Source organism: Aplidium turbinatum, chromosome 16, assembly GCF_918807975.1.
Source record: "Aplidium turbinatum chromosome 16, kaAplTurb1.1, whole genome shotgun sequence".
Taxonomy (NCBI): Eukaryota; Metazoa; Chordata; class Ascidiacea; order Aplousobranchia; family Polyclinidae; genus Aplidium; species Aplidium turbinatum.
In genome coordinates this window covers 1,546,285-1,671,736 of record NC_137487.1, presented here as the reverse complement: position 1 = coordinate 1,671,736, position 125,452 = coordinate 1,546,285, and the positions used below count along the sequence as shown (strand labels likewise).

Genomic DNA, 125,452 nt, shown 5'->3' with positions numbered 1-125,452 from the left:
TCTTCATGCACAGTCTGTCAGAGTATAACAATGAAAACTATTAATACAAAAAGTGCTCAATGCCAAGGAAAAAGCCAAGCAGAGCGAACTAAATCAAATATAGTTATTACTCTCTAAACCCTTGACAGCCTGTTTTACCCTAAAAGGGGGATCATCAGAAGGTCCTTATTTGAATAAGGTGATTCCCCTAAACACTTGAGGCAAGGTTTCCCATCATCTGAGAGAAAAATGGTTGAAATTTGCAGATTTCTCGTAATTAAAACCCTTGGAATCAATGCGAGAGGCTGAAAGATTCGAAAATAATTAGTTTTAAACAGGTCTAATCTTTAGTAGTCTACATATGTGTGCCACTGGGCTTCAAAGGTTATCGTGTGATGGCTGCAGTAAAACAGATTTGATTCGGGAAAGGACAGCGGACCTCATTTTCGGCATCCCCACTCTCCAAAACCTCTCTAATCCTTGTTCCACCAAAGTTGTGTTGACCAGTGTTAGTGCTATCCATGCGTTGAAAAATCATTTCTGTGTATAAATTAAAAAAAAAAACATAGAGAAAGTTAGTAGGCTACAAATCCTTGGCGTACTCCACGCTTGATATTAATTCTCTCTGATAAGTATGTTTCCATGCGAATAAATGCTTTTGATTCCAGTACAATGGTTCAGTTCAGTTCAGTTGTTTTTATTTTTGACCATCATATCAAAACAATACACGTCAGCATAGCAAAGGTCGAGAAAAAGGTAGAAGCGACAAAACGCGAACGTTAAAACGTGCTTGAGACCGAAGTAAGTTATTGAGTTGAAAGAAATTTGGCACGGTCGCAACACCTTCAGAAAAAATTTAAGATATAAAGGGAAAATAAAAAAAAAAGAAAATGTTACGAAAACAACATATATTTAGGCTATAGCTTTATTAGCCCACATAGCTTTAGCTGATATATTTAAGATTTGTATGGACAGTTGCTATGAAGATCGGCCATGGTGCGTTATCAAGAGTGCTGATGGTCATAAGGGGAACACGTCTTGATGCGTTTAGCTCATAGCAAAGAAGAGCAAGGAAAATTAGTTCAGTTCAGTTCAGTTTTAATGGTTAATAGCTTATATGTGACATTGCGTACTTTAACTAATTTTTTTTCTCAGTAGGCTACATAGCAAGACACAATGATCGCCCGATTGACACACATCCAAACATTTAACTGGCCCACATTCAAACATTCTACCGGCTTACCGGAAAAGTTCCTTAATTCCCTCTGGGCTAATCTGCCCTTGCCTAGAACTACAATTTAATAGTTTAGGTTATGCCTGTATGTTGATGCCTTCCACAGGCTGCACCTAACAGAATGTTTTTGCACTGGATACGTAAGTTTAAGTAAATAGATGATGCTTTGTTTAATTTTTTGATTATGATTCCATTTTTTTTTTCTTTTTTATTATTAACGTAGCAAATTAAATAACAGAGGTGAATCCGGCCACCCTCGGTAACGGGGACATCACCGGATTAAAACTGGACTGCTACTAACTTACTACTACATAACACACATGGAAAACAAACATAGGTATTTTGTATTGATGAGGCCACAAGTGTCGAGATTCTACGAAAGGGGACAACAAGTCATGAAAGGTGGAGAAGCACTGGCCAAGACAAATCGAGCTTGTTTTCTTAACTCAAAAGACTCTCATGAGCATCTCAACCAGCGTACAGACGTGTGCAGCAATAGATTATATAAATGGAGTCTTTCCATATCTTGGTAGATAATGGAAGCGATACTAGCTCTTTGAGGTCTTAACTTGATAACAATGATCAGCAGAAACTTCACTTGGCACATTGATAATGCGCGTTGTACATTACGAAAACTGAGGAAGCTCGAACACAGCTTGAGAAACGCTGTCCTATACTGTAATCTGGAAAGTTCTGCTCGCGCTTCTATTCACAGCGAGCAAGATTACGGTAATTTGCTCGACAGCTTAATTAAGTGAGAAGTTGTGGGTTTTCAGAAAATTTTCTCGGTTTTTGAAGAGGACTTGACCAAACTTGCCTCAAATAAGCACTTCCCTTCTCACTGTGGCTCCCATCTCGTGCCCCATGACGTCGGATGAGCGAACAAAACAAAACACTGGAAATCTCCTAAACAATTTTTCTTCTGTTTAGGAAAAACACAAGTGAGCTTCCCTCTAGATCCGCTACTAGGTTTCTTTACAAGCTTTAGGCCCAGTTCAGCAAGCAGGCCTTACATTTAAGAATCATCATTCGACTTTAGCAAGTCTTTGCAATTTTATTCAAATATTTATCCAATGTGATAGATCTAGGCCACAAGTTGATAAATATTTATAAAATTTCCCGCAGTAAACTGCGACAGTTTATTACACACAACAACAAGTTAACTGTACGGCCAACCTGTCTTGGCAGGATGTACTTGGCTTGGCCAGGCGTCATAAACTAAATGCTGTGTGGGTTGACGCAATTTCGCATATAGGGTTGAGAGTTTGTGTGAAATCGTTTAACTGGAAGGGAAGGTTGCTTGAATTGAAGTCAGCCTTGAATCATGGCCACGTATAACAGCAGCGTCAGTAACAATATTGTTAAATCTTACGAACTACATCATCATTTAGCGAGCTCAGACATGCATCCTCTGGCAAACACATCATCTGCCCAGGAATGACATCACAGTATAAGACCAACAAAGTAGTAGGGAACACGAGAATGGAAATAACTTTGCAGAAAGTCGTGCGAATGGACTAACTTTAACTTGTTGACTAAAGTTGAGCAATAGATTAACATCAAGCTAGCATGATACTTTCGAAGTTAGACCAGTTGAAAACAATGTAGGCTACATTGCATAGGACACAACGGACATACGCCTGTGACATCTCTAGCCTTTCTACAAAAATCAATTGTTGAAAAATATCATCTGATCGAGTTTAAACATTTAACATATGGCAATCCACGCGAACTAAACCACAAGCGCTTACCAGAGCCTATCAAGAATTGTGATGATGTAGTTCGTTTGTTTGTCTCGGGAATTCTTTTTGTTGCGTCACAGACGGTTATTACAGTGTCACAAAGATACGTCTTTTTCTTACTTCTTTGAAGGAAAAACGAAAACAAAATGCGTTGACAAACAAAATTAGATATTTAGCGTTTCAAGACAACAATAATAAACGAAAATATTAAACTAGTTGAAATACAAGTAAGTGGGCCATGTGCTATTCACAGGAGCCAGTGATTGTCCTCATACAAGCTGTTCACGTATAATTCCATTTGCTGAATGTCTTCACAACAAAATGTGACATGAACAGATTTTTAAAAAAATTAAAAAGTATATCAGAATGGAACCACGCCTTTATTCATAATGAAGACATAGTTTATGATATCGTCTTGACTTGCGTGTAAAGAGCTGCAGGTAACTCGACTTCCTCGCATGACGCAACCATCCTGTTACCGGCGTGAAGCTGGGCCCCGGCGGATTCATAGAGCGCATTGTAGACGACTTCGGGAGTGGAAACTGACCTCGCTTCGATGCTTTCCTGTTGATATTGCTTGCTAGAATTCTTCTTTTTTGGATTATTTCTACACCGCCGCCAGCACAGCACCGACACTGCGACAACAGCAAGCGCGACCGCCGCACATGGAACAGCGATGATGATAATTGATGTCTGTGACGAATTAGAAAGACTTTTGATGGTGGTGTTGTCTTCTTCTGGTGAAGCTGTGGAATCTTCGCTCGTTAGCGTGATGGAGTTTGACTGATTCTATTTGAATAAGGTAAATGAGTGCCTAGGAATTCTGTGTTAAAACTACCAATAAATCTTTATTCAACTAGTCTACTATTAATTACGGTACTGCAATGGGAGGTAAAGAAGACTTGAGAGTTATGATGACAGATGTGCTGAACAGCTTGGCTCAAATCAAGGAAGAACAAAAGGTTCTCAAAGGTCAGTGTGGTGACATAAATTCTGAATCTAAAACTGATACTAATCCTGTCCCTTTTGTTTCAGGTCCTAAAAAAATGCTGTTGAACGATTAGATAAACGAATAGGCTAGATGACCTTGCCAAGCAGATTAGTGGCATATCTTCTGCCATACAAAACTTTGAAGAACAGCTGGACAAGCAGGAACAGTATTCTCGGCGTGACTGCTTGATCATTGATGGCTACTCAGACATGCCTGATAGATCAAGCAGCCATGCCTCATTTGTTGATTATGTTTTAAATATATTTAATGGGAGAATGAGTACTGGTACTGAGGTAACTGCTTGGGACATCAGTATTTGCCATCCACTGTCCCAAAGGTCTAAAAAACAACCTATGATTGTAAAATTTACCAGGCGGTCTATTCGTGACATGATATTTAAGTCAAAAACAAAATTGAAAGGTACAGGAATGGCAATCACTGAATCTCTAACTAAAAAAAGGCTTTTATTAGTTAATCAGGCAAAAGAGAAACTCGGAAAAAGTAATGTCTACACCTTCAATGGCAACATTTTCGCCTATGTCAAGGAAAAAAAGCACCAAGTTCACTCAACAAGGGACATTGAAGAGTTAAGTAAATAGATAAACTTGATTTTAGCTACATCCATATAATAACCTACTTTTTATCATTGACATTATCAATTATATGACATATTAATAAATAAACTACTAAAATTAACTTTATATTGGGGTCCATGTATGAATTTGCTACCATCGCTGTAATGGTGTCCACTTCAAAATGTGCAAAGATTTTGCAACTGAAAATAATTTGACAGAAAAAAATTTGGAGCTGTTTAAGTTAACAAATAAAATGTCTAAAGGTCCCTGAAGAACAATAACACAATTATAGTGCTTTCAGCACTAAACCAGTAGGCTACATTTTCTGCATTTAGTTTGGTATGTTTTTTCACAGCTATACAGGTAAGTCCTTATTTGTTATGCTTAAACCTAAATGTAACATATGTAATAAGGTTGTTCGCAGCAACCAAAAATCCACATTTTGCAGCATGTGTGGCTTTTCTTATCACTTTAAATGCACTACCAGTAATATAAGAATACCCACTGGTACATGTAAAAAACTTGATCATTCTTACTTATGCAGAAATTGTCTGCAAAACTCTTTACCCTTTTTAAACTTTGATGATACTAATTTCTCAGAACTGTTCATACACACAGCTCCTCAACCCCTCAGCAATGAACCTTCAGTACTTAACAAGCTTTTTTCATCTAAAAATGCAAATAAAATTGCCAGTAATGATGAACCAGATCTATATTTTGAAGTCAATGATGTGTATATCAGTTCAAGTCAAGCAAGCTCATTATTAGCAAATATGCAAATAAATGAATCCCTGATAACTAGGCTATGCATCTAAACATTAGATCTTTATCCAACCCAAACCATTTCTCTAAACTTCAAGCACTTTTAACCTCCATGAAAATTAAACCACATATTATATCCATCAATGAAACATGGCTAAAAATAAATCAGAGTGGTGAATTTACCTCCCTAGCAGGGTATGTTTTTCTTGCAAACAGCAGATGCAAACAGAAGGGCGGAGGAGTAGCACTGTACATTAAAGATAATCTTATGTTCTCTGTAAGAAATGACTTAACTATTATGAAAGAAAAAAAGTTTGAATCTCTTTTTGTTGATTTATTCGTGAACAAAAAAAAGTTAACTTGTGGTACTATTTATAGATCCCCTCAATCACTTTGTGCTGTCAACTCTGATTTTCTACAGACACTCCTTCTAACTATAAAAACAATATCAAAATCAAATGCACAATGTTTTATTATGGGCGATTTTAATTACAATCTATTAGACCATAACAACTGTCACACTAGTAACTATGTTGATGCAATGTTTGAATACAGCTTCCATCCATTGATAACTAAACCAACTAGAATTACTTCATCCAGTTCCACAGCTATTGATCACATATGGACAAATGTCTATAATGCCAAAACAAATGCTGGTATAATAGTTGACTGCATTGCTGACCATCTGCCTGTAATACAATGCTCTCAATTAGGTTTAATTCAAGAATTTTCCCACTTCAAAGAGAAAAGGTGCTTTAGTAACACAAACATCTGTAATTTTGTTAAAAGACTATCAGAGTTTAACACTAAAAATATAATGGAAGAAACTAACACTGATGCAGCTTACAGTAGATTTTTTAACAATTACTCCGAATTATTTAAAAATAGTTTTCCTGTCAAATCAGTAAAACACACGAAAACCCAATGTTGGTATGATGCTGAACTCTGTGAACTTCATAGAAAAAAACAACTTGCATATAAAAAGTACATTAGAAAATCATCTGAAATAAATAAATCCCGGTACAATGCTCTGAGAAACTTTTATGTTAGATCACTGAAACTCAAAAAGCAAAATCATTTCAAAATTGCTCTGTTAAAACACAAAAATGATCTTAAAAGCACTTGGAGTGTTTTAAATCAGCTATTAGGGAGAAGCAAGTGCAACAAATGGTCCCGTTTGGCTGCTGGAGATAAAATCTTAACTCACAACAAAGATAAAGCTGACTACTTTAATGAATATTTTTCTTCAATTGCCTCAAAGCTAGTTGATAAAATCCCAAACAAAACTTCACAATTTTCAGAATACCTTTCCAATCCTATTAGTAAATCAATTTTTTTACAGCCCACCAGCACTCTTGAAATTAAGCAAATTCTCTCTTCCTTTCAATCCAAACTAAGTTGTGGCATTGATGAAATACCAACAAAAATTATAAAAGCTTCCCCAGACAATATACTTACTGCACTTGCACATATATTTAACCTTTCCTTAACCAATGACAAATTCATATCATCATTCAAAACATCTAAAGTAATACCTGCATTTAAAAAAGGGAAAGCAGAAGACTGCAGTAATTATCGACCTATCAGTTTATTACCATCAATTTCAAAAGTAGCCTACTTGAGAAAATAATGTACAATAGCATATACAATTTTCTAGAAGGCAATAACTTCTTCCATGGTCAGCAGTTTGGTTTCAGACAAAATCACTCAACAAGTCATGCAGCATTACATCTTGTTGATAAAATTTCAAATGCAATTGAAAGAAAAGAAACAACACTAGGTATATTTTTGGACCTGTCCAAAGCATTTGATACTATCGATCACCACATTCTGCTAAACAAACTTTACTATTTTGGTATTAGGGGTATAGCCCATGACTGGTTCAGAAGTTACTTACAAAACAGATTTCAAGTTGTAGAAGTATCTCACTCAATGTCTGCTAAAAGAGAAATATGTTATGGAGTACCACAAGGATCGATCCTTGGACCACTATTATTTTTAATCTATGTTAATGATTTTTCGAGATGTTTAGTACACTCAGAATCTATAATGTTTGCTGACGATACCAATTTATTCTTTTGCAGTAAAAATTATGATAAACTTTTCAAAATGGCGAATGAGGAAATGACAGGAGTAACAAATTGGTTAGCAGCAAATAAGTTATCACTAAATGTAAAAAAAACAAAATACATGTTATTCAATAATACAAATAAACTTTCAAACCTCTCTTACACACTGTCTATATGCAATCAACCCATTGAATGTGTCAACACTATTAGTTTTCTGGGCATTTTGCTGAGCGAAGACTTGTCATGGAAACCCCACATGCTATCCTTACTGCAAAAAATTCGCAAAAACTTTGGAGTTATCTGCAAGGTTAAGCCCTACCTAAACACCAACAATTTGATTTGCCTTTACCATTCCTTAATTGAAAACAATCTCCGGTATTGCATAAGTGTATGGAAGCATGGTCATGTAACTGTTTTAAAAAAGCTTCAAAAGATTTGCGACAAATTTATAAAAATGATTGCAAAACATGAATCAAATCACTCTAAATCCCATAATTTCTTCACAATTGACGAACTATAGCCTACACAATAGAAACTGCAAAATTTATGTTCAAACTCAAACACAATCACTTACCCCAATGCTTTAATTCTCTATTTCAACTTAATAACAATTTGCACTCAATATCAACCAGAAGCAACAATCACTTTTTCCTCCCCTACTTCTCCAAAAGCTTGACTCAACAATCCATTTAGTTTAGTGGAGTTAAAGTGTGGAACCATCTCCCGAAAACCATCACTGAAATTGAAACCTTTTCAATATTTTGCAGTAACCTGAAAAAGCACTTACGTTTTGAAAATTAACCTCTAACAACCTATGCTGTAACTCTTTAATTATCTGACTGTATTATTGATTGATGCACCATATCCTGGTATAGCATGCCTTTCCAAATGTCACTTTTGTAAATTTATCCTACATATCATATATTACTATATTATACATTAACATATCTTACTATACGTATATCTTATATATTACACCCGACCGGATAAGGATGATGATTACTATCTTTACTCTTCCATGAATAAGCTACTATACCATTTTGTATAATTTAATATTTGCCAGGTAAGAATATATCACTAAGTTACTACCAGCTTGCATCTAACTACTCCCTGATTATTATAAGCTATTATGTTCGTTCAGAGGATCGCTTGACTTTTCGTAAGATTATTATTTAGGTTGGTTTGGAAAAGATGCTTGAAACAACTCAGACACTACATCCTTCATCGGCACTACCAAAGAATCTCCACCTCTCATTAGCGATACCAAAACACTCCATCCCTCATTGATGCTATAAAAGATGATTAAACTCTTATTAGAAATAACAAAAACACGCTGCTATATCATCATGCTTCTTATGCTCTTACATGCGCCGGAAATTAATTTAAAAAACAAAGCTTTTTTAACTATTTTATCTTGATAATGAGCTGCCATATTATGTATTTGTTCTGCAATATAGGCCTATAGGCTACTTAATATCGTTGCTGCGAACACTTTAGTCCTTGTATAGTTCTTAAATAGTCCTTGTCCTTAAATAGTCCTTGTCCTTAAATAGTCCTTGTTTTGATAGTCCGTTGCGTAATTTCAATATGTGTGTGTAACTGTGTATATTAGTTTGTTTTTGTGATGTTGGGTTCAGTCGTGTTCTCATTGCTTTAAGAATTGGCGCTCCAGTTGTTCCAGGAACGAGGAGGCGACTGATTCTTAACTAATTCATCAACTTATTTTAAAGTATCAGGTTTGGTGGCCGTGCTTAACTATATTTATTGATGCATATACCGCAATATTAGATCCTTTCACGCACGTCTTAAACCATTAAGGTTTTGCCACCTTTTCCTTTTGTTAGTTTTGTTACTGTATTTCTTTTTCACAATATCATTTCTTTTGCATTATGACAAAGAAAAATAAATTGAATTGAATTGAATTGATCCGTTGTGAACAAAGAACTTGATGAAGTTCGAACTCGTGACGTAGAAGTTGAAATGCCGGTAATCCACAAGCGCCTGGTCGTCATGGCGACGGTGGTGGTGAGTTGTCCTGTGCATTCTAATACAATGACGCAATGAATACAAAGGTTGACAAACTTAAAAGTCATGATTAGTTTGTTTCCATTTGCACCAGTGTCGTTGTCACTGCTTGGAAAAACTTTCAAGCAGACCCGTTTAAAATAGTCAAGATCGCTTGGTTGGCTGGGTTAGTTTTGAATCTTTATCTTTGAACCCGATAGTTTCCCTTACTTACAGGGCCGGATTTACCAGTAGGCAGAGTAGGCAGTTGCCTAGGGCGGAAAATTATTGGGGGCGGCAAAATATACGAATATATTACATTGATAATACTGTACGTGAATATAATAATTCACAACACATAGCCTATATTCAGATATATAGCAATTAATAAATATGTTATCACATCACACACATTTATAAACAGTGCGGCAAGTCATGTATGGCAAGTTATCACCCCTAGAGTACTTCCCGCTTGATTGGTTTTCAACAAATATGTGCTGCTTAGCGCTTCTTTTAGTTATCTGTCTCGCTTAGTATGGAGGACTAGGCTTTGTCTGTGCAATTTTTATTATCTTTGTTCGGTTATTTCACTGTTAGTAAATTTAAAAGAGCCTAGAAAAAATGTTTTTAGTCAATGTTAGGTTGATGGAAAAGTTGCAGGCTATTTTGTGTAGCCCACTTGCCTTGAAGTTTAACGCATGTAAACAAGCCAAAAAGTAAGACTAGTTTACGAAAGAACTTTAGTTTCATGAAGTTTCATAAAAATGGTGCTTTAAGGACAAATAAGAACAAGTGCCTGTGTTGTGTTGAAAAATCGAAAATCACCATCAAAAAATTGTTTTGGGGGGGCGGCACTTTTCTCATCTGCCTAGGGCAGCACTTAGGCTAAATCCGGCCCTGCTTACTTATAGAAGCTTTTGACGCAGGCCCGATTACAGAGATTAACAGAGTGAAGTTTTTCGATTTTAGAAGTTGCCTGGGAATTATTCCATCCGCCAGGTGCTGTTGAATGGAGAGCAGTCCTAAATTGCGTTGTTCAAGCGCACACTCCGAGAGCCGAACCAGTGCCGCGCAATAATCAGTCAGGCTCCTAACCACTGAGCTAATGGGGCGGACTTGCGTTAGCATTGCGAAGAAGATGATGTAAAAAATAATCCAATGAAAGCTCCACGACATCATGACAACCTATGCGCATATCTAACGGCCCGGGAAAAAGATATCATGAACCGTGGGCGGGGTTGTTTTAGGGGTAGCTCCAGGGGTGTCTCTCTCCTGGCGCAGCTACTGGGTATTTGAAATATTCATCGAATGTGATCCTACATTATGAAGCTCCGGTGCTTTTGCTCTCACATAAACGTCGCTTGGTTTGTTGAAACAAGAAACATTTCATTGAAGCCTTCTGTGTTCAGAATCTTTGGCACTTCATGTCACTTTTTCAGTTCATGCAAATTAGTTAAGCGGTTTGAGATAATTGGATTCAGCGTGCAAAACTAGCGTTGAAGTAAAGTCGATCTGAGCGCCTATCATTGCGTGGGTGTGGTATTGACCAAATCGCCAGCATTTGTGAACAATATTGATTACTTTCGCTTTAAAGTGTGACGTCACTGAAACTGCTGACTGCCTCAGTTATTTCCACAAATGAAAAAAGTGACGCGTAGAAATGAGTTTTAAAGTCAAAATTGACAATCGGACCTTGTACAGTGCACAGCAATGCGTGGTGATTACAAGGAAGCGCATGTTGTAGCAAAATCATCTTTGCAACCCTTCTGCTCATGGTTGCAATAAATTGAGTATGGAAAGGTCTCAAATAGTATGAAGCCATATTTACAATTGCGTTAAATTCTTGTATTTCTTTGTCTTACGACCTCGATATACAGTAGCCTAGTGTTGAATTGATTATATCATGATCTCACAAAAATGGAGAAGCAGCATTAAAAAAGTAAAAACCTATCCGGGAGCTGACTGTGGTACCGACCACCAACTGCTAAAAGCAACATTAAAGCTTCGGCTACAAAAGATGACACACTCTTTGCCCCCACTTCAATTCGATTATGACAATATGACAGAAGATTATTCCATTGAAACAAGTAACAAATTTGAGGTGTTATTAGGTATAGACGGAGAATCATCACCTCAGGAGCTTTGGAATAACACAAAGGAAGCAATTTTAAAATCAGCTAAGAGCACATTACCAATGAAAAACAGGAAACGAAACAACTGGATTAAAGAAGAGACATTAATGAAAATAAAACAACGGAAAAAATTGAAAGCAAAAATTTCCCATTCAGAAGAGGCCAGACAAGGGTACGCTCGGCTCAATAGAGAGGTACAAAAGGCTGTGAGAAAAGACAAACGAGACAATATAGAACAACAATGTTGTAAAATCGAAAAACACGCATCAAATAACTCATGTCGTGATTTATACCAAGCGGTAAAAAGCATAACCAATAAGTTCAAACCAAAGCTAGACAACATAAAAAGTAAAGATGGTGAAGTTTTGTGGCAGAAAGAGGAGGTAAAAAAGAGATGGAAAGAATATTGCGAAGAATTATACAAAGAAAAAGATCCTATCAATAATGTACAAACAAATCCAATTACACAATGCAAAGATGAAAATGATACAGAACCACATCCACTGCTGAGTGAAGTAGAAAATGCTTTAAACACTATTAAAAACAAAAAAAGTCCCGGATCTGATGATATACCCATCGAACTATTGAAATATATTGGAGAAAATGCAGTGAGAACAATTCATAAACTTTGTATCAGAATATGGGAAACCAACATTTGGCCAGATGATTGGGTAAAGTCAATATTTGTCCCATTACCAAAAAAAGGCGATATAACGGAATGCAGCAACAACCGAACAATTGCTTTAATTAGTCATGCCAGCAAGGTAATGTTAACAATAATTAAAAAAAGACTAGAAAACAAAATTGAACACGAATTAGCTCCTGAACAGGCTGGCTATAGACCCCGCAAAGGAACAAAAGACGCAATATTCAATCTTAAAATGCTGATAGAGAAACGAAGAGAACGGAACCTTTCAACTCATTTATGTTTTCTAGACTATCGAAAGGCTTTTGATTCAGTGAAGCACCAACAATTGTGGACGATTCTGAAAGGTTATGGCTTTCCTACACATCTGATCAATTTAATCCGAAGCCTGTATACTGCTCAAAAAGCAGCAGTAAGAACTGGAAGTGGCCTCACCGAGTGGTTTTCCATTAGAAAAGGTGTCAGACAGGGATGCATATTGTCACCATATCTTTTCAATCTTTATACTGAACACATAATGAGAAAAGTTTTGGAGAATTTTGATGGCTCTGTGAAAATTGGAGGAAAAGTAGTAACCAACTTTCGATATGCTGACGACATAGTGTTGGTCGGTGGAAGTGCAACGGAACTGCAAGAACTTTTGAATAGGATCAAGTCGAGAAGTGAAGAATATGGTTTGCAATTACATCCCACAAAAACAAAAGTGATGGCCATAAGTAAAACAGATGAAATTTGTCCAAGCTTATACATTGGTGGTAATGTTGTTGAAAGTGTAAGTAATTTCTGCTATCTTGGCAGTGTCATAACTGACACTTATGATGATAGCACGGAAATTAGAAGGCGAATTGCTATGGCAAAAACAGCTGTGACATCACTTACAACGGTGTGGAAACAGAGATCAATTGGTAAAAACACCAAATTAAGATTGCTGCGAACTCTCGTTTTCCCAATTGCCACATATGGATGTGAAATTTGGACATGCAAAAAACGTGACATTAAAAAGTTAAAAAGTTTTGAAATGTGGTGTCACAGAAGGTTATTACGTATCAGCTGGATGGAAAGAAAAACAAATGAATTTGTTTCCCAACAAATAAACGATAAATGCAGTCTGATAAACAACATTAACCTTAGAAAATTGAGATATTTCGGACACATTGCAAGAAGCAACTCGTTGGAAAATTCAATGTTAACTGGGATGGTGCAAGGCAAACGAACAAAAGGACGACAAAAAATGAAATATTTTGACAATATCAAGCAAATTACAGGAATAAAAAGCATGCCGGAAGTACTAATAAAAACAAAAGACAGAACAAAATGGAGGCAGTTCATAAGGGAGATCACAGCTGATCAAACATGATCAATCTGTTGAAGAAGAAAAGTGTATAGGCGGGGAGCCAGGTCGATTTATTTGACTGTCTGGGTCAGTAAGGTTTGACAAGTGTTTCTAGACTGAAATTTTGTGTAGATTTCAAAACTAATCCTCTTACTTGCACTAGCCTGACCGTTTTTGTTATATTAAGCATTTTCCGAGATGATACCTGTCAATATCGCTATATCAGTTAGGGTGCACCATTTGCCCCCGACCTTTAGCAAAAAGCCTGAACTTTTTTTTGCTGATGAGGTTATCTTAGAAAACAACTTTTGCAAAGTTTCATTTTGATTGGACAAAGTTTAACCCCCCACCCGGCCATTTTCTAAGGGGACTAACGACATTTTCTTCACATTATCGCCACTAGATGGAGCTGCTTACAAGATGCAACTGCATATTTACTTTGGAAACATACCCCTCTTCATTCTGCATAATTTAAAATAAAATTATCTGAATTGGTCAATGGGAAGCAGAAATATGGGCAGTTTTGTACTCTTCCCTAGTGCAATACTGCCTTTAGTGGCCAAAACACAACAACAATTATCTCCTTAAATGTTCATTCAATTGAAGCAAAACTGGTGTCTAACCCCCCATTTTCAAGGGTGGTGAGTTCATTTTTGCTGCTAGTTTTAAAGATTCTAGCCACTAGGTGGCAGAAAACCTGCTTTTTATAAGATTAAGCTAACATAACCGCTTGGACTTGACTTCAAATATGCAAAGTTTCAACAAATGCAACTCATTGAGATGTAGGCTATATCATTGAAAACAAACAAAGAAATAACAATGCAACATCTATTGTAATTGTGATAGATATTGTACAGTATTGTTCGAATTAATTGAAACTGTCTAGAAAACAGGCTGAATTTGTGTATATTTGGTTTATTGCGATAATTTAACAGCTGTGTATAGTTTAATGCCTAATGTGGCCTACATCTTCATTCAATATTCCACGAACACGGTTTTGCAGGGATACGATTAGTTTTTTTCAGTTTTTAGCAAATTTTGGGTCCCGCAACCACAACTATGTGAAGCGATAATGTGAAGAAAATGTCGTTAGTCCCCTTAGAAAATGGCCGGGTGGGGGGGTTAAACTTTGACCAATCAAAAATGAAACTTTGCAAAAGTTGTTTTCTAAGATAACCTCATTAGCAATAAAAAGTTCAGGCTTTTTGCTAAAGATCGGGGGCCAAATGGTGCACCCTAACTGATATAGCGATATTGACAGGTATCATCTCGGAAAATGCTTAATATAACAAAAACGGTCAGGCTATTGCAAGTAAGAGGATTAGTTTTGAAATCTACACAAAATTTCAGTCTAGAAACACTTGTCAAACCTTACTGACCCAGACAGTCAAATAAATCGACCTGGCTCCCGCTCTAGTAGTATTTACTGATGTGAATGCATTTTGCTCCATATTGACTTCATACAGTACACAAGGTTATCGTGTTATTGCCGAGAGAGAAATTTCCAAGTAGAAGGCTCTGTTGTCGATGTACGGACAAGAATTAAAGATTTTAACTTTAAAGTGCCTCTGACAGGAAAATAAATTTGCTAAATTTACCTAAGATACCAAAGAGTTGGCACTAACAAACTTCCCTGACCAACAAATCGTAAAAAATATCAACAGGCTACTAAGTTACACGCTTGCAAACTTTCGTTCACTTTCGGCAAATCTGGCACTCATGCAATTGCGAAAATAAAAACGGCAACCTCGCTGTGACGTCACCGTGGGTGGGAAAGATACATTCTTTCTCTGTGGTGAGTTGGTAAGGTATGGTACGACTGCTCCAAAACGTCAATGTGTGGGGCTCTATTGGTCTAAAGCATGTGCAAAATGAGAATTACCGAAATGAAAAAGTCAACTTATTATTACTATCAGGTTTAGATCAAATAGATTGAGTTTATATTTATCAAACGGCATCTCAATTCAATTGAAATTGCAGTTTTTCTAAACTCTTGTAGGGCTACAATTTGGATAATTTTTTATTTGTCCTAATCTGGCTATAGCCGTTTGCAGTGTAACAGCAGTATCTCACAGACAGTATCCTTATTTTATGGTTGAGGTAATGCCTGGAAATTGCTGTTTATGTGACAGAGTCAGTGACAAAGACGTGTGCTATCTTTTCATGCTTTCAAACAAAACAAGGTGCCGAGAAGAAAATAGTCAAAGTTTTCTTCAAGTGTTCGAAAGTGGGATGGACCATACAAAACTAGTCGTATATGTTCTCTTCACTTCACTGGAGATGATTTTGTTAACACCACCAACCCGATTTGGATCTTCTCAGCATTGAGTGGCGTGATGGGAACTGTAGTTGGTGCGTTTGCCACAAGTGCGAGTCTATGTCCCAGCCCAATGAATGTGTATGTTGCCATGAAGTGTCACAGACGAAAGAACTTTTGAAGAAAGACGCATCTAGTTATGTTACCAATTTGACCGACTTTGAGGCACACTTACATCCTGCAGGTATGAGGACTTTTTTATGAGGAGCAGGAAGAACTGGAGAAAAAGCAATAAACCGAAAGGAGAAAACGGAGACCTATCAAAAGAGTAAGGATGCTACATTAGACTAAAATGCTACATTGCACCACGCTAAAGAATGCACACTAAACGAAGTGATTTTATTTCCTTGCAGGCAGTATGGGTAATTAGTCGCTTACAGGCATGTATTGGAGTGGATACTATAAGGTGGTGCTCTCGGAAGCAACAATCGGATTGTGCTGCCGTCATGCATTGTTTGGCGAATCCGAAACAATTTCCAAGTCCAGATGGCCGTTACACCGGATTTCAATGGCCAACTGAAGGCACATTATGAGAGAAAACTTTTATTTATTTATGAATAGTGATGAATGATGATGAAGTAAATATGAATGATGATTCGTACGATTTCTTCATTTTTCACTTCAAGTATATTTTAGGTTTTGTAGGAACATATCCAGTACAGTTTTATTAAACTGCAAAAAACAATAAATCTTCGAAAAAAGCAACCGCTTGTACCTACTACGACCAAACTGTGATCCACCAATTACATCTAGAAAGCATTTGTTTTATCCGTCGCTAGCGACGCCCACCCACGATGACGTAACACCACCAAAGTCGTCCCAGAGCAGTGAAATATGGAGTTTCGTCTGTGGTGGCGCTGCGGAACTGTCGTTTTGTATAAATTTCGCCCTAACCAGTCGAGCTTCGAGTTTAAGATTAAAAAGTTCGCTAAGCATAATTCTGCGCTAGAAAATGCTTAGAAAAGTTACTATACTTGGGTCCAACCTGTCAGGGGCACTTTAAAATGTCAGATCAACATAGTTACTCTGCTGGCTTGTAAATATTTGAAACTACTTGGAATGCTCAGCAATAGACTCACCTTTGAAGGGCGTTGAGTCGTTCCAGCACTCGCTAATGGGCAACCTTTGGCACGACAGGCTTCGTGACACCATCCATGCCATGTCAGGCAATGACGTCATATTGTTGAAGCACCTGCAAGAAACCTTGAAAGTAAAAAGCAAGTTTCCACTTAAGGATTGCTGAAATCATTAATACGTCGCTATAGGAAAGAAAAATTCCTGATGTGTTACGTTTGAAATTGTTTTTACTTTTTATTCGACCTACAACAGTACTTTGAGCACTGGGATAAGTCAATTTAATTGTTAACTAGTTGAGTTAGCATTGTGTTTACTTCAAAATATTGCAGAATTTTTTTAGTTCTTAAGGTCACATGACCAAATCACACGTTTTTTCTCTTTTGTGACTTTAAGTGCCTCTCTGAATTCACTGCTGGTTGGTTAATTTTTAATTTTTATCCTTGGACTGACAAAGCCTTGATACGTTATTCCTGGTAGTTTCGCATACTTGTAGAGGCTCTTGACGCAGGACCGGTTACCGAGATTGACAGAGTGAAGTTTCCGATTGTTGAAGTGTTGTTGCCGGGGAATTATTCCATTCACTAGTTGCCGCTGAATGGAGAGCAGTTTTTAGAATGCGCGTTGCTTAAGAGCTGAACCATGTCTGCGAACCGAGGTGGCTTCTAGAAACTGTAATATTGGAAACGTGCCTTTAAACTTTTAATTTATTTGAGAACTTGCCCTTTAAGTTTGTACCTTGTGTTTCACATTTTGCCTTACGCGTTTTCCATGACCTCTTGATTGGCCGCTGTTAAATACGCTTTCCTGACAGCGATGCGGTATTCCCCAACTCGAGTTCAACTAGTTGTCAAAGTCAATCGTTTTAGTGCCGCAGCTATGTGGGCGTTTACATTGCCAGTTTATGTTTGAGATTCAAATAAAGTTATCTGTTCGTCTTTGAGAGTTCGTCCGAAATAGTCAGACGTAAGGGCTAGCGCGAAACATTACATGGTGTCAGATGGATTCGACGCACGCAACAAGGACAGAAATGAACTTCCAACAAGGAAATGTTGCAGACAATTTTAAAAAATGGAGGCAGATGATCGAGTTGACGTTTAGTGGGCCCCTGTCTGCGAAATCAAATGTCGAAAAATGCAGCTACTTGCTATTGTATATTGGACAGGAGGGCCGTGACATATATAACACATGGACACTGACAGAAGACGAAAAGAAAAATCCTAAATCAATTCTGTATAAATTCGAGCAGTTCTGCGAGCCTAGAAAGAACATTACCGTTGAACGTCACAAGTTATTCACTCGAAGCCAAGGACTGGATGAACCATTCGATTCGTTTGTTACCGATCTCCGTTTGATGGCAGGTCGTTGTGAGCTTGGCAATCTACGTGACAGCCTAATACGTGATAATGTGGTGAGAGGCGTACGGTCTGACGATGTACGCAAAAAATTGTTACAAGAACTGAATCTAACGCTGGAACGTTGCATCGAAATTGTGCAAGGCGAGGAGATTTCCCAACAACAAATCACTCACGTGTTCCCTGAATCCTCACACGTCAATTACGCGAAGTTCTCCAGCCATCGTCGTCACTTCAAGTTAGAAGATCGAAGACAACAAAGAAGTGGACCGAACTGTTCCAAATGCGGGTATAAGCATGGGAGGAAATGTCCAGCAGAAGGAAAAAAATGCCACAACTGTGGACGGCCGAACCACTTTTCTTTCGTTTGCAGAAATCGACCAATTCATCAGCTAACGATCGAAGACAACAATGGTGTGAGTCATCATATTTTATTGGCTGCATAGACAAAAATGACTCCAACCCTGATAAAATGTTTGTAAATATCTTAATGGCTGACTACAATTTCAATGTGAAGTTTAAATTGGACTCTGGAGCTCAAGTTAACGTAATTCCAAAAAACGTGTATGAAAAGTTTTCTCACTTAAGTGAACTATCTCCTACCAACGCTACGCTAACTGCTTATGGAGGAACCATCATTCACCCACTTGGAAAAATATCCTTAAATTGCAAGTATAGAGACATCGTTCAAAACCACACATTTTACGTTGTAGATAGTCATTCACCGCCACTTTTTTGTCTAAAATCAAGTACTTCAATGGGTCTGATGAAAATTGTTTTACAAGTTGAACATCACATGCCGAAAGTCGCTGATAGATATCAGGATTTGCTTAGAGAATATAACGATGTATTTAATGGCATTGGTTGTTTTCCTGAACCTTATAAAATCGTAATTGAGGAAAATGCCACTCCCGTTAGAATTCCACCTCGACGAATACCAATTGCCATACAAGACAAAGTTAAAGCTGAATTAGATTCATTAGTTTCTCAAAAAATTGTTGAACCTGTGAACGAACACTCTGATTGGGTAAATTCTATTGCTATTACATGTAAAAAGAATGGCAAGTTGCGTTTATGTTTGGACCCGAGACCGTTAAACAAAGTTGTTAAGCGTCAGCACCACCAGTTACCTACGTTTGAAGACGTTGCTTGTAACATTTCTGGAGCTAAATATTTTTCAATTCTGGATGCCAGATCAGGCTACTGGCAAATACCTTTAGACGAAGAAAGTTCCAAACTTACAACATTTTCAACAAGCTTTGGAAATTACCGATTTTTACGATTACCGTTTGGTTTAAAGGTTTCACAAGATGTGTTTCAGAAGCGTATGGAAGAATCCCTGCAAGGAATTCCGAAGCAAGGCGTTATTATTGACGACATTTTGCTGTGGGCTGATACCGAAAAAGAAGCAGTCGAGAACTTGAAAACAACACTGATCGATGCAGAAAAGTAGGTATAAAGCTAAACCTGGATAAATGCAAATTTGGTTTGTCCGAAGTATCTTACTATGGACATATTATTGGCGAAAATGGTATTAAACCAGACCCAAACAAAATCAATGCTATTACAAACATGAAGCCACCGCATTCAAAGAAAGAACTCCAAACTTTTTTGGGATTAACTAATTTTTTGAGAAAATTTGCACCACAGTTATCAGAGATTACAGCGCCATTGCGAAATCTCCTGAAGCAAGACACGTGGACGTGGAATTCAGAAAACGACGAGCAGTATCAACACGTAAAAGACTACATCACAAGGCAACCAGGTACAGTTTTACAATATTTTGAACCGAAAAAACCTGTGTGTATTCAAGTTGATGCCTCTAAAGATGGACTTGGTGCAGTGCTACTGCAACACAAAGGACCAATCGCTTATGCATCTCGTGCGCTCACACCTACTGAACAAAACTACTCTCAAATCGAAAAAGAAATGTTAGCCATCGTTTATGGTTGTGTCAAATTCCACCAGTATGTTTATGGCCGACATTTTACCATTCATTCTGATCACAAGCCTCTACAGTCCATTTTTAAGAAACCACTTTCAAGTGCGCCACCAAGGCTACAACGCATGATGATCAAAATTCAGCCGTATGACCTCAAAGTCGAATTTCGACCTGGAAAGTCTATATCGGTTGCAGACACGTTGTCTAGAAAGCACCCTGAAGATGTTGGTGAGCCCCAATTTGATACAGACAGCCAAGTTTTAATTATGGCAGAATCGTTCCCGTTCAGACTGACTGTTTTGAAAAAATTAGAAGTGCAACAAAAGATGACAGAACATCACAAATCTTAACAAAGTATCTATTGAAAAATTGGCCCAAACATAAAAAGAGCCTTGATATCCATGCTTGTCCGTATTGGAAACTCAGATCCGAGTTATCTTTGCATAATGGTTTAATTTTGAGAGGTGAACGTATCGTTGTGCCATTTTCACTTCGTAAAAAAATGCTTGAAATGTTGCATGCTTGTCATTTGGGAATTGTGAAATGTACCCAAAAAGCCCGAGATCTGTTTTATTGGCCTGGTATGTCCTCTGATATTAATAATTTGATCTCTGTTTGTGACATTTGTAAACAATTGCAGTACAACAATCCCAAAGAGCCTTTAATTCCTCACGAACCACCCCGTAACCCATGGGAAATTGTTGGGGCAGATTTGTTTCACTGGAACAATGCTAACTATTTAATTGTCGTCGACTATTACAGTAGATTTTTTGAAACTGCTTTGTTAAATAGGACCACTAGTCAAAACGTAATTCATCACATGAAATCCTTCTTTTGCAGACATGGTATTCCAAAAACCCTCCGATCAGATAATGGCCCTCCATTTCACTCAAAAGAGTTTGCAAATTTTTGTGATAGTTGGAAAATTAATCATAAAACTTCCAGCCCATTATACCCACAGTCAAATGGGCTTGTAGAAAAGTTTGTTCAAACTGCGAAACGTTTATTAGAAAAAGCCTTAAGCACCAACCGTGACCCTTATCTCAGTATTTTAGAATACAGAAACACACCCATTGGACCTGAAGGATCACCTGCTCAGTTGTTGATGGGGAGAAGATTGCGAGAACTAATACCAACGACAGAAGACCAATTAAAGCCCGTCTCAGTTGACCCCGCTTTTGTGAAGAAACAATTTGTAAAACGTCGTACTCGCAACAAAAGGTATTATGATCGCTCAAGTAGACCCATGAGACCTCTTGTTAATGGCCAAAATGTTCGCCACAGAGTTGGTAAAAAATGGGAGCCAGCTGTCGTAACCGGTCGTCACAATTCACCGCGATCCTATAATGTGCGTGATTCTTATGGCAACACCTACCGGAGAAACCGGAGATATTTAATTGATGTGGAGCCGACATTCAAATTTAATCCTTTGGTTCCTGATGCCCATGTATTTGATCAATTTAACGACGAGCCCAATGTGCCATGTCAAAATAATATGCCAGCACCGTATATGACCCGTTCTGGCCGGGTAGTGAAACCGCCTGAGAGATATGGTGTTTGTGCAACCTAACTAGTAGTGCATATAGTGTGATAGTATCGTGGTACGTTCAGAGTTCGGGTTGTGCATCGTTCAGAGGATGTAGACTTGTGCTATTGTTGAAGTTTGCACGAGAGACAACGTGCTATAAGTTGTTCTTGCTGTTCATCTAAGCTTTTTGAAAAGTAAATTGTGTAGTAGATGTGATTTCGTTATTTCATGTGTATTTGGCAGTGTACCACTCTTCATAAGTTCAATTTAATCTGTTTGTGTATTGTGAAATAGTTTTCTTTCTTCAGACAAAGGGAGATGTAATATTGGAAACGTGCCTTTAAACTTTTAATTTATTTGAGAACTTGCCCTTTAAGTTTGTACCTTGTGTTTCACATTTTGCCTTACGCGTTTTCCATGACCTCTTGATTGGCCGCTGTTAAATACGCTTTCCTGACAGCGATGCGGTATTCCCCAACTCGAGTTCAACTAGTTGTCAAAGTCAATCGTTTTAGTGCCGCAGCTATGTGGGCGTTTACATTGCCAGTTTATGTTTGAGATTCAAATAAAGTTATCTGTTCGTCTTTGAGAGTTCGTCCGAAATAGTCAGACGTAAGGGCTAGCGCGAAACATTACAGAAACCACTGGACGATTCGATCAATGATTGGTTACTACCCTGTGGCCTCTTTGTGGAGTGTAGAAAACACTGCTAGTCATTATGAGATGAACCCTCGGCACCAAACGAAAACGACGTTGACATGCCTAATTCTAAGCTGCAGTGATAACACAAATTGTGCAGCTATGAACTGCAAAATGTGCAGTGAAAAAATAAGTACTTTTTGAGCGAATAATAAACTTTTTGTAAAAAAACCTACCAATATAAAATCAATTTTGTTTGAAGTTGTTTGATCTATTAAATATTATTATTATTTATTTGCGTCAGACTATGATGTAATAATGCCCGTCTGGGCTTTTATTAGGTCTACGTAGTGAACATGAATGTTTGCAGTGAGAGAGTGAGACCACTTGCAGACTATCACTAGCACGTCATTGACGCAGTGAACATGAAGCGCATTGTAGGCTACATCAAGATGATACTGCTCCAGGGGCGGAGTTACCCATGGCGCCGGGGCGCCCCCTAAAATTCCAATTTATTTTTTTATGTCTGCATGCAAATTTCCTTTTTATGCTATACTTTAACTTGTGAATTTCCATTTTACTAACGTAAAACAATGCGTGATGTTTAGTCTCAGCAAGTAGACCTACTAACTGCTAATAACCGCTGATAACGGAACAAGAGACAATGGACATTATATAAAATACTAATAACTAATAAAGAAACTTTTTTTAACTCAAGTTTAAATAACATAATGCATGGTAGCAATCCAGATTTTATGGCAGTTTAGCCAGAGAGATAGGATGGAATGCCATACATCGACCTTTTGGACAGTAAAGCTGGATCTGGTCTTGAACACATCTCTGCTAAATTTATTACGTATTTTATTCAAAACATGTTTGTGATCGAATTACTAGTTTGAGGAAATCTAATGTCATTTTTATACGTTGTTACAAATTACAATTACGTATTGAGACGTTTTGAGCAAGCTTGAATCTTTGCTTGAGCAAGAAGGTCAGAATGAAGCTGAAAGCAGCAGCGACGACTTAAAAAAAGTTGCTCAGCAAGACGTGTTTTTCGTTTCTTTGTTTGAGCCACCGAGAAGCCGACGACAAAGTGCATCTAAACTGGTAGATGAATTTCTCAAAATGAGTCCTCAGAGATGCATTACAGATGCATGCTTTAAGCATCCGACGATCGAAAGATTGTTTATTAAAACAAACACTGCAATCACTTCAAGTGCTCCTATTGAAAGAGTTTTTTCCACCGCTAAAGACATTTTGAGGCCGAAACGAGCTGGATTAAGTGACATTCATTTTGGGATGCTACTGTTTTTGAAAGCGAATGCCTAGAACAGGCTTGCCCCAAACTTTTACTAAATGCCCAATTAGTTATAAAGTAATAGGCCTATAACTTGAGTTGAGTCGAATGAGGATTCGTTGTTTTGCGGTTTGCTCCGTATGTGGCATAATTACTGCTTTTCAAATGTTATGAGCCCCTGTTTAATCTTTAGAGATAAATGTTGAACATTCATCTGTAAAAAGGTCTAAAAAGTAGGTGTAAAATGTAGGTGTAAAAAGTAGTCTATTTGAATGGTCAAGTAAAAGAACAGTTACTGAAAGTCAATTCTAATTCTTTACAATTACAAGTAGAAAGTACCAGAGCACATTATCACTCATGTAGAAGTAAAAAAGTACTGATCTTTAAAATTACTCAAGTAGAAGTAGTAAATTTTGCAGTCAAAACAAACTTTTTTGGCAAATTTCATCAAATTTAAAAAAATATTTCAAAATCCCAATATTTTTAATCATAAAATATCTCACTTAATAGTTTAATTTTTAATGAATCATGTAGGTCTTAGGAAGATAAACTTTTCGTTTTAACAATTCTTTTTAACAAAACTTTTCACTTTTAACAACTTCTCTTTAAAATATTTTTTTATCTTAGAAATGAAAACTTTTTAACAGATTTTTATCAAAGTTACAACTTTCTACTTGACAAAATATAAAATTACTCGAGTAACGTTACTTTGGCATAAAACTAAACAAGTGAAAGTAGAAAGTAATGAAAAATAAAACTACTCAAAAGTACTAGTTACTGAACATTGCTACTTAACATAAAAGTAAAAAGGAATTATAGGCCTAGTGTCACTGTCTTTTATTGTTTGCAAGTTGCTTTTATGTTTATGCTAATTGCAAGCCAGTCCATTTTAGATGGATACCAGTTTTTTGGTTTATTGCAACTTAAGTAACACTGTTTTCATTAAAGCTATCATTACATTGATGAGGACTCGGTTTACATTTAATTGAACTACGGCACTGATACATTACTTGTTAAAAAACTCGAGACAATATTGTCGGCACGGTCGAACAATCTTCAGCTGCATCTGCTCGTTGACTAAGCACTTTGGCAGCACCAGGTAGCAGAAATAGGCAAAGGATCGATTTTTGCAGTTGCAGTTGCCATCTAGTATGGTGGAAAAATTAGAGTATAGTTCATCCTCTCTGCCAACAACTTCCATTTTGTAAAAAAGATTGTAGTTGATCGATGTGAGTTGATAGTCGAGCCGAGGAGAGCACAAGTTTGAAACGTTTCCAAAGCTCTGGCATGTCTCCGTTGCGGATGCGTTTGTGGTCAAGATTGGAGAAGTGGACGTCGATACTTGGACGCCGCTGTCTGAGCGACAGCTGTCAGTTCTGTGACAAGTTATGAGTAAATACATCACTAAGCCAATATTAATCAAACTAAACATTTTGTGCAAGTCAAGTCTAATCAATGGTGTTGTCCATCATTTCATATTCTCAACTTAATTGATTTACTTTGATAACCCTAGAAAATCATAATAAACGATATTGAAACCATGTTGACAATGTGCTGCAAACCATCACAAACCAAGTCATGATGCCAATCTGGTAACCGGTGGGCTATCTCGATGTTGGGGGCGCATGGTTTATTATAATATTCAATGGCCAAGCTCCATAGTTTCAATCAAAAGAGTCACAATCTTACATGAGGTCCCTGAACCCCGCGCGGGGCTGTCTAATACTTTGTATACAGCCATAAAATTATGGTTTTGTGGAAGCTGCAAGACTCAGGTAAAGCTTTGTTGTGACCGTGAAGCTCTGTAGACTAGAGCATTGAACGTGATGCAGTACATTTGATACAATAGGATGACGAAAAATGACAAAAGGTTTTCTTTATACAACAGGACGCGAAGCAATCATCTACTAAAAGGACGTCACATATAGGACGATGCTAGACATTAAAAGGCGTCTGGTCTTTCATATTCAGTGGCGAATTCATAGAGAATTTGCTGCTGAATATGATGTTAAAAAAAAAGGAGGCTGTGTATTTACCTCAAGAAGCTACTGTAAAAGTAAAACAAGGGTATTTTTTTAATTTATAAGTTTTTATTTTGAAGCTTGGAATTGCTATTTTTAGTTGTTTTATTTAGACCATACGAACCTTTAACATACCAAGCCTAGCTCACCAACGTCGTTTACCAAGGTGGGGTCCTCCAAGGACCCCATCGTTTCTATTGCTTAAAGTATACAGTATATACAGGGTTCATCAATAATTGACGTTACAACTTCAAACAACTGTATTTAACAAATAGTAGATAATAATTGAGTAATAAACATATAATATTATTGTCAAATAAATAAATATTTAGGAAAAACAAGTTTTACTCAATGTGTCCGCCATTTGCGTCGATAACAAGTCGGGGACGCTTCGAAAAGGAGCTGCAAGAGTCATGAATACCTCTTTGAGGTATTTAGGTCCATTCTTTTTTCAGATTAGCCTTCAGCGCTTCCAAACTCCAGGTAAGACCAGATGCTAAAGTCTAGAGGGTTTAGGTTTGGGGATGAAGGAAGCCATTCTTCCTTGGAAATGAGAAACGGCAAGTTGGCTGAGCCAGTTTTGCGTTCTCTCACAATACACACAATCAGTATACCGGCACACCAAAGCACAAGCCAACTTGTAGTATACTTTATTCATCCTTACTTAGATTACAGTTTATACAGCTAATGTAACAAAGGAAGATTGCTGAAATTGTAGGAAAAGCAGATGCGATTTTTATGACACTGTAACAAACCCCTGCTTTACCCCAAGTGTTATAAATACTAGAATTTTAGTCTTAGCATCACATACAGTATAATATATGTTTCTACAAATTACTTAGACAAAGGATCATATTCATAACACACAGTTCATTCACTGTCATCTTCACATTTTTTTGCACTTGTCACAGTTGTGTGGACTGTTGGTGACTCGGTGCTGTTCGCAAACGAAACGCTTGCATTCGAAGCAAATAATGTTAAGTTTTCTATCATTGTTTGAAGCACATTGAAAACATCTTCCTCTCTTCCGTCTCACTAGCTGCCTTGACGTTAAGAATATATTTGAAGCTTCAGTGTTTCGAGCTACAGAAACTCCCATACCTTTAATAGCTCTAACGATGTGAAGCTGAAAACCAGATGGATTACATGCTCTGCGCAAGACATTATAGGCTAGGTTGCGTCAATTCTTTGCCTAACTCCATCAAAAAATAATGTTTTCGATTAGATTTTCTACTGTTCCAGTCTCTGTATTTAAACACCCAAGTGATATGGGAATTCAAGGCTCCAATGTCAAGCACGTTCGTAAAAAGTCGGAATGGCCATCTTGACATTCGTCTGGCACAAGAATATTCACTCACCAACTTGTCTGCATCATCCACTCCGCCTTTTGTGCGGTTATATTCAAATATCATGTTGGGCTTATTGTGATCTTCATTAGACAGCGAATCATCAAGATACTGAGAAGATAGTAAACGAACCGTCTTGTTTTTTTAGGCACATAGCTTACAACTGACAGTTTATCTAAAAAGATAAAGTTTGACAATGAAACATATCGTCCCTTCGCAACTTCCATAACTGCAGGAATATCTGACGTTTTTGCTCAGTGTTCCGTCTTGGTGATATTTTTCTGGAGCAAAAATTCTGCAGTTGGCACTGATGTAAAACAAATTATCTGTGGTAGCACTTCTTCTAGTTCCAAACAGTGATTTCATCATGTCACACAGTACACACAACCCGACCTCCTTGAGTTTTCTCTGGTGCACTCCCAGAAAGTTTTCCAGTATAGACTTGGAGATTATATAGGTAGCCTAAGTGGTTTTCACGTCTGTAGCTGCCCACACTTTAATTCCATATCTTGCTGGTTTTGATTTCATGTACTGTCTCATTGGACATTTCCCTCCGAAAAGAGACTAATTGTTCATCTACCGTTACTACTTCAAATGGCTTATAGAGTTTTTTTGCAGTTTTCTACAAATCCATCCCAAATCTCGCGAAAAAGCTGCAAGTTTATCATTTTCATTTCTTTGACCACGTGTTGATTTGTCATCAAATTCTCAAACTCTGGCAAAATGTAAAGACATTTTTCGCGTGAAGTTAACTGGATAACATTCAGCATTTGTAACCTAATATACCAAGGGGGGTCCCATCAGGACCCCAGGTAACGTTATGTTGTATTTTGCTCATGTTTCAAATAATTTTTTATTTTATGTTGTACTATACTGAACTTGTTTAAATTTATGACACATACAAAAATCAGGAGAAAAATTGTCGCTATAGGTAAGGCGGGAGATAAAAAAATTCACCTCTGGGGTCCCTACGAGACCCCGCTTGGTATGTTAAGGGTTAACAAATTGCAAAACTTTGCTAGCTATATCAGAGACTTAAAAGCACCGTTGCAACAAAGTAGGTAGGTCTAATATTATGTTTTTGAGGTTACAAAAATTTAATTTTTTATCTTAGAACTTCAACAAAGACGCACAGTTGGTATTTTATTACATTGCTTGATTGAAGGAAAATTTGATTTACTAATAAGTATAACCTAATCTTTTTGGTAAAAAAAAGACTGATCTATTTTGCTCCCACAGGCATTGGATCTTTCGTGACAAATGATGCTTCTGCAACATTTGAAAAAACATTCAGTTTTCCTTCAGTTATCTTGTTCAAGGAAACTGTACCACGGCTGTTTCATGCTAAAAACTTGGATGTTCCTAACCTTTCATAGATTGTTACTTTTCAAGGCTTTTCTAACCAAAGAAACTTGCTATGCGTTGAGCTCACATTAAGTACTGAAAGTAGCGACACCCCCTGCCACGCTGAATTTGTAGCTCAGTCAGTCTGGTTGACCGAGACGCATGTAAGAGAACCTTCTTTGCTAGCGCCAGGTTATCGTTCGGATAAAGCAAACAGTAAAATATAACGCTTGTACCTGAGCTATTGTTAAAACGTAAGGTGGTGTTGACTAACAACAGTTACAAGAGCAACAGTGCAGCTGGCACAAACTAGCAATATACGAAAGTGTGACCAGATGCAGGGAAATAATAATAGCACTACGAAAGATACTATAAATCAGGGGTGTGCAACGTGCGGCCAGCGAAGAAAAATTGTGTGGCCCGCGAAGATGTGCCAATTTTGGATTGTGTGCGGCCCGCGAAACGTGTTTATAATTTAGTTTAGTCAAGTAGTCTACGTGCGAACAATTCATTAGAGTAGATTATTGTACATTTCGCACCTTCTGTTAACAATTTTAGAAATCTCCCACCAGCCACCGCTAATCCGATTGTATTTAATTATTTGGAACGTGAGTAGATCAGAAGCACAGAATTGCACAGGGAATAGCTCAAACTATGAAACCGTATTCTGACGGTAATTTTGTGAAGCAGTGTCTTATCGATGTCGCAGAAGAAATGTGCGCTAAAAGGAAGAGTGAGTTCGAGAAAATAAGTCTGTCTCGGTGGACGATAGCGAGGCGTATGGAATGCATCCTGAGGAGAAAACTGAACTTGCAGACCAATTTGAAAAATTAGTGTATGAATTTTTGGCTCGTTTCAAGGACTTCAAATCTTATTCTCTTCGCCATTCAACACAGACATTGACAAAGCACCAGCTAATATTCAACGAACTGATTGTTCTTCAAGAGAAAACGGATTTGAAAGCAAAGTATCTAAAAATGAATCTTGGCGATTCTTACCGAAAACTTCTCAACCAAGATGACTTTCCACATTTGAAAACATTCATGGCTTCAAATTTGGTTCTTTTTTGCTCAACGTATTTGTGCGAACAATTTTTTTCTAAAATGGAAGAAGTCGTCCGGAAAAGAAGCCAGCTGCAAATTTCTCACTGAACTCATTTAAAGTCAGTGTGACAATAAATTTGAAGAGCAGTTTTCCTCAGAAATTTATGCGTCTTAACTTATTATTTCTGCAAAGAGATAAGGTCCCCTAATAATGCTATAAGAATAACATGAATAACAAAAAAAACTACTTTTTTGTGCCTGCAACTACCAGAAAGCATATGTTAAATAAACGTGCGGCCTGCGGTTTCACCGAGATATTTATATCTGGCCTTCCTGTAACAAAGGTTGCACAGTGCACACCCCTGCTATAAATGATACAGGCCTACTAAACTAGAGCCATCTATTGTTGCCTTTTATTGGCTGTTTAATTTAGCGTTACGGTATGTCTTATTCATTAATCCAGCACGCATAATGTCAATAGACTTTATTCTGCTCACATGTTTAGCTTGTGTTGACTCGTTTTGCACACGAATTAAAAGGCACGCTAGTGACAAACGTAAACTCACATATTTTATTACGTTTCCTTTCAAATTAGAATTCCAAAATTTCCCCTGCCAGGGCTTGAAATGAAACTTACTAGAATTCCAAGCATTCGAAACAAAGTTATGGATGAGATTGGTAAAAACGGCGTCAGGAATGTTAGACCCAGGGCCGTTGACAGGATTTCTCGGGTCCGGTACCAATTTATTTTCGGGCCCCCTTTATCGACACAATGTTATGAATATAAAGATTGTAAACAAACTTTTATTGATGTCGTTTAAGCATGATCATTTAACAAATCTTGCGCAATCTTAAAATTTCTTGAACCGCAAAACTTAATTACTATCTCTATATTATCTAGCGATTACTTTTTTGAACTTTTATTTGTTACATGGTGCTAGAGTATTACTTGCCGATTCCATTGATGTTTCACTGGTCATTCTAGGCTCACCAGAAGAGAATTTACAGCACTGCAGACAGTCAGAAAGTTTTCAATTTGATTTGGGAAAGGTGTTTGGGCCTAGGTCAAACATTTGCTGATTGCTGCAATCTGAAAAGGGTTTTAGTGTAATTTTTAGTGCAGAAATAGGGATAGCAATCTTCTTACCTGTGCCATTTCAGTTTTTGAGTTTGAACAAATATTAGCCTGTTTATTTTGAAATTCGTGTTTCGGGTAATATTCGTAGTTAGGGAAATCACTATACTGGACTAAATTCTTATTTTACTGTTTGGTAGCTGAAGTGGCTATTTTACATCCAGAAATCTGAAGTGGGCCGGTACCCAGACGGGGGCCCGGTACTTTGCCATCTGACGGCTGAAATGGCTGTTTTAATCCTGATGGCAATTCCTTTAGATCTGATTGTATTAAGATCTTGATAATGTTTGAAGTCGCTAAGAATTTTTTAAATCTGGGCCCCTTAAATAATCTGGGCCCGGGTCCAAAAGTACCAGCTAGACCCCCTGTCAACGCCCTTGGTTAGACCTACTTCTGGGTATATTTGGAGTGCTGATTACAAAGATATAATCATTTTTTCCTTATCCAGTTTAATTTTTGAAGTATGGCAGGCCTTTTCCGCTTTTAAAGCTGTGCCTGCTTGTTTTTGAAAAACCATTGTTTGAAACACTCACTTTGCATTTGACCATATCCATCAGTAAATTAAAACTGAATTTTCATAGAAGTTAGAGCCTCAAAGTTTGGTTTAAATTGAAGTAAAATTCTGAATGGAGAGCTGAAGCTGAATGAAGAGCAGTCCTTAACGTGCGTTGCTCAAGCGCACGCCGTGAGAGTCGAACCAGCGCCGCTTGATCTTGAAGCTTCTTCGTTCCAGAAGTGACGTGCAATCCAATTGAGCTATCGGGCGGACTTCATGGCCATAGAAGGATTTCAATACGGTACCGGTAATTTATTTGTGGAGGAAGTTTTGCACAACCTTGTAAAGTTTCTAAAACTCGTCCTAGATGTCACCATCTTTCCTTGTAGCAGGTTTTAACTACAGGGAGCATTTTGCATCAAACATTAACACATGCATAAGTTAATTTAATGCTATTCAGCAACTGGACTGGTTATAACCAGTCGAGTAAGCAACGCGTTTTTCTTTTCAACGGTTTGTTTTACATTATTTTCTCAGTTTCTTTAGAGGCATGAAGAAACGTCTCTCACATTATGCTTAGGTAAAACACGCGTATCATCAGTGAAGTAAATATGCGTTAGTTGAGAGTCGAATTAGCGCCGCTTGATTTCGACGTTTCTTCGTTCTTGAAGTCAGGCGCCCAACCGAACTATAAAGTGCCAATCGTGGAAGCCATGCGGGGACGATTGTACCCAGGGATGGAGGAACCATTTTAAAAGTAGGTGGGCCCAGAGGCGCAGCAGTCAAAGTAAATCCAACTTCTGGGGGGCTTCGCCCCCCAGATCCCCCATAACATTGTTGCATTCCTAATATTTGAAATCGTTTACACCAGGAGTCGGCATCCTACGGCCCGCCAAAAAAAAATCATCCGCCCCGTCGTTTCTTTACCAGTTATAATAATATGTGGCCAGTGGTTTGTTATAGTATAATCGAATGGAAGAACAAGTACTTTTCATTAATCATTTTAGTAGGCCCACGTCTTTGATTTGCAGCGTTTCTGTTTGTATAAACAAAGAACTCAACATAAAGCGCCATTATAATACAAAACCAAAAACATATTATTTTTTCCAAGTTGATGGGTCAAACAAGGAATGGCAAAGTTAATCTACTCAAAAATAGCTTTAAAACAGCAAATTTCTCTGTTACAAAGGAAAGGAAAACCAATGAATCAGAAAATTCTTTTGCTAGCTACAAGATAGCACAATCAATAGCAAAAGACAAGAATCGTATAGTGATGGAGAATTTAGGAAAAGGTGTAAGATGGATGTTACTGAAGACATATGCCCAGAGAAAAAAAACAAACTACTTTTCAGATATAGGCCTAAGTCTTTCAACAAGAACCGTAACTCGACGAAAAGAAGAGATATTGGAGAACGTAACATCTAGCAAAAAGTTATTCTATATCTACAGTTCTTCGCAATGGCAATAGATGAGAGCACAGACACGACAGATAAGCCTACAGCTGAGCTGGCAGTATTAGTGCGTGCAGTAAACAAAGATTTTGATGTTTAAGAATTTGTTCAGCTGATTCCCGTCAAGGATATTACTAGCCGATATTCTGAAGGCATTAGGCTACGTCAACGCCTTGAAATCATGCCTCTGAATCTATCAAAACTGGTATTAGCTAATAGGCTACGGCCCGCCAAGACCATGTAAAGTTTGGCTTTGGCCCGCTGTTAGAAAAAGGTTGCCGAGTGTGCCGACCCCCTGGTTTACACATTCGTTTTCATAATTACCTTTCGTGCCAACAGGCAAAATTTTCCATTTTTGGGCCGAATTTGGTCAAAAAAATTCACAAAATTGTTGAATTGCTTTATAGCGCTGTAAGGTGTGGCGATGTACACACAAATAAAAAGGCAACAATACACACACAGTTATAATACCACCTGGGAGTAATAATATGCAGCATTACACAGTACATGCATATGTAATGATATCACTGTTCTAACCATAGAGAGCATAAGGGAATAATTATATTGATTGATAGATTGCTCCACCAGTCATACGCAACCACACCCACACGTGCTGCACATCAATAATGGACTCAAAAGAAACGTTTGAAGATTGGATTTCTTCATTGAGCTATCAAAGATAATCAAACTACTGTGTATCAAATGAGTGAAGACCTCTTTTTAGAACTCCCTCTCTGATTTGCCGTTTTCGCTACCTTTCGAAGAAATTTGGCTTTCAAAACTGGGTGGGCCAGGCCCACCCAGAAAATAAAGTAGGTGGGCCCAGGCCCACGTGGTTCCTCCATCCCTGATTGTACTCATAGCCGTAGAAGAGTAAAACCTTTGAGGGGGGGGGGCAAACAAAATTTGCCCAAATTTTGTCTTTGCAAAAATGTTTTCAGAAACCCAACATTACTAACAATTGCTAAGGTAGTGTAGTCAGGCATGGGAGTCGATAGTGAAAAAGTAAAGAATATTCCGTTATTCGATAGTGCCAAAAAAAGTAAAGAATTAACCGATTTCGATACTAGAAAAAAAAGTAAAGAATAAAGAATGTAGTAATCGATATTGAAAAAAAAAAAAATTATTCCACCACTCTTTCTGAATGCTCAAGGCAGTAATAAATTGAAAAAAATTCAAAGAAGTGAAAAATACTTCCCACTCAAATGACTAGGAGTAACAAAACATAGTTTTAAATGCAGTCATGCAAAAATAATCCTTCTGAGAAGAGTCACAAACACAGTTTTAAATGCAGTCATGTAATGTGCGTAACTGCTGAAGCAAGCATTACCATTTTCTAACTCGGTTAGGTTAGGCTAATCTAAAACGCTACCAGTAACTCTTAAAACCAAAAAAAACTTGACCTTAGTCTTAGCTGCAACTCTTAACCTCAATCTAATAATAACTAAACAAACACCGTTTTTTCAAGCCTACAGCATCGGCATGCTTTAACAATTACGACCCTTTCTAACAAACTGCATGAACGCCTGGACCTGGCCTAAACCAAAGAACGCAGGGTTCGAGTTGAATGCGATCAACCATGCGATCAACCAGGGTTTCAAATTTGCTCCTTCTTTCAATAGAATTTCAAAGTTTGCCTAATAAAATTGTGGAATTCGGTTAATATTTTACGTTGTTTATTTGTAAACTTTACAGAAAAGTACCGAATATCGAATATCGGATTCAACGCACAAAAAAGTAAAGACTAGCAGCTAATCGATACTTATTCGAAAAAGAAAAGAAAACACGGATGCGATAGTGACAAAGTAAAGAATAACGCTATCGAATATCGATTCGTAATCGATAGTCCCAACGCTGAGTGTAGTCTATAGTCTAATAACTCCACAGGCATCAACTTGGTCGTGTACGAAAACACAGGCAACATAACGTAGGCTACAACAAGGCTGAATTAACTTTAACATAGCCCACATTCATAGACCTGTTTGTGACCCAATTAAATAAACCATCAAATTAAAACTTTCTTGTGGCATAAAAAAATATATATATATTAGGCCTACATGGATTCACCAACAATTTAAACTGAGATTTTCAGCAATAACTAGACAGCAGTGGCTGACTATCCATGTGGCCACTGGCCAGATGAATTAAAAATTTCCAGCCCAATTGCAGTAACAGGCCAGACCAAAAGTAGCTCAATCTCTTCATTATAACGATACGTACTCCAAAGAATCAATATTTGCAAATTTGCATTGAAAAAAACTAAAGTAAAGCCTATTTAATTATCAAACCAGTAAGTTGAAAAGAATTTGACAGTTTATCATACTATGCGCATCAAACTTGCACCACAAAACTACTGTGTGCAGCAGCAAGACTTGGGTGCAAAGAGAGAGTAAACTTGCAATTTTGAGAAGAACTGAAAGGGCAATGGTGAGAGCAATGTGTGGGGTAAAAACTAGGATGGAAAAAAAACTGATGGATATGCTTGAGATGAGGGAAACTATTGAAAAACTTGCCAGGGCAAACGGAGTAAGATGGGAAGATGAAACGGGGGCGTCCAAAAAGAACAGGTGAAGAATGAGGCAGATAAGGTCAGACCAAAGGAAGATGCAATGGTGAATGGGAGTGAAGGCAATCGCTGCTAGAAAAGAATCGACCACTCCCACTAGTGGGGACAAAACCGAATTTGGATGATGATGGCCTTCGCAATAAAACGGTAACGGTGAGTTCTTAAATGGCTAATGAGTCCAATCCTGGCTTTAAAAGTTCAGTTACATTTAAGATCCTTTGGGAGAGCTGATTAATGACGTATTTAACACTAAAACAGGAAATTAGAAGCAAATTCATGGATTCGTCTAAATTGGCACTTTCTCTTCATAAGTGTTGACATAAGTTAGACAAATTCTGTTGTACAACTATCTTACACCTACCTGACATCTGCTACAAAGTTTGGCATGCATTGTTTTCGTTGTAATAGTCAGAAATAGACTAAACTGATGGACAAGTTATTCAGTGGTGCGTTTACACTGTACTTGCACGACAGTCAAGATATTGCTACAATACCCAAAATTAACACAAAGTAGAAGTAGGCTACAGGATCATCAATAATAATTAATTAATATTACAAGAGATCCAATTCAAAAACTGGCAAAGGAGGCGAACGTGGCCTATGGAACCATGTTCGCAGTTCTCAAGGATTTGAAGATAAGCCCATTCAAACACAGGAAGAAACTGGCTAAATGTCAATACCATTGAGAAGCGTCTCCAGAGACAGAATTCTGCTCTCACGCATTGAAGAAGGCACGCTGCCAAACGTGCCGTTCTTCATTTCCAAGGAAGAATGGCCTCCTTTATCCCCAGATTTGAACCCCCTAGACTTTGGCATCTGGTGTTACCTGGAGAACAAGGATTCGGCTTTCGACTAAACACCACCAAAGTTTGGAAGCGCTGAAGGCTAATCTGAAAAAAGAATGATCCAAAATACCTCAAAGAGTTATTCGTGACTCTTGCAGTCCTTTTCAAAGCGTCTCCGACTTGTTATCGACGCAAATGGCGTTAACATTGAGTAAAACTTGTTTTTTCTAAATATTTATTACTCAAAAATTGACTACCATTTGTTAAATACAGTTGTTTGAAGTTGTAACGTTAATTATTGATGACCCTACACAGTAGCCTGAAAAGTAAGACTCGGTACTTGAAACAAGCCATTGAAATATAACCTCAAAGCTTTTACGCGTGAGGCCGAAGACATTTTCAAAACAACTCGGAAGCTAATTCCGGATACAACATCTTTGCTCTACAAGGACGACCTACATTATGACCGACTGCATTCAAATACGAGGCAAACCAAGTTGTGGTAGTTTTAATTTCATTGTGCACAGGTAACAAATGTCGGTTGCTAATAGCTGCAGGGAACAGTTGTGCTAACAAGGTCGTAGCTCCCACGGCTTCTCATCTAACGTCACAAACAAAATAATAAAATGAAACTGGCTACAACGGTTTAGTAGGAACCTATTCCGTCATACAAACCCATCGTTTTATACATATGAAAACTGTCCAAAGAACACTGCAGCCACGCAGGTCTACAATACCACTAGCGGCAAACAGCGATTTAATTTTTCACCACAACATGGCGATGCAGTGGCCGCAAGACGAACGTGCAGTTGTGACGAGATCAGTTGCAAACGAAACGAATTTATTCAGAGGAGGACATGGGCAGGCACAAATCCTTCCACAAATAAATCATCCGGTCATTGAGGAGGCTGACGAAAGAAACAACAGAGCTCATTGTCAGGTTCAGTGATCCATCTTTTCATCTTCTTTGCTTTCTTTATTGCTCTCACTCGAAGCAGTCACTGCAGAGGATTGGTCAGAAGCGTCGGATTTGGCTACAAAAGTCAAAGGCTACGTTTAAACATAAGCGAAGAAAAGTTTGCGCATTTACAATCCTCACATGGAAACAAAAATCTTCAAAATCCAAAGTTTAAGCTCTTAGAACAGAAAACTTAAAGCTTGATCCAATCAAAATACCAAAACTAAAAAAACAACCAAGATGTCAATATTGTGTTACTTCAGTTTTTGTTTGATTTGAACCCATTGAATCAATCTAAACAGCACTGAATTGTTAGTGGAATATATTTGCACGTCGGCAGACGTTGAATCAGTTCGTGCTTTTACGGAGAGTCGTTACAGTAGTGCATAGTCTCATAATTCTCATTTATAGTTTATGTACACAGAGATGGGCAAGATCAAGATCACCAAGAATAGGTGATCTTGAAGATCCAGATCACCAAACTATGTGATCTTGAAGATCAAGATCACTTTTTGTGTAGGCTACTTGAAAAAAATGAAGTTTTTGATCAATGATGTTGAAAAAAATAATTACTATCAGCAACCTGGGTAGAGGTATATAGTTGGCAGCCTATTGCTAACTTTTACTTTTAACTACTCGATCACTGGCCTAAGAATTGTAATAAGTTAGTGACTGTTGCTATTGGGCCTATCAATTGTTGACGTAGTTAGCGTAAAATCGCAACGTCACACACAAGGCCGAAATTAATTACAGTAGTACTGAAAAAGTCGCAAAATTTGTAATTAGTTTTATACTTTTTATTTATAACAAATAAATAAAAATAAACTTTGAACTGCATCATTTTTTACCAAATTTTTGTCTGGTTCATGTGGGAGATTTTAATCGTGTTACAGTACTAAATGGTTTTAACTTTCACTGTATTATGTCAATGTTTATTGCACCATTTACCCATCTGGCCACCTTGATACTGTTGTCTGCTATCAAAAAAGTTCAGAGGTTTGCAGTCAGACAAACCGCTCCATACTCAGACCCTAAACAAAAGTCTTGGTCTGGTTGATTTGCTGCAATAATCCACTTTACATGACCAAAGTCGGCTAGAGTCCAGATTTTTTAACACCGCCATTCTAGACTTTTGAAACATCAAAAACTGAGTCAAAGAAAGCAAACATTTCTTTAAAATTCACACATGAAACTTGTGAACAAAGTTAAATCATTTTTTATTATACGTCAACATAAAGTACATGGAAGTTGATTTCTTTATTATGACCAACACAGAAAACTTTTTCAATTTTGAAATGGCAACACTGACAAGATTAGATGGAGACTTTAAATCGTCTTTTGTTGGACACATATCATATTAGCAGTGGATTATATTAATATTAGTAGTTGCCACTAACTATTTTGTACAGCACGAGTTCTAAAACATTGCCTCTATCTAGTAGGTAAACTTCAATTTTAAAGTGATCTTGATCTTATTGTTCTTCAAGATCAAGATCACACAAAAAAAGTGATCTTGAAGATCAAGATCACGCCCATCTCTGTATGTACATATGGATTTTGTGACAACCAGCCACACATCGACCATAAGGATTTTGCCACAACCAGCCACACATCGACCATAAGGATTTTGTGACAACCAGCAACACATCGACCATAAGGATTTTGTGACAACCAGCCACACATCGACCATAAGGATTTTGCTACAACCAGCCACACATCGGCCATAAGGATTTTGTGACAACCAGCCACACATCGACCATAAAGATTTTGTGACAACCAGCCACACATCGACCATAGGGATTTTGCTGCAACCAGCCACACATCGACCATAAGGATATTGTGACAACCAGCCACACACTGGCCATAAGGATTTTGCTGCAACCAGCCACACATCGACCATAAGGATTTTGTGACAACCGGCCACACATCGACCATAAGGATTTTGTGACAACCAGCCACACATCGACCATAAGGATTTTGCTACAACCAGCCACACATCGAATATAAGGATTTTGCCACAACCAGCCACACATCGACCATAAGGATTTTGTGACAACCAGCCACACATCGGCCATAAGAATTTTGCCACAACAAGCTGCACATCGACCATAAGGATTTTGTGAAAACCAGCCACACATCGACCCAGGGTTGGTTGGGTAAAACCTCTGGGAGGTTTTTCCCAGTTTCCCCCGGGTAAAACTGGGGGAAACCAGGTAAAACTGGGGGAAACCGGATAAAACTGGGGAAACCCTCAAAACTTCCAAATGTGTTGTTTGTGGAGTTTCTTATGCAATATAATGACTAGCCAGCTGTTTAGCTGTTATCTCATGACATTTTCCATTTGAATTGCATCAATACTTAGATAAAATAGATAAACCTCTGGATCATCACAGAGTGATATTTCAGGCTTTTCTTTTGACACTTTCTCAATGCGTACTGACCCACTGTCTGCTGGCAGTACCAAACTACCAATCATCATCATTTTCAGCCTGTGAGAGCCCACTGTAGAGCGTAAGCCTTCCCCTTTTCATGCCAATTTACATGATTATGTGCTAGTTGATACCAATTGGTTGTATTGCATTGTTTGTCAATGTCGTCCCTCCATCTCACTTTTGGTTTTTCTTTCTTTCTTTTGGTTTATCGTGGTGTCCATGTTGTTAATTTTTTAGTCCATCTATTGTCCTGACATCTTGCTATATGACCTATATAGCAAAAACTACCAATAGTAATTTCTTATTGAATTCAGATGGTCTACCTCCAGCTCAAAGACCACGCCAGTCAGTGTTGTGCTGTTGTGACTAATTGCTTCAGTTTAAATTGCAGCTGGCAAACCAACTGATATCTTCCAGCACTTTACCGGAAAGCAGTAGAGGTCGTCCACATAGCCTTCCCAGTCCGAGTCCCTGAGTGGTAAGCACTTTCCTAAAACGCTTCCTCCCACAAAAAAAAAGAAAAGCCTCACAAACGATACTCTCATGGAAGGAGAGAAGGGAGAACAAAAATAAAGGAAATGTTGATCAGTTTCAAAAATATATGACTTTGTCTGCAGATGAGCAAGAAACTGCACGCAACTTTGTTTTTGAAAAATATGACAATTTCATTCTTGTACTGGCAGGATATGAAACTAAGGATAGGCCTACATCTATTTTTCCAAACATCTCTTTTACCAAATCAATGAAAAAATTGTCACCACTTAAATATTGGCAATACATATACATAAGAAAAGTTGCAAACAATGAGCCAGAAAAGAAGTTTTGTTCATTAAGGATGGCAATATCATCATGCCCACCAATCACCATCGAGTGCTGGAATAGAATGCTTGTTCAGTAGCATGGCTATAATCCACATACTGCAAAGAAATAGACTGGGCAATGAGATTAGTGCATGTTTAATTGTTTATAGACACTTTGGATGGAAATAACCTGAAACCCCAGATGGAGAGCTGTTCAATGTGGACAATGAAGACTGCTGACATGTTATCAATGACTGAGATTATACCGGCTCTTAATCTTTTTTTCTTTTCTTTGGCTTTTGTTGTTCAATGTTTACAATTTTGGTCGCTGACTGCATATTAGGCACAGGGGAGCATCTGACTTGATAACATACTGGTTCATCTATGTAAACTATTGATTGGACTTATCTATTATTAGATATTAGTAAATCACAATATTTTTCTTTTTTTTGGAGGATGAGCATAGGAAATCTAATTGGTTCATTCAAAATATGATGGTAATAAACATTAACTATGAGGAGTAATCATTATTTCATTCACATTTGCAAATTTTAACAACTCAAGTTTTTCCCAGTTTCTCCCAAAAGGTTTTTCCCAGTTTCCCCCAGGGTTTTACCCGGGTAAAACTAAAGTGGGGGAAACCTCCTTGGCCAACCCTGCTATCGACCATAAGGATTTTGTGACAACCAGCCACACATCGACCATAAGGATTTTGCCACAACAAGCTACACATCGACCGTAAGGATTTTGTGACAACCAGCCACACATCGACCATAAGGATTTTGTGACAACCAGCCACACATCGACCATAAGGATTTTGTGACAACCAGCCACACATCGACCATAAGAATTTTGTGACAACCAGCCACACATCGACCATAAGGATTTTGTGACAACCAGCCACACATCGAATATAAGGATTTTGCCACAAGCTACACATCGAATATAAGGATTTTGTGACAACCAGCCACACATCGACCATAAGGATTTTGCCAAAACCAGCCACACATCGACCATAAAGATTTTGTGACAACCAGCCACACATCGACAATAAGGATTTTGTGACAACCAGCCACACATCGACCATAAGGATTATGTGATAACCAGCCACACATCGACCATAAGGATTTTGTGACAACCAGCCACACATCGACCATAGGGATTTTGTGACAACCAGCCACACATCGAATATAAGGATTTTGCCACAACCAGCAACACATCGACCATAAGGATTTTGCCACAACCAGCCACACATCGACCATAAGGATTTTGCCACAAGCTACACATCGAATATAAGGATTTTGTGACAACCAGCCACACATCAAATATAAGGATTTTGCCACAACCAGCCACTCATCGACCATAAGGATTTTGCCACAACCAGCCACACATCGACCATTAGGATTTTGTGACAACCAGCCACACATCGACCATAAGGATTTTGTGACAACCAGCCACACATCGACCAAAGGATTTTCAACAACCAGCCACACATCGACCATAAGGATTTTTTGACAACCAGCACACCGGGCATCGGCCATAAGGATTTTGCCACAACCAGCCACACATCGACCACAAGGATTTTGTGCAAACCAGCCACACATCGACCATAAGGATTTTGCCACAACCAGCCAGACATCGACCATAAGGATTTTGTGACAACCAGCCATACATCGACCATAAGGATTTTGTGACAACCAGCCACACATCGACCAAAGGATTTTCAACAACCAGCCACACATCGACCATAAGGATTTTGTGACAACCAGCACACCGGGCATCGGCCATAAGGATTTTGCTACAACCAGCCACACATCGACCATAAGGATTTTGTGACAACCAGCCACACATCGACCATAAGGATTTTGTGACAACCAGCCACACATCGACCAAAGGATTTTCAACAACCAGCCACACATCGACCATAAGGATTTTTTGACAACCAGCACACCGGGCATCGGCCATAAGGATTTTGCCACAACCAGCCACACATCGACCACAAGGATTTTGTGCAAACCAGCCACACATCGACCATAAGGATTTTGCCACAACCAGCCAGACATCGACCATAAGGATTTTGTGACAACCAGCCATACATCGACCATAAGGATTTTGTGACAACCAGCCACACATCGACCAAAGGATTTTCAACAACCAGCCACACATCGACCATAAGGATTTTGTGACAACCAGCACACCGGGCATCGGCCATAAGGATTTTGCTACAACCAGCCACACATCGACCATAAGGATTTTGTGAAAACCAGCCACACATCGACCATAAGGATTTTGCCACAACCAGCCAGACATCGACCATAAGGATTTTGTGACAACCAGCCACACATCGACCATAAGGATTTTGCCACAACCAGCACACATCGACCATAAGGATTTTGTGACAACCAGCCACACATCGACCATAAGGATTTTGTGACAACCAGCCACACATCCACCATAAGGATTTTGTGACAACCAGCCACACATCAACCATAAGGATTTTGTGACAACCAGCCACACATCGACCATAAGGATTTTGCCACAAGCTACACATCGAATATAAGGATTTTGTGACAACCAGCCACACATCAAATATAAGGATTTTGCCACAACCAGCCACACATCGACCATAAGGATTTTGCCACAACCAGCCACACATCGACCATAAGGATTTTGTGACAACCAGCCACACATCGACCATAAGGATTTTGTGACAACCAGCCACACATCGACCATAAGCATTTTGTGACAACCAGCCACACATCGACCATAAGGATTATGTGACAACCAGCCACACATCGACCATAAGGATTTTGTGACAACCAGCCACACATCGACCATAGGGATTTTGTGACAACCAGCCACACATCGAATATAAGGATTTTGCCACAACCAGCCACACATCGACCATAAGGATTTTGCCACAAGCTACACATCGAATATAAGGATTTTGTGACAACCAGCCACACATCAAATATAAGGATTTTGCCACAACCAGCCACACATCGACCATAAGGATTTTGTGACAACCAGCCACACATCGACCAAAGGATTTTCAACAACCAGCCACACATCGACCATAAGGATTTTGTGACAACCAGCACACCGGGCATCGGCCATAAGGATTTTGCCACAACCAGCCACACATCGACCATAAGGATTTTGTGACAACCAGCCACACATCGACCATAAGGATTTTGCCACAACCAGCCAGACATCGACCATAAGGATTTTGTGACAACCAGCCACACATCGACCATAAGGATTTTGTGACAACCAGCACACATCGACCATAAGGATTTTGTGACAACCAGCCACACATCGACCATAAGGATTTTGTGACAACCAGCCACACATCGACCATAAGGATTTTGTGACAACCAGCCACACATCGACCATAAGGATTTTGTGACAACCAGCCACACATCGAATATAAGGATTTTGCCACAACCAGCCACACATCGACCATAAGGATTTTGCCACAACCAGCCACACATCGACCATAAGGATTTTGCCACAAGCTACACATCGAATATAAGGATTTTGTGACAACCAGCCACACATCAAATATAAGGATTTTGCCACAACCAGCCACACATCGACCATAAGGATTTTGTGACAACCAGCCACACATCGACCAAAGGATTTTCAACAACCAGCCACACATCGACCATAAGGATTTTGTGACAACCAGCACACCGGGCATCGGCCATAAAGGATTTTGCCACAACCAGCCACACATCGACCATAAGGATTTTGTGACAACCAGCCACACATCGACCATAAGGATTTTGCCACAACCAGCCAGACATCGACCATAAGGATTTTGTGACAACCAGCCACACATCGACCATAAGGATTTTGCTACAACCAGCCACACATCGACCATAAGGATTTTGCTACAACCAGCCACACATCGAATATAAGGATTTTGCCACAACAAGCCACACATCGACCATAAGGATTTTGTGACAATCAGCCACACATCGACCACTCCTCTTTAGCTGCGAATCTGATGCGGTAAGTAACAATCATGTTACCAGTTGCTGCGTTCTTTTCTTCGTCTATGGATGTCTCACTTGGCTTTGTGATGTCATCAGCTGTTGCTTTCAAGGGCTGAAACAAATGATGTATGATAACAAGATCGCGGAACGTTCAACCAAGATAGTGGATAAGTAACTTGGTGAACTCTCAGTGATATAACGTTTGGAGACCTTCCACACAGAAGCATACCAACTTGCAGCTTCCAGGATAGCAGCAAAACATATAAGAATATCATCCTTACATTTATGACTGTTTTGAAATCAAAATGTTGACGATTTTCACAAAGTTCCGTTCTATTGCAACCTTCAGAGCAGAGTCATACGCGTTCCACGAGAGGGCTGTCCCTCTTTTTTGCAAAAGTCAATCGCTGACAAACTGAACATTCAATAGTCCACACAAGCCACTGATTCTACAAGGTAGCAGATACGAGCAACAATATACAGAGTGAGATAGTGCTCACCAACTTGGACTTTCCTTCACCGGACGTGATTGACTCCGTTGTTGTCCCGTTGTGATCTTCTGCTTGCGTAACTGAAGTAACAGTGTGACATTAATCAGTCATCACACAGTGCGTGGTACATAGAAAGTGCTTTTATAGTGAGTTACAGTATGTGGTATGTTCAACGACTGGTTGGTAAAACACAAGCAAGCTATCACGATCACCGACTGTTTAGCAACTTATGATAAACTGCATCTCCATCATCACTAGTGGCAGTTGGCAGGCTTTACATGTTATCGTTGAGGCCAGTCACGCATTGGACTTTTTAGCAATAGGAAGGCTTGCAAATGACGTTATTTTTAAAGTACAATACTATCTTCGTTCCTAAGCACTAGATAAACCACATGACATTATGACCCAAAAATCGCTTCAGGGCAAGCACACGTAAGCTAACATTGAACGTAGAAATGGTGTACCTATTTATCGGTATGGGCGACATCGGCCTATTTTGGCTAATACTATCACCGATACCTATTGCAAACTTTTATCAAAATGGAATTTGTTAAAACATTTGAGCATTGGTAATTTTTGATACTGAACGACGATAAAATTGTTTATTCTTGGAAGTAGTAAGATCACGTTGATGTGAAAAAACCAAATATGTTTCCTGCGTTGTACGGATACGTGCAACACAAGGAAGTCGGGCGGCCGAAGAAAATCCAGTTCTTAGACGTTGGATGGTTAGTGAACGGTTTTATGTCTTTTGTTCTCCATATTGCGAGGGTTGGGCGTCAGCAAAATTTAAACTAAATTAAATTCACACTTTAAATTTAAACCCGTTCATGCATTACCCACCCTGCTTGTCACCATCTTCCAGTTTCCTTTTCTTCTTCTGATGCGACTCTTGGTTTTTTCTTCCACCTTCTCCTTCGTCCTCGGAGTCGGAGAACTCATCATCCCGCTGTATCCTCTTGTCAGATGCTCGGACTAAACACACGGCAGTTTAGTTTATGAGGGACAGCCTACCGTAGTCACAAACTACAAGTGACGCAGCAATCTGAACCAGTTTCGCAAAATGAAACATACTTGAAATACTACCAGCAGTAGTAGGATTCTTTAAGGATTTAAAAAAATCCTATAAATTCGAATACGTCAATACACGTGGTTTGGCACAAAATGACGATGACGGTGGTTCCTTTACCGGGCACTGTGCTATCAGTGACTTCATCAGAGGTGCTTTTGTTTGTCGTATCCAGGCTTACGCCCGGTGGTTGAAGATTTAGATTAAGTGGACGGGAAGGCAAGGAAGCCAATCTTCGTGTTCACCTTCAGGCATGTCTTTAAGTGTCCTGCCAAAGACACAGCTACATGCTCTTGAGCGGTGTCGAACCGGCGCCCTTTCGATTGCCGTTCCAGGGTTGTCACCACTCGGCTATGCAGCCGACATATCAGCACTCGAGGCAGCTGACAATTGAACTACACACGGTAGTGACGTAATTGAAAACGCGATACCAGTAGCGGTGAATGGAGGATGATGAACACAGAGCCCATCGCTTTGCAGGCAAGCCAAGGTAGTGGCACCTATCCTGCTTACAGTATCGCTGTTCACTGATGACGGCAAATAAATATTAAAATATACAAACCAATCAACTTTTCTGCGCCCACATGTGGACAAAACAGCATCATTAACCGGCACAATGACCTAATTGTTTGAGCGCCCGCCTCTGCGTCGGTAGATGTGGGTTTGATTCCCCACCAGGTCATTGGTACTAATTTTAAAAATGCTGCTTGGCAGTCAGCAGATGAGTGAGTTTAATGTGCAAACGTACTTCCTCTCGGCGTCGAGGGATAAGCCCGTTACACTACGGGCTGAGTGAATTACGTTCGGACAACAAGAAGGGCTCCTTCAAACCCCGCAGTTGATTGCGATGCAAGACGCCTCGACATTAGTTTTGGGAAAGAACCCAAATAGCGTAACAAATTAACAACAACAAAGCAAAATGCCTTATTTAATGTTTGGCACTCTGCGGAGGGAGTGGGCTTAGGCACAGACATCGTTCGCACCGTCTCTCGGTGTCGAGGGCTAAGCCGCCTTTCTTACGAGCTGAACTAATTGCTTTCGGACAACAAGAAGGAATCCTTCAAACTTGGCAGTTGATTGCGATTCAAGACGCCTCAACGTTGGTCTGGGAAGAAGCCCAAATTGCTCAAAAAAGAAGCAGCATCATCAACGCCACCCAATGGCATAAATGCCAAGGCTAATACGAACGTGTATTTATGAAGAACAACCAAAAACAACTTGATAAGTAATAAAAGCAGTGTAAACTTAACACAAAGAAAACATCTGCAATAAAGCTGCGGCAAGAACTGGCGCGCTCAGACACAAGAAACTGAAGTTGCATGCGGGTGGCATGGCAGGTACTTATGTAGGCATCTTCCGCTAATTGCTCTCATCCAAACCAAACAACTTCCATGGCTTGACATATCCGTGGATAGAATAGCCATTGTCCGCTCAACAATTGCTCCCGCCACTTACGCGGTGGCAATCGGATGATAATCCTAGCCCGAAAGCTCGGCCTTCAACCAGTATGATCCTACAGTGACGTGGTCTCCATTGATTGGTTTATGACAATCCGCTCTAATGACTTGATTGTGATGAGATAAAACATTAGTTTGAAAATCAAAACCATCATGGCTCCTGTCCAATGGAAGGCCGCTGTCAAAAACGTCATCCTCTCGAAGACAAGCTTCATCGTGGTTGCCCCTGGTAACTACATCGCATTGTTTCATTTCCGCTACTTATTGTGAGGCCAAGAAAGGTAGGGTCAGATGAAACGACTTGATGTGGCTTAGTCTGGACATCTGAAAAAAACAAGATTCAGTAAAAAGATTTTGGCGTTCAATGAACATGACGCGTTGAAAGCTGCTGTAAATCCACCCAACGCCTGATATGCAGATTATCACAAATGGTGGTAAGTCGGTCGCACTCACAAGATGCTCTTTCCTTCTCTGCTTCATCAAAGGCTTGGCATGTCTCTTCACACCGTTGATGATGGTCGCTCATGTACGAGCAACAAGGACGAGTTGAACTCATCACTGTGTTCTGCAAGAGAAACTCATGATTACCCGATAGTACAGAATGACTACCCGACAGTACAGATGATTGGTTAACGCTTAGTTAACTAAGCGATTTGAAACCGTGCGTCTTTCCTAAATATCAAAAGTTTGTACTATGAGAATTCAGCGAAGTAAAATGAGTGTCAGTGCGTTGGGCAGGTCGCAGAAAGCTCACCAGCTCATCTGGAATCGATTTAGTTTCCTTTAGGAAATTGATCACTTTCTTCCTCCAGTGATACCATAGCAGACTCACAAGCAGCAATAATACCAGCATCCCGCAGGTAGGGATGAGGATAACCATCGCAGACACAACCGGACTGGGATCCGCTCTCATCGTGTAAACATCAGAGTTTTTTTGAGCTGTGCGTGGAAATAAACTGTATGAATGACAACGAACAAAGAATAGCAGCCAAACATATTTCACTTAGATTTTCAATTTGAGAAAATTTCAATAACGTAGCGTTGAACAAAACGTGTTGAACATCATTGCGACGTTCAATAATATGTTGCCACCACATGCATGCTGTATGTGGGACGACAACATTCAAACTGCGAAACGAAGGGACACCCTGTGTTGTGACAATTGGTCGAAAAAGGCTTCATTGCAATTAGATAAATTCGAATTTCAAAACACAAAGCATAGTTAAACCGCATGATGCTGAACGCAGAGTCAGAAGGCCTCTGACAAACAGGCTGTGGCCTCGGCGGAGTGGCTACGTGGGGAGAATGAAACAGAACATCGCAAAAAGAAACAAAACCTTACAAACTACTTACAGTTGTGGGGCATGCACTTAACGTGTCTGCTGAAGGGCAGGAACTCGGAGGTCACGTTGGGCCACGGCATCATGCAGGTGAACGTGTCGTTGTCGGCCACCGCGGATGATACGTTGAACATCTCGGTCCCGTTGAACAATCGCGTTGTGCAGTTGATGTGCACCTTCCGCAATGTGTCAATCACTAAACCGCTTGTCCAGTTGAAACCTTGCATTTGGTAAACACTCCGGTTGAAGAGGGCGGCGTCCATTACCGCCGAATCATTAATGAGGAAACCTCTCTCCAATACTTGAGCTGAACAAAGAAAGTCACTGCAATAAAACTTAAATACAAAGAGACCATCCATCGTTATAAAACTCAGTAATTTCAAAGCTGATTTGATGTTATTCTTGGAAACACTTCATCCAGCAATTGGCAATTACAAAGCTAAATACAACTTGATGTTACGACTACGTGAAAGCAGATCATGTCACTCTGCACATTGTTGTGGGAATTGCTGAGACCTATGATCACTCATCCCTCCGTGAATAGTAAAACATTAGTTGACTTCTTCACACTTACCTTTTGGAAGCTCGAACTGGCAAGCTTCTATTGGTTCTTCTGAGCCGTTTGAATTATACCAAACACGCAAGTCTGCTGTGTCGGTTTCCACTTCTGTGCTATGGTTGCCAGGCAGCAGAGTACCTTCCAGGCTGTCATACACCGCACACTCACAGTTATACCGAGCTGTCCACTCGGTGGGATGATGGACGCAGATGTTGAAGTATCTTGCAAAGGGCCTTCCTTTCGTGCCTGTCAACACGGAGGCAGTAAGTACGCGGAAGCAAGCATGTTTGGGTCACGCTGTGGCTACTTGATAATGCGATGATCCTCACATTTTGCAGACTTGCCAGAGTCTGACTACACTTTTCTAAATACTGTATTACAATTACTTTTGACTGATAGTAGACGGTGATGATCTTTGTGTAGCCTGGGGAGGAAATATAAAGAAAATGAAATTCATAATATGAGACTTTTCCTTATTTTTCACTGCTTTGAGTTGCTACAACTCATTGATTGCTTCCCCCAGTAAGGCTGTGGACAGTAAATATGCAAAAGTCTGCCAGCTCATCAGGCCACGTTCCCCTGCTTGTCCACACTGAAGCAACGTCACGCCAACATAAATAAAGTATGATCCCTCCGCACACTATGCCAATGGAGGCAGGAAGCGCTCTGGATGATTCGATATAATTAATCAATCATGCCAAGCAAGCTTACATGGATAGAATCCATGGAGATGTTGAGGTCCGAGTACTGTCGATGTTCCAGAACTTATCGACACATAAACATCTGCGTCGATGCATGTGTTGACATGGCAACCATGAGATAGGAGCGGAATATTGCAACATCCGGGCACCGCTTGACCTCTGCAGATATAAGGTTGTCACAAGAAACGCAGCAAGCATGATATGCGGTGCTAGCAATAACACATGGCACTGGGTTCGCTAAGCTGCGAGCCGACCAGTCAGTCCGATGCGCACCTGAGGCTACTTTGGAAATTCCACATGAGCATGGACAACGTTATATTATCTGGGTCTGTTACCACGCTGGCATCATATGTCCATCCAATATAGCCACCGTCCAACACCCTATCGCCATGAACACTGATATGTCCAGACTTCATGTAGTTGAATAACTTGCCTGGTACAACAACAGGAATGAAACACAATGAATCACATGATTAACTACACAAAGCCGGTTATCATGTGCCAGATGAAGATGTTTTCAAAGAATCAACTGAATAGACAGCAAGGTCTAAACCAGGCAACTTATTGCATAATGTTTGTCAATGAAAGTGAAAATAAATCAAGGTTTGAACAACAACACTTACCCCTGTCGGTCCGGTCGTCAGTGATGACGAAACAGAGAGCGCATTGCTCGGTTGCCATGGCGGCACTGTTATTGCACGACATGAATGTGATTGAATGCGTAGTATTCCCACTAGTGCTTGAATAAGGAAAATACGCCATGATGACAACACTGAATAATAGGAGATGAAGGGTGGAGCGGAACGGAAGAGATAACATATTTACTCCTTAAAACGAGCACCTCGAGGGCAAGCGCTATTGAAGCCGTCTCGCAGTTAATCAACTCTTGCAACAAAAGAATAAAGAGTTAAACCAGTCGTGCGTCTGGTCTGCTGCAAACAACAAACTGATAGCACCAAGAACTCATCTGAAGGTCACACACAACTGGCTGTCTTTTGTTTTACTGGATTGAACAAAGAAACGATTCCTTATAATCGACCGAGCTCATTTGGAATAAACGTCACAAACCAAAAATTATGCTGATTAGTTTAGTGCTTCAATTCACACTCTTTGCTGCCGATCACTCTCTGCAGAACCATACAATAAATTGGTTGGTAAACCTATCCAAGCCTGTCACATCACAATACAATTGTAAGGTCGTGACATCATGCAAATATTTTGACAAAAAATCACTGAGACATCGCTATTAAAAGCAACAAATGACGCGCAATGACCAGCATCCAGTAAAATAACGCGTGTGAGAAAACAAAGGAAAGTATTACGAGCACAAACATGCACGCACACTCGATACATTAACGCACAACAAGCGATTAATTATGGATGCAAGCCACTAGAGTACCAGACAAACAAAATTTCCTGGTCAGATAGTTTGAAAGGCAGCGTCTTAACTCTTCTACCAACTGCAGCTTTGCCGTCTTTGTTCACATCGATCATTGTTACGGTTTGACATCCAGAGAATATGTCATCGTATCTTTTCCTTTCATAATTAACTTTTTCAGTATGAATTACTCGAGACTGTTACGTATCAACTGGATGGAAAGAAAAACAAATGAATTTGTTATTCAACAAATGGACGATGACTGGAGTCTGATTAACAATATTAACCTCACAAAACTAAGATATATCGGACACAAAGCATGAAGCAACTCGTTGGAAAATTTAATGTTGACTGGGATGGTGCAAGGCAAACGAACAAAGCGACGACAAAAATGAAATATTTTGACAATATCAAGCAAATCAAGGGAATAAAAAGTACGTCAGAAGTACTAGCAAAAACAAAAAATAGAGCAAAATGGAGGGAGTTCAAATGGGAGGTCCCAGCTGATCAACATGATTAATCTGTGGAAGAAGAATTACTGCATAGTGCATGGCTACTTAGAGATACGGCCTGATTTGTCACATTCTGCAGAATTTTCTAGATTTTGTCAACTTTTGGTAACTGTCTGAATGAAATAAAAAATATATTTTAACATCTTTCCCAGGTGACAAAATGAGTATTAATATCATCAGGCGTCAAAAAACAAAGACAGTTTGATTCATAAAATTTCAGTCAAAGTGTCAACCACTCGATAAGTCTTAATTATACATTTTTAACTTACTTTTTCTACTTCTTCCCCAAGACAACAAAAAGCTTTTATAATATTGCGAGTGAGCAAAAAGTAAAAAATTCACTGACAGTAGCAGTAATCAAAATCTGCAAAATCATCAGATAGCCATGATTACTGCTAAAATTTTTTCTCTTACTTTCCAAGTGTTGATAAACAATAACACAATGGAAGGCAAGCCCGTAACAAACTCTCGCCACATGCTGGTGACAAACAAGTGTCCTGTGCTATTACTAATTCAAGATATGGCTCAGTGGCGTATTACTGCAATTGAACTTTGGGGGGGGGGGGGGGGTTACTGGGAAGCTAAATTTTAAATAAATCGCATCCAAGACAAAACTGGAGTGACTCACTTTTTCTTGAACTCCTTTAACTTTCTCTTGCTTACTGTGCAACACAGAACTCAGCATATACAGTAAATTGCTTTGTTCTACAAAGTCAACTAGCCTATATTTGTATATCTATGTTTTAATCAAACTTACCAGGTATTTCCACCGGTAGCCTACAACTCACGTTACGACCAAGTATTAGAGCAGCCATTTTCGTTCTTTTCCGCCATGACAAGCAAGAAAATGAATGGAAGCTCGAAAATCTACTTCGAACTGACTTCTTGCATTAGCTAGGAGGGAGCACATAGCAGCGGAAGCGTTAAATCATTGCAAATAAGAGACTAGAACATCTGTAACAACCTCACATCAGTTGGGACCGAATATGCAGCTTGGCTACTTTTCCAAGATCAGAAATCGTTTTTGTAGCGGCATTTATATTAATAATAATATTTGTTTTTTTATATAGCGCTGTATCCATTGCAGAATGCGTTGCTCCTCAGCGCTTTACAAAGCAGACAGTGTCAATGCAGCCGTATAGAGGCGCAACTGAATACATTATTACCCGAATCCACTCCATTACTCAGTGCCAAGCAGGAATTAGATTCACTGTCCACCATCTTTAAAAAACATTTGGTATGACCCGACAAGGTATCGAACCCATGCTTACCGTTTCAGAGGCAGGCGCACTAACCACTAAGCCGGTTATTGCAGTATTTTATGAACTTTTTATTTTTTGTCCGCATTACCTCAAATAAAATGCATAGTTCATTTCGGCAGTCTAGTGTACGTATATTGTAATGAGACTAGTGCTCAACATTACATCGATTCTGCTGCAAACGCTTAACAGCCACATTTCCATGTCACAACTACATAGTACATAGCTTCTTTGCTCACACTTCTTGCATCTAGCACCACGAATACTGATCGTGATCTTGGCACTTTGTGGGACGCAACAATGTCGACTGCCGCGTATTTGGTTTCATGTCAAAAATGACACTAAACGATTCCTTTAATTTTATTAGTTGGAATCATGCATAGGTGGATAACTGGATATGGTTGAAAACATGGTTGAAACCTTTTCTAAGCAACTTGGCGAAATGTAAACACTGTTAAAAATACAGTACTGTATTTATTCGCCAAATTGCGAGTGGACAAGATAGTTCCGATTATGACATTATAGTTAATTAATAGTTATGGTGTGATTGGAAGCAGCAAATGTTTATAACCTACCGTTTTAATTATCACGTCACACCTGTCGGCTGCATAGCCGACAGGGTGCCGGCGCCTGTTCGACACCGCTCAAGAGCATGCGGCTGTGTCTTTGGCAGGACACTTAAAGGCACGCCTGAAGGTGGACACGAAGATTGGCTTCATTGCCTTCCGTCCACTTAATCTAAATCTTCAACCACCAGGTGTAAGCCTGGATACGACAAACCTATTTGCTCTTCGATAATTAATTCGTGTTAGGAATGAGAAGAACCGTATCAGCTACAATACCCCGGTATATCAATGAAGGAGCCAGGATCCTAAAAATGTTTTGGACCCTAGTGGGTATTTTTGACCGATACAAGTGGAATAACCCGCAATACCAAAATAAGAAACTTCTGAAATAACGAGATATCTCAAAGGAGGAAAAATACGAGGAAAATCGTCGAGAGGTGGAGTCCACCAAAATGTGATGGTTCTAAAACAAATCGGACCGGAAACAAACGCACTTCTAGAAAAATAATAAACGGTGTTATCGTCACCTTCTCAGGCTCCTTCAATCAGCCTGGCCCGAGTGAACCCAAGGACGATAGTGATGCGGAGTGCTTTCAAAGCCCGAAATTAATTTTTATGAACGAAAACTGTTCTGGACCGGAAGGTTAGTGGCTGTTTGCTGACACAATTTGGCCGTTTTTGAATTCACGTATTCAATTGTAATATAATTGTAACCGAAAACCTTTACCAAAGCTAGCAACACAATATCTGACTCACTGGACATTCTCTTGTCAGGGTCTTCCCCTTGCGTCTCTTCATCGCTGTCGTCTGCAACGGCATCAGCAGGCACATCTATAACGTAGAAAGCAGGTTAGCCGCCCGCCGGTCTCGCCAAGTTGGCACGGCAATGGTCGATATGGAATACAATATATCATATGGTGGATTCACCAGTTTTTAATTGACCTAAAGCCAACAACCTTCACCTTGCATCTGAACACCAGGGGCGTGCGGGAGCATCCGGAGGTTTTCAAAAAGGCGCTGTCTGATCTTATGAAGGTATTCTGTGGTGTTCTGGTTGGACATGTTGCTCGGGCTGATGTGAAGCTGAAGGACAAACGATTGGATTATTCGTGTCAGTCGACAGCATTCCTGAATCCTGAATACTTCAGCCAGGAACAAACAGTCAAACACACTAAGACAAGATCACCACAAACCAACGGCACAATATAAAAAATAAAATTTGAACGTTCCTGGTAACTATTCATAAGTGTTTACCTTAAAATCCGGTCCAAAATACTCGAAGTAATCGTTGTACGGAAGTTCTGCGGGTAAAAAGTAAGTAAATAACAATGTTTGATAGTGACGAAGTAGGGTGAAACGCAATGATCAGTGGCATGAATTGATTGCTTACAAAGACAAAGTTATCAAAAAGTGCCAAACTTAACTCAAACCATCAGGAAACGCAAACGCTACAGGTCACACCATCAAGCACAACTTTGAAGTGGAGCCATATACAATAGTACGAAAAACAAAATTACAATAGAAACAAGTTTGAAAACATATCAAAACCTGACATTATGTCGATGGAAAGCACAACAGAAATCTAAATGCAATGTAAAAGAAGGCGACAGAGGTTTAAAATTCACATAACCACCAACCATTAGGGATCTCCTGGCCAAGAGCCACAGCGGTCTCATACGTCCAACACCTAGCAACATTGCGTATTGTGTAACCTCCCCCTCCAAGCATCAGGATGGGAATGTTAAACTTTTTGACGTATTCCAAGCACTTGGCGTGGCCTACAACCAGTATAAGTGATGTTTAAGTGTGCTATAAGATTTAAACGTTTTCAAAGCTGCGCTGAATGAAGCTAAAAATCCCAAACTGATATACAGTGAACTCCATCTTGACAAATTGACACCTACACCATCCCAGCCGTTATGATTATATTTGGATCAGGCATATGGCAACAGTTGCAAACTTATGCTTTCTGTCGCCGGCATAAGATAAAAATACACAATGTAAATGGTAATATCAGCAAAAGAGAATTTCAGATGATGGGCATACGGCGTACCACAATGCAATTGTTTTTGCTCACCGCCAGAGTAGAACTGAATACTGAAAAGTTTGGGTGTTCATCAGGACAATTATCGTTTCTAACACTAGTTGCTACGTTCATCTGATCAACTGACAAGTGACAGAGAAAAAAAAATTACCTTTTGCGTGGGGTTAAAAATTTACCCAAATTCACGAACTTGTCCTTCATTTTAAATAAATTTTCTCCCATGACATCAAAGTTGTACACTGTACACCCAGTCACCCACCTTTGACAGTGAGATTAAAACAACCTAACCGGTCTCCAGTCAAAGAGTCCGCTCCACACTGAAGCACAACCGCGCTCGGCTGGTAATATTCCATCACCTTGAAAAAAATTTAATGTTTTGTTTATATAGCAACAGTCTAAAATAAACTTGCACGCCACAAGTGGCGCATTACTATTTATGCGAAAACAATCGGTCACCATGTCATTAATCGCGACATATGGTGGGTAAATCGAGCGAGAAAGAACATTTAAATATCGAAAACTGTGTGCTGACGCAGCAGGTGGCACACGTCAGAACTTGGAAAATAAAATTAACATGGAATAGGAAAACGCGAACTTCTAACTGTGGCAGTGTGGCTATATGACAAGATTGATATCTTCATTTTACGGAGGATTCATTCTGCAATGAATGTGGTGGTTTTACAAATTTTATCGTCACCGTGTTATAAAAAAAACGGGTTTCTATGGGCAAAATCAGATTCTGTGTTGAAAAAGCCCTGTAGGGTCGCACCACCTTGCAAAAGTGGTACTGAATCTTGTTCCTGTATTGGCAATCAGCAAAGGAAGGAATTCAGGATAATAATGAACTCGCTGCACTGACACTGTCTGCTTTATAAATCGATGAAAGCAATGCATATGTGTGATAGGTACAGCGTTATATAAAAAAAAAGAAAAAGACCGTATATCATTCTAAAACCAGTGAATCAACATTTACCTTTGTGATGACAGGTTGAAATATCTGCTCGTAACATTCATCGTCCATGCCGTCCCTCAGTGGGAAGTTCAAAGCATAGTACTTGCCCTTTCCTGCACCGATGTCCTGATGTTTTGAAAAATAATAGTTTAAGTAAAAATCCAACTGCCTGACTGTCAGCAACAAATCTTAATACACTAAGCTTGTACAGGGGTGAATACTTCCGGGTTCTTTTCCTGCAAACTTTGCCGTTGTAATCAAAATAGTGATCTCTCTGATTTAATTTTTAATTTACTTCATAAACTGCTTTTCAACTGCGTTCTCTCAGTCAGTTCACGTCACTCACTCTTAGATCGCCGGTTCCGGGAAAGTATTCGCCATATTTGTGGAAGGACACGGTCATCACGCGGTCTGTGGTATAGAAGGCCTCCTCCACCCCATCCCCATGGTGAATATCGATGTCAATATAAAGAACGCGTTGGTGATATCTTAAATATAATGGCCACTGATGAAAAGGAAGGCATCATTCAACTACTAAAGCACATGCACACCATTTGAACTGCATACCATCCGTTACACAGGAGAGGAAGAGAAAATGCAAGTGGCTGACATGAAAATGCAGCGGTGGTTTCTAGGGTTGACGGAATTACAATAATTGTGATTAATGATTTTTTTAAATATATTTTCGTTTTGTACCATCCATTACTTTCACAACAGTTTGAAAGTAATCTTCAGCACTTCCACTGTACAGTGCCCGATCGTAAACGGAAATATCAGAACAAGGCAAGATATGCTCAATGGATAAAATAGTATTTAAGACAAATAGTCTCGCGGTGAGATGTCGTTGAAAAACAGCTCCAGGATGTCTCATAAAAGGTAGATCTGACATTTCACACTGCAACGTGTGATGAAGAAAAACGACTGCAACAATCATAAACACCTTAAATAGAAGGACTAGTATCTGCTATGCTCGGTATGCCTATTTGGAACTGGGGTCCGAAATCCAAATTGGGCCCATCCAAAATGTGGTACAAATTATTCACAAAGCTTTGTTTTCGGTGTCTGTTATAGGGTTTTAAGGGGCAAGGATTCCATTTTTCACACAAGTTTGTTTTTCTCTAAAAAAATGTCATTGAAAGGTCTTCTGAAGCTTATTATTCGCAAAAACATCACAATTTTGGCAAAATAGGTGTTCTTTTACTTAAGCTAATGGAACAAGAATGTGCTAAAATTTGGTTTTAGCTTGCTTGTTATCTGCAATTGTTGCAATTAGCGATCTGTAATAAAGTTTATAACAGATCGTTAACACCTTTTGTGTTTGTTCTTCAGTTGTGTTTATACGTAGCTCAGTGCAGATTGTAATTTCAGTCATTTATTATTAACATTTCACGAATATTTGTTATTCTATTATTATTATTTTGACTGCTCAGTGCTCATCCACATCAATATTGAAACTGGCAAATTTAATCCACAACACTTTTCATTAGGCTGTCATTCATTACTACATGTGTGCTTCTCTCTGTTTTTGTTTTATTTTTTGCTATTTGTTTTTTTGGGTTTTGTGGCCGTGCTAACTACAGACTTATAGCCTACCACATAATTTTTCATTCAGCACGTTTTAAACCTTTCAAAATTTTGCCACCTTTTCCCGTTCGTTAACGTGCTGGTAGGTTTATATCGATTTTTGTAGTTAGTATCTTTTTCGTCCCGGACGCGTTAATGACGAAAAATAAAATGATTAATTGATTGTTTAGTTTAGATGAATTAAGTTATTTTCCTGACGAGGGCAGAAAGTATGCCGAAAACGTTCGAATGTATGTAGTTCTCTTTTATGTATTGTTTTTGAATTATGCAATTCAATCCTACAAAAAAAAAAGATTTTGACAAACTGTTTGGACTTTGACACCTGATTTCAGGTAATTTTGGGGTGCTGAATCCGAATCTGAACTTAGATTTTTACTATCACATCAAATTTCTGAGATATGATAACAAAAATACTTTATTTTTGCCAAAAGTGAATGATTTGGCGTTGCGTTTACTACCAACATATGCAGTGCTATAACGAAAGATTAGTGTAAGACAGGCCAAAACAGCTTAAATAAGGTTACTGGACAAGCATCGCCATATAGGCCTGCTTAAATCTTCGTGGTTTCATGCAAAACATTGACGGGGAGAGGGGTCAGTCATACTTTTAGCTTGTTATTACTGCCTTGTTAATAATGTTGCTTAGAAAACAAATTGGTATCAAAATTGTAGTTTGTTGGTGTATTTCAGCTACTTGTAGTTTGTTGGTGTATTTCATGCACCACATGGCCTGGATTTCTGAATATAGCACAATGTGTACGTGTGATAAACGCAGTGTTATCTGTCTATGGCAGGGGTGGGCAAAGTTGTTCAAAAAAAAAGCAGCTTGCAGATAAACCATAAACACCAGGCGAGCCGCAAATCAATTGACACAAACTAACATAACAGCAATAACAACACAATGATTGTTAATCCATATCAGTTTTGTACTTGACTCGCTAATCTCTGAAAATTTCGACGATAAATTGTTAATGCTGTGCGAATTAATTCTTCCAAGTGTTCATTTCGAAGTTCAGTCATTCCATTATAATTCAACAAATGGTGAACACCACCATCTCTTAGATTTTCTTCATTTTTACATATTTGGTGCATATTTTAGAATGATTTTCATAACTGTTGGATTTTTTTTGATAACTTGTGTCGTTTTCAAGTTACCGTATCGCAATTTAAAGCTTTGCATTTTTGCCACTAGTGGCGCCATTGTGCGTGGGAATATTTTGTGAAAATGCTTCAAAGTCACCATTTCTTGTCCAATTATGATGAACAAAGTGTCTATTTCCATGTTCTCATAGGTGAGGAATTCAATTATGCTATTAAAATATCAAAAAAACAATTGCTTGATATGAAAATCCTCATGGTATTTTTTAAAAATTCCTCAAACTTTAAGCCCCCCCCACTCCCCCATGATTGTATAACATTTTCTTCTGATTGCCTCCATCTTGTAAAGTGATTGTTTAGTTACCAAGAAATGAAAAATCTTTCACTGAACTTTTAACTGTTAGCATACCCATTGCAAGCTAATAACAGGGTTCCCACACATTTTTTATAAACAAATTCCCTACTTTTTCAATACTAATTCAATACTAAATTTTAAAAATTCCCTACCTAATTTCGATCTAAATTGCGCATTAACAGTGCTACATCAATGAAAATTTCTGTGCTGTATTATTTCTAAACACAATCATGCATAGCATAAGTTTAAAATTGTATATCCGAACTCTATTACATCCGAATCAAATAATATTGTCAGAAGATTCCTGTTTGAACAAAAAACTGTTTTGTTTTTTTCAAAAGACCCAAACTGAAACCAGTCGGGACAAACTGTCACATTTATACTGAAATTACAATTCAAAGCTTCATTAAATAGGTCGTGGCAACCTGCCATAAGCCAAACCAAAACAATTAAAATTCACACTACTAGCAACTACTGAACACTGAATCACAGAACATTTAAACACTGAAGCACAAAATCATTTAAAGGCCTACTAAATGAAAATTTCAAACGGAAATTAAGCATTAAAATGCGTGAACTGAACATTCAAGAACACATTTCAAGAAAAATTACCGAAAAAAAAAATGTTTTCAATGGCGCTGGCAAGGCCCAAAGTCCAATGTTTCATTTATTTTCATATTTTTCAAAATAACCAAAAAGTGCAAACACTGCTCGAGAATACATCACAAAAGACAGCAATAACAAAGGCCACGTTACCACATCTGATGTTTTGAGCAAACTGTCTGATGTTTTGATGTACAATTGTACATAGATACATAGCCTACAGTCAAATCGCCCGCAGTAACAATTATTACGAGATCAGCTGATTGCTAGTCTCTAGTGACGCAGACTGTACACTGTACAGTCGCACGTTTCGTTGCTCAAGCCCAACCTCGTTTTAAAAGCTCTGACAAAAGCACGCGCGCAATGGTGGTCAGACCGCAATGGGGCAAAATTTTATTGAAAATCGTTTTATGGTAGCACGTTAAACAGAAAGAACGTGGAAAATCGCCAAGTCAGGTTTTTCCTTTAGTATCCCTTTAAGCGCCAAAATTATTCTTTTAACAGCGGATTCCCAAGTCCAGATAAATGGTTATGTAATATGTAGGCTATAGGTCTACGTGTATGCAAAAACAAACTACCGAACACCTCTTTTTTAAAATCCCTGGAAAAATTTGCAGATCTATCTTTTGATTTTAAGTTGTGGCTTGAATTTTCTGGAAAAAAGTTTCATACTTTTTGGCTTAGCCGAACGTTAGAGCGGAATATTCACCATTATATGGCTTAGCAGTAACCGCACTCATGCCGTTAATCTCCATGTAGGCTATGTGTGTGTCAGTGTTTTCAACGTTGATAAAATACCGTTCCAGCGTAAGTAACATTGAAACTGCCTTGAAGCCAGCATTGACAAACATCAGGCCAAGGCTAGGCTTGCTTTGTAGCAGAGAACAGTCGCACCCATCAGTCCATCACACTGAACAAATGTGTTTACTTTTTGATTTTTGTTTCCAGCAGGCTACAAGTAGTGACTTCGATTACGAATAGCTTGTTCTTAGTTTTCGTTTAAATTAAGCCTTTCAATAAATCCTATCAGAAAATGTATATTTTGCATTGTTTATCCTTTTAACGTAAAGGGTCGCGGAAAATTTTAGAAGATTAAAAGGGATCCTGAGCAAAAAAGTTTGGGAAGCCCTGAACTAGCCTACACGTAGTTGGGTTAGTTCTCCTACCATCTGACCACATAGTCACTGAACATCAGGTATTAACCTAGGCCTAGCTTACCAGCACTCCACGTCTGAACAACGGTAGGCTGGTAGGCACTTCTGTAATTGTGATCAATTAAATCAGTAAAACCATGCTGGATGGATTGACCTAAGAACCCAAACTCAAAACAACCGCTTGGTGCAGTAGTGATTTATTTTAACAGCTGATCCAGCTGACAAGGACGGTATTGTATCCGGTTTAATCCAGTCCATATCGCATGATTTTTTATCTACAATTTAGTCATCAAGGTTTTCCATACTTTTTCAATACCATGAGGAGGTTTCACATAATTCCCGACCTTTTCCCGGTCTGGAAAACGGGTTTTCAAATTCCCTACTTTTTCCCTACTTTCCCGACTGCGTGGGAACCCTGTAATAATTATATTTAAGCTATTGTGAAGTCTTGGACAACAATTATGACTTCAGAGCCATTATGACTTCACAAAAACATAAAAATGATCTTGCTAACCTCAATTTAAAATAAACAATATCACACCGAATCAGAAAAATCAATTTATTAAAATATAGAGTTGCACACAAGCGTGGCTTCTTCAGTATAATCTTATTCAAATAGATTTATTTCAATTGTTTCTATTCGAATAAGATTATACTGAAGAAGCCACGCATGTGTGGCAACTCTATATTTTAATAAATTGATTTTTCTGATTTGGTGTCGTCGTCGTCGTCGTCTGAGCTTCTGGGGCCGAGGGTCTATCCTTTTACCACCCCAGATTCACGATGTTCCCGGACTACACTGGAAGGCTGCTAGAGAGCAGCCAGTCTTTAGTTTCATCATCCATGACGCGCAGACCTTCCACTCCGTTAGGTGGCTTGAAGATGGCACAGTCATTGATGATGTGGTCTGCGGTCTGTTCCTTGGCACCACATTCACAGGAGGAGGAAGAAGCCATTCCCCATTGGTGCATGGTTGAGCGGAAAAGGCCGACGCCCGTACGGAGACGGTTGAGGCGCATCCACGCCTGTCTCTGTAGTGTCAGGCCGATTGGGCGTGTGTCGGCGTCGGGGATGAATGAATAGAGTCTGGTGGTGCTTGACCTCCATTCAGAATTCCATTTATGGTCCGCCCAAGTAGCCGCAGAGATGTCTTGTTCATCAGCTTCGTTGATCAGAAGCCGAGCGGCTGGCACGAATGGGTGTCTTGATTTCAGTCGGCGGGGGTGAAATCAAGACTTGGTGTGATATTGTTTATTTTAAATTGAGGTTAACCAGATCATTTTTATGTCTTTGTGAAGTCATAATGGCTCTGAAGTCATAATTGTCGACAGAATTACAATAATTGTGATTGAAAAAACTTGTTTGTTCAAACGTAGGGGGCTGTGTCAAAATGATTTTTTAAATATATTTCTCGAATATTTGATGTTTTGTTTAGATGGATTAAGCTATTTTCCTGACGAGGGAAGAAAGTTCGGAATGGTCCGATTCCGCTAGTTCCCTATTCGGCTACAGTTTTGAATTGTATTTTGTATTTTATTTCACAATATCGTTTCTTTTGCATTCCGACAAAGAAAAATAAATTGAAATGAAATGTAGCGCAAAATGTTTGAACTATTAAATTGACATGTTTCTTCTTCTTCTTCCTGTTTTACGTCTCATTTCCTAGAATCAGGGTAGGACGGGGTCTGGCAAGGCACATCCTTAGTCTCCATTCATCACGATCTAGGGGGCTAGTGTTGGTCATCTGCCCCCGCTTCCTGTCATCGTTTACGGTGTCACTCCATGTCTTCCTGGGACGTCCAGGCTCCTTTGTCCTAGTTACTGGCACATCTCGGCATTGATTTATCCATCCGCTGCTCCTTTCAACATGTCCAAACCAGCGGAAACGGTTGAATCGGAGGTCGTCTTCAATCTTTCGCAAACCCAGCCTGGCGAGTAGAGTGTCTAAGCTGGTGTACTAGTGCTCTTGCGGTCTGATGTTGCAGATCCACCGTATCGTTGCGCTGTCATTTCGTTGATGTTTGCTCACGTAAAATCGACATGTATCCTGCGTCGCCTTCTGTATGCAAACTTAGAATATATTAGAATCCTCAACTATTACAAAATTCCAAATCCAACGACGCCTTCTGTTTATTTAGAGAATGTTGTATTTTATTCCACAATATCGTTTCTTTTATAGTTGAAATTATCGAAGCTTTAGATGAGTGGGGTTTAGGCCTAACCAGTAACCACTAACCAGGGGCAACAAAAATGGTTATTACAAGTGGTGTTTCAAAGATAAAACACTTCGGGAAAGAAATTTAGATCATTTAATTTTAAACGGACTTAAAGAATGCCGAAAGCGAAAAATAGCCTACGTTGATCTTGCCCGCAAAACAACAGCTGATCGCATGGCTTTCTCATACGGTATGGAAATTTCAAAGTAGATGATAGAGTAACTTACGCTGCTGGAATAGTCATGAAACTATTCACTGCAATATTAAGTAAACCAGCTAAATTAAACGCGCTATTTTCAACGAGGTCTTCCCGCTGTGAGATCAAATTTTATGATTCAACAGAACACATTGTTTTGTTCGCAATGTGTGAGAATTAAATTGAAAACCGATAAAAGAAAAGGTGTTTAATGGTCTTGGTCGCAGATCTTGCCTGCAATAACGACGCCTCTTACCGCCATTATCGACTAGCCAACCTGACATCATTGTTTTATGCGACCGCTTAGGTTTGACATCGACTTCAACGATCATGGAATGTTACGCACCGGCAATAAGAACGAATGTATCCTACACGCAAAAATAAAAAAATCAATTTCTTAAAACAGCTCTTTCTGTTTTGTCTCGTGATCTTTGCATATTGCTCAACAAGTGCATAAAGTTTAGAATTGACAAGAAATCATTAAATTTGAAATTTAAGTTCGAATCACTGGAAATAAACGTATTCAAAACTTTTACTTTTCGACGCCGTTTCAAACTTCGTGATCTACATCAACAATGATTTTGCGGCAGTAAAAATGCGTTCATTTTGAAAACTGCCAAGCTGGAGACAATAGATTGTCCCGTGTATAGGTTGAATCTGTCTTTTTGAGGAGACATTCACTTGCGAACATCTCGACTTATACTCGAGTATACGGTATTCCATAAAAGACTGTAAAGACTTTCGATAAAAAACAAAAGAGAAAACACTTCGCCGTTGTTAACGCTTTGAAGGTAAGTAATTAGCAAAACGTGCGATACGAGGTTAATAAAACCGATAGCAGGTTTCCACTCTGCTTGAAATCATGATTTTTTGCGTTTTATTTCGATAACTTCACTGTCTTGATCGTTGTTATTCAGTATTCACTCGCACGAAAAGAAAAGGATTCGGCTTGTTTTCCAACTGTTCCAATTATGAGCTAACAATATCAAATTTTTTACGACTAGGCGTACTGCATGCGTAAAACTAATCGTTTCAAGCAGCGGTTCTAATAAATTCGGTTTGCGACCTAGGTATCAATATAAACAAGACACTAAGCTTAATCAAAGATTACTTTAATTGAGTAAAATAGCGTTATGGTTATGACGTCATCACCTTTCTCGCCCCCTAAAGTTTTTTGAAAACGCCTATGATTGTGGAATAAAATGCAAAATACAATTTAAAACTGTAGCCGAATAGGGAACCACCCGAATCGGACTGTAGACGAATGGGGAACCACCCGAATCGGACTGTAGACGAATGGGGAACCACCCGAATCGGACTGTAGACGAATGGGGAAATAGCCGAATAGTAGCAGACCCGAGAAAGGTTGCCGAAAACGTTCTAATTTATGTAGTTATATTTTAAAACAATGAAAACTATTAATACTACAAAAAAGTGCTCAATGCTAAGCAAAAAAGCAAAGCAGAGCAAATTAAATCAAATCTAGTTATTACTATCTGAAGCCTTTACAAATTGTTTCACCTAACGGATCATCAGAAGGTCTTATTCAAATAGAATCAAATAAAATAGAAAAATAAATCAAATAGAATAAGATTCTATTTGAATAAGACCTTCTGATGATCCGTTAGGTGAAACAATTTGTAAAGGCTTCAGATAGATAGTAATAACTATATTTGATTTAGTTATATTTTATATTTTTATTTTATGCATTGTTTATGCAATTCAATCCTATCAAGTTGCTATCAATTATCTGTCTATGCTATTCAATGCAAGAAATACCAGACAACCCTGATGATGTGAGATAATGTCTGTGCCCTTGTTGGCAAATGGATGCATGCTAGTAAGTAGAAGGCAGGTTGTTGTTTCATTTGGATAAATTTCATCCTCACTGTGGCATGTTTTTCAACAACAAATAAGACGCAACCCTCTTGCTAGATCACGTATTACTAGGAAAGGCTACTTAGCTACCAGTACCACAACAAGTGTCCATCCACATTCCACATGTGAAGTCAAAAACTAACACAACCCTGGACCTAAGATGCTTACTTGAGAAGTTCAAGTATCGCCAGCACGATATCGTTGACATAACAAAAACCGGATGCTTCGGACTTCTTGGCATGATGCAAGCCACCAGCCCAGTTGATCGCAATGTCAGTCTGCTGCTTATTCAGCTTCACAGCTCCAGCTGAAAGTAGATACAAAACGATGAATACTAAAATTGTATTAAACTAAGTACTTTGTAGATTAACATCAAGGAAATCAAGAACTAACCGAAAAGCGCAACTTCAGGGTTGATCGGTTTAAACCGGGCAGTTTTGACCACCTATTACTGGTCAAAACCTCTTTAGTGTATGAATCAAGTTACTTTTCAATTGAATTAAAAATATTACCCTCCATGTTTAGTAATGATGTTCAACTATATTTTGTTTTGATCAACAATAACCTAAATGTTGGATTTGGAACAAAAAATATTCAATTTCTCTGTTTATTTTTGATATTTCAATCAGTTGGTTATTTTAATTATTGAGAAAATTCAAATTCTAAAAATAAATTTCTGATGAACCAAAAAATGCTTGATAGGAAGTACAAGAATTTATTTCAACAATTTTTTTTATGAAAAACATTTGCCATAAAATTTGCGCAACATTTGCCCTCCCGTTGCGTAGCACATAAGACGAAGCACGACATGTAATTAAGGTAGTAGTCTTAACGCTGTTTGCTGTCTTGTTTTTGGCGGCGCTGAAACAAGAGAAAAATCCAAGATAAATATAATCTTTCGTACGAATTTTACAGGCCATCTGTGGCCTGCCTGCCAGCCATCTGTGGCTGCCTGACAGCGGAATGGCCCGTTTCGGTGAGTCCGATCCCTATTCGGTGATTTTTTCAATTTTTTTTTTTTTAATTATCGGGTACCGTAGCCTAATTATCATTGCCGTTTTAGGGTTAGGGGTTAGAGGTTAGGAACTCACCGAATCGGACTCACCGAATTGTTATTGGCGGCCATTAATGAAAGTTCAGGCTGCCATGGCCGGCAGCTATTTTGAGGCCTGCATATCAAAATGGTCACAACTCACAACTGCTTTTACATTTCCTAAATAGCCCATAGCCCAGGTAGCCGACCATTCACTACATAAAAATATTTTTCTGGGTTTTGACCGGTTTAAACCTAGTTTTCACCGGTAAAAACCAGGCTTAAACCGCTTAGTGGTCAAAACCAATTTTGACCACTCAGAGATCAACCCTGCGCAAATTACGCGATCTTGGTTATGAGTTGCCAGATGTCTGACAAAATGGCATTTTTAATCACGTTGCCCCGAAAGTAGACCAATGCTAACTAGTCAAACTTAGCTCAAAACTTGTAAATATTTAAAACAGTGGTGCTACTCTTAGATAGAACAGATAAATGGATGAATTTCGGTTAATTGTCTTGAACAGATTCATTTTTGAAACACTGTTGCAGCGAGAAGGCGATAAACTCATGTTGTAGGAGTTCGTAAATTTTGTTGCAGATTTAACGAACATGCTGAAAAACAATCGCCTGGCAAATTCTTATCTTTAATGCACCCTACTCTGAAAAGATAGTTTCGCATCTCGTACTTCTAAAAATCCTTGGTTAATATCACTCTAATAAAAATACTCAATCTCACACTACTGTTAGCGCCAAGAGCACACAAAATGATCTTCAAGCTGGTGAAAGAACTCAACACTAGCTCAAACGGGATTAAAAACTACAGCAGCGCACTGGTTCGTACCCACAAGAACCACCAGCAACAGTCACCAACAAGGCGTAGAAGGTACAGATGAAAGGCTACGTAACTCCATGGCAAATCAGTTCACCCAGAAGTGGCGGTTCTTGTTAGACAAATTTGTATTTTCTTCGAGAGTAAGCCACAATTTCCACAATGCATTTTCAACATATCAGCAGATAATTGTGATTGATTGCTGATAAATTCATATAATTGTGCAGTGTGCACTTGTGCAGTTTCCTTGCACAGTTTGCTTATGTTATTTTTAGCTTAATACAAACTTTTTATCCTTATACATTTGTTGAATCAAGAGCTTGCTAGATGGGTTCACGGTTCAGGGTTGCATTATTTTAAATACTAAGGTACTGATACGTTTCCTTTGTCTAGAAAGCATTCTCTTGTCTATCAACTGGCACAATGGAACATCTATCACAATAATTTTAGAAATTATTGTTTAAATAACATACCGAATATTTATGTCCCGTGGGGTATGCATTATATTATACTGTGCTGTTGCAGCCACTAAGCACCTATTAAAGTACACATGATTGAGCCTAAAAGTGGCGGGCGCACAACCTTAGACTCTTTTTTTTTAATTGATCAGTTCTGGGCTGCTTGTCATTCTTGTTTCTGATGTTGAGCTTGCACTGTACAGTTTTAGAAGTTCGGCATTGTTTGCACGTTTGGCACAAAAAAATTCAAATTATAGGTACCGTACTTTTATTGTATATGCAACATTCTTAATGATGAAAGCTTTTCAGAAGCTGACAATGTTGAAGCATTTCTTTGGAATTTCATTTCTTTAAATGTCAGTGAACAAGGAGTGACAATAAAGTGTGGTCACGTTTTATACAATAATGTCATAATAGCAATATAGCAGCCAAGAAAATATGTACCAGTGTACTAAGCAATGACATTAGTTAAAATAAATCATAAGTATATATAATTAAGACATTAAAACATAATCATAATAGAATGTGGAAACTGAACGTAAACACAAACATATCAAAGGGGTTCACCTATGGACCCTCCTCCAGACAACTGGCAGAATTCGTAGAGGCCGTCAAACACAGGGCAGTCCTCTCCGACATTGACTACAAAACAATTATATCAATATGCGGTAAGTTATGACATACGAGGTACAAAGCACACACACATAACAAATAGCTAGGCACTGCAAATCTCAATTTTCCTCTTAAATCATCCTTGTGCAAATATGAAAATTAATGTCAAAATTCAAATTGTTGGAATTAAAAAACATTACACAACAAACTACCAATTGTTTGAGCATTAAAAAAGCTTAAGTAGTGTATTTATATCACAGTGGTTCTTAACCTTTTTCATACCATGGCCTGTATCTATTGCTGCTTAGAACATTTGGGTATAGTTTTGTGAATATAGGTATTTTTCTTCACCGGATAAAAATAAAAACCCTTGTGTATTATTTGTGAATGATTTTCCCTGATTTGAAATTGGTTTATTTAAACTTGTTCGACTGCCAATAATATTCATTTAGCTCATTGCGGAAGTTCTGAAACACTACCGGAAAGAAGTCAATCTGGTCTTAACACAGATACATTCTCCGATGTATGGTGGGGAAAATGAGGTAATTGTTAAGCTCTGAAACCCGTTACATTTACAGAGAGAGGAAGTAGGTGTTGTCTAGAAATCATTGTCGAAACTCCAATGAGAAAGCATACTCGAGATGAGAACAAACAAGAGAATTATTTTTGTGTTTGCCAAGCAAGGAAGCATTTTTGAGATGAAGACTATCAAGTTGAAAGCCAAGAAGTATAACAATAGTTCCACAATGATACATCATCATCATCATAATCCATCGTCTGTTTGTTCCCCACTAGTGGGGGTGGCCGATTGTTTCCGCGCAGCAATTGTTTTAATCCCTTTTCTCCATTTCACCCTGTCCCTTGCATCTTCCTCCTTCAGTCTGACTTTTTTAAATTCATCCTTCACTTGTTGTTTCCACGTTCTTCTTGGACGACCGCGTTTCCTCTTCCCATCCACCTTTAGATCTAGTGCCTTTCTAAGAAAACTTCCTTCCTCCCTCCTTATCACATGTCCAATTGTCCATACCATCTTACTCCATTTGCCCTTGCCAGTTGGCTTATGGTCTCTCTCATCTCTAGCATATCCAACAATTCTTCAGTCCTTTTTTCCCTTCTCGTTTTCACCCCACACATTGCTCTCACCATTGACCTTTCCGTTCTTCTCAGGATTGCCAGTTCACTCTCTCTCAATACCCATGTCTCGCTACCATATAGCATTGCAGGCCGCACACAGCTCCGATATACTTTTCCTTTCATCCTTAGTGAAAATTTTCTGCCATGCAACATTTCCCCACATTCCCTGAACTTTGCCCAGCCCAATCTTGCCCTTGTTGTCACCACTGCTTCACATCCACCACTTCCATTTATCCGATCACCCAGATAACAGAAGTCTGTCACTGTTTCGATGCCATGGCAGAACTCATCATCATGGCCTTCCACTTCATTCCTTCCTTTACTGCATTTCCCACAAACAAAAACCTTCGCCAATCTTGTTGCGGCTCTCTTGACATTAGCACATCTTGCATGTACCCACTTTCCACATTCCTTGCATTGCATTGAATTTCTCATCACTCTCTTGCCACATATTCCACAGGGATCTACTTTGTTCTCAACAACTGTTCCTTCTGCTCCACTCACCATCACTTTTGTTTTTTCAAGATTCACCTTCATACCCTTGGTTTCAAATGCTTCTTTCCATTTCTCAAACTTTCTCTCCAGTCCCTCCATACTATTACTTGTCAAGACCAGGTCGTCTGCATACAAAATTTCACTCAATAGGCCCTCCCTCACTCCTTCAGTTACAACGTCAACCACAATAGCAAATATCAGAGGTGACAAAACTGATCCTTGGTGTACAACAACCTTCACAAAAAACTCGTTTGAATAATTTGATCCAACTCTCACTTTTGTTCTTGCATCCTCATACATAGACATCACAGCTCTCCCTAATACCTCCGGTATACCTCTTTTCCTCATTGCCCACTCCACCACTTTCCTTGGTACTCTGTCAAATGCCTTTTCTAAGTCGACGAAACACATATATAGTTTTCTCTGCTTCTCTCGGTATTCCTCCTGCATTCTTCTCAATATAAACAGAGCATCCACTGTACCTTTTCCCGGCATAAATCCAAACTGCATATCATTTAATTTCACCAATGTTCTCAACCTCTTTTCTAGTATTCGCTCCACAATTTTCATTCCATGCTCTAGTAGTTTTACACCTCTATATGCACTGCAACTTCTCACATCCCCTTTTCTCTTGAACAGTGGAACAACAGTACTATGCTTCCACTCCTCCGGTATTCCCTCTCCATCTAATACCCTTTGGCTAAGTTGTAGCATTGCTTCAATTCCCAACTCTCCACTTGCTTTTATCATCTCTACGCTCACTTCTGATGGACCGGCTGCTTTATGCAGTTTCATTTGCCCCATTGCCTCCACCACTTCATCACGAGTAACCTTTCCCACTGGACCCTCCACCAGATCAACCTCTGTCATATGATCCCATACATTCTCCTTATTCATAACATTTTCCATATGTTCCTTCCACACTTCTCCTCTGCTTTCCGGGCTGAAATGCAACTTCCCATCTCCACTCCTTATACATCTTCCCCCTACAAAATCTTTTCCATCCTGTTTCATTTGCTTTATGAGTCTGAATACATTGTTTTGGCTTTCCCCCATTTTATTAAGTTCCTCCTCAGCACCATTCTTCATAGCTCTTGCAACAACCCTCTTTGCCTTCTTTTTCATACTCTTATATTTCTTTTTATTCTCTTCTGACCCATTTTTGCGCCACTGCTTGTATGCATCTCTTTTCTGTGAAATCGCATGCTTCACCTCTTCATCCCACCACCATGTGTCTCCACGATCCCTCCTCACTTTCTTTTTCCCACATACTTCATCACATGCTGCTAGGACACCTTTCTGAAATGAAGCCCACAAGTCCTGCGCACTCATGTTTACCAGCTCTTTTCACAAACTTAATTCTCGTTTCTTTTTCCTCCAGTTTCCACACATTTCTCACAAAAACTCGTTCTTTCTTCACAATTTTCTTCACTTTTTTCATATTTAAGTCTCCTACTACTAGTCTATTCCACAATGATACGACATATAGAAATGGGTCATGATCACCATAGGCATAAACAGATCTTGAAAGCAAGGTTTAATTCTAAAGAGTACGCCACCGAAAATATATATTACCTAGTGTCCTATAAAACAAATCTATAACAAATAGAATGAACAGGCATTCTGTTTCCTTGTTTGTAAGTAAGCCTCTTAAGAAATCACTGACCTTCCCTCCTCCGGTCAAAAACGACTGAAATATCTTCAAGCAATAAAATTATAGGGTAAACAAATTATTATCATTCCCTTACAGCGCTGCATTTGCTTTGTGTATTCCGACATGTTATCAGGACGGATGCTCCTTAGAAACTTGACATAATCATCACTGTGGTACTTTGACATTTCTTCAGCATTGCATTTGTGAGGACGCTAGCAATACAAAACGGATAATAACTTGCTTACATGTAAACCAATTATAACAGAATCTTTGAATGAAGTAGTACTTAAAACCTTACAAAGATTAAAAAAAACATTACTGTTTTGAACTGAGCTGTTACAACAGAACAGAAAGATGAAGACAACATTTTAGTATCCATGGACTGCATAGTGCATATTTATTAAAACTTCCACTTCTTTGAAAAACTGGTTTTCTAACCTTAAACTTTTTTTGTAACATATATAATGGTTTGAACGTCAAGTCAATCTAATAAAAAATAAAGAGCTCAAAATCTAGATTGAATGCTTCAGTGCTATAAATGTATATTGAATGTATAAAGTGCTATAAATGTGTAAAGTGCTATAAATGTACATTTATATATAGCATTGAAGATGAAGACAGTATAGTTTTCGAAACGTTTGTTTGCTGAACATGAGTTTGGTATCTACATTTTGGGTTCTTTATTTTTTGATTAGATTAACCAGGCGTTCCAACCATTTTGCTCCTGAAATAAACCATAGTAAACACAAAAACCACAACAAAACATTTTGTACAAAAAGTCTGTCAAAAATCATTATCAATCTTACATAGATCTCCATCTTCCGGTAAAGGCCATAATTAAGCAGGAGATTGTGTGTCATACGGATTCTGTGAGGCTTCATGGGATGGCCTTGACCATAATAGTTGTTTCCAATATCCGCTGCAAAATAAAGTAAAATACATGATATGAAATTAAAAAAATGCTTAAATCCAAAATGCGACTTGTGTTATAACGAAACTAAGCCGTTTTTTAAATCAAATTTGTGACTTAAATAGTTCTACAACTCAATTCTCCACTTGTGCATATATTTATGGAAACAATGGCAACTATTAACTTTGATAAATGAGCAACTTGAAAATAACAATTCAAAACACTTAACTAGATACATTTACAAACTAAATTATTTGAATCCAAAATAACCAGGCTTTGGATATTATATGTAAATTATCTTTGATTGTATCAGATAGCAGTTTATAATGCTGTTTGACAACAATGTCCACATGAAGTTATAATGCTTGACATAGAAATTCCACCATGAAATTAAATACCTACTTAGGAGTAAAGCTCGACCAACAATCAACCTACAAACACCATGCTGAAGCCTTCTATACTAAGCTATCAGCACTAGGGTGTGCCACTTTGTAACTTTTTTTTCATAACCAAGGTCTCAACCCATTTTGGAGTTCCTTTTAGGACCAAAAACTATCCCAAAAATTTTTGGGGAAAATATTCGAATTTAGTGGCGCCACAGAGCACTTCGGAGCAAATTTGGCCAAAATCGCTATATCTGACTGACTGGTAAGGATAGAGAGTTGATTTTAGGCTCTATTGAAAGGTAATCATCATGTTTCTATATGCTTTAAAAGAACATTTTTTTCCAAAACAAACAGAAGTTAAGTTATTGCCAAAAAACTGATTTTTGCTGAATTTTTGGGCATTTTTACTGAATTTCATAGTATTGCCTTACACTTTGTATAGGTTTTAGCAGATTGTTTTATTGGTAGTTTATGGTGTTATACAATACATGTTAATAAGTGAGTTTATTCCTATCAATGTATAGTAATTTCGTTCTCTTCTCAAGATCATATTGCCCTTGCTAAGCCAAGGCTTGTCAACGAATGGTACTATGTAAATAAAAAAAATGTGCATGTTTTTTTACTATTTAAAACAAAACAAGAAAGGATTACAGCACAGACAATAAAGAAAATTACAGCAGAGTCACAATATCTTAAATTACAGTCCAGATGAAGTGGTCCAGATAGAATACATTGATGATACAGTCCAGATGAAGATCAGCATTTAGCAAAGTTTCTTTCTTTAGGTTCGGAACCAATCTTCTTACTTCTGGGACTGTTTAAAAAAGTGCAGATTTCTGCGCCTTGTTCTGGGTTAATTTGTTATATGTCTTTGCTAATAAAATTGCCCTTTCTGCAGTGTCATTGACTACATGTATATGCTCAAGTGAATGTTTAGCAGCTATATAGGAATCATATTTGCTCCTTGTTCTAGCATGTTTTTCAATGAAAGCACAAACTAACTTGCTCCTGTGTGGAATGAGCCAAGAATCTGGTCCAAACAAGTTATTCATGTTGGTTGACATTGTTATTTCTGCAGGTGTGACTAATTTTTCTAAGTTTTTCAACGATGATTCTGAAGCTGGTTCATATTTTAGCAATGTTTTACGACATTTTTCCTTTTCTTGCACAGACGATAATGCAGAAAACAATACCAAAAATACAAATGGTTCACTAAGATACCACAGATGTTGCATAAGACGGTTTATCATTGCTGCAATAAATTTTGAAAAAGATTCTGGAAGGTCATTCTTTTTTTTAATTTGAAGAAGAGTTTTAAGCAGAAGGAGATCGTTATATGGAGCATCAAATGGAACAGGTGCGGTTATCAATGCAGGAACATGAAATAATATCAAAAACAAGGAAAGAGATCTATGCTTGTTTGCTTCTTCCTCGGTAATTTTATTGAGTTGAACAAACTGAAGAGAATACAGAGCAAGCTTTAACTCACACAGTAATTTGGCCATCCATCGGGCATGGCTCACTGCACCAATGCTTTTGATCATAGGGGCTATCATGTCATGGGGATATGATGCAAGAAATAGCAAAGAATACTCAAGAACCTCTTGATAGTTATCCTTTAGTGGGAGGTTTTTTAATGCATTTGTTGCAAATTCAACAAAATGTTTAACATATGAGTCAAGGCTTCTGCTAAATGTTAGAAATGGAAACTAGTCATTTACTCTGATGTTTAGCCAGACATCTTTCATAATTTTGTAAAGGCCAGTCTCAGGAGAGCTTGATTTACCAAGAACGATTTCAGCAATATCACCCACCACTCTCTCTAGGGATGGGCAAAATAGAATAATTAGCTATTCTAGAATTATTCTAGAATAATTTTTCTAATTTAGAATTTCGAATACCTATTCTAGAATAATTTTGTTTAATTTCAGAAAATGTCAAAAGGCTTTGTTTTTATTCTGGTTTTATTGAGGACACATAATGGAAAAGCGGCAACAAAACGAAAAACAACAGTAACTGCCCAAGAGAGCAAGTCTTTGTTAATTGTTACAGTGAAGAATGTTTAAAGCTTCTAAATGCTCTCCAGCTATCTGAGCCGTAATCGCAGTTTTGCTGCTGTTAATCCCGCACTCGCGAAGGCTCTTTCTGAGGATGCAGGAGTGGCTAAATACTTCCTCTCAAGATCAAACAATAGCGGGAACTTTTCTTAATTTTTGTTCCACCATTCAATTGCATCTCTGTTTTTCACTTTTGCCTAAAGATACGATCGGATTTCTTCGGCAGCTGAAAGCTGTTCGTTGTCGTCATTACTTGATGCTGAAGTATTTGTCACTTCACCGGAGCTCCATAGATCAATCTATATTGGATTGCTGCATTGTTGTGGAACTTCCGACGCTAGGTGTAGCGGTAGCCTCACCCAGAGTTGAATTGTGTTTCATGTTTAGTACGATAAAAATAGATGCAAATCCACAGCACAACGGTCTTCCGACGTCCACAAACCGCACTGGTAGTGGGAGCTGGCTAGCCGTTTTCGCTAGAGCGAATAGCTATCGCTGAGCCGAAAGTAATTGATCGGCGAAAAATCGATAAAAAATTTTGGTAGTTGGAAAAGGGGATAGTTTCATTTCGGTTTGGAAAATTCGATTCGAAATGTGATTTCAATTAGAATAATTAGATATTCGGATTGCAACTATTCGAAATTCTATTATACTGTATATTGCCCATCCCTACCACTCTCTCATAAATATGATGACGACAATATACATGCAACAATTTCTGACCAATATGATTTTTAAGTCTAACCATTACTAGTCTAAACAGTCTAATTACTAGTCTAACTTGTTTGGACCAGATTCTTGGCTCATTCCACACAGGAGCAAGTTAGTTTGTGCTTTCATTGAAAAACATGCTAGAACAAGGAGCAAATATGATTCCTATATAGCTGCTAAACATTCACTTGAGCATATGCATGTAGTCAATGACGCTGCAGAAAGGGCAATTTTATTAGCAAAGACATATAACAAATTAACCCAGAACAAGGCGCAGAAATCTGCACTTTTTTAAACAGTCCCAGAAGTAAGAAGATTGGTTCCGAACCTAAAGAAAGAAACTTTGCTAAATGCTGATCTTGCTTTCACTTCATCTGGACTGTAATTTAAGATATTGTGACTCTGCTGTAATTTTCTTTATCGTCTGTGCTGTATTATCTTTTCTTGTTTTGTTTTAATTAGTAAAAAAAGCTTTGGTAGAGAGTTTGCTTTGTTGAACCATAGAGAAATAAAACGAAGTTACTTTGTTTTATTTCTCTTTAGTAAAAACATGCACATTTTTATTTTATTTACATAGTACCATTCGTTGACAAGCCTTAGCTTAGCAAGGGCAATATGATCTTGAGAAGAGAACGAAATTACTATACGTTGATAAGAATAAACTCACTTATTAACATGTATTGTATAACATCAAACTACCAATAAAAAAATCTGCTAAAACCTATATTACAAAGTGTAAGACAATACTATGTAATTCAGTAAAAATGCCCAAAAATTCAGCAAAAATCAGTTTTTTGGCAATAACTTAATTTCTTGTTTGTTTTAGAGAAAAATGTTCTTTTAAAGCATATAGAAACATGATGATTACCTTTCAATAGAGCCTAAAATCAACTCTCTATCCTTACCGGTCAGTCAGATATAGCGATTTTGGCCAAATTTGCTCCGAAGTTCTCTGTGGCGCCACTAAATTCGAATATTTTCCCCCAAAAATTTTTGGGATAGTTTTTGGTCCTAATACATCCTAATACTAAAGGAACCCCAAAATGGGTTGAGACCTTGGTTATGAAAAAAAAGTTACAAAGTGGCACACCCTAATCAGCACGCAACAACTTGCTGAGATGCTTAGCTGGAACATCTTGGAGTTCTAGTACCTCCACACTCTGTACAACTGCCTTTGCATTTGTTTACAGCGCTTCCAAATATACTTCCCCTGTTTGGTGCTGTAGTATACACACTAGCAATTTGATACAGCCCTTAACACCACCATGAAAATAATCCCCGGTTGTCTACTTCCAACTCCCTCTGACTTTCTGCCGGTACTATTAGGCATCGCCCCAGGTAGACTTTGTAGTGAAAATCATGTACATAGTCTGGCTTTACAAGCTATGTTAAGGAATGACCACCTCTTCTAAATTATCCTAAACTCACACATCCAAAGTCCCAGCGCTTTAAATCTCGACGCTCTTTTTCCCGCCATGTTGCGGCTATCTGCAACTCTAACTTCCACATTTCCGAAGTTTGAAACAGCAAATGGAAAGAAGTCACAAGACCAATTCAATTCACAGTCCTCCCTAATACCACCTTGAGCAAAACTACCTTGAAAGGAATGTGGGAAGCTCAATCGCTTGCGTTGCGGACTGGAGTGGGTCGTTTCAACAGTAACATGTTTCAATGGAGCCTTGCCAACTCACCATCTTGTGCATGTGGCTCAGTTTTGAGACTGCATACCACATTATCTACCAATGTCCTGTATATGGACCCCAGAATAGATATGTGGACCTAACAATGAACACACAATGTATTGGCTGCTGTGCCTGGATTTAACAACGTGACCTACGATAGCCTCAAACCCAATAAGACAATGACTTTGAAATAATTAAACTATATAGCCTCCTTTGCTTTCTTTTCAAAATGCCGCTTCTAAGTGGCATTCATTCTCCAAATAGAAACTGCTGTGTTACAATTACATTTGATATCTAAAGTTGTCATTGTTAATTTGCTTTCCTAAAGGCACAACAACTTGTTGTCAACAAGCGAACATGACTACTTTTCTCCACACCACATTAGAGCTGAAAGTTCAGTTCATTGTTTTGTTGGCGATAAACAAACAAGTAAATAAACATTGAGTGCATATCTATCAGCAAAACACGATGGCAACGAAAGACATGTAACTGTAAGGTCATCTATGTCAGCTGCCACCCTAGCCTGAAATTCAAGCAAGGAAGCTGTGATGAACACCATTTTAAAGTGCTTGTTACTGTATGAAACGGTTAAGGTTTGTTCCAATAAACTGCTGCAATCAAGGTGAATAATAATCATTGGTCTTCCACGGGGTGCCAAAAAATATTCTTCTCTTCTGTAAGCCTAAAAAGGTTGGAAACCACTGAGCTACCCATTAAACAAAATTTCAGAAATGATTACAAAGAACTCCTTGAAATCAGAATTACCTTCTTGGTAGGATCTTGTGCCTTTGCTGGAAAGTTCTACATTAAAAAGCTGTTTTTTTCAAATATGGACTTAGCATTTTGTGTTATGGTACCTTGCTTTTATTTTTTCAATTGGATTCAGCATTGTAAAATTTTGTTTACATTAAGCATAGCTTAATTGTTATTTAAAACAGAAATTGTTTTACAGTACCGGTAACGCAAGTGCTTATATATATATATATATCAAGGGAAACCAACATAAGGGGCACCCATACAATTTCCTCCAACTAAAATTTTGGGTACATATACTACATAATAAAACCACCCCAGTCCCTATTCAGAATTTATCCATAGAAGCAGGGTAATAAGCAAGACTTGCTGCTCTACATGTAATCATACCGGAGGTTTATGGATTACAGTTTGGGAACACAGTTATTATATTACAAAATAGTGATATACAAAAGTAATGACAAAAACAATTTTATACTTCTAACAATGTTGTCATATAATGTGGCAATAACCTTGTGTGATATGTCATAATCTAATTTTGGTAGAGGAAAATAACTATACATTAATGAAACAAATTTTTTAACAAGTTTTGTATTGTTAAGCAACTTTATTATTCCTATTTGGAAAGGTACAAAAATTGCATTGAAATTAAAAATGTGCTGCAAAAAGCAATAATGTCAATTGAATCCCTAGTTGTCTACTTTGCCTCAATGTCAAACTGATATCTTTTGGAATCTCAATCACAGACACAACGCACGAGCTATGAAATGGTTTGAAAAAATTTTAAGTTTAGCATTAATATATATATAATATAGTTTTTCTTGGTTGCTCTTTGTTGTTGAAGAGAACTGAAGGTGAAAGAAAAAGGCAGTGGCTATTTGACCGGCTGCGGTCTTTTAATCTAAAGCACTATTTCACCGGCATTATGACGTAACGTATTTTTCTTTTACCTTCTCTTTCAAAGCAAAAGACGAGAAGAGAAAAAATGAAAAAAGTGCCTATATAATTTCTAAATTCAACAATTTTATTTAACTGGATCAGTGGAGCGTACAATATTTCTCAGGCTGGTGTTTCTGAGGGAATGAGTTTGATACTACTCAGAAGCGTTTTTTTAAACTAAATTTTGACCCGAAGTGACTCAATCGTTAGGCTGTTGCATTTTTGTGGTCAATTTTTAATTTGAGTAGCCTACAGCCCAATTATTTATGTGTCTTCGAATTTGAGTAATAAAGTTAGAGTATTTTTAATTTTCCTGGAATTTGTGAATTACTCTGGATAAGTTTCTGTTCATCACAAGAGGATGTTACCGTGTTTGCCAAATGACGCATTACATTTTTGCTAAAAAAAAAGGTTTACTTTTAGGCAGTGTTTTTTAGAAGGCAATTTAGTTTGAAATAAACCGCTTCTGGGTAGTAACTAGTATCTAACTCATACCCTTGGGCAGTGGTTCTCAAACTTTTTTTTGTTGCGACGCCTCTGGAAAAGTTTTCTGGACTTGCGACGCACCAGCAAATAAAAGTAAATGAAGAAACTTATGATTAAAGTTTTGTTTATTGATACAACAACAAAAAGCAATGCATATTATTTAATGTGACGTGTGGGTTTGTTTGTGTTCACAAAGTTCATTAAATCTTGGGAGAATTTTTGAAATTGTCACCCGCATTTCTCTTTCACTGTTTTTTCGTGATCGATACTTGGTTTTATCACCACCAAGGCAGAAAATTTTGCTTCACATAAATACGACGTAGCGAATGGGATAATAATTCGCAGTGCTTTCTTTCACCAAACCTGGATAATCGTCATTCATTGAATCCAAAAATTTGCCCGATTTCCTACTACGAAAGGATCACGAATCCATTCGTAGTTTGAAAATTTTTCTGGGAAGTATTTTACAAATTTCGACTCGAGCTTGGACAAATATAAATAAATATGCTTCGCAAATTTGAAGGGAAAAAAATGCACTTGTAACCTCAACTCTTCACTGTTTTCAAACTGAAGTGACACCAAGAAAAATGATTCAGAGTTTCCAATTTTTTTTTGAAGGATAGACATCCAATACTACGTTAGGGTATCAGCATGGCAGATTTTTTAGTTTATTGCGGTGTAATCGGCTAAGTGCATTGAACACATGTGTCCCAGCGGTCCTCAAAGGGTTAACCTCATTTTTATGATCTTAAACTGAGTTCAGCCAAGAAAAGGAACTATTCTGCGACGCCCTTGGAAAAGTGAAACGACGCACCAGGGCGTCGCGACGCACAGTTTGAGAACTACTGCCCTTGGGTATACCAGCCCGAGAAACATCGTACGCGCCGCTGATTCAGTTGAATAAAACTATTGAATTTAGAAGTTATATAGGCACATTTTCTTCTCCTCTCGTCTTTTGCTTTGAAAGAGAAAAAGAAAAAAATACAACATGACCGGTCAAATAGTGTTTCAGATTAGGCAGTGGCTATTTGACCGGCGCCGGTCTGTGAATCTGCAACACTATTCGACCGGTCATGACGTCACTATATACAGGCACCTTTTTCTTTTTCAAAGCAAAAGACGAGAAGCGCGTATATTAGTTCTAAATTCGACAATTTTATTCAACTTGATGCGTGGCGAGTGCGATACTTCGCCGCGGAAGCGTTCTTTTTTTTTTTTTTAACTAAATTTTGACCCAAAGTGCATTTTTGTAGTCAATTTTTAATTTGAGTTGCCTACAGCCCAATTTTTTATGTCTTTTCAAATGTGAGTAATAAAGTTAGAGTTTTTTTAATTTGCTGGATTCTGAGAATTTCTCTGGGTAATTTTCTGTTTGTGGCCGTGCTAACTATACTGATATATAGCCTACTACATAATGTTTCATTCAGGCATGTTTTAAACCTTTCAAGGTTTTGCCACCTTTTCCCGTTCATTAACGTGCTGGTAGGTCTATATCGATTTTTGTAGTTAATATCTTTTTCGTTCCGGATGCGTTAATGACGAAAAATAAAATGATTGTTTGATTGATGTGACCATGTTTGCCGAACAAAACATTACATTTTTGCTCTCAACAAGTTAGTTATATGCAATGCTTCTTTTAAAAAAATGGTAATGGTATGTAAATGTAATGCAACTCAAATTAAAAATTGACTACAAAAATGCACTTCGGGTCAAAATTTAGTTAAAAAAAAAAAGAACGCTTCCGGGTAGTATCGAACTCATTCCCTCTAGAATAGGAGCCGGCGACGTATCGCACGCGCCACAGATCGAGTTGAATAAAATTGTTGAATTTACAACTTATATACGTGCTTCTTGTCTTTTGCTTTGAAAGAGAAAAAGAAAAAAGGTGCCTGTATAGCAGGGGTTCCCAACCTGGGGGCCATGGCCCCCTAGTGGGCCATGAGCCTTTTTCAAGGGGGCCATGGAAAAATTTGAAAAATAATAATTTTTTTAATTTATCATTTCTAAGTACACTCCGACACTATATAACAAAAGAAATAAATCAAAAATTAATAAAAATACTAATACATTTTGCCCAAATCTTTATGAAATGGTCCTTAATTCCCGGTTGTTTCAAAAATAATAATATAAGATTTCTATGAAAAGTTGTAAACAGTTGCGGCTGCTGTGAGACTAATAAACATCACTGAATTTTATCATTAAAATGACGTTTCTTAATTTTTCCAAAAGGTTGAAAAAAATAGGGGGGCCATTGATTTTTCAAAATTTTCAAAGGAGGCCACGGTGTAAAAAAGGTTGGGAACCCCTGCTGTATAGTGACGCCATGACCAGTCAAATAGTGTTTCAGATTCAAAGACCGGCGCCGGTCAAAATTTGACCGGCGCCGGTCTTTGAATCTGAAGGCAGTGGCTATTTGACCGTCAAATAGCCACTGCCTTCAGATTAAAAGACCGGAGCCGGTCAATTAACCACTGCCAAAGAAAAAATATGTCATGTTTGAGTGATCAGGTAAATACAGCCTCAGAGATTATACTTACAATTCACAATATAGGCCTATGGTAAGAATAGGCAATAGGCATTGTGTTTAACATATTATTTTGGGAATGGCTACACTTACGGTGTCTTAACGTCTAAACTCTGTCTGAATTTTTTTATTTCTACAACACTCTAATTGCGCATGGTCATGCGCACAATCTTGTTGACAACTTGAAAATTTTTAAGGAAAATTCAGAAGCACTGAACATCATAGCTTAAGATGATGTACGCTATTTTTTAAATTTGAGAACCAAATCGTTAGCTCCCCATGTGTATTTCAAAAGTGTATGCCTTTTTATTCGTTCTGAAGTTTATCCTACAAATTGGCCATGCCTTTGAAAATCTTACAAGTTTGTGGACTATTTAAAACCATTTTGACAATGATAGCTTAAAAGATTGTGGCCTATTTTAAACAGTTTGGGCTTGATTGGTTATAATTTTTATGTACAAACTGACTCGGTGAAGCAATAAATCAACATGTTTTTTTTGCTTTTACTTTCACCAGATGAACGTTCCAACTAGTGCTAGAAACGATATTTTCCTGATGAAAACTCAAACTTTTCAGTATTCAGTACATTGTTGTTGCATAGGGCATAAGGCATGGACAATTTAGTCCTGGTAAAAATAATGACAAAATATATAATAATTTCTAGATAAGCTTTATTTGAATAAGCTGGTTTATAGTGAAATCGATTCTAAACAAATTACGCCGAAAAATTAATGTTGCTTGTGGGACAGACGATTAGTCACCCGTAGTTCTTTCTGTCCATTCAAACATTAAATTTCAGTCTTAGGTCTTAGCCTCATGTTAGCTATATTGATATCAATTCATAAGTTTTACTTACAATCGTAGTAGTAGCATACTTTTCGATTTCCACCAGGATTTGTCAAAGCCATTTTGATTTCCGAAGTAAAAAACACACTTGCTGCTGGTCCAAAAATCCAACTGGCAGCGTGATGATGTCACTGCAACGTCGGAGCGGGACAATGTGAAAAAAAGTTGATCGAAATCGCTACAACGAGAAACATCGTTGAAAATGTTGAAATGACTTTTTTGACTTTACTTCTCTGCAATAGATGAAACAGACAAGTGGTGTTGTGTGTTCTGTTGATGTTGGACAGTGGACATTTAATCAATCAATCAATCACTGGTTTATTTTTTCGCAAAATGTCACGACAAATACACTGGTACATCACATAGAGGTGAGAGAGGAAGGAAGTGAAAGACCTTATGAGGTCAGCTTTCACCCCGGCGGCTGTGTTTTACAGAAAATATTAGGCTACTAATAATGAAACTTATAGAGAAATCACTTAGAAAATAATGAAACGTTGAATAAGGTAAGTTCAGTTCAATCGCAATGTGGTCGTTAGTAGGCTACATACATGCCAACCATGAGAAAATTCAAAATTGTATATGAACATAACAACAAAAACACAGAAATCAAACAAAACACAAAATAGATTCCAAAAGCTGTCAGAAATTTTGATGACATTTAGGCTACTGGTGAGGAATTATGCTGATTTTGTATCATTTTATTTTTTGTCTTGAACGAAAAAGATAGGACTTGCTACAATAATTGAAAAACCAACACGTCAATAAACAGGAAAAGGTGGTAAAACCTTTTTGCGACCATCGAGGTAGGCTACCATAATTGCGTCCACTTCACAAATTGGTAAATACTTTGCAATTCGTTGAGAATATTTTGACAGAAAAAAATTAACTGTGTAATCACAACTTGTGTAAGTTTTATCTTTTTACGCTAACGATGTGATTTGTTTTTTGGTTTGCAAATTAAGCTTTGATGTGATAAAACGATTAATACATTAAAGCAGTACGTGCACAATCACTCACTATGACGGGATAGACTCACAACTAGGCTATAGCAGGGGTGTTGTGCCACCTTTATTACAGGAGGGCCAGATATAAATATCTCGGTGAAACCGCGGGCCGCACATTTATTTAACTCATACTTTTTAATAGTTGCAGGCACAAAAAAGTAGTTTTTTTGTTATTCTTACGGCATTATTAAGGGACCTTATCTCCTTTCAGAAATAACAAGTTAAGACCCATAAATTTCTGAAGAAAACTGCTATTCAAATTTATTGTCACACCAACTTTAAACGAGTTCAGTGAGAAGTTTGCAGCTGTCTTCTTTTCCCGATGACTTTTTCCAAATTTACTTTAATGGAAGTGCTCGCAATTCGAAGTTCGTTTTTCAAGTGTTCGTTTGTCAGAACCGATCAATAGGGGGATTTCATGACGCTCATTTTAGAAAAAAATTGTTTGCACAAATACGTTGAGCCAAAAAGAGCAATTTTTGAAGCCATGAATTTTTTCAAATGTGGAAAGTCATCTTGGTCGAGATGTTTTCAGTAAAAATCGCCAAGATTCTTTTTTAAATACTTTGCTTTCAATTCCGTTTTCTCTTGAAGATCGATCAAGTTGGACATCAGCTGATGCTTTGTCAATGTCTGTGTTGAATCATTGAATGGCGAAGAGAATATATATAGATAAATAAATGTCCATGTCCATGAGATTTGAAGTCCTTGAAAGGAGCCAAAAATTCACACAATAGTTTTTCAAGTTGGTCTGCAAATTCAGTTTTCTCCTCAGGATGCATTCCATAGTCTCGCAAAGTTGGAAAGAGGAAAAGATATCCTGTCTGTATGTGGGGTTTCCAAAGTCGTAATTTCTTCATAAAGCCTTTTATGTGACCATGCATTTCATTCGCATACTGATTTTTTCTCTGCAGTCTTGTATTGAGATCATTCAGGTGCATGGTTATATCAACCAAGAAAGCTAGATCACACATTCAATTTTTATCTTCCATTTCAGCTATTGGATGCCCTTAAAGTTTCAAAAATTCACGACTTTTTTACGCAGTTTGTAAAGTCGTCGCAACATGCAACCATTACGGTACTTAGCTTAATCAACGCACCTTGGAAAAGTACAGTAGATCGTTTATGTGTCGTGCTGAGACTTTTTATTTTTCTTGCTAATCAAAAACTTTTAAAACTTTTAGAAAACTTTTAAAACTGACAATGGTTGATCCTCGTGCTCAAATGAAATTTATATACTGCCTTAATGACCGGGCTCAAGACGTGTTTGAGTTTCAAGGATTTTATGCACAGGTTTTGCTGGTGAATGCTGCAACGAAAAATTGCTATGTCATCACTGATATTTCTCTTCCTCAAGGCAATGCCAGTTCCGGAGATGGATCAAGTACGGTACCATCAGTTGCGATTCCACATAAGCTGGAAAAGTCCAGTTCGAACTTGTCCAAAGCATCAATTACTTCAGTGAAGATGTCAGCACCAGTTGTTGTGCCTTTCATTGACTGTAGTGACAGAAGCTCTTTCGTTTCGTTCAAGTCTTTGTCCACTCCTTTTATAAATATGGCCATCTGTGCTGTGTCCTTCTGGTCCATACTTTCATCAATCGCAAAACTTCATGAAACAAAGTTCTTCACCTTATCCCTGAGAGTGTCACTAATATCACAAGCAAGATCATCGATACGCCTCGCTATCGTCCACCGTCACAGACTTATTTTCTCGAACTCACTCTTCATTTTAGGGCACATTTCTTCTGTGACATCGATAAGACACTGCTTTACAAAATTACCGTGGCAATTCTGTGCCTCTGATAATTAAATACAATCGGATTAGCGGTGGCCGGTGGGAGATTTCTAAAATGATTAACAGAAGGTGCGAAATGTACACTAATCCACTTTACAATAAATTGTTTGCACGTACCAGACAAAACTAAATTATGAACACGTTTCGTGGGCCACACACAATTCAAAATTGGCACATCGTCGCGGGCCGCACAATTTTTCTTTGCGGGCCACATTTGGCCCGTGGGCCGCACGTTGCACAACCCTGGGCTATAGTGTCAGGATGTCAGGTCACCACCCTTTATGACAGTGACCAATGTTTGACTTGGTATCAAACCCATGCAGAAAACCAGGCAGTTTAAACTAAGGGTCGCAACTTTTTGAACTCTATGCACCACTAAATGTGCAATGTAAAATTTGGTGAACCACTGAGGCCTAATCTGAATTTAGAAAAAAAAAATAGTGCGCTAGCCTAAATAGTCTACATCACAAAGTAATAATTCAGAAAACGTTTTTTGATACTATTTAATACACGGATGATTTGGTTTTGTTGAGTGACACAATGGAAGACCTGAGAGAGAAATTTAAGATGTGGAAGGAGTCGCTTCAATGTAAAGGTATGCGTGTGAACATCAAAAAGACAAAGGTTGTAATAAGTGGAATGGAAGGGGAAATCACAATGAGCAAAATTGACCCATATGGTGTATGTGTACAAAATGCAGGAAAGTGGGTGCATGGGAGATGTGCAAAGATGAAGAGAGTGACATGCAGATCCGGAGATGGTTTTGAATGTGAAAGATGCAAGAAGAAGAAGGAATGGTTGGTCCTGTTGAAAAGCTAAATGACGAAGTTGAATCCGTGAATGCATTTTGCTATCTAGGACTGGGAGATAGATTGAATGCAAGTGGTGGTTGTGAAGCGGCAGTGACTGCAAGAGAAAGGTTTGGTTGGGTGAAATTCAGAGAGTGTTGAGAGTTGTTATATGTGGTAAAAGATTTCCGTTGAAAATGAGAGGAAGAATTTATACTAGTTGTGTGAGATCTGCAATGCTGTACGGAAGTGAGACAATGTGCTTACGGGAAAACGAATTGACGATTTTAAGAAGAACTGAGAGAGCGATGGTGAGAGCAATGTGTGGTGTGAAGCTGATGGACAAAAGGAATACTGAAGAACTTATGAACTTGCTTGGGTTGAATGAAAATGTTGATAAGTTGGCGAAAGCGTATGGAGTATGATCAGACCATTTATACCTTTATAATGTCACCATTTGAAGTGTGAACTGTGAAGTCACTAACCCACAGCGGAAACATTTCTCAACTCTGAAGACAAGTGTTTTCCCCTCGGATGTCAACTAACCTTCCCAGACAACAGAATCCGTCATTTTTACATTGATTCTACGTTTGCATTGGTTAAATCAGGGTAAAAATGACGAATTTTGTTGTCTGGGTAGTTCTCCATTTTAACAACAATTCAATGTCAGACAACATTGAATCAACATAAAAAAGACAATATTGCCAATGTAAATTAGCACTTTGGATTAACACTTTGTTAAAATAAATATCGGGAAGTACAAACAAGACTTATAGCCGGTGAACGCATCTGGATATTTTCCATGCAATAGCAAATGTTTCCGCACAATACAACAGTGGTGATTATGACGTGCTGACCTAGTTTTGCGACACTTTTTGATACTAGATATTTTCGATGGTTAATCCACGATCATTCTATTGCAAAATAAATAATTTGCTGAAGAAACCGGCGGCCAAATTGGCCGACTGAGAAGGCAGCACCGGCGGTCATTCAAGTACTACTTAGCGGCCATGGCCTGCAGCTGCTTTAAGGCTTGGGCTATAGTAGACGACATCGGTGGCATCCCTATGCGACTACCCACTTTCGGCTGTATTAGTAAATGGTGTGCCAGTGGGACGCAACCTAATTCGTACCCTGAACAATTTGTACCAGTCCCTGAAAAAATGGAGAAAACAATTTAAAAAAGCCAAAATAGCACACGGATTGGAGTTTCCGCTTAACCCTAACCTTACCTTTAAATTTTTTATGTAAACTCCGATTAACGACTTCGGGTTTGTTGCAATCAGCGACTTTGGCTTTATGCTATTTTTTCTCTCGATCTTTTCAGGGTACGAAATGAGGGTACAAATTAGGTTGCACCGTGCCAGTGATTTTGTACAAATGGCAAAAATTTATGTTTTACAACAAACCAAGTTCTTATATATATATATGAACTATATGGTCATTCCCCTAAGCACGAATTTTTTTTCTGAAACACGACATATTTTTTATCACCCACTCTTTAATTCTGAATATATATTTTTTTGGTGGTAATCCACTTCTAGCTACTTGAGTCTACCTTACCAAACAATTTATTTCAGGCGAAAACTCCATCAACTTCGGAAATACGGAAGAAGATTGTGAATTGGGAGCAGGATTTTCGTGGAAGGGGAAAAATCCCTAATGCGTAAATGCGCAATTGAGGAAATTCGTGGATTCAACAAATCTTTCAATTGCACGTTTATTTTGGAAGAAATTTGCTACCATTTGACATGGTTAGCTCCTGCATACCTACTGATTATTTTCACATAGTTTTATCCGAAAAAAAAAACAAACCTTGGCGTAATGGATCCCGAAAACGATGTTGGTCTGTAGGAAAATATGTATAAATTACCGCGGATCAGCAATTTTCCTAATTCTTATTTATTTAGTGATAAAATATCAATCCAAATATTTTAAAGACTTGAGAACACAATAGCAGTGATGACATCACTCATGAATTGATTGATTGAATCTTTATCCTCGGACTGGGAAAGCTTCTTGCAGAGCTTAATCCTGGCAGTTTTGCATACTTGTAGAAGCTTTGAATCACTGACGCAGGCCCGGTCACCGAGATTGACAGAGTGAAGTTTCCAATTGTTGAAGTCTTGTTGGCAGGGAATTATTCCATCCATTAGATGCCGCTGAATGGAGAGCAATCCTTAACGTGCGTTGCTCAAGCGCACACACCGAGAATCGAACCAGCGGCGCTTGACCTTGAAGCTTCTTCGTTCCAGAAGTCAGGCGCTAACCAACTGAGCTATCGGAGCGGACGCAATTGCACAACGCAACAGTGAAAAAAAAGAAATTTATTAAAGAAATCAAAATGAACAACACAGCATAAGAAACACGAAAACAACACGGAGGAATTAAAATGATTTAACAAAATCTTCAAATATTTTGACTCGCTCTGCGTGACGTTGACGAGTGCGCACGAGATGTATTATGGCATCATAGTTAGTGCATTGCCATGTGTTGCCTTTGAGAGGCAGCATGGATGCAACAGATATTACGTCACCTGCTGGGAAAATGGAAAGGTCCGTATTTAAATCATCCGGGACATTTTGCATATTTCATACATGTACTATGTTCCTGTTACTGACAAATAAACCATTGATTGATTAACATTTGTAAATTTGCCTCCGGCTCTGAACACCCCCACACTAGCCTGTATAATATAGGAAGTGGCTATTTTTACACAATGAAGTGTTGCCAGAGTTAGGATTAAAATCAGGAAGAGTTAAGGTAAGGGCTAGAGTTAGGAATAAGTTTAGGGTTTTGATCTTTGCTAAGGACTAAAAAAAATCCAAATACAAGTTTTTGTTTTCAACAGCTTTAAACTTTACTCAAATTAGGGCAGAATTTCTTATCTGGCAACACTATTGAGGCTATTCTTACACTATATAGTGTAAATATAGCTACAGCCTATAATATACATGTTTAAATAAGTTTCTACATTCTCTAATGCATATATCTGAATTATATCTGCATCCTAGGTAGGGTTGTAAAGGGGTGGAAAGTTTCCGGGAATTTTGGAAACTTTCCGGGAATTTTGAAGGACCCGGGAGTATAAGGAATATTGGGGAATTTTCATTTGGCATTTATTATGTTTAAAAAATTTGTTAAATATTTCATCAATTAGAAAAAAATATCAAAAACCTATCTTAAGCATTTTTTATTTTCTTTAATTATTCTAAACACTAATTTGGTGTTAATTAAGAATGAGGCTTATTATGCATACTTTTTCAATATTTAAAAAAATACTGATCATATTTGGGAACACTCACACCAAGGTCCGCAATACGCTCGCAAATGAAAGGGTGGAAAAATTAGTATCAGTCAGGTCAAACTTGGCATTGTTTGAGCCCTGTGAAGACAAGTCAACTCAAATTGAAGTTGACTCTGAAGTCGGTGACGCTGCCAGAACAGTCATTAGTACGGTACATCATCTGAAGAAGCCGAGCAGGAGGAGATGCTAACCGGCAGCAACTAGAACAACGACTTTGTAACTGACTCAGTATTGTTTTTCTTTGTAAAAAACAGATTGGTGATAATTCATTTTTGGAATTATTAAACTAAACCATGTGTTTGTATGTTCTTAAGTATTTTAGTTATACATAGTACTTTTATTTTAAACAGTATAAAGCCATTATTTTCCTGTTTCAACATCAAATTGAGATTGTTTTGAATGTTTCCGAAAATTTCCGTTAATTCCCAAAATTTCCATGGAAAGTTTCGGCTCTGAAAATTCCCGGAAATTTTGCAACCCTAATCCTAGGCAAAGGTTAACTCTTCATTACACTTCCTTACCTTTTCCATGACCAGATCAAAACGGATATAATAAAAGCATGGCCGCTCTTGCGCAATGGTAAAATTGTTCTAATGCGCGATATTTACTATCGCCATCTAGACGTTGCTGTTTTGAACTTTTATTTGCCACATGGCGCTAGAGTATTATTTTCCGATTTTATTGATGTTTCAATGGCAATTCTAGGTTCACCAGAAGAGATTTAACAGCAAAGTTAGTACAGACGGTCAGAAAACTTTCAGTTTTATTAGGGACAGGGTTTTGGGCCTAGGTGAAATATTTGCTGAAATCTGAAAAGCGGTTTTGGTCTATTTTTTAGTGCAGAAATAGGGATAGCAATCTTCTTGTATGTGCCATTTCAGTTTTTGAGTTTAAACAAACATTAGCCTGTTTTTTTATTCGAAATTCTTGTTTCGGGTTATTTTGCCAAAAATTCGTGTATAGGGGAATCATTGCATTAAATCAGTTGTGCAATTTAGTTTGGAGCCATCAACTGCAGTACAATAATATGTAAATTGCAACTCTGTGATTTTAGCCAAATGTGTTTAAAAATTATAATTAATTGGGTTTAGATTAGAGATGTGCCGATATATCGGTGATATCGGCCAGTTTACTTCGGTATCGGCAAAATTTGGCCGATACTGTGGCCGATGCTAAAAATGTACAAAAAAGGCGTTTGCTGCGGATTTTCTGCAGAAGCAAAGACATAGATTTTTTAAAGTAGTAACTAACGTTACATTGATGTAGAAAAATAACAACCTGTTTAAATTTTTGATACGTCACACTCCCATGACTTCATGCGCGCACCTTTTGGCATTGTTTGCTTACAGTGATTCTTTCACTCAAACAAAACGTTTTGTTTCAGAAGTTTTGCGTTGTTCGATTCTTAAGTTGTGAAGGAGACTCAATTTCTCCAATATTTATCATTTGTGTTTCATTTTTACTCTCAGCAGAGGATAAAACCAGGCCAAGACTACCCAGGTAGCAGAAATGTATAATTTTGCATCATTTTTGCGTTGCTGGGCATTTGAGGGACCCATGTGGCTTGGTTGTTTTTGGTGGGATGGTTCTGTCGGTTTGTGATTTGGTTTCCACCTTTCGTTGTTTTGGACTTGCCGGGCTTTGGCAATATCATGGCGGAGTGGGTGGGCTCGGGGTGGTGGCGGTGGGATTGCGTGTCCTCGCTGGGCTGATCAATAAATGGTCTTGTTGCACCTAGGATGGCAGCCTCATTGTGGGGGGATGGCAACTTCATTGCCTCATTGTGAGGGTGGGCGTTCTTCCCGGCTGTCTGCACGGGGCTGAGCGCTCACTAGTGCAGCGAGCTGTTGCGGTTCGCTGGCCATAACGGTGTGGCTTCCACGCTAGCCATTTAGACCACCCAATCAACTATGTTTTTCAGCAGCCGTTTTGTAACAAGAATTGAAGTGACTGGTGTGGAAGCTGCACCGTCATGGTTGGCGAGTCATGGCTGTTCACTGTGCTGGTGAGAGCTCGGCCTTGTGCTAGTGGCCGGGGGGAGCGCCCCTTTCTTCGTGGTGGGGTTGTCGTCTTGGGCGCAGCGGGACCATTTTGATTAGTTTGGTGGGGATTCGTGGTCCCATTGCTTTCATTTTGAGCCTGCTTATTCTGCCATGACATTGTTTGGGCTTGGTGGTGGTGGGTTTGTTGCGGCGAGGGGTGGAAGTTGAATCGTGGACTGGTGGAGCCGGCTTACTGGGGTCATCGGTTGCATGGGTTTTTTGGACGTTTGGCAACATGGGGGCGATGCAGATTTGTACATTTTTGCTGCCTGGGTGGTCTTGGCCTGGCAAAAGCTTTTCAACCAAACGACAAGCGTCCTTAGGTTGCACATTACGTGTCAAATAGTTTTTGTATGACTACACAAATCACTTGGTTTACATTTTATCATACATCTTATTATCAATTATGATAGCCTATTTAGAGAGTTTACGCAAACACTTTATTATTTTTTCATAAACCCCAATTCTGATGTAATGTTTCTTCCCTTATACCCCAGTCCTCAATTACGGTGGACTTTCATTACTAAAACCTAGTAATTGGATTCTTGAATCTTTAATAAATTATGCCAATTGAAATCTTTTTTAATAGTTTTATGCAAATAAGGTAAAACTTAGCATTTGATATAATTCCTGGCAAATACCAAAATTGCTTCTTTTTATAACACCAAAGTATCGGCCAAAATATCGGTATCAGTATCGGTATCGGCCAAAATATTGGTATCGGTATCGGCCAAAATATTGGTATCGGTACATCTCTAGTTTAGATTTATAAAGTGGTTCCGGTACTGTTAAGGAAGTAAATCTTGGTTTAAGCGGGCAAGCTTTTATGAACACTGTTATGACGTGTAGACCATCTACTGACTTGTATATTTTCAGGTTAACAGAGTAATTTAAAATAATGCCTCGATTTGAATTAGCTGTTATAATGAAGTTGCTGGGAAGGGAGAAGAAGATTGCAGCTATCAAAAACACTGTGTCGTATCTTCTGAACCAAGGTCATAATGTTCGAAAAGTTGAAAGTCTTGGTGATCGTGGGCTACCGTATCAGATATCTGCTCATAATGACAAACATTATTATGGAAGTTTTATTTTACTAGACACTGACTTCAAATATTCTGATATCAATGACATTCAAAGATACTTTCAAAACAATTCTAATGTGATTCGCATGTCGTATGTGAAGCATGATCGAGTATACTGTGATTCCAAGCCATGCGACGGGTTAGTTGATGTAGATTATGAAAAGAAGTTGCAAAAGTTGAGCAATGGAAGGAAAGTGAAGTAGATTTCTGTATATCACTAGAACATTAGAACAATCTTAATTTTATATTAATGATGCTTCAAGTAACACTTAATCAAGTATTTATTGTAAACTCGAACTTGATCTGTGGACTTTGGTAAATAGGTTTTCAACTTCAAGCTTTGCTTGACTTTCTGGTTTAAAAGCAAACAATTTGAGTTAAACTTAAAAAAAGTATTTGCATTCAGCTATTTGTGAAAATTGAATTTTTGTTTAGTGTGACTATCGATCTACAATGAACAACAATATCGATTTCCATTGAACCATACAAGATGCAAAATAGTAATTTGGTTACATGCATCTTACTCCGTTATATTGCTTATGTGTGTAGTAAGATCATTTACAAACCGACTACCGGTAAGCAATCTATATTCTATAAGCCTGATATATATGTGGTGGGTGCAACCTATTTTGTACCGTGAAAAGATTGAGAGGAAAAATATAACAAAGCCAAAGTCACTGAATCGAAGTTTCTGCAAACATTTCAAAAAGCCAAAGTTGTTGGTTGGACTTGCCGCAAACATTTCACCTCTCAAAACTAGACTGCAGTTATATTATTACCATGAAATGTAATTAAATTAATTATAAATTCTAATTATTAGAGTTGATTGCAGTGTAATTTGCTATTGTGGACTGATACTCTTTGAGCTTTTTTATCTTTAACCCGTTGCGTGCGGCGTCAATTGTCGAAAGCGCATCTCTCAGTGCGTCATCATTTTTTCGGTACTTAGCTTGATTAATTTTAATCGACTCCAGCGCTTTACCTGTTGGAGCTGGTGGAAAACAATGCATGGCAAAATTGTTCAGTATTAAATGTAGTTTATGATTTTACACTTTCTAATGATTCTAGATCATGGGTTCTTTAATGGGGTCCGTGGACCCCCAAGGGGTACACAGACTAGTTTTAGGGGGTCCATGAAGGCCCAATGAAAATCTTAGTGTATAATTGCAAAAATGGAATAAATTTTTCAAAAGAAAAGAGATTAAGTTCAAACAACGCTGATGATTTTCCTCAGGTCATTGTTACTCATTGCTTTTTACATCGCCATGCATTACCATCGAAAACTCTCCCAACAAATTTGAAAGAAATTTTGTCTGGTAGTGTGAAAATCGTTAATTTTGTCAGAGTTTGTGCTTTGAACCATCGAATATTCAAGAGGTTATGTCAAGAAATGGGACCGGAACATGAAGTTCTCCTCTATCATACAAAAGTTCGCTGGCTGTCAAGGGGACAAGTTTTAAAGCGCTTATTTGAACTTCGAATGGAAGTTTCTTTTTTTCTATAAGACAAAAATATTGAACTCTCAAAGTAGTTTAACAGTGAAGAGTTTATTCAAGGGTTAGCTTACTTGGCGGATGTTTTTACTCATATGAATGAGGTAAATTGTTCTATTCATAGGCGCTGAGTGTTCAAAATAGCTGGGCGGGCGAACACATACTGTCACGTCATAAAGGTTATTTTGTGCGTTTTTCAAAAGAGCGATTTTGCTAGGTTGTTGGGCTAGCCTAGATTTACATTTAAGTCTATGTCTCCTCTAACACGATTTGGAAACAAGTAATAAATATAATTGGTACGCAACAACGTCTGGTCCTGGTAATTCAGTTCCGCATATTTTTTGTGATTTACCGTAATGTGCGGGTTGCGGGACGAAAACTGCAATACTGTACTAGTTCCATAATTACATTACTATTGTTGATACAACACGATAGTATTGTTGTGTCTTGCCTGTCTTTGGTACAAGAAAGCAAACTCTCTCCCGAAACTACAACACGATAACACACACACAATAGATCGGTGGGTTCATACGATAAGTCGCTCCTAGCGGGCGCACAGATAAGAAACAAGATGCTGTAATGCAACGCAGAAGCGATTTTACGGCAATTCAGCTCCCGAGAAACCCATAGTGGGGAAAGAACAAAAGGTATAAAACACTTTTTTACAAACGGCGCTCCTTAGCGTAGTTAAACAAAAAAATGTGTTTTTCTGAACAGTGCTTTCGGAGATAAACTGCGCAATTATTTTGTCTTGGTCAAGTACATCAACTTCTTCTTTGTGAGCGGTCATGATGCAGGCATGGTGGCAATTGATAACGTCGTTTGAGAGAAAATTACTCCTTTGAAGAACAATGCTACAGTTTTTACACCGATTTAACATCTGGCGATGTTAAAACGATGTAAAAGCAGTGGAAATTGCGGTCAGACTTTTGCCGCGAATGAATTTCGTCACAGGTTTGCGCAATTTACCTGATTTATAGCACTGGGCTAAGAGTGGCAGAGTGGAGACAAACAGCGCGGCTGGACAGTTTTGCTCGTTTAACGGCGAATCAACGTTGTTTAACGTTGCATGAATGTAACAATTGCAATAATTGACGAAAACTATTCGCTTAATAAGTACCGGTAGGTCTAGTCGGGCCAATCATATGGCGACAAAACCCTGCTAATAATGTAAGTAGGCTAGTATCAGAAGGTGGCAGATGGTTACAGAAATTTTGGGACTTAAAATTGCATTAATTTTTTTTTTAATTCCTGAAATGTCCGGCGGGCGCAGCCCGCCTGGGACTCGGCGCCGGTGGTTCTATTTAAGGCCCTGCCGTAACAACAATGGACGCTTCTGAAAAACTTTTCAGGACAAGTTATCTCTGCGGAAAAAGAGATTGGAGACTAACAACTATTATAATTTCTCAACGTTGGAAGAAGCGATGCTTCAAAATGGAACTGCAGTTTGTAATGCTCTATACCAGCGTGGTCCAACTGCAGGCCCGCGGACCAAACTTGGCCCGCGAGCTTCATTCTTTTGGCCCGCGAACTGATAGTCAGCTTTGCTTTTATCTAGCAATTTCAATTTTTGTTTACTTTGTTATTATAATTGACAAAAAACTTTGTGAATGATCCTTTGTAATGCATAACAATACCACTTTGTTCAAAAATTTTACCCATCGGCGTGAGAGCCCCGTGAGTACACAGCCCCCAGAGCTCCAATTATGTGAACTTAAAGTGCCTCTGACAGGAAAATAAATTTGCTAAATTTACCTAAGATACCAAAGAGATGACACTAACAAACTTCCCTGACCAGAAAACGCTGACTTTGTTATTTATTGTGCTCAATTCAAGTCAATGGCGATTCTAAATAGTTGTATATCTTTTCGCAATTTGCATCCGGCCCGTAGCTGTTAATCTCGCAGCAATCCGGCCCTCAGAGAAAAAGATTTGGTGACCCCTGTTCTATAGGATACGAAATGGGAGTACGAAGTGTTCAGGGTACAAAATAGGTTGCATCTACATTCTACAATACATATTCCTATATTAAAATTATTGTATATATTGAAGTATTCATATATTTGGGGCTAGGCTTATATTAACATTACAAAAAGAGTGCCCAGTGCTAAACGAAAAAGCAAAGCATAACAAATCAGCAAATTTAGCTGCTACTCTACTCAATAGCTGCGCTTAGCAAATGTTTGGATGGCAGTTGGCTTTGGTGACCTTTATGTCTTTTGCTGTCATCCTTGTTCTTGTTGAATGAATCATTTGTGTTGTGTATCTTATTGTTTGTTTGCCGACTAAATAAACTGAACTCTCCTGAAAACATTTGACGGTCTTTTTTATTCTATTGGGGTTTTGGAAGGTTCTGAAAAATTTATAAAAATATTGAATTACTAATACCGTACTTGAAAAGGGTAGAAAATACTATTAGTTAACCCTGTTTACAATACAAACTGTAGAAAAAAATGAAAGAGTTGCCACTGGAAGATGCTGCATAATTCTCAACCAAGATGTCTCACTTAAAAACAAAATTCAAAAAACTTTTGGTTCCATGGCACCAATTATGATGTCATAGAGAAACAAAATGCACGAATGATCAACCTCCAAAGATGGTTCTGTTCCTATTCAACATCTAGATTAATAATCAACGAAAGCCTCCCTACGTACATCATTTCATTTATGCTGATGACCTCTGTCTGGCTATCCAATCAAAAAATATTCTGTGATATTTAAATATTAGTATAATAATGGTATTCTGATAGTTGATAAAGTGATCTGCCAATGAAAACTATTTACTTGTGGAGAAGCCATTTAATATTTAAACTATTGAATTGTGTTTACATATAGCTTGACAAAATGCCATTTTTTTCCCATATCAAACAAAGTTTCTAATTAAAAAAAAAAAACAATTAAAAACATTTTAGGCAAGTATAGAAACGAAGTACATATTAATTTGCAATCGACTGCAGTTCTGAAGGCTTGTGCACAATGTCTAGGCCATCTATTTTCGTAGGCCAATGCAAAATAAAAGAACTTCTTAACCCATTAATTACTTAGGCTATATTTTTCAATTGTGTTGTTTTATATTTAGTCATCAGAATTGAAGTTGGAACTCATCTCATAAGACTTACAGCTAAACTAAGACCTTCCTTTAGCACACATCACTTTGTTTTTTGCTTATTAAATACATACAATCAGATCTTTTGTAACAAAACTTTATTAGTGCTGAGTGTAATTCGATAATACAACCTGGCCAGCTTTTAGTGCCCAGTCAATTTCAAACTTCAGATTGAATCAGAAGAAATAAATTTCAGACCGAAAGTAGAAGAAATACGCTCAACATTTACTGGAAGTTTTCACCCTTAAAGCCGCCTTTCAGATGTTATTGCTGAATAATGAATATGTCAGACAAATTTCCACCATGTAGAAGGTGTTACCGGTTTGAGCACATCTTCTTGAAAAATAGTGGGTTTAAAAGATTGAGTTTTACCATGATAGTTAAGGACTTCTAATAAAATGATAGGGCAACTGTCACCAGCAAATTCTATTGCTGCATAAATCTCATTCAAAGATGGTCTTTTGCCTACCGTACTACCGTAGTTTATATTGTCTCCATATAGTGAAAAAAATCTGAAAAGAATTTTTTGACCGACTTGTTCAATTTAGATCAAACAACCCTGCCGCAAAGGTTTTCATGAGAGTAGCAGCTATACGTGCTGTATCTCTATATTGTTTAACATCTCTTGCTCTCTGTATATGTTTTGTATACATATAATTATATATAGCACAATACGGTGGTTCTAACAAACTCATTTCATAGTTACATTTTTGTTTATTATTTATTTTATGTATTGCTTACTGTGATTTATGAAATTATTATCCAATTGATGATAAACTTCATAAAACGGCAAAGTATTTTATATCAGTATATTTCTGCTAATCTGTAAATAGAATTTGATTAATGGTGGTCCAAGTCCACTTTACGATATTTTTGCCACGTGCACTCGTGCAGTCTTTGATCAGCTTGTTTTCTTGCTTTAGATACGTTATTTAAAACTTGTCCAGGTTATTAAAATTGTGTTGGTGTGTATAATAATATTGGTTATTGCTTATGGACAGCACCACTATGTTTGAATCAAATCAACAATCTTTTCCAGTGATTGCACTGACTATTGCTATCGGAGTCTTCTTTGTACTTTTATATATGTTATGTGGTTGGGGACGGAACAAAAAAGGTACGGTATGCTGTGTGTGACTTGTAATTGCTTAACCTGTTTTGTAGTGTTAAGGAAGTGAACCATTACCAAGTGCAATCATTGCGATTTATTTTGAATTCAGCAGAATGGCTTAAAGGCCTAAATTTTTGGTCTACCTAATACTGTACGGTATTGCTCTCTAAATGACACGAACCCGAATAACGCCATCCCCAGGTTGAAAGGTGCAAATGCCGCAATACATGAATGACGCGAGACTTGGTTAATGGTTATTTCTTACTACTAAAACTAATTGTTGTTTGTTAAACAGTTCTGATATGTCTGCTTTGAGACTAGCAATTCAAGCCGAGTTCACCTTGTGCACAGCTTGGTTTTGTGTAGGAAGGAGTAGATCGACACAGTAGAAGTAGTAGATCTTGACATTGTTCATGTTGGATAAGTGTGGGTTTCTTGCAGGAGTAATGCAGTCACGTTATGCTTTTGTGTGAGATGTTCCAACATGTCGCATTTGGCTTTGGTAAGGCCTTCAACGTTTAGCTGCAGGATTGTTACTCCGACAGGATGAATTTCTCTCATTGGACACCGGGGCCAAGGATTTATCCTTTTACCACCCCAGGTGCCCTGTGAGCTGCGGTCTCTGATTGTTGCCATTTGCTTCATTAATATGAATTACCAGGACTCACCACGAGGAGGTTGGCAACATGAGTCCCAACCATGAGAATAACCAACACCACCATGAGAATAATCACCGGTTTCCTGCTTCCAACTCCCACTGACTTTCTGCTGGTACTATCAGGCATCGCCCCAGGTTGACTTCGTAGGAAAAACCACGTACGTAGTCTGGTCCTACAAGCTCATTGTCAAGGGATAACCACCTCCTCAACCAGATTGTTCTAAACTCGCACTCCCAAAAGCCCCAGCGCTTGAAATCTCGACGCCCGTTCTCCCGACATGCTGCAGCTATGTGCAAATCGAACTTCCACATTTCCGAAGTTTGGAACCGTGAATGGAGAGAAGTTGCGAGACCAACCCAATTCACAGTCCTTCCCAATACCAACACCCCACCTGGAGCAGAATTACCCCGGAAGGAATGGGTGAAGCTCAATCGCCTGCGGACTGGAGTGGGCCGTTTTAGCAGCAACATGTTCCAGTGGGGCCTCGCCGATTCACCATCTTGTGCGTGTGGCTCAGATTTTCAAACTGCACACCACATTATCTATCAATGTCCTGTATACCGACTACAAGATAGACATGTGGACCTAACAACGCTCGATGAATACACAATCCATTGGCTGCTGCGCCTGGATGTAACAACGTGATCTGTAGCGGCCTCAAACGCAAGAAGAAGATGTTGGATAAGTGAGGTTTGCACCAACCAAGTACGACTCAATCACATGGCAAGGTTTGCAACTTTATGTACATATACATTATACAGGGTCCTGCAGCTAAATTGGGACTTTTTCATTTTCGCATAATTTTTTTTCTTTAATTAAGTTGAAACTTTCTGCAGATACGGTACCGGTAATATTATAAAGGTATTCTAAAAGATAGTATAGCAATATTTAGACAAACTTCTTTAAACATATCAGAATTAACGATACAAATAACCATATGCGAACTGAGATGTGCTGGGAACACTCCTTCGGATATTCTTCAATGCACTGGCTACTCAAAGACGACAGTTTATTGACTTGTGGCCAAGTTTGATGCTGAGGGGAAAGTTAAAAGAAACTTCCACAGCCCTTGAAAGGATCGAAAGCAAACAAACACTTTCCTGGTGTGGTTGCAAAGGTCAATGAAGGCAAACCTAACACTGTCGACAAAACTGGCCAAAAGATGCCATGTCAGTCACAAAACCATCAGCAGAGCAGTCATTGAAGGTCTTGGGATGAAGTTTTATGTGAAAGCACTTTGCAACTTCACACCGCCCGCTCAAGATCAATCAGGGTTGAAAGATGTCCAAAGCTTCTCAAGAACAAAGGAGGACATGTTCGCATTTTCGTCGATGACAAAAAGTTCATTGTGGCTGAGGTTGCAAATCATCCGAGCCAATGCTTTGGAGCCCCGGAGCTGTGCATTTTCAACGGAGCTGGAGCCGGATGCAGAAAAAGAAAGATTTTATGACTAAATGAGCACAAGAAGTGATCAAGAAATCGTATTGGGTCTTGGGGACTTCAAGTTGGCAAGGCAAGTTGGCAAACAAATTCATGGGTTTGAAGGTGTCCATGGGAATCCTTCAAAAACGGAGTTCTACAAGCTTGTGATGGTTTGTGGGAAAGCAAAAGGCAGGATGGATCGAGGAGATACGTGGTGGTGGAATGAAGATGTGAGGGAAGTAATTGGTGAGAAAAAAGTCGCATACAAGGATTGGTGCAGAAATAGATCAGAAGAAACTAAGCTCAAGTACAAGCAATTGAAAAATCGGGCAAAGAAAATAGTTGCAAAAGCTATGAAGAAGCTGAGCAGGATTTGACTAAATTAAAAAACAGTCTCAATGAAGTATATAAGTTTATAAAGGTTTTGAAGCGAGATGGGAAAGATGTAGATGGTGAACGATGTATTAAAGGTAGGGATGGAAAACTTGATTTCATTGAGAAAGATCCTGGAAGAGTTTGGAAAGAACATATGGAAGTGATAATGCACGAGGAAAACAATCAGGATCGAAATTTGGAAGCCGATGTGGTTGCAAGTCCATTAAAGAGACTAACTTGAAAGGAGGTGATGCAAGCAATGAAGAAAATGAAATCGGGGAAGGCTCCTGGACAATTTGAAGTCACTGTGGAATAGGGTGGAGTGAAAAAAATAAAAATCACTAATTAAAAAAACGTCCCCTCTCAATAGTTGCCTTTGGTCCCAAAACTAAGTTTAAAAGTGGTTTTGGGAAGTTGCCTTGAATACTCAGGTGACAACCTTGACGCAAAGGTCATGCGGGGGTCAAATCCCATAAAAATGCCATAACTCTGTGAGCGGTGATGCTAGAGAGCTAATTTTGATGCCAAAAGAAGCAGAATGTGCACTTTCCTATCTGTCTCAAAAGAAGTTTTTTTCGAAATTTCACTAGATATATGGTTATTTTCACAAAATGTAATTTTCAGGTCAAATATGAATAACACATAGCATTATGCACAGTTTAACATCACCATATAATGAGTAGGATATATCTCTAACCAATGAAACACACATTTGAGTGGTTTTAGAGCAAGCACAAGCACAGGATGGTAACAACAAACAAATATGAAATTGGGTTTCATAATATTACAATAGCCTAGACCCTAGACGACAGACGTTAAATGCCAGTTTTATGCAAGGGGAAACGTTATCGGCAGGAGGACCTAAGATTGAAATTGCTTTTTGGTATTGTATTGCTTCATTAGTTTTCGTGACCGAATCTTTAGCCTGATCAGACCGTCACGTCTGTTGAAACCAGCTACTGCTGATGAAGCTTCGGTTACAAGCTTTATGTGGCGCTCCACAGCTTGATTGTGGCATGGGTGGCGATTAATGAGCTTTTCTTTTCTGATTTTTTCGATGTCACAGTTATTCAGGTGTCGAATGCTTGTGGTTCGTTGGTTTGGTCAGCATTTAAGTTCACAAGTTTGAAGTAAGATTTAGCATGATTGAATTTTCTCACATGGACAGAAGCTACGGATTCTTCCCCATCGGATGGCTCGTTTTGGACTGGTGCTGCTTCGCTTTCAGGCGCTTCATTTTCGATTGAAAATTGTTCAATGACCCCCCTTAAACTAAGGATTTTGTTCACAGCTAAATGACGAATATTATGGGTACAGACTCTGCATGGCCGTAATGTTGGGGACTGTTGATGAAAATCTCGAGCTTTTCGAAGTTGGAGGACTTTTTCATGAAAGGTGGCTGACCTTGGCCTGTCCCATACCCCGTTTTGTATGTTTCTGTACAACGATCAACCACAACATTGACAACAATTGTAGAATTTTGCATTAGAGTTTACTTTCCGGCATGATTTGAAATCAAGCACTTCCACACGATCACAGATGGACCGAAAAACTTCTTCAACATGCTACAAAGAGTCGTCAAATTTCCGAACAGTAAAAGATTGCACTGGATGTCCTTAAGCGATCCGATTCGGTGAGTCCGATCCCTTAACGGGGGATTTTTTCAATTTTTTTTTTAAATTGTTGGGTACCGTAGCCTAATTATCATTGCCGTTTTAGGGTTAGGGGTTTGGGGTTAGGGATAGAGGTTAGGAACTCACCGAATCAGACTCACCGAATCGGACTCACCGAATAGTAGCAGACCCAAGAAAACATTCTCTTGGGGATGTTGGCAGATGAGATGAACAAAATCCTTTGTTTGAGAGGGGTGATTGAACAATTTTCAATTGAAAATAAAGTGCCTGAAAGCGAAGCAGCACCAGTTCAAAATGAGCCAGCCGATGGGGAAGAATCCCTAGCTTCTGTCCATGTGAGAAAATTCAATGTTCCAGCAATCAACGTTCATGTTAAATCTTACTACAAACTTGTGAACTTAAATTCTGACCAAACCAACAAACCACCAGCAATTCGACACCTGAGTAACTGTGACATCGCAAAAATCAGAGAAGAAAAGCTCATTATGCGCCACCCATGCCACAATTAAGCTGTGGAGCGCCACATAAAGCTGGTAACCGAAGCTTCATCAGCAATAGCTGGCTTCAACAGACGTGACGGTCTAATCAGGCTAAAGATTCGGTCACGAAAACTAATGAAGCAATACAATAACAAAAAGCAATTTCAATCTTAGGTCCTCCTGCCGATAACGTTTCCCCCTGCATAAAACTGGCATTTAACGTCTGTCGTCTAGGGTCTAGGCTATTGTAATATTATGAAACCCAATTTCATATTTGTTTGTTGTTACCATCCTGCTGTGCTTGCTCTAAAACCACTCAAATGTGTGTTTCATTGGTTAGAGATATATCATACCCATTATGCTGATTTCTTGTGGAGTGATTATGTTATGGTGATGTTAAACTGTGCATAATGCTAGGCTATGTGTTATTCATATTTGACCTGAAAATTACATTTTGTGAAAATAACCATATATATAGCAAAATTTCGAAAAAAACTTCTTTTGAGACAGATAGGAAAGTGCACATTCTGCTTCTTTTGGCATCAAAATTAGCTCTCTAGCATCACCGCTCACAGAGTTATGGCATTTTTATGGGATTTGACCCCCGCATAACCTTTGCGTCAAGGTTGTCACCTGAGTATTCGAGGCAACTTCCCAAAACCACTTTTAAACTTAGTTTTGGGACCAAAGGCAACTATTGAGAGGGGACGTTTTTTGAATTAGTGATTTTTATTTTTTTCACTCCATCCTACTGTGGAAATGATACGCGCAAGTGGAGAGACAGTAGTGAAAGCAATGCAGGAAATCAGTCAACGTGTGTTAGATGGAAAAGGAATTTCAAATAAATGGAATACGAGTGTGGTGACCCATCTTCAAGGGAAAAGGTGATGTAATCGATTGTGGGTCATATAGGGGAATAAAACTGTCGGAGCATGCAATGAAGGTAGTGGAAAGGGTGTTGGAAAATATAATAAGATCTGTACTGTAGTGAAGCTGGACAAGATGCAGTGTGGATTTATGCCTGGTAAGGGAACGACGGATGCTATTTTTATTTTGCGGTTGCAAGAGAAATATCGGGACAAGGGAAAGAACTTGTAAATGTGTTTTGTGGACATGCAAAAGGCATTTGATAGAGTTCCAAGAAGAGTGATGGAATGGGCGATCAAAAAAATACCATAGGCACTCGTGCAAACGGTAATGAGTTTTTGTGATGGTGCAAAGACAAGAGTTCGCCTTGGGTTTACACCAGGCTTCTGTCCTTTTTCCTCTTAATCCTTGTGGAAAAGGCAAGTTGAAAAGTAACGCAGCAAGGTGGGCTTGACAAGAGAGGACGTGTTAGACAGATGACAGATGTGAAGGCGATTGCGGCATGTGGAAGCGAATCCGGCCACCCTTGGTAGCGGTCAAATCACCGGATTAGAACTGGACTGCTACTACTAATATACAGTAGAAACCTCCTAAGTCGACAGAGGCTAACTCAACATTCTGCCTAAGTCGATGATTTTTCCCTGGTCCTGGCAAAACACCATTGATTTCGTACATAGCCAACCCGGCTAATTCGACACCGGATATCTCGACATTTCCTCTAATTTGACATCTTTTTTAAACCCCACAAAAGAAATTTTGTTTAAATTGACGATTTTGTTGTCAAACTGAATGTCATGTTCTTAATTGAATTGTGAATTTTCAGCTTCCAACTGAACTTCATGCTGTGAATAGATTTATCTCTAGGGCTCGCAAGAGTCAATAAAGCCAAAAGATTTTAAGGACTCGTCTATCCACGAATCAAAGAATAAAGTTGTTTTTAGCACCTAGGGGACTGTTTCTAAGAAGTTTATAGGTCAAAATAAAATCAAAATTTGTCAAATTATGGCTTTTGACACACTTTTTGTGTTTCTTGAGAGTAATTTTTGTCAAAATCCAAGTGAATCAGGAACCATATTAACCCATAAAAGCAGGAAATATGTCACAATGCCCACTTGGATTAGCAGTAACTTTAATGTCAAATTGTCCATTGTTTATTCATTGTTTGGCTACATATTTAAATAATTTTTACAAAACACTCCCTCTTCACAAACGTGGTCTTTTCAAAGATCAACAGTTTGGATTTTAGTAATAGCCTACTGACATTCTGTGATACAAAAATGCCTAAGCAAGCTAAATTGTCTTCGGTAAAAGTTAGACAGATTTGTCGAGATTTTCCTATCGCCAAAAACACGACACACTTTTCATAATCCATAAAACACCTTGATTTTTCGACAAAATATTGCGTTTGGGTCTGAAATCGACGAAATATTATGTTTGGGTAACTGGAACTGGTATCAATTTAAGGAAGTACTGTGCCCTCTACAAATAGGCAATTTTGTTAGGTCAAAATTTGATAAAAATAAAGTAAAAAAAATAATCAAAACAAAGTCAACATATCCACCCGATATATGTTTTTAAGATATTGAAGATTTTTGATTGACTTCATCATCATTATCATAATCCATCGTCGGTTTGTTCCCCACTAGTGGGGGTGGCCGATTGTTTCCGTGCAGCAATTGTTTTAATCCCTTTTCTCCATTTCACCCTGTCCCTTGCATCTTCCTCCTTCAGTCTGACTTTTTTAAATTCATTCTTCACTTGTTGTTTCCACGTTCTTCTTGGACGACCGCGTTTCCTCTTCCCATCCACCTTTAGATCTAGTGCCTTTCTAAGAAAACTTCCTTCCTCCCTCCTTATCACATGTCCATACCATCTTACTCCATTTGCCCTTGCCAATTGGTCTATGGTCTCTCTCATCTCTAGCATATCCAACAATTCTTCAGTCCTTTTTTCCCTTCTCGTTTTCACCCCACACATTGCTCTCACCATTGACCTTTCCGTTCTTCTCAGGATTGCCAGTTCACTCTCTCTCAATACCCATGTCTCGCTACCATATAGCATTGCAGGCCGCACACAGCTCCGATACACTTTTCCTTTCATCATTAGTGAAAATTTTCTGCCATACAACATTTCCCCACATTCCCTGAACTTTGCCCAGCCCAATCTTGCCCTTGTTGTCACCGCTGCTTCACATCCACTACTTCCATTTATCCAATCACCCAGATAACAGAAGTCTGTCACTGTTTCAATGCCATGGCAGAACTCATCATCATGGCCTTCCACTTCATTCCTTCCTTTACTGCATTTCCCACAAACAAAACACTTCGCCAATCATGTTGCGGCTCTCTTGACATTAGCACATCTTGCATGTACCCACTTTCCACATTCCTTGCATTGCATTGAATTTCTCATCACTCTCTTGCCACATATTCCACAGGGATCTACTTTGTTCTCAACAACTGTTCCTTCTGCTCCACTCACCATCACTTTTGTTTTTTCAACATTCACCTTCATACCCTTGGTTTCAAATGCTTCTTTCCATTTCTCAATCTTACATTCCCCGTAGCGCCCTATGTTGCACATATATGCACAACAAAGATATTTGTGAAGCACGTGAGTTTGGGAGAGTAGAATGAATATTTACCCTACTGGTAGACCAATGTTACCCGTTACCATGTGTACTTGTGTAGCCTATTTTTGTATTGCTGCAGCACCGCAATGATAAAAAAAGATTTATCCAAGGTCATGAATTTGACCGCAGCCACACACACAGCTTACACAAGTCATACACCGCAGGTCCAGAGCCGGAGTTGAAAAAGTGGCTAGAGTTTGGCCGGAGTCGGGGTTTGTTTCATCACTAACTTATAACTAGTACAGTGGTTTATCTAAAGGTGCACCAACTTGTTTACGAGGTAGTTTGTTGCAAACTGAGTGATCAGGAAACGCAACTTTTTAAGTTACATACTGCCCAGGTATGTGAGTCATTATTTTGCTGAAACGCTTTGTAAAGAGTTTCGAAGTAATGAAGAGTTCCGAAGTAATGCTCGAACAAAACTTGCACTTTTGCTTCTCTGAAATATCTGTTCTGAAATAATCAAGCCATCGATAAGTTAACCTGTATCAGTCGACCAGACTGCAGATTCACCAATTAGATTTTAAAGAACATTTCTTTTTATCATAATATATGCAATGAAAGAAATAATTAAACAAACTAATAATTTATTAAGCCCAGCCAAAGCAATTTGTCTTTCAGAGGTTTGTGGCCAACTGGTCAAAGATTTCCTAATATAAAATCTATCTAAACCTTTTCCACTAAATGGACCCTTTTAAAGAACTCTAAACTTGCCACGAAGTATCTTCTCCAAGAGTGCTTGGATAGAATGGTGTGCTAACATCTTTTTTTTTTTGAGATGTCACAACAGAAAAAGTGTCTATGATTGCTACATTAGCAATTCTGCTAATTCCGAATTCTTTTAGATGAAGAGGAGACAACAGATGAAGAAGAAGTCAAATCAAAAAGCAAAAAACACCCTAAACCGCAAGTAAAGTTTCAAAAGAAACCTACCTTCACTTTCACCCATCCATTGCTCCACACCTCCCTCAAGGTGACAAACCATTGTTTCAGCACTATGTTGCACATTATCCAACAAAACTGTTTTGATTACCCGATTGAGTCGTCAGCCATGGAGTGTGAAACCAATTATTCGGTTATGCTCAACCTCAACGCACTCATTAATTATTCTCTACAAGTTTTTTTGCTATTTGTTCTTAATAACAATCTTCAACCTAGAATACTGAAAAGTTTGGGTGTTCATCAGGACAATTATCGTTTCTAGTATTAGTTGCTACGTTCATCTGATGAAATTGAAAGTAAAATTAACAACAAACAAGATGGTTTATTGCTTCACTGACGTTTCGCGCACCATGACAATGCGCATCCTCAGAGGATGCTCTTATAATTGATCTCAACCTTCAATCTGTTTCATCACAATACAGTTTATTTGATAAAGTCTCATAATTGTCGTGTTTGGCAAAATTTTAACGATCTTTTCATCAGGGCCACACTGGTCCAGTATTGTGCTTGGATACGAGCGCGAATGGAAAGTACCTCGCGTCATGTTCCGACGACCGATCTGTTCGTCTGTGGAGTGTCAAAGATTTTGGGCATGGCAACAAGTCTGTTCGAGTTAACGTGGAATACGACCATGCCCTGCAAGCCCGCTTCAGCCCTGATTCCAGGTATAGGGCGCACAATATGTTTCCTTTTCCTTTAAAGTTTTCCGTTATGTATGCTATGCAGTTGCTAAATTTTTCCTGATCTATATATAATGTGTTTTTTTTCCTAAACGACATCAATATGCCCATTGCACACTTACCCATCGTGGTTTACAGAGCGTTCATAGCTGGACTTTCTTACGATAACACTGTTCGTGTGTTTCGGCTTGGCAAGCGCGAGGACGGCGTGACAACGTGCACTCCCGTAGAGAAAGACTTTCCTACATACAGCAAGTAAGATAGTTAGTCTTCATTGCCGCAAAGTACCTGCATTACATTTGGAGTAGGGCCAGGTGTTATGTGACTTTAAAGATTTTCCGAATTATAAAAACTTGCTACTTCTCAAAAAAAATTTATGACGCAAAAATTTGTATGAATGAAGCCAAAATTATCTGGCTAATCAAAGGCGTGGTAAATGGACTTGCCAATAAAATCAAAAATAGTAACTTTGTACCATTGTTTTTCAAAAAGTGGTATGCTTTTATAAAATCCCGAAAGTTTACTACATAAAAGCTGGAATCTAACCAATTGGTAAATCCCGGAAAACTCTTCTTAGGATTTCAACTCTGATGTTTGCAAAAAATAATCGTTTCCCTTGTATTTTCTTGCAGGGCTCAATTGCTAAATATTGGTGTAGGAACGAGCGCCTCTGGTGGCAGCTTTGTGATGACGGCATACAAAGACACGACAATTATTGTCCGTGATTTGAAAGGGGAGCAACTTCATGTAATCAACACTAATCTAGGCAATAACAACCACGCCTTGGTGTCATCTTGTGGAAGGTTTGCACGAACAATTAAGTTGAGAACAATTAAGCACGAACAATTAAGTACTTGAGCTTGTTCAAAACGAGAACTTGCTTTCTGCATCTATCTTCCACAAATATTTTTAAACTGCAGTGTGTTCCCAACTGAGGACCTGTTGCTCCTCCTCCATAAGTCGCTTTAACAAACGAGTGTTCATTGTTGGATGGATGAGATTTCAACTTGGGTCTTGTGTGTCGTTAGTTACGTTGTTTGGAAAATAGAAACATACTCGCCATTAGACGTGTACGGATCCAAGATGTCCCTGATCCCATCCAGATTTTGTTTTTTGAGATCCGGATCCAGAAAAGATTTTAGATAATTTTACTATTGAAAATTTATTAAAACTATTTCACTTCATGGCAAGATAACATAATCATACTTTTATGTTTGCAAAACTTTCAAGGCATATCATGTATCATGCTTTACGCAGTAACGTACACTAACACTCCGGTTCCAAACATTCTCCGGGTTTGAAAATGTTGCCAGGAGTTTATTTAGCTTATATATATGTTTCTGTGTTCAAATTGTTAAAAAAAGTTATATAAATTTAGGATCTGAATCTAGGAGTGGGCTATAAATGGGCAATTTTTAGTTTTGCTTTAGGGACAGTTTTTTTGTGTCCCATTTAACCTATCTCAACATGAAATGACAAAATTTTTGGTCTGAGTTCCAAGAAAAAAGTGTGCAGGGCGAAAATTCAAAATGGCCGCCATTTTCCCTGAAAATCACGATTTTAGCCATAATTTGGTCATTTTGGGGTATTTTTACCTGGTTGTGGTGTCTTACCCCATGTTTGTGGGGTTAGGCAATCTGTTTAAGCAATAATAAGTAGGGTTTAACTTTCAAGTGTAGAGTTACGATATAGTTTGACAAAATTACCCACTTTTTTAAACGTATTTCATAGGGGTGTTCAATTTCGATTTTCGATTCGATTCGATTTCGATTATGGTGATATTCGAAATTCGTTTTTCGTATTGGACATATTCGAAATTATAGCCACCTTTTCGGCTGAACGCCGTGGAAAAAGCGAGTGGCGCGAAATCTGTCTTGTCGCATTTTGCAAGCGAAAAAAGACTTCGACGCATGCGCATCGTCGATCACGTGACTATCACACGCTCTCGCGGGTCCAACGGCCAGTCCTGCACCAGGGATGCCAGGTTGGCTATTTTAATGCCAAATTTCACAAATTTCTCTCAAGAATGAAGATAGCTAGGTTGTGCAATAGCAGAAAGTGTAGGCTGAGCTTTGTCGCAGTTTTATCCATTTTTACCGAATCCATAGGCGCCTAAGCCGTGGGAACAGGGCCGTAGCCAGACCGCAGAGCAAGGGGGGCAACTTTTTTTTAGGGAGGCCGAAAAAATTTATATGGGCAAAATCATTATTATTGTAGCTGTTGCCCGAGAATGTTGAGATTTTGCCAAGGAGGGGCGAAATTTTTTTCAGGGGGGGCGAGGCCCCCCTGGCTCCCGGCTGGCTACTGTGAGGGGGCAACTTTTTATGCTGTATTGATACATAAAACAATAGATGAACTAGCGATCGGCAGCAGGAAAACACTTTTTGAATGCAAACCGCAACAGCTTCGCGATAAATAATCACTAGAACGAGTTGCGAATTGCGATGTTACAATCCAACACCAGACAACAAAATCTGTCATTTTTACATTGATATAATGTCTGCAGACGTTGAATGCACCCAAAAACAACATAATTTGCTACGTAGACGGAGCATGCGTTTAGCTTTATGCGCTTGCAAATGGAAACATACTCGATGTCGCTTTCGAGTCGAAACTTCTGCACTCTGCAGTGAAATGTCGTGGCAGTGAATTGCTTGAAGGCAGTGAAAATGAACTTGAAGTGTTTGGGATCCCAGCGACCTCGGCTCCAGCGGAGCAATCGTTTTCAAAAGCTGGCCTGACCGTCACGAAGCTGAGATCCCGACTGACGGGTAACCATGTCGTTCAGCTTGTGTTCATAAACACCAACATGGGCCTGGAGCTGTAGACGTTATTTTGTGTTCTTTTTTCGCAAATTTTCATGGCTTTTGTTCGCGTTTTCTAGCGAATTTTCATGTCGTTTCTTTCAATAAAATCACATTTTGCAGTTTGGTGAATAGTTGTGATATTCGAAATCGAAATTCGGAAATCGAAAATAAATTGAATTTCGATTTTCGAATATTCAAATAATCGAAATTGAACACCCCTAGTATTTCATGGTTTTTGTTTCGAGCATCAGCAGACTACAAACTGTATGAAATTGTCCTGCCTTCAGCTAAATCAATAAAAAACTTCAAGCACAAAAAGGTACTCTGTCAGGAAGTAGCATCTGCAAATGCCCTTGTAAATAAGAAGCCCACAACAAAAGTAATTCTGTACAGAGAAGTAGGATAATAGATGGTGATTGGCATCTATCCCACTTCGGTAATTCTCATCTTAAATTTTTTTAATGATGATTGCACTGAATATACGATGATCTCTATGTCCTCTCTTCATTGCCTTTGAAGATAGAGACCAAATAGTTGCCTTTATTGTTGAGACGATGAAGAGACTATGACCTGCCAAGCTGCCAATGACCCTCGCTGGACTGCAGTACGTCTTTGGGAGCAGATTGATGCCCTCACAACAGCAGCCGCAAGCAAAAATCTCAAGATTGAGATATGTGTTGCAGAACAACTGGCATTAAAGCATGTGCCATATCATTTGCTTTGTAAGTCCCATACATGTGAACAGTTTGATACAGACAATCTCACAGCTATGGCTGCTCTTGAAAACAAAACTGGTCTTCGTAAACTCATTGTCAAGAGAGAGCCAGCATTGCAGGCCTAAATCTGGAAAAAATCTGTGGTTGAAACTACTCTGGTAGCTCTTACAAAGCTCTTAGCCCATGAGGGAGATAGCAAGACAACATCTTTAGCAGAACAGTTTAGAGGAAGCTTGAGTATAAGTCGTTTAGCCTCTACAAAGAGCGACGTTTTACCCGACTTGAATATCAGGCAGGTGCAGTCTATGATTGCATTTCATACATGAAGCAGTTTCTTGTCAAGACGCAATAATCTTGTTCGAGCTTGTAAAATTTACCTTGAGAATGATTTCATCAAAGCAGGATTCAAAGCACTTGCAAATTTTACATACCAAGTGACAATGCCCTTCCTTGAATGTGTGGAATGAGCAAACCAGGATTTGTTAATTGACATCCTTCTTCAGCTCTGCAGTGACCTTCTTCAGCTCTGCTGAAAAAAAGATACACACCCTCCGAGACTACTATGTAGAATGGACACATGTGAAAATGGAAGACAATGCTCCACAAAGCGATCTTGATCATCTTCTTCTTGGAGAGATGTGCAATTGTGCATCCAGACTGGAAAAGTAGAACTGCAGTGCAAGCGTAAGTATTGGAATGTTTATCTTAATGCTACTCGAGCAACTCCTCTCCATACACTGGTATCCGACCAACAAAAATCCTGCCGACACACAACTTGAATGCAGAGAGGTACTTGGTCAAATTTGGTTATCTTGCTTCACAATCGGCTAAACACTCAAACATGATGTTCAAGGCAAAGAGGATCAAAGATGACCTTATGCTAGCCTGTAAGAAAGACGAATCAATGAAGTTAAGTGGCCAACCACTACTATTCTCAAACAACTAGATTTAATGGAAGTGACCTGGAGCAACAAGCAGAAAGAGAAGAAAAAGCAAAAGTTGAAAGAGAATTTACAAAAGAAAGTGAGAGCCAGTGATTTTATTTACCAACTCCTTGTGAAATGGAAAAAACATGGGGGGGGGGGGCTTTTACATCTGTCCATGAAGTAAAAACTCTTGTTTCTAAAACGCCACCTTAGCTAAAAACATTCTTAAAGCAAGAAGTCCAATATCACAGAGAGTCACCCACCAACATGATGCAGAATACAGATGTCCGCAGAGATCTTTACCAGGTCAACAAGGTATCCCAAAATGAGATGATTGAGAACCTCACTGTACTCCTTGAGGCAGAGGGTCAGGATAAGGAAGGCCTGGTGTTCCAGCCAAACCAGTCACTTACCGTCATAAGGGATGTGGGAGAAAACAAAAGATGGTACGCTGGGTTTTACCCCAACGATAATGGGGATGGAACATTTCGAGTGGACCATCTGATGCGTGCTAGCACAGGAGAGGAAACTTGGCAGCGACCACCTGGCACTGATGACATTCAGGACACTATGGAGCAACAGATTATCTCTGTGACAATTTCAGGAACTTGGGTCTTTTCTCGGAGAAAACCATGTTACATTTTAAACAATTCCACTGAAATTGAAACTGTGTTTAAAGAAATAATACAATATAAAGGTGAAAAAAAACGATCAATTTGGTAAAAATTAGTATTAAGTCAACCTCCAATCGTCACTGACTTTTTTGATATGCACTAACAGATTGCCTGACCCCACAAACATAGGGTTGAACACCAGAACCAGTGAAAACAAGCCCAAAATAACAAAGTTATGGCTAATTATGTGATTTTTATGGAAAATAGCGGCCATTTTGGATTTTTGCTCTGCACACTTTTTTCTTGGATACAAGGTCAAAAATTTTGTCATTTTATGTTGAGATAGGTTAAATGGAATAGAAAAAAACTGTCCCGAGTGAAAAATAACAAAAAAAGTATTTTTGACTTATGTATAGCCCACTCCTACTGAATCCGATTTCTATTTAAAAACAACGAAGTATCCAACCCTCAATATGAGGAAGGAACGTATTGATGATGATTCGTTAAAAAACACTGAGATTCGATCCGAATACTGTTCTTGTGCACCTCTGCTCGTCGCTATGATCACGTGAATGTGCCAAGAGATGTTCAAGTTCTTACTGGGTCGGCTATGCACTTTGTTGCAGGTTTGTGGCGTGTAGTGGATGGACCCCTGATGTGAAGGTCTGGTCTGTTGTCTTCGACCGCACCGGGAACTACAAGGAGGTAAAACGAGCCTTCGAGTTGAAAGGACACACGTCATCCGTGTGGTCCTTCGATTTCAACAACGATTCCACCAGGTGCGTGCATGAGCTGGTAGCACTGTTAGTTAATAAGCACACGGTTTGTTCCCCGTATCGCGAGGGTTGGGCGTCAGCAAACTGCGATCCGGCTTGATGGCGGCTTTCCGCGAACTCATATTATGAACGTTGACCGCCACAAGTTTCCCCTTTCGGAGGTCGCTCCGCACACTATTGCACCACCTCTTCATGCCGTCCATATAGATTATGCCCTTCCACTTCTAGCGATTTAATTAAGCCAGGAGTCCTCTTCCATTCGTTGTACGTGGCTGTGCCAACGGACTTTCCTCCACCGCACGATACTTTGTGGGTGCCAAGCCTTCTCAGTTCTTCACTTGATAGTCCATCCGCCAGTCGTTTTGAGCATATCCACCTCACCATAGCGTTGTCATTATGGCTCAAACGCCTGATGACCTCTGCAATGACTGGCCACGTCTCACTGTCATAAAGCATTACGCTTCTGACCAGTAGCGTAGCGTCTAATGAGCACGGAGGACACGCGCCCCGCAATCATTTTGACGTTACAGTATTTTTATTATTTTTGGAAGAAAAGTTTTTTCTAATAAGATTGGTTGGATTTTTTTTTAATTATGAAGTATCAGGGGGTATGGGGGTCAGTCACTTAATTTGCGCAATTCATGCACTTGAAACTTTTCTATTTTGAAAAGTGAAAACTCGAATACGAGTTAAGAAATAGCAGTGACATTCCAAGTATGCGTCGTTAATGAAATTGGTGTTTTTTAAAACATTGTTACCACCCAAGTACCAGGGTTGAGAAAAACCCGGGTTTTTTCAAAAAAGCCCAACCCTCCCGGTTTTTTTTAAAAAAAACCCGGGTTTTTTGGGTTTTATTGGGTTTTTTAAAAAAAGATGCAAAAAAAGGTAGATTCATGCTTATTTCACCTCAAAACTACTTTTTACGAATGAAGTGCCTTTCACTCACAGTACATGCTTGCATAACTCAATAAAATAATGCACTAGGGCTGTTGTTGCTTGAATGTTGCATCATCCATTAATTTCAAGATCAAGTTGGATGTTGCATCATCCACTGATTTCTATACCAAGTTGATGCTACCGTGGTAGAAATCACATTATTGCATCATTTGCTTTAGATTTGAAGGCAAGGAGCATTTATGTCATCATGTTTAAATATTTTTTATTATTTATATATATGTTATATATAGTAATGACTAATGGATGAGCAATTGCGTGGCCAATGGCCATTCAGGCAAATGCTCTGAAACAGCCATGCGTTAGAATCTGTAATTGGTAAATAGCCTACTAAATTGCATTTCACATCATATATACAGACTACAATAGAGTACTACTTTCACCAGTTTAACTATATATAAGGCCTTCTTGCATAAATGAGTTTTAGTGTAGTATACACAAAGTGGCATTACTTGATTTTTGTGCACTGTACAATATCCACTGCGTTTTCAGTTTATTCTTGGAAATTTACTTCACAATCACATCCTTAAGTCCTAATTTAAAGTTTGTTTTAAGTACCTTGTAGTGTTTTTGTTCATTTTTTTAATTTTCTATTAAAAACTGGACAAATATGATGCTCTGGGTTTTTTTATGGGTTTTTTTATGGTTTTTTTTAAAAAAACCCACCCGGGTTTTTTTGGGTCGGGTAAAATACCGACAACCCTGCCAAGTACAGGGTCATCACTAGGGATGGGCAATATAGAATTTCGAATAGTTGCAATCCGAATATCTAATTATTCGAATTGAAATGACATTTCGAATCGAATTTTCCAAACCGAAATGAAAATATCTGCTTTTCCGACTACCAAAATTTGTTATTGATTTTTCGCCGACTAGTTACGTTCGGTTCAGCTATAGCTATTCGCTCTAGCGAAAACAGCTAGTCAGCTCTCTTTACCAGTACGGTTTGTAGACGTCGGAAGACCGTTGTGCAGTGGAGTGTGGATTTGCATCGTAGGTTACTAAACATGGAACACAATTCAACTCTGGGTGAGGCTACCGCTACACCTAGTATCATAAGTTCCGCAACAATGCAGCAATCTAATGAAATGGATGATCTATTGAGCTCCGGTGTTGAAGCGACAAATACTTCAGCATCAAGTAACAATGACAACGAACAGCTTTTAGCTGCCGAAGGAAACCGATCGTCCCTTAAGGCAAAAGTGCCAAGCATTGATGCAATTGAATAATGGAACAAAAATAAAGAAAAGTTCCCTCTGTTGTTTGATCTTGCGAGGAAGTATTTAGTCACTCATGCATCCTCAGAAAGATCCTTCTCGAGTGCTGGATTAACAGCATCAAAACTGCGATTGCAGCCCACTGGCGAGCAATTAAAAGCTTTAAACATTCTTCACTGGAACAAAGACTTGCTCTCCATGGCAGTTACTGCTTTTTTCGTTTCGTTGCCACTTTTCCATTATGTGTCTTTAATAAAACCAGAGTAAAAACAAAGCTTTTTGACATCTTCTGAAATTGAAATAACTTATTCTAGAATAGGTATTCGAAATTCTAAATTCGAAAAATTATTCTAGAATAATTCTAGAATAGCTTATTCTTCTATTTTGCCCATCCCTAGTCATCACTCATCAATGATTAACGTTACAACTTCAAACAACTGTATTTAACAAATGGTAGACAATTTTTGAGTAATAAACATATAATATTACTATCAAATAAATATGTAGGAAAACAACTTTTACTCGATGTGTCCGCCATTTGCGTTGATAACAAGTCGGAGACGCTTCGAAAAGGACGTGCAAAAGTCACGAATAACTCTTTGAGGTATTTTGATCCGTTCTTTTTTCAGATTAGCCTTCAGCGCTTTCAAACTTTGGTGGTGATAAGTCGAAACCTTGTTCTCCAGGTCGAAACCTCCAAGACCAGATGCCAAAGTCTAGAGGGTTCAGGTCTGGAGATGAAGGAGGCCATTCTTCCTTGGTAATGAAGAACGGCAGATTGGCTGAAAACCAGTTTTGCGTTCTCTTAGCTCTATGTAAAAGGGCAGAATCTGGTTGGAATGAGCATTGAGCAATTACGCTTTTTGAAGTGTTTCTTTGCCAAAGGCAACAATGAACGCTCAAGAATATCATTTCGGTAGTTTTCTTGGTTCAATTTCACTCAGGTTGGTCCACAAAAATCAATGGACTGACTCGTTGACTGCGGCCCACACCATCACTAATGCCGCCCCTTGTCTCCGAGTGACTACCCGGGGTTCCACGTCACCATCTCTTGACCAAACACGATCATTCTGTTAAAACGATGCTGGACATCAAATTCCTTCTATTGCTGAACACAAGGTTTGGCAGCGTGCCTCCTTCAATGCGTGAAAGCAGAATTCTAACTTTGGAGACGTTTCTCAATGGTATTGGCATTTAGCAACTGTTTCTTCATTTGTTTGAATGGGCTCATCTCCAAATCCTTCTTCAGAACTATGAAGATGGTTGGTTTCATACTTCATAGGCCACGTTCGCCTCCTGTGTCAGTTTTTGAATTGGATTTCTTGTAACGTTAATTATTGATGACCCTGTATTTACAAACGCATTTATGACATCATTATTGTCTTTCGCTTATCATAAGTGCTCTGGTGTTAGCGGCAAGCTTGAAAAGAATCCCAATCACATGTGCAAGGCATGTTGTGGTGAAACTTTTCCTTTAGAAAGACGCCATAACGCATTTGAAATTGGATGAAGACCAATATGAATGAGTTATTGCGTTCTGCTATCTTGACGATATGATTAGTCAGACAAGTGGATATAGGGACGTTGTCACAGCTAGAATCAGGTGCGCATGGAAGAATTTTCGAGAGCTCCTTCCCATTCTGGCGAGCAACAGTATCCCCTTCCTAATCAGAGGACATGTGTACAACATGTGTGTCAGAAGCGTCGTGCTTTATGCCAGTGAGACGTGGCCAGTCATTGCGGAGGACATCAAATGTTTGAGCCATAATGACAACGTCATGGTGCTATGCTCAAACCGACTGGCGGAAAGAATTGAGAAGAAGGCTAGGCAATTTGGCATCTACCAAGTAGAAGAGGTCGTGCGGTAGAGGAGACTCCGTTGGTATGGCCACGCCTTCGAAATAATGCTCTGGGTGATTTGTTTTTGTGACATTATAATAGTTGTCCTTATCACGGCGTATATCATTAGGAGACTATATCAATGTGTTTGAAATTGTCACCTGCTTTTACTGTTTGTTATACGCAACCAGCGTTGTTCTTGGTAGAAGCAGTATTGTTTTTGGAAGGTAATTTGTTCAAAGTACCGGTAGTATTTTTGTTATGAGCATAGCTGGCAAGAGCTATTGCAACAAGTATGAGTACTAGACCAATTAGCCCAAGACGAGGTTGATTGAACATCATACAACCAAATGTTTGTTTCATATGCGGAGAGTACACTTTACATTCTGATTCTGTGAAGCTGTCCACCAACTTACTTAGAAGCACTACTTTGAATATGAAGTTGGTGATCACAACAAAAGCCACACCTACATATTGCAACAGATGTAGCATTAAGCTTTCATTGTGGCTTTATGATAAAAGGAATGCAATGCCTTCTGCTCTGTCAATAATATGGCTTGGGTAGCTTACCTTAACTAGGAATACCGTAGTTGTTTTTGCATGACAAAAGTGTAGGACTTTAGAGAAGTCTAAAGTTGAATATCCAGAGCTCTTGCCTTTTAACTCTTCCATCCGCTATCCATTGTTCTGTGATAGCTATTCAGCTTCCTCCATCTAGAGATGAAGAGTACTTGTTGGATGGTGGACCGATGAGTTTCTTAGAATGCTATAAACGTTTGGCCAACAAGGAAAAATCTATAATAGGGAGGAAGCGTACATGTCCAATTTACCCAGAAAAGGTGGAAGAAAGCTGAAATGTTCACCTTCAAAGTTGGCTACGGAAATGACTTCGTTGTTTTCCAATTTCAATTATGCGGAAACAAACGCAATATGTACAAACCTGTGCACTGTGTAATCTACCTGCATGCTAACAGAAGAATGCGGTTGGCAATGAATGCAAATCGACCTTTGCTTCTAGAGCGTCTGACTTAGCAATAACTGGTTTGTGGCGTCGAAGTGAAGCTGTCCCCAAAAAGTAAGCATCCGCTGTTTTGCGCCACAAGCCTATGTTTATCGACTAAGAATCGTTTCATCGAAACTTTACCTTCAGGGCAATTTAATTCATTAATAAAACTGCTTCACAAAATAAGAAATGTTGAAAGTGCACCAGGCAATAGAGTGGTGTAATATTTTTTTTATTTTGTGAAAACGAGATATCACGTAAACCACAATTACTTGCGCGATATTTTCATCACAGCGTCACTCTGACGCTTCGTTTGCAGGATGGTTACCATATCCAAGGATGGGACCTGGAGGCTCTATGATACCATGGTCGAATACGACAAAGGACAGGAGCCGTACCTGCTCAACTCCGGCCAGATGAAAGTGTGTGGCGTCTCAGTGAGCGACAATCCTTGCCTGATAGCCCTTTCCCCTGGGGGCCGGGAGGCGGCCGTAGCTTCACTGAACCACCTCGCCGTCTTTTCCACGGTATCCGGTAAGAGTACTTTCACATTGAGCAACTCCTGAGTAATTACAGGCTTGGCAGGACAGCCTACTCACCGCACAGTCATTATGTCAATGTCCATGTCGTCTTATCACAACTTTTCACCGGCGCTAGTTAGTTTCTGCTCTCACGATAGTGCAGTGGCTTCTGTGGAGTCCACATCTAACCACATCGGCGTTGTCCACTGCTTGTGTGAATAACTTAACCAAGCTGAATTATATTTATGAGGGAATCTGATTGTAATGGTTGTTACGAAAAGTTTTCGTTTAAGAAAATCCTCTTTTTGCACGATTCTTTTCGACATGTTTGAATCATGAGCAGCAAGTGACATTATTACGATTGACCAGGCGACAAAGAGATGGAGATATCCGAGGTTCATTCCGAGGCCATCACTGCTGTTACTTTTGACGTGGCTGGAAAGTACATACTGACCTCTGGTGACAGGTATGCTTTGTAGGTTTGCTTGGCCACAGCCTTTGTGTTAACCAAAAATCATGAAGCAATATTGCAAATAGATTTCATTAACCTCACCAAGATATCGCCTTCTGACCTGCAATAAACTTTTTAGAATATAAAATTACAACAACTGTGTGAGAGGGAGGTATAAAAGTCAAAGTTTATTGCTGCAACTTCCAGGCAGATACGGATCTTCTACAACAGCCTCGGTTACAAAGAAACAATCAAAGATTTGAAGGAAAAGCAGAAGAAGCAATCTCCCTCTTCCGCCACCTATGAGAGGCTTCAAAAGCAAATCGAAGACGCACAAAAAGCCTTAAAGGCGATATCGGACCGTTCCGATTGAGCTCGGTGCTCGGGCAGAATCAAAATAACCGATGGTTGTGTTTGTTTTAAGCTAGAAATGCAATGAATTACATATATGGTGGGTGATTTTAGAAATTTTATTAAAAGTAGAGAAATGTAGGAGCATTGCGCCAAATATTGTGTAACCGTAATGACGTAGACCAACTAAACAATCTGGGCGCCACTTTGAACGCGCGATGGTAATGCAGCATTCATGGAAGTCACAAGGATGAGAGACGGAAGCTGTAATTTATTCAGATTTCTTCGAATTGAGTTTCAAAATTAATGTTGCCTCGTCACCAAATGTGACCTGACGCATTGTTTTGTTTGTTTTGAATGAACGCAATTATTTTCTAGTAGGCCTCTCTTCCTTGCGCTTCAAAACCTGCCACTCACAGCCATCTCTTGATGACGCGCTACCACCGATCTTCATGGCGATTGTTTATTCGTCTCATTCATACAAATCTTATAACGTCGCTTTCATCGGTGTGGAGACAGATGTTAATTGGAACAAAATTAAGATTACTGCGAACGCTCGTATTCCCATTTGCCACTTGCAGATGTGAAATTTGGCATGCCACAAAACCGCGACATTACTTTTTTTTAAATCTGACGTCACAGGACAAAAGGCTATTACGCATTAGCTGGATGGAAAGAAAAACAAATGAATTCGTTACCCAACAAATAGACGATAACTGGTATGACGACAAAGAAGGATCTTACAACTTTTATTTCAGATTTTCAACATTTGCTTTTTTGTTTTCTCAATTTTAAATTATTTTGAAAGTGTTGCAACCGTGCAAAATTGTTGAACTTAATTTCCCATTTCGGTTTCAAGCGCGTTACGTTTGTGTTTTGCCGCTGCAACCTAGACTTTTGCTATGTGGCGTATATTGTTTTCGCTTTGATATTCAGAAGTATAAACAAACTGAACTCGAAAATATCCTCCATACTCTCGTAAAAGTCTTGTAATCGAACATGTCATTGGATCTCAGTTTCAACACCACTTTCGTACAGAAGAATAACTTAGATAGCAAAAGCTTAATACGAATAAACGCTATTCCATATGCACACTTTTGCCGAAGTTTAATGTCTTAAACTGTAAACTGAACTCGCCGAGGTTGATGGGAAAAACATGTTTGTGCGATTCACACCAACAGCATTACGAAACATCTGTGTGGTGTGTTGAGATTCTGCCGTGTTGGCTGTTAAGGTTCATTGGAAACAAAGCGTCAATTTTCAAACAAAAGAACGTTGCGATAGCAAGTGGTTTAATTCAAAGCATTGCAGTTTCGTTTCAAGCATACAGCGTTTTGGTTGGACCGCTTCGTTGTTATTGGTCTGCCGCTAACTTACTGACTAGGCCTACTTTAGTTGGGCTTGACCGTTGCACATACCATGCCCTACCAGATCAACAACCGTCCTCAAGTCATAGCCAGTCTGCTGCCCTGTCGGTGGTCGAAGTCACAAAACTACAGAAAATATTTGTGCAGTTTGATTCCGGTGCATTGCTTCACATGTCAGATTGTAGCCGCCGCGTGTTGATCGTTGATGTACTGGTTTGCTTGCTTCCCAATGCAGCCTCCCATTCTACTTGTGGTGCTTGGTCGATCGATCTCGATAGTTTCAAAGCATGCACGACTGACGTCATCGAAGGCAAAAGTGACTACAACCAATACCGGGAAGCTGCAGTGGCGTGCCATTACGTCAGCTGTGCCAACTCACTTAGATTGTCACTTCTGGCACCATCCTGATTTGTTACTTTAAGCATAGCTGGAATATGTAGGCTATTATACATTTGATTAAATTCTGTTTAACACGTCTACAACAGCGAAGTTTATATATAACTGCAATCATTGCGTGTCCATTTTGTCTGGTTACTGTCTCCTTGTTTTATTGTAAACTGGGAGGTTTTCAATTTCGTGCAATAAAAACTTATGAAGCATTGCATCTGCTAAATGCTTGCAATGGATGACGACCTCTCTGTAAACGGTTGAGTCTTAAAGGATGGTTTGAGTTCCTTACGATAGCCGTTTCAAAATTTAGTTGTTCACAACAGAAAAATTTATATGGCGCTGCATTCACAATAACAACTACCGTATGCTTCTTGGGGTTGTACACGACAATATTAGCAAACAATTTGTTTGGCAAATTAATCATTATTTTTTTACAGTAATGTTAAATTGACAGTGGCTTTTAGTCCTTGTGCAACATACTGTCTGCTAACAGAGTTTTCTCGTTCCGTTATTAGATTTCATGCCAGCTTTGAGTTATCAGGTTTTTAAGTCTTACTTTGGCCAATGAAAACTATTAAAAAGTTTTAAACTGTAACATGTTCTCCAGCACCCGCGCGTGGCTGAGTGGTTATCGCCTTCGGCTCTGGTGCTGGTAGCCCTGGGTTCGATTCCAGGTCGTGTCATACCAAAGACATTAAAAAGGATTCTTGCATAACGCAGTGAAGATAAATCGGGTATTAATCTGGTGACATATCACCCTCTTCCAATCTGCCTTGAGCCAGCATGGAAGCAGTACGGCTCATAAAATCACATGGAACCCTGTCAAGTGAAGTAACCCATGTTGATGCGCAATCTGCTGCAAGCGGAGATAGCAAAGGATTATATGTTCTCCAAAGTTGATGACAAGATCTAGATCAGTGCTCTTCAACCGGTTATACTGCATACCCCAGTTTATACCAGGTCACAAACAGGGTATATAGCCTACAGATTACTTCTGGGCTTTCCATAATATTTTTTCATGAATTTGAAACAGGGATATCTAAAACAACGGGATTGCTGACTTTGCAAATTTCGATAAAGCGATGGACACTAGAAGGGTCAGCGCTGTTAACGCCCGAAAATGAAAAAGTTGAAAGCGCGTGTCAATTACGCTGTTGAGAAATAGGAAATAAAAAAAACAAGTAAGAAAATTCAATTTCGTGGTATATTGCTAAACAAAGAAAGTTGGATAAGGTTGGTTGTAAGTCTAACAATGATGGTAGACTTGATGAACTGTTACTGTAAGACAAGTGTAACCTTTCCTGTAACACCAGAAAGCCATCCAATAACAGAAGATCAAAGCCCTTTTTGCCAACGTTCTACTTCAGCAAAAAAAATTAGGAAAACAAGACAGTAGCAAAATCTCTGCATATTCAGAAATCTGCAAATACTCGATAAGTTTTGACTTGACAAATCAAGAAAAAGAAGCTTTGACACATCCAAGGCCAGGAGAAAAACATTAAAAGCACTTAAGAATAAATTACAAACCCAGGCAGAGGCAAAAAAGAGTCTACTTATGATAAAGGAGGCTTTAAGGTGTTGAAAATTCGTTGCCATTCGTATAAAATTGTTCATTTTAACTGTTGTGTTTGTGGCCCATTGATTCAAGCTGTTTAAATAAGTTAATCTTTGTCGACCTCTGCTTCTTTTTCCCTGTATCATCCCCAATAGAGCTAATTTTTCCAAATCTCCACGTCTGTGAATATGACCTACAAACTGCATCTGACGCCTTCTAACTGTTGTTATTAATCTCCTTTCTGCATTTACCAATTTCATAACTTCGTCATTACTCTTCTTTTCAGTCCAAGATATCCTCAACATCCTTCTGAGAAACCACATCTCAGCAGCCTCTAGTCTTTTCTTCGTATCTTTACTTATTGTCCAGCATTCACATCCGTAGGTTAGAATTGATTCTACAGATGCTTTTAAAACTTTAATTTTGGTCTTTATTGTCATGTTGCGATTCCTGAAGACTGTGCTCATTTTACTGAAAGTATCCGTGTAAGTTTACAGAAATCACAGACCCCATTTTTAATAATAATAATATTTATTTGCATCAGACAAAGCTGTCCATATCTAAAACAACGAAATACTACACAAACTGCAAATGCACAAATAACGAACAACAACAACGAAATAACAATGAAAGACAACGAAATAATACACAAACTGCAAATGCACAAAATCTCACTAAATAGGCTATCTGCTGTTACAAGTTTACAGGCAATGTTACGGTAGTGTTACAAGTTAGAAGAACTGAAAGTATTCAGAACGATAAAAACATTCAGATGACATGGCAGCCATCAAAACTAGATAACAGCATACATAGAATTATTATAATGAAGACGGTAATTTGATATACGATGGCAATCAGACCTCATCAGGGAGGCAACTATAGAGTTAGACGATACTTCGCATCTTCCAACAAAAGAAAAAACATATTTTCGAAGTAATGCATCAAATGTTATGATGTTGCACAAGACTTGATGTTCACGTACGCTATAGTGTTTAGGCAAATTGTGTATAATTCTAAAAGCATTATATGACATGCATACATTGGAGCAGGGCTTCTCAAACTTTTTTGCTCTGCGACCCCATTTTGAAAAATATATTTCTATGCGACCCCATTTATGTATTTATTTATTTATTTACATCAGACTCAACATGGTCCATTTTACAATCAAACATAAAATGTAGAAACAAAGCAGATACTCAACTCCGAAGAGCTGAGTTGCATTGTACCACATACAAAGATTGATAGTAACAGTCTGTTGGCATTATTTCATAAATTCATTGATTGGAAAACAAGTTACATCGTGTTACAAACTGGTATAATTTTTACGAATGAGAGCTTGCAAAGTTGTGGAGAGCTGAGTTGCATTGTACCACATACAAAGATTGATAGTAACAGTCTGTTGGCATTATTTCATTAATTCATTGATTGGAAAACAAGTTACATCATGTTACAAACTGGTATAATTTTTTACGAATGAGAGCTTGAAAAGTTGTGGTATTGTTATCAACGAATGCAGAGGTGATGCTGCGTCGTCTCCGCAGATTAAACAACATTCTGCAACAATTATTGTATCCAACACGTAAGCGATTACTATTGGTTGAAAAATAGTTGCACCATAGTTGACAGG

The 125,452-nt window shown here is 38.6% G+C and overlaps 6 protein-coding genes across 7 annotated transcripts; 3 read left to right on the top strand and 3 right to left on the bottom strand.

Moving 5' to 3' along the window:
- The first annotated feature begins 11,259 nt into the window (after positions 1-11,259).
- On the top strand, positions 11,260-18,659 carry LOC145785885 (uncharacterized). Its single transcript, XM_082597587.1, has 2 exons — positions 11,260-12,906; positions 18,024-18,659. Exons 1-2 carry the CDS (start codon positions 11,260-11,262, stop codon positions 18,657-18,659), a joined length of 2,283 nt encoding a protein of 760 aa, XP_082453713.1.
- Positions 18,660-36,298: 17,639 nt separating this feature from the next.
- LOC145785048 (histone deacetylase 1-like) lies at positions 36,299-83,065 on the bottom strand. 2 transcript variants are annotated; one of them, XM_082596749.1, is made up of 16 exons: positions 82,929-83,065; positions 72,431-72,543; positions 71,719-71,836; positions 68,297-68,371; positions 65,578-65,716; positions 56,672-56,813; positions 56,347-56,451; positions 55,633-55,729; positions 54,967-55,107; positions 54,584-54,630; positions 54,292-54,412; positions 54,086-54,160; positions 45,332-45,463; positions 44,498-44,568; positions 44,034-44,109; positions 36,299-36,840 (listed from the first exon to the last, which is right to left on the bottom strand). In XM_082596749.1, exons 1-16 carry the CDS (start codon positions 82,978-82,980, stop codon positions 36,749-36,751), a joined length of 1,596 nt encoding a protein of 531 aa, XP_082452875.1. In that variant the 5' UTR covers positions 82,981-83,065; the 3' UTR covers positions 36,299-36,748. The 2 variants fall into 2 exon arrangements, with proteins under 2 accessions (XP_082452875.1, XP_082452876.1); XM_082596750.1 differs by lacking the exon at positions 82,929-83,065 and adding an exon at positions 78,136-78,288.
- On the bottom strand, positions 47,195-47,885 carry LOC145785049 (uncharacterized). Its single transcript, XM_082596751.1, has 3 exons — positions 47,769-47,885; positions 47,468-47,579; positions 47,195-47,338 (listed from the first exon to the last, which is right to left on the bottom strand). The coding sequence occupies exons 1-3, from the start codon at positions 47,865-47,867 to the stop codon at positions 47,226-47,228; spliced, it is 324 nt and encodes a 107-aa protein (XP_082452877.1). The 5' UTR covers positions 47,868-47,885; the 3' UTR covers positions 47,195-47,225.
- Positions 48,360-50,433, bottom strand: LOC145785854 (uncharacterized). The gene is made up of 5 exons (XM_082597563.1): positions 50,238-50,433; positions 49,888-50,047; positions 49,625-49,773; positions 48,929-49,159; positions 48,360-48,661 (listed from the first exon to the last, which is right to left on the bottom strand). The coding sequence occupies exons 1-5, from the start codon at positions 50,431-50,433 to the stop codon at positions 48,360-48,362; spliced, it is 1,038 nt and encodes a 345-aa protein (XP_082453689.1).
- A 9,689-nt stretch (positions 83,066-92,754) lies between the features above and the next one.
- LOC145785883 (small ribosomal subunit protein bS6m-like) lies at positions 92,755-93,141 on the top strand. Its single transcript, XM_082597586.1, has one exon. It carries the CDS (start codon positions 92,755-92,757, stop codon positions 93,139-93,141), a length of 387 nt encoding a protein of 128 aa, XP_082453712.1.
- Positions 93,142-98,465: 5,324 nt separating this feature from the next.
- On the top strand, positions 98,466-122,500 carry LOC145785105 (transducin beta-like protein 2). Its single transcript, XM_082596807.1, has 9 exons — positions 98,466-98,654; positions 107,562-107,689; positions 108,142-108,323; positions 108,477-108,593; positions 108,971-109,141; positions 114,028-114,180; positions 119,510-119,724; positions 120,081-120,177; positions 120,370-122,500. The coding sequence occupies exons 1-9, from the start codon at positions 98,531-98,533 to the stop codon at positions 120,533-120,535; spliced, it is 1,353 nt and encodes a 450-aa protein (XP_082452933.1). The 5' UTR covers positions 98,466-98,530; the 3' UTR covers positions 120,536-122,500.
- Positions 122,501-125,452: the final 2,952 nt, after the last annotated feature.

Bases quoted from the DNA above. Each gene is read 5' to 3' on its own strand.
- LOC145785854 (XM_082597563.1), bottom strand. From the start codon at position 50,433: ATGTTATCTCTTCCGTTCCGCTCCACCCTTCATCTCCTATTATTCAGT. The intron at 50,048-50,237 runs GTAAGTGTTGTT...TTGTTGTACCAG, and splicing joins TGACGACCGGACCGACAGGG to GCAAGTTATTCAACTACATG. The intron at 48,662-48,928 runs GTAAGTGTGAAG...TTCTTTGTTCAG, and splicing joins CCAGTTCGAGCTTCCAAAAG to CTCAAGTATTGGAGAGAGGT.
- LOC145785049 (XM_082596751.1), bottom strand. From the start codon at position 47,867: ATGCTGGTATTATTGCTGCTTGTGAGTCTGCTATGGTATCACTGGAGG. The intron at 47,580-47,768 runs GTGAGCTTTCTG...TTTCTCTTGCAG, and splicing joins AATCGATTCCAGATGAGCTG to AACACAGTGATGAGTTCAAC. The intron at 47,339-47,467 runs GTGAGTGCGACC...TGTTTTTTTCAG, and splicing joins AGAGAAGGAAAGAGCATCTT to ATGTCCAGACTAAGCCACAT.
- LOC145785885 (XM_082597587.1), top strand. From the start codon at position 11,260: ATGATCTCACAAAAATGGAGAAGCAGCATTAAAAAAGTAAAAACCTAT. The intron at 12,907-18,023 runs GTAAGTAATTTC...TATATTGGACAG, and splicing joins GTGGTAATGTTGTTGAAAGT to GAGGGCCGTGACATATATAA.
- LOC145785048 (XM_082596749.1), bottom strand. From the start codon at position 82,980: ATGGCTTTGACAAATCCTGGTGGAAATCGAAAAGTATGCTACTACTAC. The intron at 44,569-45,331 runs GTGGGTAATGCA...CTGTTACTTCAG, and splicing joins GGAAGATGGTGACAAGCAGG to TTACGCAAGCAGAAGATCAC. The intron at 44,110-44,497 runs GTGAGCACTATC...CATTTGTTTCAG, and splicing joins GTGAAGGAAAGTCCAAGTTG to CCCTTGAAAGCAACAGCTGA.
- LOC145785883 (XM_082597586.1), top strand. From the start codon at position 92,755: ATGCCTCGATTTGAATTAGCTGTTATAATGAAGTTGCTGGGAAGGGAG.
- LOC145785105 (XM_082596807.1), top strand. From the start codon at position 98,531: ATGGACAGCACCACTATGTTTGAATCAAATCAACAATCTTTTCCAGTG. The intron at 108,324-108,476 runs GTATAGGGCGCA...CGTGGTTTACAG, and splicing joins CGCTTCAGCCCTGATTCCAG to AGCGTTCATAGCTGGACTTT. The intron at 109,142-114,027 runs GTTTGCACGAAC...ACTTTGTTGCAG, and splicing joins TTGGTGTCATCTTGTGGAAG to GTTTGTGGCGTGTAGTGGAT.